The sequence below is a fragment of the Haliotis asinina genome, chromosome 16 (genome assembly GCF_037392515.1).
Source record: "Haliotis asinina isolate JCU_RB_2024 chromosome 16, JCU_Hal_asi_v2, whole genome shotgun sequence".
Taxonomy (NCBI): domain Eukaryota; kingdom Metazoa; phylum Mollusca; class Gastropoda; order Lepetellida; family Haliotidae; genus Haliotis; species Haliotis asinina.
In genome coordinates, this window is record NC_090295.1 from 40,193,175 (window position 1) to 40,337,353 (window position 144,179).

Sequence of the window (144,179 nt, forward strand, 5' to 3'; positions counted from 1 at the left end):
TCGATTGGACATAGTTGATTCTGCTTCATGCAAGGTATATGCTTACATTTTGTATTATAAACAATATTCCTATCACATATGTCTTGGTGTCCTCTTTATGAGCAACCGCTTCGGGTGTTAAGCTTATTTTGCCCATTTTATATACATAAGTATCTAGGAATATTTACAATAATTACTTTCTGATTTTCAGCGTGTGGGGGCACATTCACAGGTAGTCAGGGGAGTTTCACTAGCCCTAACTACCCTTGGCCGTACCATTATAGTGCAACCTGTGTGTGGAATATCAGAGTTCCAACTGGATTCCGTATCGAGTTCACGATTGAAGATTTCCGCCAGAACGAACCATCAAGTTGCGCCCATTTTCTTTTCGAGGTAATTTGTCTTCGTTGTCATATAGTTGTCTTAGTTGTCATATAGTTGTCGTAGTTGTCATATAATTAACATCAAAGTGACGAATATGTAATAAATAAACAAATATAAGGCTGATGGTGGTCCGAGAGTGTCACACGTAAATAATGAGGATCATATAGAATTCAACAGAGCCACACACGATGTGACGTTAACACCTTATGCCCTCAGGTGTATGGAGGAGAGGACGACTCCGCCCCACAGATAGCCAGGCTGTGTGATGAGCGGGGCATGTTCGACTCCATTCTGACAACTGTCAACACCATGATGGTCAGGTACCGAACTGACGGATCTCTTGCCGATGCAGGCTTCTCAGTGTCGTACAAGGCTGTTCCGGCGTAAATTGAAATAAAAACGCAAATTGAAATACTTACAAAACAACTTGATCTAAATTGTAATAAAAATCAATGTAATTTGTGATAAAGTTTGATGTAAATTGAAATACATTTTTACGTAATTTGTGGTAAAAATATACGTAAATAGTGATAATATCAGTTGCGGTAAAATGTAACAAATATTTACGTAAACAGTTTGCATCACTCGTAGATACGCGTGTTTGTTTTTCATTGCGCTTTGATCTATTGAACTCTTAAGTCCACTCGTAGATGAATTCTCCCTTCATGACCAGGTGTGTGTCCTTTAGCTTGACCTTTGTGGTCTGTGACAGTGATATCTGCTAGTTTGCTTTATCACGTGATCACACAGTAGTATGATCAAACGTATACCCTGAGTTTTGATGTGGAAAAATGTCATGACATCCCCTTACTCAAAATTAGTGGTCCATTCAGAAAATATGTTTTCAATTCTTGTTCAGTTATGTTATGAATAAGAATTTGCCGACTCGAGTGTTCACACAATGTGATGGCACACTAACGCATGCTCACAAGTGGTCAGCTCCGTTATGAAGGGACAGAAGTGTTTGACCGGAATTAAAGACAGGAAATAGCAAGCAGTCGAGGACTGATGGTCACTGAATGTCTCAAGTAGGGTCTCACGCAGCTGTACAAAGATGAAAAGGTTTAGAATTTGTCACATACATTACGGTATTACTGAATAAAACTTTATACGTGTTCTTCACTGGATTGTCTGATCCAGACTCGATTATTTACAGACCGCCGCCATATAGCTGGAATATTGCTGAGTGTGGCGTAGGTTTCTCCATTACAACACAGATCTCAGAGGTTGCCTTCAGACAGTTCAGTTCCGTCACTCGATACATATTACATAAGGGATTTATACTCAAACTTTATTTTCAAGCAGTTAACAGAACATTCCTATATTTTATATTTTAGACTGGATTAATGCTTAGTGTCCTCTAGGGTCGTGTCATTGTCAGTCGACGCATCCTTCGCCCAGTCCTGTTCCTGGCCGCTTCCGAACACAAGGAATATGACGTCAGCCACCAGGACGATTCCAACTGTTATGAAGAACACTTTCTGCCATTGTTCCTGACTTTTCTGGAAACAGATGACGATATCACAGCATTTTTCATTGCAACCAAAGAATGGTTTGTCTATCTTGGCGAACATGGATGACCAACCTGGCCACATTTTATTCTTCGTAATGTGTGTTTAGTATGCAGCAACCATGTTAAAACACATTCACACACGCTCACGCACGCACACACGCACGCACGCACACACACACACGAGGACTACCAGGTTCCAGGTTGTTCTGTAGAAGGGTGGTCACGTGCATCGTATCAACTTTTGATGGATATATCTAGCGTTATGTCTACTCTCACTACAATATGTTTGACTAGAAAGTGTTCCCATGAATTGCCAAATATGTCAGTTTAGAATGGTAGTTAATCACTATTACGAGGCAAGAAATTCATTAATAACCAAACACCTTTTCATCTATTAGAAATTGTCATGCATCACAGAACAAAACTTGTTTAACAAACTATCAGCATTATAAACATAATTGTTGACAGTTGGCGCGGAGGGGCGCACGGCAGCAACGGGAATAGACAAGTGCGGAGGGAGCGTCTCAAAATCTGTTCTGAATGATCTGTGACTTCGTCGTCAGTGGAGTGGCATCACAGTCGGAGCTGATGGAAGTAACAAGCGGCGCGACTTTGTTACGAGACCAGTAAGCTGCTTCAATAACATTGACAACCTTAGTTACACAGTGTTGACACATGTCAACAGTGATTGATTGTGTACGTACATCCAGCGTCATTGACGACGTTATCAGGGGGTTTGTGATGGTCCCTATTATGGCTACACTCAGCGTCACGCCCATGATCTGACCAGAGTACCTGAAAGAACAAATACCACGGTAAAGGTTCGACACTAAAACATCTATGTTATATTTTGTTATGTTACCTTAACGTTAAAAGTCACCGTTTCTCTACCTACCGGGTACCCATTCATCGATATGTAGCATGTTTCAAACACAGTCACATTACTAAGAAAGAGAGAGTGAGTTTAGTTTTACGCCTCATTACTATTCCAACGGTCTGTAAATAACCTAGGCTGGAGCAGACAACCCAGTGATCGAGAACATATGCATCGATCTGAGCAACTGGGAACCGATGACATGTGTCAGCCATACTAAGAAAGAACCATGTGATACAAATATCGTAGCTGCCTAGCAACGTCTCTCCCTGCTTTAGTTGCCCTGTGAAGGGGTTTGGAAATGTGCTACCTAGACAAGACAACATGATGCCATGAACAGACCTCCATTAAAATTATTACAGCGTTACCTCGGAGCTATGTCAAAGTAATTGACTCTGAAAGATGCCATTGTGGTTGAGTGTGACGTCATCGTCAGGGTCAAAAGCGCCACTGCCAACATTCTCTGGTCAGAATTCAGGAATCCAACTCCAGTCAACATGGCGGCGGGAACCACGGAACCTTGGGAAGAAAGCACCCAAACAGTCAACTCGTGTTGTTGTTGACGTGTTGTCAACTGCACATCGGGCTCATGTCTGAGACATACAGATCATAACGTTATATTAAATATTACATATAAATACATATACACACCAGTCTATATGATTCAGTTTTGAATAGTATTAGCCAGAGTTTGATACGTACAAGTGACCTACTTCAGAAGCTGAGACGTCAGTGATGTCATTTGTTTCTGGTATCGATGACGTGACAATAGAGTACACAGCCCTGAGCAGTACATTGTCATGCATCTGATCTCAAACAAGAGAGCTATTCTGGGAGTGGGGCGGGGATTCAGATATGTCCAGTGTAACAGTAAGCCATAGAAGCGTCCATACAATCATCAATACAATATGCCTGGGGTGGTCCTCATTCCTCACCCCGTCTGCCGCGAGCCTTTATTTTCTTAAGGTCATTGACTTCAGTGGTTGCTCATGACCCGGGAAAAGGTTTGGAGGCGAACCTGATTACAAACTACTAAATGGATATACACACTACTACACACTACTACCTGATTACACACACCAACACATGGTTAAATGCACTGCTACCTGGTTACACATATTTTTACACACTACTACCTGGTTACACACACTACTACCTAGTTAAACAAACCATTACGTGGTTACACATACTACTACCTAGTTACACACATTACTACCTGGTTACACACACCACGACCTAGTTACACACACTACTACCTAGGTATATACACCACTACCTGGTTACACACACTACTACCTGGTTACACACACTACTACCTGGTTACACATACTACTACCTAGGTATATACACTACTACCTGGTTACACACACTACTACCTAGGTATATACACTACTATCTGGTTACACACACCACTACCTGGCTACACACACCACTACCTGGTAACACACACTACTATCTGGTTACACACACAACTACCAGGTTACACACACTACTACCTGGTTACACACACTACTACCTAGGTATATACACTACTATCTGGTTACACACACTACTACCTGGTTACACACACCACTACCTGGTTAAACACACTACTATCTGGTTACACACATTACTACCTGGTTACACACACTACTACCTGGTTACACACACTACTACCTAGGTATATACACTACTATGTGGGTACACACACCACTACCTGGTTACACACACCACTACCTGGTTACACACACTACTACCTGGTTACACACACTACTACCTGGTTACACACACTATTACCTGGTTACATACACTACTATCTGGTTACACACACCACTATCTGGTTACACACACTACTACCTGGTTACACACACTACTACCTAGGTATATACACTACTATCTGGTTACACACACTATTACCTGGTTACACACACTACTACCTAGTTACACACATTACTACCTAGTTATACACACTATTACCAGGTTACACACACTACTACCTGGTTACACACACTACTACCTGGTTACACACACCACTACCGGTTACACACACTACTATCTGGTTACACACATTACTACCTGGTTACACACACTATTACCTGGTTACACACACTACTACCTAGGTATATGCACTACTATCTGGTTACACACACTACTACCTGGTTACACACACTATTACCTGGTTACACACACTACTATCTGGTTACACACATTACTACCTGGTTACACACACTTTTACCTGGTTACACACACTACTACCTAGGTATATACACTACTATCTGGTTACACACACTACTATCTGGTTACACACACTATTACCTGGTTACACACACTATTACCTGGTTACACACACTACTACCTGGTTACACACACCACTACCTGGTTACACACACTACTATCTGGTTACACACATTACTACCTGGTTACACACAGTAGTACCTGGTTACACACACTACTACCTAGGTATATACACTACTATCTGGTTACACACACTATTACCTGGTTACACACACTATTACCTGGTTACACACACTACTACCTAGGTATGTACACTACTATCTGGTTACACACACCACTACCTGGTTACACACACCACTACCTGGTTACACACACTACTATCTGGTTACACACACTACTACCTGGTTGCACACACTACTACCTAGTTACACACATTACTACCTAGTTATACACACTATTACCTGGTTACACACACTACTACCTGGTAACACACACTACTACCTGGTTACACACACTACTACCTGGTTACACACACCACTACCTGTTGCACACACTACTATCTGGTTACACACATTACTACCTGGTTGCACACACTATTACCTGGTTACACACACTACTACCTAGGTATATACACTACTATCTGGTTACACACACTATTGCCTGGTTACACACACTGTTACCTGGTTACACACACTACTACCTGGTTACACACACCACTACCTGGTTACACACACTACTATCTGGTTACACACATTACTACCTGGTTACACACACTATTACCTGGTTACACACACTACTGCCTAGGTATATACACTACTACCTAGTTAAACAAACCATTAACTGGTTACACACACCACTACCTGGTTACACACACCACTACCTGGTAACACACACTACTACCTAGCTACACACACTACTACCTGGTTACACACACCACTACCTGGTTACACACATTACTACCTGGTTACACACAGTCCTGCCTGGTTACACACACTACTACCTGGTTACACACACTACTGCCTGGGGAGTGAGTAAGTGAGTGAGTGAGTTTAGTTTTACGCCGCACACAGCAATATTCCAGCTATATGGCGGTGGTCTGTAAATAATCGAGTCTGGACCAGACAATCCAGTGACCAACAACATGAGCATCGATCTGCGCAACTGGGAACCGATGACATGTGTCAACCAAGCCAGCGAGCCTGACCACCCGATCCCGTTAGTCGCTTCTTACGACAAGCTGAGTCGCTATGGCAAGCATGGGTTGCTGAAGGCCTATTCTACCCCGGGACCTTCACTGCCTGGTTACACACACACTACTACCTAGTTACACACACTACTACCTGGTTACACACATTACTACCTGGTTGCACACACTACTACCTGGTTACACACACTACTACCTGGTTACACACACACACTTCTAGCTGGTTACACACACTACTACCTGGTTACACACACACTACTACCTGGTTACACTGTACGTGCACTAGCTGACAACACATGGATAGGATGAACTCACCTATAGTCTGGAACAACTTCCGGGTCACTGTAGTGGACAGGTAACCCTTGGTCAGCAGGGTGTCCGCAATGTAGGCAGAGACAATTGCTCCAATAGACCGGCCGATAAAAGGGAGAGAAGATAGGCTGCCGTTCTGATCAATATGAAATTGTTTTAAAAGGGTGAGTACTGTTGTCAACAGGGACCACACATCCAGGGACAAATCTGTCGGATGCTACGTTGAATTTAACGATATTCCAGCTGCATCAAGACACTGTTGGGAGCGGGGTCATGCATAGAAGGTGGAGGTAGGGAGGGGTGATGTGTGGAAGGCAGAAGTGCGGTGGGGTGGGATGTGGAAGGCGGAGTTGGGGCGGGGTGGTGTGTAAAAGGCGAACGTGGGGCGAGGTGGTGTGTAGAAGGCAAAAGTGGGGCGGGTAATGAGTAGACGGCGAAAGTGGGGCGGGTAATGTGTAGAAGGCGAAAGTGGGGCGGGTAATGTGTAGAAGGCGAAAGTGGGGCTGGGTGGTGTGTAGAAGGTGGAGTTGGGGCGGGGTGGTGTGTAGAAGGCGAAAGTGGGACGGGGTGGTGTGTAGAAGGCGGAGCTGGGGCGGGGTGGTGTGTGGAAGGTGAAAGTGGGGCGGGATGGCCTGTAGAGGGTGGATGTGGGGCGGGGCTGTGTGTAGAAATCGGATGTGGGGCGGGGTGGTGTGTAGAAGGTGAAGTTGGGGCGGGATGGTGTGTTGAAGGCGAAAGTGGGAGCGAGGTTTCGTGTAGAGGGTGGATGTGGGGCGGGGCTGTGTGTAGAAATCGGATGTGGGGCGGGGTGGTGTGTAGAAGGTGAAGTTGGGGCGGGATGGTGTGTAGAAGGCGAAAGTGGGAGCGAGGTTTCGTGTAGAGGGTGGATGTGGGGCGGGGCTGTGTGTAGAAATCGGATGTGGGGCGGGGTGGTGTGTAGAAGGTGAAGTTGGGGCGGGATGGTGTGTAGAAGGCGAAAGTGGGAGCGAGGTGGTGTGTAGAAGGCGAGAGTGGGGCGGGTTGGTGTGTAGAAGGCGAAAGTGGGGCGGGTAATGTGTGGAAGGCGAAAGTGGGGTGAGGTGGTGTGTAGAAGGCGAAAGTGGGGTGGGGTGGTGTGTAGAAGGCGACACTGGGGTGGGGTGGTGTGTAGAAGGCTGAAAGTGGGGAGGGGTGGTGTGTGGAAGGCTGAGGTGGGGTGAAGTGGTATATGGGAAACGGGAGGTGTTGTGTAGAAGACAGAGCTTGGCCGGGGTTGTGTGTAGAAGGCGGAAATGGAAAAAAAACAGCCTTTACACAATGTCTTCGTGTCGAGATGAAAAAAACACGTCTTAGTCGTGAGGGGCTAAAGCTTTAACCACTTGGCTACCGCTACGTCCAATTAACATGGGCTCATCACTGAGATGACGTTGAATCACTGTCAAGGAGCTCAAACTTGATCTATGTTAAACAATGCAATGATCTATGGAACGCCATAGCATCTGACCAGCATCTCACCTCTTTGATGCTGAACTTGAGGACGTCATCCATGTAAAGTGGTATGAACGTTGTCATCGACGTCAGCACCCATGCCTCAGAGAAGTGAAGTGTCACCAGCGCCCAGAACGGCGGCGACCTCACGATCTTGCTCCAGGGCGGCTGGAAAGGGTGACGTTACAGTCGGTTACAGACACCACAGTTACATCTCTGTCATGCTTAGCGCGTCTGTGGCGTAGTGGATAGGGTGTCTGACCTTAGAGATGGGAAGACTGTTGTTCGATTCCGTTACAAAAACTGATGTGACAAGAACTGGTCGCCTTTAAGTCAGTGTAATGTATTTGTGGAAGATATCAATAATAATTACAACAGGGTATTTCGGTGTTTCAACACTATTACTCGTATATTTTACATTTAATCGGATTCTTCATGAATAATGAGATGTCTTGAACCTAGATAATATTGCACCATTATATACTAAACAGGATACGTATTCATGTATTCGTATGCCTAATATATCTTGTATCAAGAATAGAAAATTCCGTTCTTTATATGTCAGAAATAACGCAATGTTTCCTCTAAAATATGCCTAAAATATGCTATATCAAGAATGGAAAACGCCGTTTTTATATGAAGAAATAATGCACTGTCTGTTTTTCAAAGCAAGAATGGACTATGTTCGGTTAGATCCTGCAGACGGTTCAGCAAGCTGCCATGGATTCCACTTCGTAGATCGAGGGAAAGTGCCAGCGAAGATGTCTGTCGCCATCTTCTATTCAGCTGTGCAGAGCTGTGTCCTTTATGATCTATGGTCTATCTCGTGGATGTCGTGTGTGCAACTTTGACACGTCGTGGTGTAACTGATTGTCGAAAGCGGCGCCAACTGACCCAATGACGAAACCCATGTCACAAACCCTTATCTTGACTCACGTGAACTGACCATTTCGTGCCTACAGCTAGGACGTTTTACCTTGACCGATGTCGTTCTGGTAGTTTTCCTGTAGTAGATGATGCGCTTCTCCCTGTCAGTCATCCGGGGGTGGGCCTCCGGGGAGTCGAACACGATCAGCAACCACAGAACCAGCCACACACAGCCACACCCTCCTGGCATTGTAAGCATCCATTCATATCATCTTAAAACTCATAACTTTTATCCTACTTGAGAACTATTTTCATGTTTCAGAAATTTGCATACCTACTTCGAATCTTCACACAGCCGAATTTCGTTTTCAATAACTTCATTGAAACGCAGTGCATTGATTACCTTCTATACATAGTAATGTTTTCAGGTGACTGTGTTATCTAGTGGGTGAGTTTAGTGCTACACCGATTTCAACAATATTCCAGCAACATGATGGCGAGGGAACCGAACCCAGGTCTTCAGCGAGACGAGAGAATGCTTTAACCATTTGGCTCCCCACCACCGCTGTAAAATCTAAGGGGCAAAAGCTTGCTGTGAGTTTGTGAGTTTCATGATAAGATGCCTCTCTACCGGGCTGTTTTGTCCTCCTAACTAACAACAGCATTTTCGATGACAAAATGTCAGACCCTTACCGTACGCATAGAAAATGAAGGGCCATCCCTCATCCAGAGGGATCCCACAGAGTAGGGCGGACACCACCGTCACTATGATACTGCCTACGTTTACACCTGGGGAGATAAACACATCAAATTGATGAGTCGTACAACTAGTATTACTTTCAGTAGTTCGAGGTGGTAGTACTGGTAGCAGTAGTAGTAGTAGTAGTAGTAGTAGTAGTAGTAGTAGTAATGGTAGTAGTTGTGGCAGCAGCAGCAGTAGTAGTAGCGGAGGCAAAAACAGCAGCAGTACTACTACTAGTAGTAGTGACTAGAGTATGTAAGCAGTAGCAGCAGTAGCAGCAGCAGTAGTAGTAGTAGTAGTGGTAGTAGTAGTGGTGGTAGTAGTAGTGGCAGCAGCAGTAGTAGTAGCGGCGGCAAAAACAGCAGTAGTACTACTAGTAGTAGTAGTGACTAGAGTATGTAAGCAGTAGTAGTAGTAGTAGTAGTAGTAGCAGCAGCAGCAGCAGCGGTGGCAAAAACAGCAACAGTACTACTAGTAGTAGTGACTAGAGTATGTAAGCCGTAGTAGTAGTAGCAGCAGCAGCAGTAGCAGTAGTAGTAGTAGTAGTAGTGGCAGCAGCAGTAGTAGTGGTGGTAGTAGTAGTAGCAGCAGCAGTAGTGGTAGTAGTAGTAGTAGTAGTAGCAGCAGCAGCAGTAGTAGTAGTAGTAGTGGCAGCAGCAGTAGTAGTGGTAGTAGAAGTAGTAGTGGCAGCAGCAGCAGCAGCAGTAGTAGTAGTAGTAGTAGTAGTAGTGGCAGCAGCAGCAGCAGTAGTAGTAGTAGTAGTGGCAGCAGCAGCAGCAGCAGTAGTAGTAGTAGTAGTAGTGGCAGCAGCAGCAGCAGCAGTAGTAGTAGTAGTAGTAGTAGTAGTAGTAGTAGTAGTAGTAGTAGTAGTAGTAGTAGTAGTAGTAGTAGTAGCAGTAGTAGTAACGGCGGCAAAAACAGCAGTAGTACTACTAGTAGTAGTAGTGACTAGAGTATGTAAGCCGTAGTAGTAGTATTAGTAGCAGCAGCAACGGCGGCGGCGGCGGCGGCGGCAGTAGTAGTAGTAGTAGTAGTAGTAGTAGTAGTAGTAGTAGTAGTAGTAGTAGTAGTAGTAGCAGCCGTGGCAAAAACAGCAACAGTACTACTAGTAGTAGTAGTGACTAGAGTATGTAAGCCGTAGTAGTAGTAGTAGCAGCAGCAACGGCGGCGGCGGCGGCGGCAGTAGTAGTAGTAGTAGTAGTAGTAGTAGTAGTAGTAGCAGCGGTGGCAAAAACAGCAACAGTACTACTAGTAGTAGTAGTGACTAGAGTATGTAAGCCGTAGTAGTAGTAGTAGCAGCAGCAACGGCGGCGGCGGCGGCGGCGGCGGCAGTAGTAGTAGTAGTAGTAGTAGTAGTAGTAGTAGTAGTAGTAGTAGTAGTAGTAGTAGTAGTAGTAGTAGTAGTAGTAGTAGTAGTAGTAGTAGTAGTAGTAGTAGTAGTGGCAGCAGCAGTAGCAGTAGTAGTAGTAGTAGTAGCAGCAGCAGTAGTAGTGGTAGTAGTAGTAGTGGCAGCAGCAGTAGTAGTGGTGGTGGTGGTGGCTAGAGTATATAAGCAGTAGTAGTAAAACGTGCGTAAACGAGGGGATTTCCCATCACTACAGGTGGTATAGATACGCATCAGTCAAAACGGTCATGTTAGATGGGGTAGCAACACGATGCCGTGTGTACTACTCACCTGAATTGGTAAAAGCAGCCAGCTGGGCCTTTTCCTTTATGGGAGCCCAGTGAGACCATAATACCTGCTGTGATGGCAGAACAACTCCCTTCAAAAGCAAAAAAGTGGAAAAAACCCAACTCACTCACATGTACAGTTCAGGAACTCCTTGATTCATAATGAGCATGATTGTACGTATTTTAGCTTTAAAAAGATAAGTTATGGTTAAAAGTTGAAACGATTAAAGGTTCGAATCTTGGTTTATTAGTACCATATCCATACATCCATGCTAACCTTCTTAGAGCGCTACCATTAAGCCTTGATCATTTGCTGGAACACTGTTTCAACCAGTCTAAGTAAACTTAGTGTCAGTGTATTTCGTTACACTCCACCACTGAGTCTAACAAAACCTAGTAGAAGGTCGCGTCAGGTAACCTTTAAGCGACCAATGACTGTCCAATCAAATGCGCGACGGTTAAGTAGATCTAACCAAACAGACAACAGCTACTATTTTGGGGTCGGAGGGACTTTCAAAATATTCAGGTCACAGACACAGAACTTTCCACATACAAAATCCGCATATAACATAATTGTTTGACCTGCAGTATATATGCTTTGGGGTTTCTGTTGACATGGTTACCATTAGCTAATATTTTCGCAAGATGACATCCTTGAATATTGTCAAAAACACGACTGTTTACTCACCATTGTCATGGTTGCAACATGCGCTGTGTGCATCACCCGGAAGCGATCGTACGCTGAATAGGATTCGGAATCGTTCGGGTACGAAACCTTTTCGAGATACAAAGTTTAATAGGTATGTGCGAATGTCCACTTTCGCGATTTGGTAAGCTGTGTTCTGATTGATCAATCTCAAAGGCTACCTGACGCGACCTCCCATAAGGTTTTGTCGGTAGTGGAGTGTAACGAAACGTACTGAGGATAAGTTTACTTAGACTGCTGTTTCAACGGGGTTCAAACCCAACTCATTCACTCATTCGCACACCCATTTCATTTCTTTCTATCTCGCACCTACCGAAGCAAATCCTAAGGTGACCCGAAGAGTGACAGCTAGGTAGAAGTTGACCCTGAACGCTACTGGCAGCAGCAGTGTGACGACAGAGCACGTGGTCAGGGATAACCCAATCATCTTCTTCGGTCCAAACCTGGTCGCTAGAAACCCGCCCACAAAGGGCGTGGTTAGGTAACCATAGTAATAACTTGAAAATAATACACCCTCCATGTTTCGAGAAAAGTAAGGGTTGATCTTCTGTGGAAGAAATAAATACACATATGCTGTTTACGAATAAACATATGTTGTTGTAAGCATGGACACAACAGCAGGATGATCTACACACATGTAACGGTGGGACAATGTGATCACCTTGATGAATCATACAATATGTATACATGTGTGTGTGTGTGTATTAAAAACTTTGCTGTAACTTCATTCGCCACCACTCGCCGGTTTCCGTAAAACTCTAAGAGGACGCTTGTTCCAGAACAACCCGAGTTGGTCACGAATGCTATAACATTAGCTCCGATCTTGAGAGTCTTTGTTTCAGGGCGTTGAGGCAAACCGTGACATTCAAGGTCATTGCTCTTTTGCAGCAGCGGGTATGTATGTGTGTCTAGTCTTGTTCAAGTATATAATTCATCGTGTGTAGCTGAAAGACCCACCAAGCATTGACTGTGATATGATTTAAACATATGAAACCTGTGATCGATATTATGAGCAACAGTTGTGACCGACATCGCCATGGTGACCATACGGGATCTCCATAGCTATTATGGTGCCAGTCTGAAATCAATATGTATAAACCACCCTGTCAAGGCAGATTGACGCTTTCTGGTATGTCCCGGGTATGAATCCACGACCCTCCACACACCGCGCAGATACTCTATCATTGCTGATATCTCTTACTTGAACAAATCTGTGACTTACTTGATGATGATATGCTCGTATAATTATCGGCCAATGATGATGATGATGATGATGATGATGAAGATGTAGAGGACCAGTAAAACAATGATGTGGAGGCAGGTGTTACAATATGTGTCTCACATTCTGTATCTAATTGGAAAAATATGACTAACTGCCTCTTTTTTCACCCTACCACCCTGTTTGGATTTTTCATGTACATTTCTGTTGTATCACGTACCATAAATATGACTGTATATTATGCATTTGTAATCTTCAAACTCTGGACAAAATGAAGAATATCTATCTATTTCTATCTATCTATCGCCATCCAACAAAACGGAGGTGAACTTTCGGTTTGACAATAGAAGGGGACTGGGAATTTAAGAAAACTGACAGGGTAAGGGATACACATTACATCTGATTACATGGCATCATACTGTCACCAAGGCAATTCCCAGTTCGGTTCTTTGTGTCCATCCCACTTCGACATTACCGTCTGGAAAAGTGAGATTTTACCGTATGAGCATGCACAGTGACAGTAAAGACAACACTTACGTACATGGACGGGCTCGCAGAAGGGGCCGTGACGTTCACACCAGATATATTCTGAGACATCAATGTGTAGCTGTAGTTGTAAGCGGCTGAAACGTTAGGAAACGACGTCGTTGAGTTTGCTGTAGAATTTGCAACATCGCCGACATCCATCTCCATGCACACCACTGCCATGCTGAGACAGTGACGTAATGTTATTAGTAGGACGGAAGCCATGGCACTCATGTAGGCAATGGCCCACCGACAGGAAGTGAACTTTGACACGATTGTGTCGTCAGGTGGAGGTAACTCTTCCTTTTCCTGTTGCAGCCATGATGATTTTTCATTCTCCTCTCCAATGTCGCCTTGAAAAGACGAAAATTCTTATTTGAAATAATATTATTCCTAGAAGGAATCTATTAGTTTAGAAATAGTTTTACTGAAAAATGTCATTGTAAGTACGTAGACAATATGCATATGGATCACTGGGGTTCGAATCTCTGTTTGGACAATACTTTTTTACAAAAAATCATCATCTAGACTCTTGTAATCGTTTATCTTTTGTATTTGTTATGAGTAGCATATGTTTCAAATGTGGACGAAATAGGTGAAAAACATTTGTTTTTAGAAAAGCAACACTCATTACATAAAATACACAAGAAGTGACACTCGCGATCCTAGAAACCTGATCGAAAACCAGACAGCCACACTATCTTAACGTGCAGTTCAAACAAATCATACGTTTCTCAGAAAGCATTGTGTTGAGCGTGTTGTTCATTCTTCTTCACCTCTGTGGTGTGTAGTGGTGAGAGCGTCCGCCTGGAGAGAGGTAGGTAGCGGGTTTGATCCCGGCCGCGTCATACCAAGAGACTTTTAAATCTGGTACGTGTTGGTCTTTTCCCGGTGCTCGGTATTAATGGGTACAACAAGGTCTTTTCGGCTCGGTGTCACTATAATGAGTCGGAGTTGGTTATTCATGCGTAACTGCGATATCTCAGTGATCTAGTACAAAAGAACCAGCTTGCGTCAAGGCTACTTAAGGCGGTCACACATACCCATGCAAGTACATCGTCAAAACCCATTTCTTCTCATCTCATTCATCTATGCACTCTCTTCCTTCTTTGTCACTCACACACTCGCTCATTCAGTATAACATACCGTGCCAGTCCCCCTCGGCGCGCCCTTCACGCTCCATGTCCGTGTTTGACACTTCACCTTCCATACAAGTCCATCTCGCAGTGACCGTCCCGACACACACACCAGCCACTGACCATGGACGGAGACCCCACAACGTTAAGAGCGGTGAAACGACAACTTGTACAGTCACACTTAAACCACAGATTGTAATGTACAACAATAACCAGTGTTAAGGAAATTTCCACGAATTGAAGCTTAACGACCGAGGTTGTAAGCGTCTTATATCAGTGCGATGTGCTTCCTGTCGCCGTGGTGGTTGACCAAGCGTGATACTGAGAGGTTTTCTCCACTTAGGTAAACAAAACATCTTGGCCACGACCTAAAGTCGTGCAGACACTGTTTAAAGATTAAAGGTCGCGAAAAGTAGTATTGCTGACATTTAAGGTGTAATGTTCATTGTTGGCACGACATTAGTGAGGATCATGTACAAAGGGAAGTCAGTCCTGGCAATTTGGCAGTGTCATTTCATTTCACCTTTGTAAGACAAGACTTCCTCTCGCTCCTCATCAAAAAGTGATAATAAATGAAAGGACGGGTTAATCGATTTAGCGATTTCGTTTCTCTAACAACTCATATACACCCCATCTACATAGGACCATCGAGCTATACGTACATCGAGACAAACAGGTCAAAGTGATGTCGAGGATTCCAAAGGAACCAGGAATTGGCACAAATCACACACAGATTAACGGGGCGCTGACAAACCGCTGGCTCATGTGCTCAACCTTTTAGTTTAATAGTGTGTCGAACCGAAGGTAAAGTGATTTAAGGAGTGATTCCAACGGTTGGAATTACTGCATACCTCACACAAAGCGTATCAAACTATTATTTCGTTGTAACGAGCTCTTAAGGCTAAACACATAAACATGTGCAGGATGGTGCGAGCCGTAGCTTTGCGTTTGCAAAGGGAACTCAATTGCTCCCCCAACAATAAAATCCTCCTGACGCAATCAACAGCGAGGCAGTCAATACATACAAATACACAGCTAGGTAGGGAACCGGGACTGCTCCAGAAGTCTTCCTGTATGTAGTCAATCTGCTCAATGAAAACCCTAGTTACATATATTGCTTCTGAACATCTCAGACAAGCCACAGCTACAGTGCAGTCCCATAAGTCACCTCCCTACAGCTTGACGATTTGACGGCTACGGCCCGCTCGACGGTTATGTATTCGTATCAGGTTCCGTTTGAAAACATTATACAAGTTACTGTTGCAAGTTTGACCCCGGCAGACATAGTGTGTCAAGAAGTGTCTAAAAGTGTAGTTGCATTCATGTCGTGTGGTGTCTGTACCACTTGGACCTGTGGACCTGTGGAACAACGAGGCCTGAGTTCGAATCCCGATGCTACCTTGACTGTGTTACGATACGTTTTAGGGAGTTTTTTCCCATTCCCCTTCGTTTCTCAGAACACCTCAGATAACGGTACAACGCCACTTTATCTGTAATGAAAGAAATGGTTCCTATATTTACTCCATGTACCTGTACACAACCTGGCATTCTGGAAGATCTGGGCTAGAATTCGTCGGCGCTAATTAGAGGCAACTAACGGGATCGGGTGATCAGGCATGATGAATGTCCTCGTATACCTCTTGTGTAGATCTATGCTCATGAGGTGAATCATTGGATTGTCTGGTGGGGAATCGATTGTTCACTGCCATATTGCTGAAATACGTCTGAATGCGGCAAAGAAGCAGGGCAAACACAGAGCACCTGCAAAGCGTCGACGCACCAAGTAGCATAATGATGTGCACACAATAATTATGCTAAAGCTTAGTCAGCTTGACCTGATTAAGTGAATAATAGTGCATTGCGTGACCTGGTCACAACTGGTTGGGTCCATTATTGTGAAGGGGTGTGCGTTTGTCAGTCGATTGTCAACATGTCAACAGCCGAGACAAGGTCACCGTTTGACTTTCTCAAGCGTCGACCAATGAGAGTGCTTGCGTTGACCACACACCCTTATGTGGCCTTATCGTCCTTGCTATCGTCCGCAATTTGTGTCAAGATCGTTTAGTTGAGGGTCAAAATCGGCTTTCAATCGACTTGAAAACAGAACTGGTAGGTGTCATGAGTGGTGATCGACAGGCCAGTCACCCATGATTATGTTTAGATGAAGTAGCATGGGTAGGGTACACCGAAGTGTCCGGCCTTGTCTTGCATTTGATATAGTGTACCGTCAAGCGTTTCAAGTCGTGGGGTCATCTCATTTTTTAAATATTTTTTTAAAAAAAAAAAGAATCTTTAATCCTCGCAGAGACACGGGGGCCTGAGGGAATATATATATATATATATATATATATATATATATATATATATATATATATATATATATATATATATATATATGTATATATATATGTATATATATATGTATATATATATATATATATACGCACGTCTCTCTATGTATATATATTGGCTCAAGTCAAGCTGAACAAGCTGTGGTGACAATGGGCTGAACATGACATATTTCCTCTATTAGCGATGATGGTAAAGTAAGTGCAATAACAGCCAGGTCTCTCAAAAGCGCAGGATCTGGTAGTTTGTTAAACGTGTCAGCACTTTCATGGCTGAATTCAGATCGATGTATGATTTCACGTGGGAAAATCATGGCCTATGTTTTGATAAATATTTTGAAAATGAGATCTGGATTGTCATCTGTGATTATTGCATGTGGTGTTTGTCAAGGTCTCAAAGCTGATAGCTGTAACCCTTTCTCATTGTTTCTGAAACCTAGATCTCAACCGGTGTCCAGGTTACAAGATTGGTGTCAGCGCATGCATTTTGGACGGTGGTTACGGTGAATATGTTGTGGTGGTGACGGTGAATATGTGAATATGTTGTGAGAGCGGTGAATATGTTGAGGTGGTGGTGATGATCTGGTGAACATGACGGTGGTGGTGGATATATTGTGTTGACGTTGAATACGTTGTGGTGATGACGGTGAATACGTTGTGGTGGTGACGGTGAATGTGTGGTGATGGCAGTGAATGTGCTGTGGTGGTGGTGAATATGCTGTAGTGGTGGTGGTGAATGTGATGTGGTGGCGCATGTGGTGTGGCGATGGTGAATATGTTGTGGTGATGACGGCGAATATGTTGTGGTGATGACGGTGAATATGTTGTGGCGATGGTGAATATGTTGTGTGATGACGGTGAATATGTTGGGCAGAAGGACAGATTAGGTATAAGAATTGTTCGGTATTATGAGCCTGCTGGATTTCGGATCTTTGATATCTTATTAAAGGCACGGGGCGGTAGGGTAGCCTAGTGGTTAAAGCGTTTGTCACGCTGAAGACCAGTGTTCGATTCCCCACATGCATAAAATATTGCTGGAATATATACTCGCTCACTGAAAAAAAGGCATAGCGAAACATACGCTCAACTTTTTACTGAAAACCATCAAATAGTGCTGTTACCACCGTCGTGAGACGGTGAGGACACTGTGCCCCTTTCGGTGGTATCAGTAAAAAGCACGTGTAAATGTAATCAGCTGTTCACCAGAAAAAACACACATGTACAAACGGACACACCCATGACCTTAATTAGTTTGGAAACTTGCATGCCTTTCACATGGATGTTTTTTCTGACCTTATCTGATGGCTCGTGGTCTTTATAACGTAATGTGAGTTGATTAAAGAGGCCGTCAGATGTATGAAAAGATCTAAATGTGGATTATATAATGTTAAAAGTCACATAGAGATGAACTGATAATAGATTCATATGTCTATTTCTGTCTGTAATCTGCGATAAAAACAGACAGTGAATGGTCCTGCGTGCACCAACGTATTGTCCTTCATAACAGATTAGATAGCGGCAACCGTGTTCCAGATTGACCAACACTATTCTGCTGTGCTTTCATACACAGGCGCGTGGTCAATGGGCGTATTTTAGGAATGACCTTCGCCTTGGGTTATGTTATGATGCCCAGACTGAAAGTCAACCCAGAAATCGCTCACACAAAAGTGTAAAATAAGTAAATGAGCAGACGAGATCAATGAATAATTAAAACGATGCTATGATACCATGACTGAGCAGGCGTATATGAATCAGGATCGACTAATATTGATATGGGTGTTTCTCGAAAAGGTGAACGTATGCTTCCTCATCGGTGCAAAATGCTGGTTGATCTTTGCTCGGGCGTGTCTAAGCTTGCCCGCATGGCTAATGAAAATTGAGGAGCTGATTATGTTACTTGACAATTTTAGTGACAAAATCCACCCCCAAAACCTGAACAAACATTCACATGCTCGTTGTCACAAATAATTATCTAAGTCGTAAGCAGTAACGTCACTGGTCAGTTCTGAAGTGCCAGTGATTCCCCACTGGTTGAAAGTAAACGGACGGCAAGGAAGTGTTCTCCGACCCTGAGGAAATCAGAGATGATGAACAGATAGATTTACATGTACAGGCATATAAGGCAGAGGATGGTGAGGCCCAAACAGCTCAAGATTTTGACTGTAACAACTGCAATGATAGTGATGGCATCATCTCAGATGCAGACAGTTATGATGTGGATTCTTCCACCAGTAATGACGACAAATGTCTTTACAGGTCACATGCAACCCCTCAAAAAATAACTTATTTAAAACACAGTTATCACTTATTCATGACACGTGATATGCAGAAAGAACTCATGTGCACTAGCCATAAATCAATGTATTTGTTTATAGTGTATAGCCTGATAGGTGTTAAGTTCAAATTGCATGTGGTCAATGATTGAAGTTGTATATTGCATATTATCATTAGCAGACAGGCAGGCAGACACATAGGTGTCAATAAAACAGAAATTGAGTTTTGTCTGTGACAGAACCACTTGTTACAATCAATACATTTTTCTGTGTTTTAAAAGACACGTATTAAAACATTTCATTTTTCAAGGTGAGCAATTTTTAACGGTGAAATTAGCATTTCTAGTGATACACTTTCTTCAAACCCTGGTATGGGAGCAGTGTATGGGAGCAGTGTATATTTATAACTGCAGACTTAGATACACGTAATCACATGAAACATCACTTTTTCTCCAACTTCGACCTCAGCGATAATCCTTTCACGCATCACTTGCTGCGTTTTTACGAGGCACCTTTCCGGTTCAAGTCGAGCGGACCTAATCACTGCGCATGTGCTACGGACGCCCAGGGCTGGGGTGAAAATAGTGAATCGTTTGAACTTTCGCGGGGTTTCTTTCATCGTGTTATTTTGTAACTAACTTTATGAGATGAATTTGCATTTTTTACTTTAAGTCCAAACCGAAATGTATCAGAATCTGCAAAGTTCGGTTTTGCGTTGCATGTGATCTTTACGATAATTTAATATGAAGACAATTTTCCCCTGCAACGCGTTTTGCAGGTGATAATAAAATAAACTCCGTCCGTGCGTCCGTGCACACGTGTCTTTTCCGGAGCAGATCTTTAAAACCATTCAATATTTCCTTACTAAAGTTGGTAGATAGATAGGCCAGGCGATCTACTGGTGCTTTTGCTTAATTGGGGAATTCTGAATTATATATTTTTGGTGTTAAGACAAGATAAGACATACTTTATTACCTCGAGAGGAATTTGGTTTACGAATGAAAGTGCATTGACATTTGAGGGGAAATGTCAAACAGAATACATAAAGTAAATAGTAAATAGTAAATAAATACACTCTGATACCACATATACAGGCAAACACATAACTTACGAACAGGACAGCATGAGCTAGAGCGAACCCGATAAATTACACCAAGAACCCGACCCTACCCTTCTTTTAAAAGGCGGATGCTTGTGGGGATGAAAGATTTTTGGGCTCCGTTAGTTTTAAAACGTGGCTGTAGGTATCGGCGTCCAGACGGTAAGAGGGAGTACTCCTGGTACAGCACGTGGCTGGGATCGGACAGGATTTTCTTGGAGCAATGTAAAACATGTTCTTCAAAGAGGGACGATATGGTGTTAAAGGTGATACCTGATGTTTTGCTTGCAGTTAATACAATTTTGCTCATATGGGATATATGTTTAGCAGACAGATTGCCATAGAAACACTGCAACGAGAATGTCAAAACAGATTCAACAAAACAACGATAAAAACATGAGAGGCTGTGGTGATTAACATTAAAAGATCGCACTAGGCGCATAAAGTGTAGTCTTTGTTGGCATTTCTTAAAGATATAATCTGCATTTGCATTCCACGATAATTTATTGTCAATGATAGTGCCAAGGTATTTATACTCTGTTACGATATCAACAGCGGTATTGTCAATTTCGACAGGTTCAAGCTTATCCATTTTGGTCCTGAAATCTTCAATAAGTTCCATTGTCTCCTTCACATTTAACAAGAGGAAATTGCCCTTACACCAAGATACAAAGTTCCGGATTTCGTCACTGTAATGCAGTTCACTGTCAGTGATCAGACCTACAAGAGCCGCATCATCGGCAAATTTGACAGTGAGGTAATCAGAATGTTGGCTTGTGCAATCATTTCTGTATAGAGTGAAAAGTACGGGCGAGATGAGGCAACCCTGGGGAGCTCCAGTATTAGTGACAAGTGTAGATGAGGTAACAGAATTAAAATGAACGAATTGTGGGCTTTGGGTGAGAAAACTTTCAATCCATAATAAAAGATAACCATTAACGCTCATGTTTGACAACTTCTGGAGTAAAATGTGGGGTTGAATCGTGTTAAAAGCGAGGAAAAATCAGTCAAAATCAAAAAGTATTCGAACATATGACTTAGGCACTTCAAGATGTTTGTGGAAATGGTTTAAAATAACAAGTTTTGCATCTTCAACTCCACGCCTGGCCCTGTATGCAAACTGTAGCGGATCTAACAAATGACCGACATCAAGTAGGAGAAAAGTTTACAGAATACGCTCAAGACACTTCATGGCTATGGATGCTAAAGCAACTGGTTTATAGTCATTCAACTCTTTAGGTTTGCATTTCTTCGATATCAGGACGATCTTTGATGCTTTCCAAATCGTAGGTATGACGTGTGCATCAATGGAGCGCTGGAATAATCCATTGAATACATAACAGCTGTTCACTGCACAGTTTCAACACACTGCCATCACGGTAGTCTGGTCCTGATGCTTTCCTTACGTTGATTTTGGCGAACTGTTTTTTCACTGACTCCGTAGATATTACAATCCTTGTGTCACTGGCTGATCGTATGTTGTCAATGAAGTTATTCAGTTCAGCAGAGAAATCCTGGTTGTCGAATCTCGTGTAGAAGGTGTTGAGCTCCTCTGCATATTCACGATCGTCTGCTAACGTGAGACTTTGGTGTTTGTGCCAGTCATAGTTTTCACGCTTTGCCATGCTGTTCGACTGGTGCTCTCACGAAACTGGGATTCGACCTTCTCCTTGTATTTCTCTTTACACTTCCGAGTTTGAATGACGATATCCTTCTGAACTGATCTCATCAGATTTGAGTCTTTGGCACAGAATGCTCGTCATTTAGCAGGAGTTTCATTTCCTTTGTTACCCAAGGCTTGTTGTTGGGGAAGATCTTGATATCTCACCTGGATGACGTTATCAACACGTGACTTTATGTATCCGTTGACTACGCCAGTAAGTTCGTTGATGTCACCATGGTTTCCACGGCAACAAGTTTGACTTTGACTAAAATTGGTGGTAACGCTCTTTTCTGGAGCAGAACCTGTAAACCTATTTTCACCAAATTTCGTACATACGCATATCTAGTGGTAAACTGGTGCCTTTTGTAGTTTTGGAATTCAGAGTAAAATATTTTTTTGTATTTCCGTGGCAACAATTTTGGCTTCAACTGAAGTAGGCGGTATTGCTCCTTTATGGAGCAGAACCTAAACACCTTTCAATGTTCTCCGTCCACTTTCCTATTGATTGTTGTTACACAAATTGTGACAAAATGACACGACATGGCAGACCCTCTTATTCATTTAATGAAATGACTGATTTCATGACTGACAGTAACATATATACGCCAAAACATTTCCCTTAATCATAGCTTGTAGGCATATTCATGACGAGTATTTTGCCATTGAGGAGGATATTGATGACTTCGTCTTTTTGTTTGAGCATGTATGGATATTCTGAGAGTGCGCGCCACAAATGTCAGGGGCTCAGACATTGAAACAATCATTCGGAAACAATTTTGCTTGTGAAATGAATACTCTAACTATTCTCACAAGCGCTGTTTTATTGTCCATAAATTATCATGAATTATTCGGGCCAGTAAGGTGCGTGAAGGGCCAGTGACATTCTTGGTTCACTAGTCCTACTGGCTAGTGACAGTTTGAATACTTCTAACACTGTCGGTGGCACCCGTCATAAACATATGCTGTGTCTAGTCAGTTGTTCACCTGAAATAGTGGCTCAAGCCAAAAATAGGGAATTACATTATTGTTTTCACTGATGCATCAAACTTGGAAATGTTCCACACACATCTACCATATTTGTTTTAAAGCTTCATTGAGTCACTGAATGCTGTAACCATGATAAAAAAAATCTGAGCAAGGGTGCTTTGGCGTTCTTTGAAATTTTGGTAATAGGAGCTCTACCGGTTGTATTTCCAAGTCCCTGAAATGTAAACACCAAAGAATAGGGCTGGTGAGTATTTTCCTCGGCATGAATCAAAAGTTGAATATTGTAAAGGTTGAAATCATTCCATCTGCCGTATGGATATTTTTTGTCATTCTGAATCTTTATGCAAAGATCTATATATGAAGCAGTTGAAGCTGTCTCCTATGTCACCTCAATTCTAAATAATTAATTATCTAATTAATTCTTGATTTATATGCAAGAACTCACAGCTGGTGTAACTATGGATGTCCTCTTCCTGCTGAAGTGTTTGACACCCAACTTACACAAAGATCAATTTCACCTCCTGTTTTTTTCTGCTTTTCATTTTTTTGGCAAAATGTCTGGAACCTCTGAAGATAGCTATGTTGGTATATATGTGTTCAGCACGTTTATATATAAACGCTTTATTACATGACTGCCAACACGATTGCTTAGTGGTCTCTCACAGTATATATAGTACGTACGTACTCTGCTCAAGACTTCAGGTAGCGAGGTTTATTCAGGCTCGAATACGTGAACAAGGAAGTCACATATCGCTGTGAAGTGTTCCTTACAAGCGTTCATCATGGAAGTGAGAAAGACATGTAAAGCAATCATTTCACATTAGACCCTGACATTTTACGAGTGCTTCAATTAGCTGCCACCCGCCCGCATAAGACAAACAATTTAAATAGTCACCGACTTATAACTGTAGTACCCATCTTGCCTGTGTCTAATCTTCTTGGTTCAAAGTAAATTGTTGTACACTTATCAATGTGTAATCTTCGAAAAATGCTCTCATGCGGTCACACATAAATCCTTGGCTATGTTTTCGTGGTTTATAGAATGTAGGAACCGTTTGTTCGTTTCTTTTTATGAATCATACAGCAGTTCGTTGTGTTTTGTCTCAGATGACAGCATTCCAATGATACAAAGGCGGTTAGCAAATATCTATATGGGCCAGAAGAACACATGACTGTTTTCACCAAAGTTTCGCTGCAATGGGTCACACTGACATGTGAATTGTGCTTGAACCTTTTTCACCTTCACGTATGGGACGTAACCTGGTACACCTACGGAATACCGGGTAAGACTACAGAATGCCGGATACCTTCCGCCATCTTTGAAAGCAAGCAAGTTTACATTTGGTTAAGGTTAGGGTTTCGTTAAGGTTTAAGGTTGGGGTATGGTTTAGGGTTAGGCTTATTGCTATCGTTAGGGTGACGTGACAGAAAACAATATGGCTGGTAGGTATCCGGTATTCGATACAGGTACAGAATACCGGGTGCCTACCAGCCATATTGTTTAGTGTCATGGCACCCTAACGCTAAACCGTTTTGATTACAAAAGATTCTGACACTCATTAGTGCGATGCCATATTTTTCGGGAATTTGTGACACCATCGGGCTCGAACCCGTATTTCATGATGTGTGGACGTGTGATAATCGACCTCGGATCTTTTTTTTTTTAAAAAAACCCAAACAAAAAAAAAAAAAAAACAAAAAAAAAAAAGTCCACTAACAGTCGGTTGACGAGAAGCAGATTACCTACCGATATTATCGTGCAGACTTGACCTCCTTAACTGACGGCTGCGACCAGGTGTCAAGGGTTATCTCCATATTATGGTTTAACTCAGTCATACGTGCGGGTTTCTCTGCCGCAGGATACTCGCCATGCACGTATAAAAAATGAAGTATCCAAGTATCCGTGTCAAGGTGCCCTTTTTATTCGCATCTCGGGAAGGTGCGTAAACTCAAAGAATTACTTGTACTTCTGTCTTCAAACCCCGTGTTTCATTAAGTCCCCCGTAGACTCGGTGGTGAGGTCTACTGCCTGTCATCGTATAAGACAGCGTGTAATGACAGCTGGTTTACCTGGTTCACCCTGGACTCACTATTGTTTCACTATGATTTCTCTGAAAATGGTGTATTTATATCGAATACATGAAACAGTAGTTGAATGTCTTATTGGCAGAGTTATAACAAATACACAACAAGCTATTGGCACAGCAGGTGCATTGTTTCTTACTGACTGTAAAGTAAATCAGTATAAAGTATAGTATAAGTATAGTATAAGTATAGTATAAGTATAGTATAAGTATAGTATAAGTATAGTATAAGTATAGTATAAGTACTATAAAGTACTGAAACACAAGACACAAGCCGCTTGTTGTTTTATAAACTGGGTTTAAACCAGTGCATTTTAAAATAAACCGATTTTAAACCAGTATATAATAAATATTGAGACACCAGTTGCTCGTTGTTTTATAAACTGGATTTAAACCAATGCATTATAAAATATTGAGATACAAGTTGTTTTCATATGGTATACTGGGTTTACACAAATTGCTGTCAGTGTGCCTCAGTGCCTTAAGTGCCCAGTTTGTAACGTGGTGTTAGATGTGAGGTATGACAAGACCCCTGGTGGGAGGTTTCATAACATCAGACAGACAGGTATGACTTTCTTGTTATATGCGTCATGTCGATATCACCTGTCAGTCACTGCTCCCGTACGTATCTTCCGAAAATGGAACAGATAGGAGCTGCCCGTATACACTTACGACCTCTCAGCTCGACGTCTAGGGGAAGTTTATCATCGGATACAGGTGTAACAGTTTGAAATTTACGTCATCCAGGGTTTTCTGAGCGTCATCCTCCATTATCAAGTGTCTAATATCTCCATTCGTTCAAGATAAATACCCTTGACCTACTCACACTGACACAACTGAGTATGGTTCGATACTGAGAGACTTGTTTGTCAAACCAAACCGAGTATGAGAGACTCTGGAGAGATGGAGATAACTGATATGCTACTGAATCTGCTATTGTTATGGAGAATACATGAGAGTACCTGATATCATAGCCAGTACGTTATATCCTATGTAGTCCGGTGTGTGGTTTTATGTCGACAAGTAAATGTCTTAACTGCGGAAAAAAATAGTAGCATCACGAAATTTAAAATGACTAATGCCGAATTCGAAAACACAATGCCATTTAGAAAGCGGTCATATACAACATATGTCATATTTGGGATTTAACTTTCTCAATAAAGTACAAATTCTAGTACTTTTTCGGTTGAGTCCCATCCGGGATTCGCACCCGCACCCTCAGAGTCAGGCACCTAATCGCCAGCACACAGTCGCGGTGGCTGAGCGGGTTAGGCAGCTGACTATGCGTGCTGGCGATTAGGTGCCTGGCTCTGAGGGTGCGGGTTCGAATCCTGGATGGGACTCCAAAGAAAAAAGTACTAGAATTTGTACTTTGCTGAGAAAGTGAAATCCCAAATATGACATATGTTGTATGCCGAAAAGTATCAACAACAGATACCCATAAAATGAAAAGAAAATTAAAGCATATGCATTGTACAACTACTGTAGGTGGAGGGTGGGGAGGGCACCGGCAAACAACACAAGTAGCACAGTATGTATGTACAGAGCACACTCTTATACAGTGTACCATCTTTACAACTGCAACTTATTACTTCTTTTTACATGGCACGAAATACATACTTTGCAAGATAATAAATAACACCTGTGATTCTGGATGATAACAGCTAATATAATTTAGGACATGCTGGCTTTACAATAAAATATTCAGGTAACAATGCTCTCAAATCTATAAAAAAAAGTATATATGAGGCAGAATTGATGCTATCAGGGACCATAGAGGACAAAATCGTTGATCTTAATATGAAGTTTTCCACCCTCCTTTATTATTAATTTGTGATTCGAACACCTAAATTTAGTAATGGCTATTCAATATGGAGTAACATTCACAACTGACAAATGATTCTTTTGAGATCGATATGCATCAAGTTTGAGAAAATGACATATTAATTCAAATCATGTTTGTTGATCTGCTGATACACGCTTTTCTCTAAAATCACATAATAACCTTTTCATGTAACCTGCACCCTGATTGTGTCACACATAATTATTTATATAACATGATCAGCCACAGGTACATTTCGGAGCATTTTGCCGTGAAAATAAAATTTGCTTTTAGAAATTATTGTATACCCTGTCTGCATCCTGTAAGGGATGAAATCCCCAGATTTTTGAGCCGTAAACTAAATGTGGACGTAAAACATCTACCACCTTCTGGTTTTGAGAGTGTCCCCCGCTCCCTGTGTCAGGCTACAACCAGCAAAAGATTATGAGTTAAACACGGTTACCTATTTTGTTTTAAAACTAAACAATCTTCAAGCTGTTTGTGATAATGCAAACACATTGACCCAAAACAAGGTCCACGAAAAACACGACGTAGTCGCCCAGACAACGCAGTCGCCCGGTGTTGTCCACGTGATAGACCTGTTATCTGCACTTTCATGAATCAACGATCACGAGTGAAGATTGGTAGTACTGTGGGATAGTGACTGTCTTCAAGATAACAATCACACCACCAACAACCCAACAGGACAATGCCAAGTTAAGGCCGCGCATAGCTTAAAGCGGCCTAGCAATAGCCAGCACAGACCATTAGAGAGAGAGGTGAGACTCGCCAGTACCGGTAGTTTATGCTAGGACAGACCCAGTGATCATTGCAGAAATGCTAAAGACTGCTCACTCACTCGTAAACATATTAAAATTTAGCCATGCGCGTTAACGACACAGTGCAAATGTTCCATAACAACATTTTAAAATCTTAAAAGTTTAAAATATTTAGAATGTAGCTTGTAGCTATAGAAGACATACATGTATACTAAGATGTTTAGGAATATGTGTTCAATCAAGACATATTTAAGTGGTTACGGGTAGGGTCTACACAAATGAATTGACCGATCGTCACACGGCTGAAACACAGCCGAAAATCCTCATAATCCAAACATGCTTAGAATTTAAACACTGCATATAATCTAAACATGAGTATGATTGATTCATACTTGCCATATATATCACTGTGTATTATCCAATAAACATGTTTAGAGATTAACTGAAGTTGATACAGAACTGACGAAAAGACCTACATACAACCCAAACTAAGTTAGTGCCGACTTGAAAGCTAAACCGATGAAGTGAACATGTTCAGAAACAAAGCCAACATGGGCGAAAACAAATGCTCGTACTTATATCGTTGAGCATGTAAGTGTTTTGCTGGGTGACCCTTTGTATCTTACAGGAAACGTACTTTGAAGAAGGTATACTGAACATAGAAAGAACGTTTTCTCTTGGAAAAATGAATTACACTGGAAATGGATGTAGGTTAACACAGTGGTCGATTATGAGAGATTTAATACCGGAATCTCATGCGGGATTTAGAAATGACTACTCAACATATATATAATATTTATTTACCTTGTATGCTATTATTGAGATATACTTATCATTTAACAAGCGAAAGCTGTGTGTAGCATTTGTACATTTAACAAAGGCGTTTGATTCTGTAGGTAGAAGTAGAATGTGTAAATGTTTAAGAAATAGAGATTTGAGGAGTAAACCGTGTGGTATCATAAGATCGATGCATTCCAACTGTATATAAAATAATGTGTCAGTCGTGGCAATGGTATATGGCTTTTGTCGATTGTTCTGTCTGCGTCAAGGATGTGTTTTAAGTCTTCTACTTTTCTCTTTTTTCATTAACGAATTATATTTAGATATCATGAAGTCTGGTAAACATGACATCCAACTTTCTCCCAATGGAATAAGCCTTTTATGTTGTTATTTGCTGATGATGTCATTCTTATGTTCAGTTCAGTAATTGGCCTCCAAAATCAACTAGTTTACTTTCAGCGTACACAGGTAAATGACAGTTGAATGTGAATTTAGATAAAATTATTTTATTTCGTAGTGGCGGTTCTTTGTCGACTAGAGAGAAATGCTATTAAAGATAAATGTATGAATGCTTTGAATGATTATAAATACCTTGGCATATTGACATGTGTCAAGCAAGTCAGCGAGCCTGACCACCCGCTGCCGTTAGTCGCCTTTTACGACAAACATAGTTGCGTTTGTGGCAAGCATGGGTTGCTGAAGATCTATTCTACCCCGGAGCTTCACGTGTCCGTATAATCTCACATTACACCTCGAGTTCGCAGATGATCTGCATGGCGTGATCATATATTCTGGATCGGCCTATTGACACGTTGGATTACTGTTTATGACAGATGAAAGTTGCCATACTTTTTCTATAATAATTGCTCCAGTATAATAATAATCGGGAAAGAACACTTTCATTTTGACATCGTTGCAGGAAAATGTCTCTGAATCGCATTTACAAGTGATGCACATAAGGATATGACTTTTTTTCTATGGATGTCGACTTCTTTATTGTGAAGAACACGACGTTTTGGAGTATATCTTTACCTCCTTCATCACCTCATAATTTAGAAGTTGATAAAGGAGTAAGGACATACTCCAAAACGCTGTGTTTCTCGTCACAAAGTTAACATCCATAAAAAATATCTTCCTAAATTTGTTTCTGAACTTGATTTTAGAATACCTTTGTTAACTACAGTATATTGCCTTGTTGGTTTTTAGTTTCACATCCTGTTCACTGACGAAGTCGTTCCGGTAAAATGTTTTGTCTCAGCTTCGGAATCACACCTGACACCTGACGTTACAGTCAGTGGTCTATATTGGCTGTTTCGGGAGATAATCTAGACGTTGTATCTTCAGTACGCCTTTTCGTAAATATAGTTAGTTTCATTTCTGGCCACTCTATATCTCCCAGGGCGTAACGTGTGCTACATTTGGGATTACACCTGGTACCTCACGTGGAGGCCGGTAGTCGGCCATCTGTGACCTCCAAGAAAGACTAGGTGAGACTTGCCTTAATAAATAAGATTTACCTATATTGAGATACTTCTGATTAGATAATTGCACAGGGTGTGTCAGCAAAGAGAGGGTATTACAGTGCATACTGGGAGGGGGCAGGACTCCTTTGAATATGCGAACGAACAATAACAAAATACTGATTGTTGACGTCATTCTGGCAATCCCCTCTCAGCAAGGGCAACGTGGCCGCTCCCTTTGGTGCACCTGGCACAACAAGCCGATGGAATGAACACAACATGTCTGTTGAGTCACTTAACACAGGGCACAGGGTTAGCCGACAGGATAAGGTGTTCGTTCGTCAGCTTGAAGGCATGGGTTCAATAATGGTCGAAGGTAATCTCCTTAGTATCAGGTCGTCCAAAAGCTTGAGTACTGGGTACAAAAAAGCGTAATATCACTCGCGTTATCAACCCACCTCGAGCTCACCTACAAAGAATACAGCGTGTTTCTTGTTGCCAACTTACAAATGCATACAACATACTTTAGTCAGCAACATATACAGAGTTTAATGCCCTATAAAAACAAACACGAAAACTTGGGTTCAGTGTCAACAAATGAAGCACATAGATGTAGTGGTAGATAGATAACACTGGACGACTTTGTATATTACTGTGTGCAGGAATGATTCAATTGGATATAGATAAAATATACGGCACGAGATAGTACACTGTAGTGGAACGCGCAACATGAAAGGTAGGGTATCGCACGTCTTTACTCCATATTGAATCATTAGGAAAACTGTGTACATTTACAGAAAAAATGTCAACAACTATGATAATTATGTATTTTATGTATTTTGTGTTAGAGTTGTTTGCATTTCTGATGCATTGTCTTTACGAATCGGACAGTAACTTAACAGTAATAAGAGAAAGAAGTCGGGTGACGGTACGATTGAAATACACTGTAAATAGTCAAATTGATTATTGGTAATGTATGATATTTTGATATAAGATGTAATCGTTATGCCGCTGTGTTGATATATGAAGGATGGATGTAAACGTGTCTTAAGAACAAAATTTTAAAATTGCGGATTAAAAACAGTATTGTGAGATTTTATTGTCTACATCAAATTACACATATCGGCTACTGAATATCGCAGTTATGCTGCGTTAGTCGAATGTTTAAACATATTTTGATATACTCTCTGTACATTTCGGTATGTATTGTACGGATGCACAGTGTATCTGCTACTTTGTGCACTACTCACACAGGAGATGTACTTCAGCCGTTGTAGCAGACAACGTTCTTAGCACAACCAGTGCTTCTGTTGATGTGAATACTGTTCTGTTGATGAATCCAGTGTGTCATCTACTGCTTCAAAAACTGACACGCTTGTTATAAGTGGTTTGTCAAGTCACAAAGTTGTACAGAGTCTGTTGACATTCGTTCCGCAACGTTTGCCATTGTGTTATAACTGACATACCGTTACAATACAGTAAGTCTAACCTCGGGGACAGACATTGACACAAACTTACAACGCCAGACACTTCGACTTTCCTTCGTGAAAGGTCATACAGAACTCACACATACCAAATGGAAATCAGTAGTTGAATGCATGCAGCTGTTGTCACGGCTGAGTTGAGTTGAGAGACAAGTACACTCAATATTATTTCAGACTAAATATCCGTTTTCTTTCTCCTCCAACCCTGTGGCACATCACTAATATGACGCATGCTGTATTAGATAGGAAAGATGAATCAAAACGGCTGGAGAATACACTTTCTGTAACTATGGACACAATAAACTGTATCTCGCGAATTTGCGCCAATGGCCTACAATTTGTTAATAAAGCTTCGGGTGAACTCTGTATTAAGAAATATTAGGAATCTTCCAAGGTGCTTTCAATCATGCTTACATGTGGAAATAAAAAATGAGGCCAATAAATTGTGAAATTCGTTTGTTATATAGCTCTTAAGCTCTTAGTTGGAAGGTTTGTAATCCTACCGTAAATTACAAACATTTTGTGGATCTGGACGTTGAATGACAGCGATTTAGGTAGCAAACATACATGATCCAAATATTAGTTGTAAAATATTGATAAAACTGATCATTGTTTAATGAAAATTCCACATTGTATTAACATATTAGGAATGATATCACTTCTGAAACGACTGTCCCATATGTGTAGTTAATATTACGACATATTTTGTTGGATCTAATTTACAAGACAAGTTTTGAAATTTACATTAGACATATAATTATCAGAGGTAAACATTAGTCGTACCAGCCTCTAATTCACAATATGTCATATTCAGCATCATGATTGACTACTTGGCGACAATATCTTTTTATTCAGGTGATGAATGAACAGGAATTGACTCTGAAACGTCGTATGAAGAATATTAAACAAAAGTTGTTATCCATAAATTGTGTCATACATTCATGTTAGTGCAACTTCTAAATGCCTTTCGTGTACTTTATCATCATGTTGTCAGTGTTATCTCCTGTTAGTTGCTAAAACATTTCACCTTGCCTGCTCTCTCCGAGGAGCGCCATGGGGAGTCATGCACGTCATGGGGTCGGAATATAATGGCCTAACTAAAGAGGTTATTTCACATTTGTAGATTCGCCGAGAGTTTAATATGTTTTCATCTGTGACAGTGCTTGTGTATTATTGAAAGGCGAACCCAGAAATATGTAACTACTACTACTGAACGCAGTCTGGACCAGACAAGCACGTGACGGGCATCACGGGCATCGATATATACATGTAGAAAAGACGATACACTAAAAACAAGTCTCACATCATGAATGCAACGCCACTCTTTATAAAGTTGTTGATCGCCCATATCATTTCCTAGAGTGTTCTAGAGCGCCACTGAAATAAATGTGCAAAGTTAGGCAAGAAAAAATAACTCGCCCTGGTTTTCAACCGTACCTGCAATAAAACCCTCGGACAATATTCCGAGTAGGATAAAATGAGTCTCTCCTTTACTATTTTGTACCATTTACTCTAATCTTGGGTCGAGGTAATTCTCTCTTGTTTTACAATGTAACGTATATTTAGGCCGAGATGATTTTTTCGTCACAATCTGCGGTGTGTTTGTGTCGAGGTGAGAACACGCGATTCGCCATCTTCTGGATGTTTAGGTCGAGCTTATTCTATTTTCTTTTGTTTGCATTTGTCTGCGAGATTCAGTTTAAGTCTCTATTATAAGTGTTTATGGCTATACTTCCATCCCAACAAGATATGTGTGTTCCCAAGGCTATGATATAGTGCTTCTTCCCCGTGATATAACATATTGTTTATTCCCCAGGGTATGATGCATTGTTTTTCTCCCATGATATGATATACTGTTTATTCCCCGTGATATGATATGCTGGTATTGTTTATTCCCCAGGGTATGATGCATTGTTTTTCTCCCATGATATGATATACTGTTTATTCCCCGTGATATGATAAGCTGGTATTGTTTATTTCCCGGGGTATGATGCATTGTTTATTCCTCCTGATATGATGTATGGAATGTATTCAATGGTATGGATTGTGTATTTCAGGCGATGTGATATGTTGTTTATTCCCCAGGTTATGATCTATGTTTTATTCCCCAGGGTATAATGGTGAATTTTTCATAACCCTTAATATACTATAATGGTTGATTATTCCCCGTAAGCTGATATATTACTTATTCACTGTGATATGAAACATGTTTATTCCCCGTAAATTGATATAGAATTGTTATGATAAAGTGTTCATTTACCGTGATATGAAATATTGTTTATTTCCGAGGGCATGGTATACTATTTATTCCTTGTGATGCCACATATCGTTTATTCCCTAGGGTATGATATGCTATTTGTTCCCCACGATATGCTATACCGCTTATTCCCCGAGATATGATATATTGTTTATTTCACGGGGTATGATCTGTAGCCGCGGGGTGACATGGTTTGAAGGTAACACTTAGATGTCCACAAGAATGAACGCGCTGTCAGCGTTATGATGTAATGGGGTGCTTCGACTGGAAAACAACAGCAACAACTACAACAACAGCACCACCACCACCACCACCACCAAAAACAACAACACCAACAACAAAATATATATAACACGGGACCTTTGCATATTAGCACCAAACTGAGAAGTATTTTCTTTCGAGTAACTAAGAGGTGTTTCGCTACTCTTCCATTCCATTGCCTACATAAAATAAAAACTCTCCTAGTTATGTGTATTAACAAAACCTCAGAAATTAAAGGTATGTACTCGCAAATGCATTCAATAATGGACTCTCCCAAATGAATTAATTACTTTTGGAAGTACAAATTAATCATATTCTGCTTATTGAACCTTAAATCCCCTGAGAAGAAAATTGTTACGGTATTGCTGAGGAGATAAATACACACGTGGGCAGTGTGCTATATTCAGATACGGTCTGCGGGGCATCTTCCCTGACCTGTCCCCGAAGGTTTGAAAACACACTGGTCAACGGATGGATCACCGATACCATGAGAATGTTAAATCACCATCACATGATAACCCTAAAGATCTTGCATGGCTTTACTTTGAAACTATGTTTCTCAATGATGTAACCAGGACAGGTGTGGTCATATTCTTTCCGTGCCATGTTTGCAAGATGTTACACCCAGCTTTTGCGATTCTTTGGCGCCATGGTAACGCTGAGTCTTCCTGATCTTGGACGATAGTTACTGATCTCATGGCAACACAACACTAAAATACCTTGTAATTGATGTCTACGAGTAACACTTTCAAGTAAGTAAGACGAATTTCGCATTTGGTAACTGATTAATTTGTTTTAATAGTGTGTGATAAACTGGCCCAGGGCACCTGTAACACATCGGTTACAATCCATTGTCTCAAAAAAATAAATAAATAAAACAAACAAAAACAAAAACCCAAACAAATAAACAAAAAACGTTTCATGCAAAGGTGTGTATATTTCGGTATCATGACTTTCAGGGTTTCCTTATCAAACATAATTTTGGGATTACTGATGGTATATGCCTTTTGGTCCAGCTGGAAAAGAAATTCAGTAACGCTGGTTCTACGTTTCCTCATTTTGAGTTCAATGACAAAATCCTTTTGAGTCATGTTGTCTTATTTCTGAGTAAAGATTATTATTAAGACAATATAAAGAGTTTGGTAAACAAACCTAACATAAATACACATTAGCCTTGTGCAATCCATGCTTGCCATAAAAGGCGACTAATGAGATAGGGTGGTCAGGCTCGCTAACTTGGTTGACACATGTCTTCGGTTTCCAATTGCGCAGATCGATGCTCATGTCGTTGATCACTGGATTGTTTGGTCCAGATTCGATTATTTACAGACCACCGCCATATAGCTGGAATATTGCTGAGTGCGGCGTAAAACTCGACCCACTCGATTACTCTAAAACCAAATGTGATACTGTTAGTATCTAGATAAACCAACAAGGATTTTCAGATGGAAATATATTATTGTCATGAGTTTCCTACAATGTATAAGTTTAAGAATGATTGTAATATGGTGTTTAAATCCATTATTTAATGGCATACACCACTGATAATAACCGTAGTCAATCATACCTGTGATTATTTGTATCTGTTACAGGTATTGCAAATGGCGACACTTCGGGGCGACATGGATCCAAGTTGAACAACGGCACAGCCACAAAAAGAGAATTACCTCCCCATGAGACATTTGTGTCAAAGTTCACTTCCTGTCGATGGACGACATGTTACATGTGTTTCGTGGCGTCTCTGTTATTATATACATTCCGCCATTGTCTAAGCATGGCGTTTGTGTGTATGGAAATAGTACCCTCGCAGCTGTCCAACTGGACCGAGAATAATCTCACGAATATCACCGGTGTGACGGCTAACAATGTCACAGAGAGTACATTACATGGATCGGAGTATACCGAGGATAAGGTACGTAAACCGGCGTCAAGTTAGGTGCGGAGAAAAAGTAGAATCTGGTGGGAAATTAGAAAAACAAAAACACAATCAAACTTAATACCTGACCTGCAGTTATCACAGTGGAATTCTTTCTTGCACAGTCACCGATATTTTATACCTTTCATTCTCCTTAATGCAATTGTCAATAATACCGATGCGCCGTCAAATTTTAATTCTAAGTGTTATAGAGGGCAATGAATACAAGCCTAATTACATGTAGCTGGCTTGTGTCGTAGAAACCATCTTGAACTGAAGATCGGGTAGTCAAGGTTTCGTCATGACGGCTGATTTCGTGTCATCGGGAGTATCTGGTGCTCTCATCTACTGTTTTTTCCTAGTCCACATTTGTGACCAGCTATCTTGCATGTCTGGAACATTTCCGACAATAGCATACCTATAAAACGATACTATCACGTCACAGACTACAACAAGAAAGTCAATATTCTTTCGTAAAAAGGTGATCAGCAAAGCTGCGTGGATGTGTTATATTATCACCTACTGTCGGTGTTACCTTAAACCAAAATCGTTACGGAGGTAACATCTCAAGACACACGAAACCCCATTCAGAAATACAAGCTTTCCAGGTGGAATTAATGAAGGTGGGGTGGGGTGTGGGGGGGTGTGGGGGATGGGATGGGGGTAGTGGTGGGGTGGGGATGGGGTAGTGGTGGGTAGGAAAGACGACTGAAATCCTTGAAACTCTCATTAGTCAAGCTTCCAAACAAGGTCATCCATCCAAGGCTTCTCCGTGCCTCCGTACTTCAACTGATTTGTGACCTGAGCGCAATAACACACCGCCATTTACAGGGACATTTAAACTGTCTGGCAAACCAAAGTAATTCATGAGGCGGGAAGACGAAACAGCCAAGAAAAGGTAATCCACGGCTGTGGTTGTGTCTTTGGTAATTCATTGGTCAAATCCAACCAATACTTTCTTCGCCCTAAACGTTTATTTGGGTTAGTAGCAATGAGTGAGAACAAGCTGTAATGATGGGTGGGTTCTTGTCAGACATACATCTGTATTATTTCCGGCTGTCTGTTACCATTCATTCACGCGATTACATCGACATTTTCAGAGATTCAACCCGTATGTGCCGGCTCAGTTGGAAGGGCCACTTCTCTCCAGCTATTTCTACGGGTACCTGCTGACGCCCTTGGTAGGTGGTACTATCGCCTCCAAGTTTGGGCCAAAGAGAGTTGTGGCTACATCCCTGACCATTGCCTCCACAGCCATCTTGTTGTTTCCATTGGCCCTCAGAACAAATATATATCTCGGCATTGCCATGCGGATCATCGTGGGGCTGTCATCTGTGAGTATACATACTGATGATTGTTTGTTGGTTAATATCGCACTAAGCAATATTCCAGCCATGTAATCTGTAAAGGGCCGATTTTTGACCAGACAAGCTAGTGATCAATAGTATGAGCATCAACCTGCACAAATAGGCTACCATAACAATCAATCAAGTCATCGAGTCTGACCACCTGACCCCGTTAGTCATGTCTTAAAATCAATTCTAACCTGCATTCTAAAATGGGATACTGGTACATGTCAATGTATTGATGGGACTTATATGCCCACTGTACGGGATTTACATTTATTACACAAGATATGACTGCGATATAGTTTCAACAGCGAATGGCGATGTGCATTACTATTTCAATTAGACATAGGGATTATCAGGCATATTTGAAACGGACGTGCATTTTTTTGACGCTACAACAGATGGGATTCAATGAGCTAAAGTGTTTTAAACTTCTAGAATAGACGGGATTCAATGAGCTAAGATGATTCTAAACTTTTCGAACAGATGGGATTCAATGGGCTAAAGTGTTCTAAACTTCTAGAACAGATGGAATTCAATGAGCTTAAGTGATTCTAAACTTTTCGAACAGATGGGATTCAATGAACTAACGCGAATTCAAACTTCTAGAACAGATGGATTAAATGAGCTAAAGTAAACGTCAACTTTTCGAACAGATGAGATTCAATGAGCTGAAGTGAATGTAATCTTCTAAAACAGATGAGATTCAATGAGTTAAAATGAATTTAAACTTCTACAGCAGATGAAATGTTTTCTGAAAACACATATGCACCAAATACCCTGCTTGGAAATGAGCGAGGGGTAATCTGGCTTCATCTTTCATGTAACTCTTTGAAATAACTTTTTTATGACTTATAGAATCTGTTCTGGCAGATGTTCGAGCATATAACTCTCTTTTCATTTACGTATTGTATTCCCTGGTGCGTCGTGTTCAGTGAGTGAGTGAGTTTAGGTTTACGTCGCTATAAGCAATATTACAGCAATATCACAACGGGGGTCCCCACCACTGGCTTCACACCTTGTAACCATGTGAGGATTTGAACCAGGGTCTTAACATCTAGGCTACCTCACCGCCACCAGGAAGTTACTGCCTCTGGTGAGTGAGGTGAACACTTCGGTGTGTCAGCTTGATGCGGGAGGAGGTCCGAAGACAGACATGCTTTATCTTCCCTGTTCTCACAAAGAACACTTCACAAGATGAACAACGTGCTTGAAATGCGAAGTGCCTGAATCCAAAGATGAAAGTCCAAGTTCAGTGTGTAACCTTGTTCATATATATAGTTCAGGATGTTGATATCACGTGGGTGAAACATGATTTGGCCCACGTGTCTCAGAGACCCTGTTTGAGTGTGTAATACTGTAACAGCATATACTGGGTGTAGTTGTCCGCACATGTATGACAAGCATGACAGTTTTAACTTTAAAGAAATACGCCAGTTTTGCTTTGCATAGGGGATGAACATGGACTATTTTGAAATGTCAAATGAGTAGATAATTCTGTACGATTACAGAAATGTTTTTCAATTATCAGAGCCCCAGCAGCTAGATGCACGTGGTTACTGTCTTAGTGGCGGTTTTTTGTCACTGATCTCCCACATGCTGTATAGTTCGTCATTAAGGTTGCACTTTGAAGAATGTCAAACAGTTCTCAGGCAAACTCCTTTCTATCAACGTATTCACTTATTTATTCAAATGTCAAGTTCAGATCTGTGCATACAGATTCATGGTGACGATCTCAAGGCGGTAAGATGAAAGATGACTTTCGCACTTGAAGTCGAGTATCATCCTAAAAGCTTCAGTGTTTGGTGTCTACATTTCACAAACACTGAGCTTCAACTGAGCACGTTTTACGATGATATCAAAGGAGCCTCACACGACTCCCCCTCGAGTACGGTTTCAGGGGGATTACGGCATGTAAGGCGACAGTAAAGTTTTCTGGCGGTTTTCTGTAGATGTGTGTCAGGACATTTCCACAGTCTAACATCAGTGTCGAATGTTATGTGATGAAGCCCCGTTCACATACACCTGTTTACACACTTAGGTATAAATGCACACATGGGCAAACTTTACATACGAGTGTAAATGTGTCATATGAACGCATTTACTCTCGAATATAGATATTCATCAGGAGCAATTTACATGTAATCAGGACCAGATACAAAAGTGTATAACAACCCTTTCTGTACTTTGTGGCAAATACTTCTTTATTTCGAATAAAATTGAAGAACGCATATTTCCCTTGTTTCGCGAATGCAAATCGATGGAACGGAGATAAATCTAATCTTTTGGTTTTTTTTGGTTTCGTTCGCAAAACCTAGTGATGGCTAAGAAAACATTTGAAAACAACGCTCCAATATAGTTCCTGTGAATGTTAAGAAGGGGAATTGCTCCACGGCGACTTGACTAAGACTGTACTGTGGGAAATAACAGCAGGATACAAGGTTCGAATCGTTTGATTCACACAGGTTGACTGGAGTGTACTATCCGATACCCATGCTTCAAACAGTTCAAAATTAACATTGATGTGTTCGGTGACATAAATTCTTTGTTCACCATGGGCTGATGTACCCTCGCTATTTGATTATGTTCCCCTCGCTCTTCGAGCTCAGTTCTATTTTATACTTGTCGCATCCACAAAATTCCTCGCTTTCATCCTAAACCTACCCCGTCATGGCAAATATGATAAAGGATAACATTGAACACATAACACTCCTAAACCCACACGTACACAGAGAGACAGACAGACAGACGCAATGGGTCACATGGCGCCTCACGTTCAAAGACTACAAAATAAAAGTGTGTGAGTATGGTTTTACGCCTCTTTTAGCAATATTTCAGCAATATTGCAGCGTCGGACATCAGAAAGCATCACACATTGTAGCCACATGGGGAAAAAAACCCAGGTCTTTCGCGTGACGCGCGAACACTTTAACCACTAGGCTACCCCACCGTCCCTCAAATACTTCAAAACGTGTTCCTAAGAAACTCTGTTCAGACGTGATGTATGTATTGTTCCTTGAGGTTACATGCATTTTTCTGTTGCAAAATATTCATCCCCGACCACGTGAACGCCTCCACGAACTTCCGCATCAGCTTAGTGTCTATTCCACAGCCGTTGTTCTTTTTATTCTCATACGTCCGTCTTGGTTTTCAACAACTATTGTGTTTGTTCCAGGGCACTATCAATCCCTCTCTCTATGTCATGTGGTCCCACTGGGCTCCCATATATGAAAAGTCTCAGCTGGCTGCTGTAACAAACTCAGGTGAGAGCAGAATTTATGAAACTGACAAAGATAAACATTTCAGAGTATGTCATAATGCCATAAGTATGGATGTGCCAAAACTGATCAAAGAATTAGGAAAGTCGTGCTGACAATATGTTTAGACTTTACATATGTATGTGGTACCAGTTATTTATTATTTGTAAATTATGTTAGCAGAGCTGATGCTAAACAGTTTGGTGAAAGTTTAGTTAATATCCAAATTAGAGGATGCGTGGGTATGAAGACACGTCACGTAACAGAATATAGGACAGCATGATAAAGTGATCAGGCATACTCTCTTGTACAGGCCGTCAATCCTGAACAAATCTTGCCATCCGAATTTATTTTATACGAACGGCATCATGGTATTATATCCAGGGTGGCATTATAACAAGGTATTACACATAGAGGCCCTATGCAGTCAACAAGGTGATTGAGATCATGCCCTCTGTAATGAACCTTGAATAACTGAAAAATAATGATTATTATTATACGAACGTTTGTATAGCGCCTATATCCAATTCAACTGCTCAAAGGCGCTTTGTTTTCCCTCGATCATTGGATGCATTGCACATCGTATTTTCATTCTCAGCTCCCTGGGGATCATACAGCTCTTGCTGCCTACCCCATCCTTACGAGGTACCCATTACAAATGGGTAGACTGGGACACATAGTCACAGTACTTTGTCCACGCTTATTGCACGTTGCAGTTCCCGCAAATAAATGTTTCCACGTATTCATGTGGCCACCATCTGGTCATCTAACAACGGATTCGTGGGTTCTTTTAGGTGCACAGAGTTGTGTGATGTATACTAGGGGTTCTGACAACACCGAAAGAGTCTGCACACAAAGATGACGCCAAGGTTTTTACAGTCACAGGTTGGCTTGATACCGGCCCCTCCATGCTCGGTGGATTACTAACCTGGCGCCTATGACAGCACGTCCACTGTGCCCCCAGCAGCAAGGGGGTGCATGTGACTTGTTGTAGGCGGACTGTCACATGTGTTATCCCATCAGGGATTACAAGACTACTTAAAGCATTAATAAATTTGGTCGATTAATTTGAGTCATGTCAATTAACCAATTAAGGTATAGATACCACACGCAGCCAGTGTAATTGGCGTTATAATCAGGGGAAAATGACTTTGAAAATGACCCTTGTTCCAAACACCTTTGGCAAATGGCATTATATCCAGTTTGGCGTTATAACCAGAGTATTATATAGGCAGGAAATCCGTTCTGGTTGAAAACATGACATTATATTCGGCATGGCATTATAACCAGGGTGCACGGTATATGAATTCTCTGGGTATTCAGTTCACTTTTAAGTGTTTTCCCTGAAGTGTGTTTTCAGCAAACAATATATCTTTACATGTGGTACACCACAGGTATCACCTTATGCCATATTTGCACGTTACTTGATTATTGCGGCAAGCAGCTTCAAACTAAATTTACTCACTCATTCATTCCATGGTTTGTGTCCAGGTGTAAACATGGCCAGTATCCTAGTGACGGCCGTCTCGGCTTCCCTCTGTGAGATTGCTATAGACGACGGGTGGCCGTTTATCTTCTACGTCTATGGTGAGCAGTACCATTCTTTTGCATGTTGGTCCGTGAACGCCATCGAGCCAAATGTGTACAGGTCCAGATGACACCATCCTCCTTAAATGAACATCGCATTTCAAGGATTGTTCTGTGACTACATCAATAGTTCTATGGTGTGTTTTATGTTAATGTTACATGTGAGAGTCCTTAGCTGGCTGTGCTGTATTGCTGTTATCACATTGCTTCCACCAGGTGGCACTGGCATTGTCTGGCTCCTGCTGTGGTGCTTCCTCGTCTTCGACTCGCCGGACACACACCCAAGAATCCAGGAAAAGGAAAAGGCGATCATTTACTTCAAGAAAACAACAAAACGCACGTCAGTTAAGGTGAATACATGGGTGATAACCATGCTTAGTATATATCGTGCTTTAAGAGGTGGTTTGTGATAGACACAATATGCGATGAAAAAGCTGTCTTCCGAGTACAACGATACAGCGTCTTGTGAAAAGCCAAGCCTTATCTCGGCGAACACTGTAGTGTTGAAAGTGCACATATGTTCCGTGACTTTACCAATTCATAATTGTGTTACATTATTTTACCTCTGGAGGTTAAAAAACATTGTGCAGGTTGAATATTTAGAATATATCTTATAACTGGTAGCAATTATAAAATCACACGTCTCTCAGATGCACCCAGTCACTCACTAACACAGTCGCTAAGCCAACTTCTAGGTCACTCAATCAGTCACTCGTGCACGCATTAAGCGCACAAAACAATTCACTGTCGAGATACCCTTGTATTCATGTAACCCGACCTCAATTCTGCTAACCTAAAAAAGACAATACTCAACGTATCTTTTGTAGCCACCATGGATGAAGATCTTTAAGTCTCCCCCGTTCTGGGCGTTGCTGACAGCTCACATCTCCCAGACGTGGATTGAGACGACCATCACGACCTTCATCCCCATGTACATGAACGACGTCCTCAAGTTCAAGATTGAAGAGGTCGGAAGAAGGACTCGCGCACAGATTAATATCTGCGTCACCATAGCTCAATGATATACTTCAACGAATTCTTTTCAAACATTTTGTTTCAAGGGAGATCTTACAATTAAGCCTATAGCCCTTAGATCTCAGCGTAGAGACATTTGAAACTGACATCACAGATTAGGTAACCGGGCATGTGTTAAGGTAGATATGCATGCAACATGTGAATGTAATTTTTCCTACGTAGAAGCAACCCGCCAGAAAGGTTTTTAAGTCATGTTCATTTAACATCATCCATTCTATTTTGAAAAATGTATTCTATGGTATAGTAATGTTGTGTACAAACATTTAACTGATAATTGATCTGATAAGTGACGAAAAGAAAATGACCTGCGAATACATGGCCCTTTCCTATCAAAATATACCTAGAATCACAGCGCACAAAAGGCCTAGCCCGAGCTGATCAACCTGAAGAATGAATCAGGCATTGTGAGTGACGCTTTCAGAAAATAACGCTTTCAACATCCGGGTCTCGCTAGTTCACTCGTTTTCAACTGTGTGTTCCAGAATGGCTTGTTATCTTCACTGCCGTTCCTCGGGCGGTTCCTTGGAGGCATAGCCACTGCTTACATCGCTGACGTGATCCAGTCAAAGTCCCTGATGAAAACAACCTACACAAGAAAAATGTTCCAGACAATTGGTAAATAGTCCTAGACAGTTGGTTAACAGTTCCAGACTATTGGTAAATAGTCCCAGACAGTTGGTAAATAGTTCCAAACTATTGGTAAATAGCCCCAGACAGTTGGTAAACAGTTCCAGACTATTGGTAAATAGTTCCAGACTATTGGTAAATAGTCCCAGACAGTTGATAAATAGTTTTAGACATTTGGTTAGTAGTTTCAGAATATTGGTAAATAGTTCCAGGTTGGGAAATAGTCCCAGGCAGTTGGTAAATCGTTCCACACATTTGGTAAGTAGTTCCAGACTATTGGTAAATAATTCGAGACATTTGGTAAATAGTTTTAGACATTTGGTAAATAGTTTCATACTATTGATAAATAGTTCCAGACTTCCACTTTATACCCAGGTAGAGATTCAAACGCCTACATTCGACATGACGGCATATGCTTCAACTATTAGTCTACAGCATGAACCATGCCATTATTCCGGCACGTATAAAAAAAATCAATAAGTAATTTTCACTTTATTGTGTATTTCAGGGTCAATTATTCCAGCGTCTTTGCTGATTGCCGTTAGTTATTTGACCACCGACCAGAGGATGGTAGCAGTTGGGTTACTGACGCTGACGATGACGGTCAACTCTACAACTATAGCCTCCTTCAGGGTTAACCATCTTGACATTGCTCCCAGGTAGAAATACAAGTCTGATTTGTCATCTTTAGTCGTGTCATCATCATTATTATTATTTATTAAATATTTATTTATTATTTTATGATTACAGGATATTTATATATCTCATTTAGCCTTGCTGTAGGCGCTGAACAAAGTTGCTGGTTGTAGTTCCAATTCCAGATGTTAAAGACTCCGGGTGTTCAGCAACACCTAACCGCGATTCCTAACTTTGTTAATGTCAGAGCTGATGCGCATGATGCTCATGTGCTCATGATGTCAGTCACCTGATTGGTCAAAATTGGATGAGTGAGAGACTGCCGTTATATAGCTGAAACATTGCCTGTGTGGCGCTAAACAACAAAACACTGAAACAAAGCAGCGTAACATTAGCCATTGGGTTCACGATTTACGTTATGGCATGACACAAGTACTAATCCCTGAATAGTTTATTATGTCTTAGTTGTAGTAAAAAGTCTTCTCGGAAGATGAAGTTTAGTAGCATTATTCGAGACCTACGGTCATTTGAACTCATTTCCCCTCCGAAGTATTAAGCTTAAAATATGAAAGATTCAGATTCAAGTCATTTGGTTCCATGGGCCCCATGTTCCCTATGTTCCACTCTCTATACAAGCACGTACGTTTCTGAGCTGTGAGGTCGGCACGTTATTACATGTTGGCAGGGTGTCGTTGCTTTGTGGTATGCGTGAGCAGTGGTTTCTACGAATATGAGATTGCCACATCTGTGTTCCGTCGCCAGGTACTCGGGCCAAATAATGGGCTTTACGCAGACGTTTGCAATCGTCGGTGGAATCGTCAGTCCTCTTGTCACAGCGGCTATCACTATCGACGTGAGTATGTGCAAACACCACATACTCACTGCATGGCACAACATACTACACAGCATACACAGCATGTGCAACACCGTAGCACAACACAGCATTGCTGTGCATCACATCTGAGCACAAAGAGGCACACTGTGCCCTAACCAGGGGATAACACTTCGCAGTGCACTACAACCTGCCCAAACACCAATATCCTGGCAAATAGTTACAAACCGATCTCTCAACACCCAGGCACACACTTACACAAACGCACACACACTAAACACGCACACACACAGCATAAACGCACAATATACCAATCACAAAGTCCAACGTGGTACTAGGACCGTCGCCATTTACCTGGCAAATGAGCTGAGTGAGGTATTGCACAGCAAACAATACACAATACAGTGCTTTCTACAAACACGCTACGGTGTCCGCAATCCACATTTATCATACGTTCGATATTGTTTAGAAGCACCACACTGCTTTAGGGCACACAATAATTTCAAATACTATTATCTCGCCGTTTAAACACACTGAAACCTTTCGTGTCACGGGTAGCCCACTGGTAAGGAAGTACTTATGATTTCCGAATCCCGGTTCGAGTCATTTTTGTCTAATCTGTGCCCTTGGATTTCACCAAAGAGGTAAAGGTTCAAGAGCTACATTACTTATGGCTTTCCTCTCTTATTACCCAGACATGCCGTGATATAAATGGAAGGTTGTTCCAAGCGGCGTAAAACCTCACTCACTCACGTTAGACGCCAATTTATTTTCTGGTGAAGATGTTTGGATGCCTCTGTTTTTACGGACAAGAATGTTTCCTATTGAATGTATTCCAGCACATAGTATAGCAGACTTTGATAATTACCTACTTTAAGCGCTTTCTTGAACTCTTAATCTATTTAACTGTTACATTTTCTATAGGGCACAAGGAAGCAATGGCAAATCGTGTTCATCATCACGGCTACCATTGTCCTGTTCTCCAACATTGTCTTCGTCCTGTTCGGCAGTGGGCGAGAACAACCCTGGGCTAAGTTTAAGGAAGCAACAATCGATATTCCACGGATATCAGAACAGAACACTAATACTGTGAACGCAGAACAGCAGAATGCGCACGCTATATCTGTGATACAAATCCAGGGCGGGGGCCCGTATGATTTTGTGTATGACGTTAAAGAGGATACAAAGAATGAGGGGCTCGGTAAAGTCAACACAGGGTTTGATGGGGATGATTCAGGAATTGTTCACTCAGAGGAAGGTTCGGACGATATGATAGAGAGTACACGAATGTAGGAGCAGACGACGAACTGTTAACTCGGCGAAACGTGTCGGATTATGGAGGTGTGAATGAAAGGATCCCAGGGCATGTGACGTGTCTGCAGTTGCCGTACCCTCCTGGCCAGCCACCCACAATAATCAGCATTTCAGGAAGTGTAAATGGAGCCTCAGAAAACATGCTAATGATACTGCACAAATGATAACGCATCTCTTCAACACCGATGCGGTACAAATCCTGACTGAATGCAATTGTCCTGAAGATTGTGTGCTTACCTAGCTCCAACTGTAGTGACTATATTTCACCGGAAGTGAACTTTGAATAAATCAAGATGGTGGTCCCCGCGATGATTGGGCGGGTTGTGGATCATGTCGACCTATACTGCCATTAGTAGTTCAATGCGGTCTCATATAATTATATTTAACCTAGTCGTGTTTCAGGATTATGGTATCCAGAGTCCCACACGTCTGTGAATGTGTTTATTTATGTGTGTGTGATTTCATCATGTTGCTTAGCAAGCTCCGTTTGTATTTTGGGGGACATAATTACACAAGACTGACCTAAGGATATGAAATATGAAGTCTTCAAATTGTCAGAGGTCTCAGAAAATATTTAGACCACTATTTAAACGACCCAGACATGTTTTGATATATATTAAAGTTGGATATATATATATGAATAGTGGTATGCATATGTGATCTTGTGATGTTGACCAATAGAAATACTGAACAAGAGATATAGTTGTTACTGTTATGTTAGATGTGTCTTCATGTATCCCGGCGATCGAGAGCAGGTGAAATGTTTGAAATGAGTTTGACCCAGCAAAAATGTATCGTGTGGTTAGAGTTTGTAATACCCCGGAGTTCGAACAGGAAGAAGTATATTTGGGACTCCAGAATAGTGTTAGCCCTCAGTCCGGACAAACACAATGTACCTTGTGTTTAGATTCTGTTCTGTCCTTGAGTTCGGAGCAGGGAATATGCACCTTGTGTTCAGGATCTGTTCTGATTCTTGAGAGACGTGTAGAGGTTGGTATTAAAAGATAAAGCAATATATTAAGGATGTCAAAGCCTTCTGTCCTTCAGTTACGTCTAAGGGACATATACCTGATGTTCGTGATCTGTTTTGCCCTTAAGTTCGGACCAGGGTGTTCTGAGCAGTTATATAGTACACGTGCGCGAACCGACAGTTCCTGACAGCACATGGGCAGTGTTAGTATAGAGCATCTGACTGTCGCTCTGTCCCTACTGAAGAAACACATATTTACACAATGCATCTTTATTCAAGTAACAATAGCGGTGTATGAAATTATCCAATCTTCTGTATAATAGTGTAAACTGTAGGTACGGTTATGCTGCACACAAAAGTAAAATACAACATAAATAGAGCAAAACAATCTAATATCAATTTCCTATAATAAATGGCCAAGAATGACAAAAACCGTCCGACCTCTCGTCGCATTTAACACGGGAAATGAACATAATATAGTGTTCCAAGAACGGTATAACTATTACATTAAACATGGCATTTGACATGACAGAGTTCTACTTCTTATAGTCCAGATCACTGTGAAATTAGAAAGTACATGTTAAATATTTCTTCATGCTCCTGTTGTGACCGTTTCTGCTTCTCACAAACAATATTGTTCTGATTGGCTCATCTTTATTCCAGGGTGCACGCCTTAACATTTTAGTGGGTGGCCTATGGAACATCTGAAAATCATAAGGCTAACGAAACCGGGTGTGGGGTGGGCTTGGGGTTAATCTACAGATAAATAGTGACATGTCAAAGACCTAGGGTCCGTTCTTCGCAATGACCTTGGTGGCCCAGGTTTACGATCAGACCAAGGTGACCCTACTTATATCTTTGATATAGATACAGGGCGTCGCCCTTGTCTGTCGCTCATTGAATCTTGAATGATGATCAGGGGTATTTTCTTATTAGTATGAAGATAGTAGTCTAAGATACAGACAATGAGAGGGTAGAAAGGACGTAGATCTGTCATAGATGTAGGAGACATGAACGATATATATTTTGAAGAGATTAAGCGAGTGAGGTCGGGACATCAGTTCCTGAAGTACAACGTTTCTAAAACACTTGGCCGAAATATACCCAAACATTAACCGTGTTTCAGTTTGCTAGGGATGCGTGACTGCATTTCAAAATCCGTAAAGACATCCAAAACTTCCTGCAAACAACAATGACGTGCAATAGGGTCGAGTGGCCCCCTTTGATTAGGAACGATCACTCGAAGGACTCGACGTAAAGGGCGATTACTGTCAAAATTAATCTATTTGAGAAAGCATCTGCCTTTATGCCGTTAACCAAAATATGTTACGGTTGTACTGGCTTCTGTTACTCTTTGACGAACTTATCATTGACACTGTGACGTGATGGATTCATGTGAATTTAACATTCCATAAATAGAACATACAATTATAAGTTTGTGAGAGATATAAATCTATGTGTAAAGGTTATCATAGTCGATGTTGAGTGTTTTGCGGTTTGTTTCTGCCTCTGCCCTTGTGTCTGTGTGTTTGTGTCTGCTTATGTCTTTGAGTGTGTCTGTGTGTGTTTGGGAATTGAAAAAAATCGCGCTTTAGAAATAAAAATTGCATATAGTGATCCTTCGTCCAAGGACATCAAGATAGCGATTTCTACTACAGTGAATAAAACTGAAAGCAATAACTGAAACGCCATGCACCATGTGCACATCAGTAAGAAGTAGCTGCAGATGTATACACAAATAAACGCCCGGTAATAGTTGTGAAGTATTTGACACAAGGCAACAAGACTGGCAGTGAAGCTTGTCAGGTTTTGGCAAAGTCAGTGCGCGTTGTTGTTTTCTTCTAAACTGTAGACATAATACTGCAGCCAACAACACATGGGGCTGTCGTCTATTTTCTCATCTGTTTGGTTTGGGACGGGAACCCATTCCTAAGCGTTTGTTTTCGTCTTGGCAAGTGTCATGTGGAGGGATTGCCAAATTTTCTATACAGTTTTATCGAACTGAACTTGAGATGTTTAGGTCACACACAGTAGGTCCATGAACCATTAATTTTATACATAGGCTGTCGTCCTCATCATATTCAGTGCAAATCCGTCAGTACTAACTTCCTACGACAATCTGATGAAAGTATGCATTCCGTCCTTCACAACTGACAGATTGGGGAAGGACTGAATCAAGGGCTGGCCTTAAGATCATCATGACCGACCTCCGATTAAAGCTGATATCGCCATAAACCGTTTCTATATGGCTGCCGTGGAGGTCGGAGGGCGTAAAAGAAATGGCTATGACATACCACCACCTGCAGGATCAGCTCCTACATGTGATTGTAAATCTAACCAAGCGCCCGTTTCACAAAGCTCTCGTAAACCTAAGATCTCGTAACTTTTCTCGTAACATTCGTACCTCCTTTGTTGTAACATAGGAGGCAGGAATGCTACGAGAAAAGTTACGAGATCTTAGGCTTAAGACAGCTTTGTGAAACGGGCCCCTGAGTATGAAGCAGCAATGTCTTACAGCACTCACACTTATACACAGCTTGGAGTCCACTTACTGCACCACTCCAACAGCAAACATTGGCACCATCGAGGTGATCTGGGATTCCAGATGTGTCAGAATTTCATACAAAGATCACAGTTAAGACCTTGGAGAAATCATGCCCAGCAGACGAAGCATAGTGACAGTTAAAGCACTGACGATGACATCATGAATGATGCTCTCATCATGGCTGCACCTGTCTATTCTCTGACAGCGTTCATGTGACTGTTTCCTGTTCCGAGTCTCGAAAGGCGTTCTCAGGGGTTCCTTCACATATAAGCGTGTCCTATACCAGACCAGCATCTTTCGCTAGAGAGTAGAAGTGACTGCTTTTGTTCATCAGCAGTACATGAGGATGGTCATATTCCAGCACAGTCCCTGCGCCCATCACCAGGATCCTGCAGAGCAATTACCGAGTTGATGAGCTTTTACGTCGCTTTGAATAATACTTAAAACATAAGTAGCAGAGCGAAGCAATGTAATACAGTGAGAAAGATATTATAGCTATTTGCCGAAAACAAACGTACCGAATGTAGAAATGGAATGTGGATTGTTTTACTAATGCCCTGTGCTTTATGGCTGTTCAGAATACAAGATTCGAAACTTAACATTACCCTTCATAGTCCGTGGTGGTGTTTAGACGGTGTGATGGACAATGAAGTGTGTGAGTTCAGTTTTACGCCGCACTCAGCAATATTCCAGCTATATGGCGGCGGACTGTAAATAATCGAGTCTGGACCCGACATTCCAGTGAACAACAACATCGATCTGCGCAATTGGGAACCGATGACATGTTTCAACCATGTCAGCGAGCCTGACCACCCGATCCTCGGGACCTTCACAGGTCTTATGGACACTGAAACACACCTGTCATCATCCATGATGGTGTGTTGACGGTGTGATGGACAACGAGACCCACCTGGCATCATCTGTGATGATATGTAGACGATGTGATGGACAACTAGACACACCTGTCATCATCCATGATGGTGTGTTGACGGTGTGATGGACAATGAGACTCACCTGGCATCATCTATGATGATATGTAGACGGTGTGGTGGACAATCAGACTCACCTGTCATAGTCCATGATGGTGTGTAGGCAGTGTGATGGACAATCAGACTCACCTGTCATAATCCATGATGGTGTGTAGACGGTGTGATGGACAATCAGACTCACCTGTCATAGTCCATGATGGTGTGTAGAAGGTGTGATGGACAATCAGACTCACCTGTCATCATCCATGATGGTGTGTAGACGGTGTGCTGAACAATCAGACTCACCTGTCATCATCCATGATGGTGTGTAGACGGTGTGCTGAACAATCAGACTCACCTGTCATCATCCATGATGGTGTGTAGACGGTGTGCTGAACAATCAGACTCACCTGTCATCATCCATGATGGTGTGTAGACGGTGTGATGGACAATCAGACTTACCTGTCATCATCCATGATGGTGTGTAGGCAGTGTGATGGACAATCAGACTCACCTGTCATAGTCCATGATGGTGTGTAGACGGTGTGCGATTGACAGTATGGTACAGCTTGCAAACTCTGCACGTATTGTCTCCTGGATCAGACTGTCCGTCTCCAGGTCAACAGCGGCTGTGGCTTCATCCAACACCAGCAGCTTGGACTTCCGTAACAGAGCTCGGGCCAGACACACCAACTGCCTCTGCCCAACGCTAGAAGCAAACAACATCAATGTGGGGTTGGTGTGCGCGTTTACATGTATGTGTGCGCGCATACGGAGAACGAAAGACAATGCTTCGTTTATGGAACTGATAAATTCACATTTATTAACACCCTATTTGTAAAATATAGTAAGTTTGTTCATTTTGTCCCGACCATAAATACCGTGTTCATCTTGTTGGGGCACCGGACTTATTTACAAGCAGATTAACTTTGCATGTCCATATTTTATCTCCAGTCTTGGGGGTCCTAGTGAACTCACCTCAGATTGACTCCCCCCTCCCCACATTGATAGTCCAGCCCCTCGTGGAGACCGGCCACGAACTCCTTCAGATGGGCTTGTTGCAGGGCCAGCCACACAGCGTCCTCGCTATACTGCTCGAACGGGTCCAGATTCATCCGGAGTGAACCGGAAAACAGTACTGGATCCTGTGTAAGAAATACACGATGAGATGCTTCACATAAAAATATTCCCCATACATATATTTATTCATAAGTATACAAACATTGTGACAGACAGACAGGCAGACAAAGGAAGGGTGGTTTTGTGCAAAAAAGGACACGAGAGACAGGAGTTTCCATAATTTACCCCCTTGAAAAGTACACGTTTGCCCCTGACTTAACAATACAACGGCGATTTGAAGAAAGAAGGAAGAGCACGAGTGAGTGAGGTTTGTTTTACTGAGCAATATTCCAGCTATACGGCGGCGATCTGTACATAATCGAGTCTGGACCAAACAATCCAGTGATCAACAGCATGAGCATCGATCTGGACAACTGGAGGAAAAGCACATTGCCGCGTGGGTAGTAACACCGTTATCAAGCACTTGCTTGTCCATCACACCCTCTACATGCCATTATAGACTATCACAGGTGAAACTATCACACGAAACGTCACACCCATTGCAATAAAGAAGTTCACCCTTCATCTTCACAGCTTCTAAAAATGCTTCTCAAGGAACTGATCTGAAGAATGTCAAAGTCATAGAGAGGTTCCCGCATAAACGATGCACTCTGAAGGTTTAGATGGCCAGAAAACGTGTCAAAATTGTAGAAAAGTAGAACAGCTTCAAGACACTTACTCTTTTGATAAACCTCGAGGAAAGAGTATGATATAGACAATCAAAACTATCATAATTGGGATCATTCAAACACATAACTGCAATGTAACAGCAATAACCTTGACTTTGACATAAAACCAAATGGGTGAGAGGAGAACAGACATTATAATCAAGTGCGTGATACGCATCACCTACCTGAGGGAGAATAGTAATTCTTGACCGAAGATCGTGAAGGCCAAGACGTTCTATCATGTGACCATCAATCCCAATGCTGCCACCTTCCGCCTCGACCAGGCGGAACAGTGCCACGCTCAGGGACGACTTGCCAGCCCCAGTCCGCCCGACAATACCCACCTGGAATGTGACGTCACAGTGCAGGAAGATTCGTCAACATTCTAAATCAGGTCTTCGAGAAGACATGAGTGGATGGTCAATTACAACAGATGCTGTTTTGACGAAAAAGGTATTCACAAAACAAAAAAGGTATTCACATCAATGCTTATACAGGATAATTTCAGCCTTTATTTTCATTGCCACAGCTTATCTTATGCTTTAAATATTTGTGTTCAAAGATCCATTTAGATATAACCCTACTGACCTTCTCCCCGCCCTTGACGCGGAACGTGACCCCCTTCAAGATCAGGTCAAGGCCGGGTCTGTATCGCGTTGTATACAACTTGAACTCGACACTTCCGGTCTGCGGCCAGTTGTGATTAGGCCGGAAGTGAGGGTTAATCCAATTTCCCTGGAAGTGAAACAAAATTGTGGATCCAAGAATAGCGATGTCATGTCATAATCCGAGGAAAACATATCAAACTATTGTGCTTGGCAAAAGTACGACACGTAGGTGCCAGCTTCCGGCTCATTAGTAGAATTTAATTTTAATAGCAAAAGTAAAAAAAACAAATGTCATCTTTCTTTGTCAATAAATGATATCTACTGAGAGATAAAATCTGCACAATTATTAGAAGACGAGAGATCCTGATCACTCCACAGTTTCAGTATAGTAACCAGTGACGAACAGTTTGGGGAGTGTTTTACTTGTCAATGCCTCTGGAAATGTGTGGACTGGTGCAATGACGTTTGTTCGCCATGGCTCCTCAATACACCTGGTACAACGACGACCTGGATACAACATATCTAGACGATACAGGCCACTTCATCTACACTGACCTCCGTGGCAAGGTCGGAGTATTCCTTGACCCTCTCCACTGACACGATATTGGTCTCAAGGTCACTGAGGGTACGAACCAACCACTTGAGCGACTGTGTAATCTGGAAGCAGGAGATAAATCAGCGTGCAGACAATGTACATCAACAGGATTGGCAAAACTATAGCCAACATGGCCAAGCATGTAGAATCAGGTATTGTTTGTGGGAGAAGGAGTGCCACTTTAGACATCTCCCTGACATTATGCTGACACTGACTCACTCCTCCACTCCGTGAGGTGCGTTCTCCATACCTGTAAAGCATAGGTGACGGAGAGCCCTGCCGCCCCGCCGCTTATCCCGGGGGTGAGAAGAGAGAATACGGAGGCCGAGAACACCACGCAGCTGCTCACCATCTCGATCCATATTCCCAGCCATCTGGAGATTCAAAATAATAGCTGCATCAAACAGAAACCAGACAAAACTCATTTGTGTCACAGATAATGAACGGATGATATGTAGTTCTTCATTGGCAATTTGTAAGACACCATTTGCAAAACAAAAGAAGGTCAGTCGAGACATTTTACTGGTTACCACATACATGTGTCCTGTATGACAAGCATACCCCATGGAGATCCCACATAACAAAGTATGTCCATATATATGTCATGAAAAAATGACTTTGTGGATTCCATTGACGTGAAAATTAGAACTTATAGAATAGTGCATGTGGGATGCCGTATTCAAAATTATTGCGATTACGCAGCGACATGCATGCACGTGTGTAGATGTCTGTTTGTGCTGGTTCTGTTTTAAGGGCCAGCCCGCTGATATACCATGCTGCAAGGGAACGTTATATTCCCTTTATTCTCAGCGCAAGTCAGATGGCAAGAGGTACCATCTTTTGGTAGGGCGCAACAGGGGATCGAAAGACTCTTAAAGCTGACGCTGTGTCCACTTTACCAATGCATCAGTCCTTTAATGTATCACAATTTGCAGTTTGCAGAATTTCTGCATTCTCCCCAACCATCTCAGATGACAATCGTGTTTTTCGCTCTCTGAACAAACAAAACGTCCAGTGCGTGTTTCCGAGTAGTCCAATTCTGCATCATCCATGCTCACCGTACTGACCTATTTGCCGTGACAGCAGCAAAGTAGAAGATCTGGTTCTTGTCCATACGTCTGATAGACTCTTCGATGAAGCGGTCCGTGGCTCCGTACGCCCTGATAGTGCTGGCTCCGCTGATGGACTCACTGAAGTGGGAGAAGATAGGCGATCTGGAAGTGGCCTGGAGCCGCTTCAACTGTCGCGAGGAAGGGACGAAGAAACGCTGGAAAAGGAAAGTGAAAACTGTCGTCAGTGAAACACTATGGCAACAAACACATGTGTCAGGATTTATCAATATAGCAGCACATGTCTTTACTCTTTTCATGAACACCAGGGGCTCCTGTTACAAGGCAGCCTTAACTAAGGTTAACCGTAACTCCCACTCTTTAACATTACACTGAGGTTGCCTATGTCTGAGGGATTCTTAGTGCAATGGTAAAGAATGGGACTTGGGGTTATACTTAGTAAAGGTTTTTTAAATGGGCCCAAGGTGATTTGAGTGATTCATTCATATGATTCACATAAAGTTCTTTCCCGCCTTTTACACCCAATGAATTTTCGTTTCGACAGATACTGGAGTGATCATTTGAAACTACTGGCATCTCATTTTGGATTCTGAAAACGATACCGCCATCTGTTATCGGGCTTTTACTATAGAAACTTACCTGAGCTTATTCACGAAACAATTACCATCAAAACTAGAGCGAATTAATGATGAAGGTGCTTTCCGCAAAACCGTAACAATTTCACACAGAGAACATTTCTTTAATTCGTTTGAAGAATCGAACGCTCGACTGTGAATGTTGGGTGATTCATCTATCGATACGATGTATATATAGAGAGTAGGCTTATGTGGCTTGAATAACACACACCTGGACCATGTAGTAGAACCCGACAAGGGGGATAACCACTGTCAGGAAGAGCGGGGTGTTGATGCTGATGACGAGCAGAGTGCTGAACACAGAGAAGATGGTGGTCACGTACATGAAGATGATACGAGGGAGGTTGTTGTCAATGGTCTCCACGTCACGTGAAAAACGGTTCACAATTCTGCCGATAGGTGTTGTGTCAAAGAAGGACATGGGCGAGCGGATGGTGCGGTTGAGCATGTCGACGTGGAGGTTCCGGGCCGCGCGGACCATCCGTGTAGAAGCCAGGAAGGCGTAGACGAGGACGAACACTCCTGGAAGAGATGCCGACATGAAATGTACATTTTGTGCTTTACATATCTACCTTGCAAGGGCAATAGTGGGAATAGCTTGTTTTCCTACCAAGAATACCCATTATCATTACTGAATGGCTGAATGGCGCTCTTGACTAAGTCGACTGAGAGTGAGTCAGTTCACAGATTGTGCACAGCGATGACCGCTTCGTTAGATGACTCGGCAAACCCGAGCCCATTAAAAATACATGGTGAACAAGCACTCCTCCTTGAAAGGTATAAAAGATGATCAAACAGAGGTTACACTTCCGGATAGTTCTGAATTACGTCAAGATCATCTACCAGCTTATCAAGAATGGCTTTGCTCTCGCATGATATCATGTGAGGATAACCTCTCCTTTCACTTAATAGACATTGTACTACGTAATCCCCAGATCCACTCGACGTCTGCCATACCAGTATCAGAAATCTGTTTCATCCCTACCCTTCATAGCCTGGCTGGAATATTGCCTCGTCAGCTCTAATATGTACATTCTCATCTGCTACCCTAGTCAAGAGTCTCCCGACTTTATCGCTTCGTCTTTAACTGTCGTCAAACAATGGCTACGTCTGGAAACCTTCTTGCCCGGAGACCAACTTGGAATAACTTTGTTATATAAGCGTTGGTGATGTGTCATCACGAGAATACCCAAGGTGAGTGAATGAGTACTGTTTTATGCCGATTTTAGCAACAATCTAGTGATATCAGTATCGGGGGACACCCGAAATAGGCTGCACACATTGTGCCCATTTGGGAATCGAACCAGGGTTTCGGGGAGACAAGCGAACGCTTTAACGAATAGGCTACTCCACCCCCCGGGATGCCCCAGAAGATGCGATTATGTTACACACTGCAGCGTAAAACAAATAATTACAAACCTTCTAAAATCGTTACTGGGCTGAGGACATTAGCCTTATCTCTGCAAATTTAGGTCAATAACAGATCTATGGTGCCGTATCAAATCCATCGCTGATGTGGAACCCAATAGTGCAGTCGTAAGCCGTCTGCCTATCTAGCTGAAGGCCCGGGTTCGATTCCCGGAGGACAAAATACTCAGATCTTCATTGTCTCAGCTCACCCGATATAAAATGGGTACCCATGACGATGTGTTGGCAATGCGAGTGTTTAGTTCATTGCGCCTAACAGGCAGAATGGCTTATGATCCATAGGGTGTTGAAAATGTCACAGTGCCCTATGATCGGGAATAGTAATGTACGTAGCGCATGAGGAGGGAATTGGCCTGGATATGAGCGCCATATAAGCGCAATATTACTAGTACTGGTACAAGCGTCTATTGCGGGTTCATGTGTAGCTAACATCACAACTGGGTGGATAGTTTGTGCGATGTGTCTGAGAGATGTATTGGAGGATACCTTGAACACATCCCAGGACGCCATAGATTGTCAAATAGTACCGGTCTACAGGCAGGGAGGGGTCTGTGGTAGAGTTGGGGAAGGGTTCGTCCCCCGTCCATTTTGCGAGCCAGATGTTGGCCGCTACACTCGCTGCCTGGTAGCAGGCAAATAGCAGGAACATCACACAGGTGGCCAACACGCCGACTGCCTTGATGTAACTGATGAATACTGAGGTCTTCACCTGAATGTACAACAATACAACATACAACAATTACCTGAATGTACACTGATACAACAGTGACATGAATATTCTTCAACAAAATTCACCTGAATGCACAGTAAGACAGTACAACAGTACAACAGTCGCCTCAATGTACAACAATGCCACTCAACGGAAGCTACAACAGTACAACAGTCATCTACATGTACAACAACGCCACAGTCACTTTATGTACAACAACAACAATCGCTTGAAGGTGCATCAATACAACAGTCACCAGAATGAAACACGTCAGTATGTTAGCATCAAACAGGGATTAAAACACAGGCACCTCAAATTCGAACAGTTAACTCCGTTTTCTTATTTGACGAGTCAGGTTTTAATTGTTGCCTGTTTGACTACATCAAAGGACTTGACATCCAGTATTGCAATACAAGCATGACAACAGGTATGTGACAACACACGTGTGAGAACGTGTTACACGTGCAAAACGAGTGTGATAATACATATATGATAGCATCGCTAGTATATGTGACATCGCTAGTATGATAACAATTTGACACCGTGAGTATGATAACACATGGAAGTAGAACTGTACGTAGAAAACCTGAGGTGTGACAAAACGTGCACGTACCTGGCCAGTTTCCGCTTTCTCTTCATCTATGAGTCTGCCGACATTTATAACAGACGGTCGTCTCTCGTTGGGGGGTCCACTTCCGGTAGAGGCCGTCCGTTTCCTGTGGGCATGACCAAACGGATATGTAATTACTCAGTGCCATAAGTTATGGCTCAGTATAGCACATGTTCAATGTTTCTCACACTTACTATTTCTTATGCTACTTATCATCCAGAGAGTCGAATGTTTTCTTTGTAAACTCATGATTTACCAACACGTTTCAAGTGTCGGTTCCTGCTGCCAAATGTAGGAAAGTGTGAACCATAGTATTTCTGACCGGAAGGAAAGGCAACAGACCTGCGCCTGCGAATCACGAAGTTCGTCTCGTCTCCGGAAGTCGCACAGTCCGACGTGCTTGTCACTGACTCCACGTGCTGCCACATCTTCTCCTTGAGTTCTCGTACTGCAAGATTTGAAATGTGTCATACATTGCACATGTCATCACTAAATTCTAGAAAAAATGACAGGAGCGAAGATGAGAGTGTAAAAGCTGCCGTGACTCTGCTTCGATTAGACTTATTTCTCATGCACGGCGTTAGCTAACACTTTAACATAGCTGTCTCAGTATTCTGCCTCCATGCTGACCAGTCCTTGTATCATGCATTTAGAGCACAGCATCAGGCACATTAACATACTCTCTTTAGATAATAAAAATACCTTTAGACACGACTGCGTCGGGTATCGAACCCCCGCCCTTCCGCCCTCCTGGAATAGGCTCTGTCATCTTGACCAGGGAAGTAACGAGCAATTCTTATACAAATTCAAACGTGCAAAATACCTTCCGGATCTTCGTCTGTCTCTGTGTCGTTGTCCTCTGTTGAGAAGTGGTACTTGAGAAACTGCGCAAAGGGGCCATCGTGCATCATCAGCTTGACGTACGACCCGCACTCAGTTACCCGCCCCTCAGACATCACCACCACCGAGTCCACCAGAGGGAGCCAGTGAACGGCATGAGTCACGAAAATACGAGTCTGAAGATACAGTTGTACGCATATGGTTTCATAATGCTACCGATGGTCAAGTACACTGGTGAGAGGAAAAACGCGTTACCATTTTCTATAAGGGTACACCACGCCAACACAATGCAATGAATGGTGGTACTTAACATCACATTTAACGGCATGTCGCTTGTATCACAACTAGGTTTAGGATGTAGAGGTTATTCTATGATTGTTCATGTCATACTACGTTTACGACACGAGTGTTATGCGCACGGATATAATATTCTGTTTATTACCGAAGTCGTTAAATTTAGGACAAATAAACTCAAATCTACTTTCAAACACAGCCTGGTTACCCGTCGTCATGTAGAACGCAAAGTTACAGAAGAACCGTGATGTCATGGCATTGTTCATGACGTCACGTTACCATGACAAAGTGATATTTTGCCCAAAGGAATCGTATGAAAAATAAGAACCCAGATATGGTCACCTACATAGGTAATAAAACAAAATAATACCTAAGGTATGATCCTGATACTAAAAGATTTGGTTTCAACACAGAATCCGAACCTTCAACCATTAGATCCCAGCACGGATACTGTGGGTGCTGTTTGGTCATATGTGAGTGAGGGATTTGGGTTGAAGCTGGATATACCAATATCCATACCCAATACTAGTAGATAAACTGTATGTTTTCTCTCAGAGTACGCCCTGGTCATCAACAAAGGCACATTCAGATGGGAGAAAGACGGCAAAAACATTCTCACCAAGTAGGTACACATCCAAATGGAGATAAAGCTGGAAACAAGTTCCCATCCCTACCCTCTCTCAAACTGATATAGTCAGTCTTGTATACCTTCTTGATGCTGTCTATAACGAAAGTATCATACTCCTTTCCTAAAAAGGAACGCACAAAACAAATTGACCTCCTACCCTGTGTCCATGTGAGGACTCGTACCAGCGTCTACCCCGTGACGAGCGGAAGCTCTGACTATTAGACTCCCCTACAACCCGGGTGACTAGTTGCTGGACTGACTTTGTTGTAAAGACACTAGCCAAGATGTTGAAGGCAACTCACCTTGTGCTTCAGCAGCCCTTTGTCGCTGATGACTTTCCGGAAGATGTGTTTGCCCACATGGGAGTCGACAGCGCTGAGTGTGTCGTCAAGGAGGTAGACGTCGGCATCACTGTACACTGCACGTGCAAGACTGACGCGCTGCTTCTGTCCTCCACTCAGATTGATACCCTGAATATATACCCTGAATACTCATACAACTGAATACACCTAGCGTCTAAGACATCGCTGTTCGTTTAGTATATTACGCCAGTCAACAATAATCAAGCTATATGGAGGCGGTCTGTAAATAATCGAGTCTGGACCAGACAGTCCAGTGACTGACATCATGAACATCGATCCAGGCAATCAGGATACTATGATAGTCAATGAAAAAGGGCTTACCATGCTTTCTAGTAAGGGAATCGAACCAACCCAGATTTGAGTAGAAGCATGTTGTGAAGCCTTCTAGCAATAAATTTGTTTTGCGTTTGACATTGACTTCACGTGATACCTTTTCTCCTATCTCCGTCATGTCCCCTCCAGGCAACATGTCCAAATCGTCCTTCAGAGCGCATGCGTCAATAACTTTTTCATATCGCTTCCGGTTCATTTGTTTCCCAAACAGAATGTTGTCCCGCACTGTGGCATTCTGGATCCACGCCTGTTGAGGAACGTATGCGATCTTGCCCTGAATGTAATACAGGGGCAGAGAGTTGATGTATTAATCAAACGATTAGAAAGGTGGAACCTTTGACATAAAAATTGAGTTCTATGGGTTATAGTAAACATGATAGCCATGTTTGCTGGATATTTCACGCTGGATATATAATGCCTTTTTTGTCAAAAATTCTTTCATACCCCCCGAAAAGAGTACCGCTATGAGTGATTTGATTTTGCTCGTTCCAAAGTTAGGTAACAATGTCAAGATGGGAGTGTTTATGGGAAACGTGTGGTTGTATATACCCTGAGATTCGCCTTGCCATGTACAATCTCCATGTCTCCTAAACACGCCGACAGCAGGGAAGACTTCCCCGATCCCACCTGGCCAGCCACGGCGACAAGCTTCCCCTCCAGCACCGACAAGCTGATGCTGAATAGTGAAGTACATTGCATAAGGTTTAGTGTTTTATCGGATTTAATATTTGTCCTGTGTTGAAAAGAGAGGAAGGACATGCGAAGTTGTGGGTTGGGGGATTATATGAAGCAGTGTCGAGAAGAGGATGTCGAGAGGAGGATGTCGAGAAGAGGATGTCGAGAAGAGGATGATATAGGGAGGAGGGTGATGTGGCTTGATGGGTGATAATACTTTCGTCATAGCCAGCATCAAGAAGGTATACAGAACTGACTGTATCAGTGTGAGAGAGAGTAGAGACGGGCACTTGTTTTCAGCTTAATCTCCATCGGGATGTGTACCTACTTGGTGAGGATGTTTTTGCCGTCCTTTTCCCATCTGAATGTGCCTTTGTTGATGGTCAGGGCGTACTCTGGGACAAAACGTAAACTTTATTTACTATTCTGGGTATTTCCAGCTTCAAAATTAAAATAAGCTTTTTCTAAGGTCTCTACAACCCAGGGTAATGAATCCTCATAGCTGCCCATGAACAGGGCAGAAATAAATCGTTATCTTCAAAAAGAATTGTTCAGACTGGAACCAAAGTGCAGAGGTTTTCCTAAAACAACAGATTGTGCACAAATAATGCTCACTGTCAGAACTCATTCAGTCTTTATTATTTATAATCACCTAAGAAACACATTGGTAACGATGATTTACGAATATCGTAATATAAGCTGAATAGGTACCCACTTCGAATCAACTCTCCGATCGACATGAAAGGGGGTACACTCTGCGTGGGTGTGTGTTTTTGTCGTTAGCATGTCGATGGCGTCTCCACCAAACGGACACGTATCAAAACACTGTAAGATCGGCAGCGGATCGTGATGAAAGGGCTATAACTCTTGACGAGTACACACATGCTGAGACGCTATCAGTGAAGCAGCTCTCCAGTGTTCTTGTTAAAAACATTTTAGACAAGATAATTTGGACGAGATAAATGATAGTAGCAGCGAACTCTTTGTTCGTCAACTATTTTCCCCAAATTGTACCCTGGTTACACTTGTTCCAATGTATTCCTTATTTTACACAATGATCCTGACTGGTGTGAACTTGATAAAGTTTAAACGAAGACAATTCCTGGTCTCCACCCCTTTAGCATGATAACGTTCTAGCAACTGTCATCACAATAAACGGCTTTGGGATAGCCTGGCGGTTAAAGTGTTCGCTCGTCACGCCGAAGACACGGGTTCGATTCCTCACATGGGTACAATGTCTGAAGCCCATTCCTGGTGTCCCCCGCCGTGATATTCCTGGAATATTGGTAGAAGCGGCGTAAAACCATACTCACTCGCGGATGACAATACATATGTACCTTCATGTAGGTTTTTACCGACTGTACAGCGGTCCAGCTCGCCGGACTTTAGGAACTTGTCTATCCGGCCGATCGACACTCTGGCCTGTGTGAGAATGTAGATTGTATTACAGTTATATTGGAAATGTGCATTTGGAATTCATGCCCATAAAACAGATAGCAAATAAATCTTAGACTTATAGGGGCGCTGGCTATAGACCTAGTCTATGACGTAACATTGAAGGAAAATCTTCGAGTTAATGAGGATGTGATATATAGATTCGGCCCGTGACGCAACATCGAGGCCTAGGATATCGAGTTAACGAGGGTGCAGGGTGTAGGTCCCTTCCATGGCGCAATATCAATGCAAATGACTTAAGAGTTAACGAACGTGTTGGATATAGCTCCGGTCTACTATGTAACATCGAGACATAGGACTTCAAGTTAATGGGGGTGTAGAATGGAGGCCCAGCCTTCGACCTAACTTTGAGGCAAAAAACGTCCAGTTAACGAGTGTGTCGGACGTAGTCCGGCCTGTGATCTAACATGGAGGCAAAGGACCTGAGTTAACGAGAGTGTGGGATGCAGGTCCGACCAATGTCATAACACTGAGTTATTTAAAGGTCACATGCAACGTAAAACACAAGTTTGCAGATTTTGATACCTTTCGGTATACACTTACCGAAACAAATCATCAAAAATGCCAATTCAACCTATAAAGTTGAAAAAAGCGATGAAAAAAAGCCCGCGAAATCGAAGTCCAAATTGTTCACAGGGCTGGGGAAAAACGTGGTTTCAACAGCTGCTTGTCTGCTAAAGACAATATACTATACACAGCTTCATCATTGACCACATGCAATTTGAGCTTAACACCTATCAGGCTATACGCCATAAACAAAATAAATTGATTTATGACTCGTGCACCCCAGTCCTGTCTCTGCCACATTATGTAATTAGGCAAACATACATACACATGTACACATGACATGTTTTTATGTCTGTGGGTTGCAAACAAACTACATCCATTTTTCTCGGATGACTGGATCTGACGGAAACTGGTGCAAACTCTTGTCAGTTTCAAATCCTGCTTTGTACTTGGACAAATGACAGATTCCAGCCACGCAGTAGTTCACCATCTCTACTGAGATGATTTTTGATGGGATCGAACGACATGTATTTTCCAAACCCAACATCTCTATATACATTCTTCATGGATAACGACTTCTTTTAGTGTATATGATTTTGTATGACAACGGTATATGAATCCATACTGAAACGACGCATCAAGTATAATAAATGAAGTTTTTGTCCATAAAGAACCTCACTCTCTTGTTACTCGCCATACTTGTAAAATGCCCATCAAACAGATCATCTTTCTATACACACAATGAGACCTCGGCGTATCAGCAAATGAACCAGCCAATCGAGAGCCGTCGTTACACTTGAGTGCACCCCTACCCGCTATGACTGGGTTCAGTCTCCCGAGGTCTTCGTTTCGAGGGAAGTAATCCCAAGTACAAAATATTGCAGTTTTGCATCGCGATTGTACGCTTATGATTTTGACTATTTGTTTTTTTTACAAGAGGCAATGTATATCATATGTCATGAATAAGTTTTTATTGTGTTTTAATTATGTTTGATTTTTTTGTTGCATGTGACCTTTAAAGGGTTTTAACCAGGGTAAAGGTATAGGAAGTATCTTTACCTGAGCAGTGTTGGAGATCATCTCTGGGATGAAGTTGATGGGAAACTGAAGGATGTTGAAAAGAGAGAGGGTCACGAACGCCGTCCCCGCGTCAAGGTGAACATCTGACGTCAGTACGTAGGCGGAGAACGTCGCCAAGGTCACCTGTCACGAAGGTCATTTAGGTATTGCATTACACTGCTTCTGAACACTCTCTCTGGGCTGTAAAATGTTAAAATGGAACAAAACGCTCATTCCGTTTTTGATTATTAACATCAAATTAAGATTTAATTTTATAAATCAAGCTAGTCACTGGTGTTATATCTGGGTGTTACTTACTAAATACGGGGCACACGTCCACACAAAGGTGCTGAAGCCGTTGAGATAGGCGATCTTCATGAGGATCTTCAGTTCTTCTTCTCTGATGGAGAGAATCCTGTCCCTAAATGAGGCTTCCCACGCGTACAACTTCAGCACCTGCAGGTGAGAGTCAAATACTTAGTGAGGTGATGCCAGCACCATGTTGGTTGCATGAGCAAGCATAAAGTCATGAGTGAGTTTGGTAAAATGCCGTTTACAGCAACATTACAGCAATATCACGACAGGGGACACCAGAAATTCCGCCTATGTGGGGACTAGAACCCGGGTCTTTATCCTGACAAGAGCACGCTTTAACCATTATGCTACCCAACTGCCTCTGAAGGTGATGAAGAATATTTATCGGTTTGGTGAGACCAGCGGTCACACGATCTGCCTGAGTGACATAGGTCATCGGTTCCCAATTGCGCAGATCGATGCTCATGCTCTTAATCACTGGGTTATCTGGTCCAGACTCGATTATATACAGACCGCCGCCATATAGCTGGAATATTGCTGAGGACGGCTGAAACTTAACTCATTCATGCACTCACGTAGGTGTGTATCTAATAAACAAGGAGATGTTACCTTAATTCCGTTTAGAACTTCATTGAGGAGTTTGATCCGACTGTCTTTCTTGATGAGGTTGAGACGTTGTAGTTGCTGTTGCTTGTATGCGAGGTAGGCGTTGACCGGCAGGAGCAGGAACAATACAAAGAGGCCTGCTAGAACAGGGGCTCCCATTCTCGACCACAGCATGTAAACGGCCAGACAAGCCTTAAAGTGAAAATGTGCACTTGGTAGTGGTATACTTCACCATATGTGCATATGTTGATATTTGTTATTTTCTGTTGTCATTTATTTAAATATACCGTTACTATTTTATCATCAGCTCGGTTATGCAACTGGGGTAATCATAAATCAAAATCAACATATGAATTATTATGACAGCTGTCGAATCAGCGAATCAACTTATGAGTCTGTGTTCCCCTCACCTGGAACGGGATGGACCACATCATCCAGGTGTAGTTGATCATATCCTGGATCCGCTGACAATCCACTGCCATCAGGTTCACGATCTCACCAACTGTGGACATCTTCTGTGACTCACTGTTCAAGAACAATGCCTGAAACCCAAGTTAACAATTACCACAGCACTCGTTTCTCGTGTATTTATCGGTATGTATAGACACATCGCTGTCCGACCCGTGAAGATCCAGGGTAGAATACGCCTTTAGCAACCCACGCTTGCCACAAAAATGCGATATTGATTGTCGGTGGACTTGGTTGTCATTGGTTCCCAATTGCGCAGATCGATGCTCACGCTGTTGATCACTGGAGTGACTGGTATAGACTCCTTTACTTACAGACCGCCGTCATTTGGCTGAAATATTGTTGAATGCGTCTTAAAACTAAATTCACTCACTCACATCGGGTGTCCATTTGAAGCACTGGTAAAAGGGGCGACAGGGTAACCCGGTAGTTGAAGGGTTCATTCATGACGCCGAAGGTGCGGGGTTGATTTTAAAAAATGGGAGCATTTTGTGAAATCCATTTCTGGCCTCTTTTGCTGTGATACTGCTGGAATATCAGTACAAGCGGCGTAAAACATGACCGACATTCTTGTCGACTACTTCAGCTATACGTGTCGTGTTGACTTTATACATTACGGCTAAATATGGACGTGCTGGTAATTGCATATATAATGTAAACTCTTGCACAGCACTGAAAGACAATGAACCAAAGAAATCCGACAGAAGAACCATCTTCCCCAATGTGCCAGGTACATGCCTCCTTGTAGACAATGGACCAACAGATATATCGTATGTGAGTACGGTTTAACGCCTCTATTAGCAATGCTCTAGCAACATCACCACGGGGAACACCAGAAATTGGCTTTACACATTGTACACATGTGGGGAATCGACCCAGGTCTTTAGCCTTGACGAGCGGACGCTTGCCTTCTTGTAGATGGCAGCCATGAGGGTTGTCCTGACTCTCATCCCCAGGGTCATGGCGTAGTGGAACTGTTGGTGGTAGAAGCAGGACTGGACGAAGGCCACCACGAACAATCCCAGTGACAGGACGTAACCCTTCCAGGGGTAGTCGGCGGCTCCAAGCTCGATGTGGGCGATCAGGGCGCTGGAGACAGAGTGATTCAGAGTGAGAGTGTGAGAGTGAGAGAGAGAGGAAGGGAGGTGTGTGTGTACTTGTGTGTGTGCTTGTGTGTGTGTGCTTGTGTGTGTGTGCTTGTGTGTGTGTGCTTGTGTGTGTGTGTGTGTGTGTGTGTGTGTGTGTGTGTGTGTGTGTGTGTGTGTGTGTGTGTGTGTGTGTGTGTGTGTTGTCTTGAGAAAGTGAATGTATGAAGCTAGATGATTATGGGAGACAGAAAGACTGTGTTTGGCTTAATGCGAGCAGGAATGTCTAACCGGTATTTTTTTCCAATGATTGGGTAAGTGGGTGAGTGATTGAGTTACTGGGTCAGTGATTGGGTTACTTAGACAATGATCGGGTGAGTGATTGAGTTAGTGGCTCAATGATCGGGTAAGTGGGCGATTGATTCAGATAATGGATGAGTGATTGGGTAAGTAAATGAGTGATTGAGTTACTGGGTCAGTGAGTGACTTAGTTATTGCTCAGTGATTAGGTACGTAGGTGAATGGTTGAGCAGGTCAGAGAATGATTGATTGGAAGGATGACTGACAGTCGGACGATATCAATTGAATATCAGACAGATTTTACTTGAAACGAGATGGACATAAATCAAGATGATCTTACACAACTCAAACCAATCAGTAAGCACGGTACCTGACTTTGGACAAACCACTGTGGCTGGATTGATTGGATGGTGGGTGGTCCATGCGGATAGAAAGATACATGGATTGATTGGTTGGTGGGTGGTCCATACGGATAGAAAGATACATGGTTTGATTGGTAGGTGGTTTATTCCGATAGGCATATACATGGAGTGATTGGTTAGTAGCAAGCTGGGTGGATTTATTTCTTGTTGTATGACGGGTAGCCTCGCCTGTGGGTAACGGGTGGCGAACCGGTACGCACTCCTACCTCAGTAGTAAGGGGGACACAAACTGCAAGACATCTGACACAGCTTTGCAGCAATAAGACTTGAGGAGGGCCGGGTAGAATGTCTTGAACAGGACGCGGGACAGCGAGGGTCCGGTGTGATGACACCCCGTCGGCATCTGCTGCTGGCTTCTCTGGTCCTCGGGGGAGAGTAACGGGCATCGTTCCTCTGAACCAGAAGTGGACGGGGAGGTGGAGAATGAGCGTGATCTGTACAAAGATGATGCACTCAGTCTGGAACAAAATAAATATATTCATTAGATGTCATACATGATGATGAGATCTATTCATGAATGTGGCGGCGAGTGGTCATGTGCGTAGTGTTCAGGTCACTATCAGTTGAAGTTAAGCACCGTCGAGCTCGGACAGTCCTTGGATGGGCGACCGTGTTTGGCAGTTCAACTCTTGAGATTTTCTAGGAATTCGGTCCTGCCCCACTACGAAGCACATGGGAAACATGTAGTCTCACCTTAGGCAAGTGAGTTTGTTATAATTCGCCTCTGTTCACCCAGCCGAAAATGGGTACCCGGTGAGATAGAGTCCTGTGACTATAACCTTCTAGCGTCTGAGAGGCAGCTTGGGTTATCCGGGGTAACGATAATCAGATTCTGATTACAGTGTCCAGTGAGCAACTAGTCAGATGGATACTAGGCACTATGTAAGTGAAATATTAATTAATATTAATATTAATATCAATGTGGGCGTGTCCTTCAGTGTCAGTGGTAAACTAGACACTCAGTTTGTCACTATGTTTGGAAAACAATGGTTGTCCAACTGCATTATATAGTGATTAATGCTGACCTGTGATGGACCTTGGGGCACTTACCTCTGTTGTTCCCTTTTCCAGACAGCCTCAAACTGGGGCAGCACGCGGTGACACTGGTCACGTGGGTGCAAATCCCACAGGTCACTCTCATCTAGGGGCTTCCGGAATCCCAGCAATATGAGCCTGCAAGAAGAAAGAGTAGATAGTAGCAGCAGCAGCAGTAGTAGTGGTAGTACTAGTAGTAGCAGTAGTAGCAGTAGCAGTAGCAGCAGCAGTAGTAGTAGTAGCAGTAGTAGTAGTAGTAGTAGTAGTAGTAGTAGTAGTAGTAGTAGTTATTGCTGTTAACATTACCAATAGTGCGTAACATCAATGATGATTCAGGATCAGACTGTGTTGTGACAGACTGGTTACTGTTTTATTCACAATGGTTCTGTTATACTCACTTGGTCATCCACCAGAACAGGATTCGGGAGATGAATGACGCCTTCACTTCCGGACACTGTGGCTGAACATAACATAAACAGAACATACTGCCGGTTATACAAACACGCACCATGCACACATCCCCAGTTTTCAAATCTCTCATCCCTACCATCCCAATGCCATCATAAGGGAGGGGGCTCCAGGTTTTTTGCGATCAAGTGTAGTACAGATTGTCAACTTGCTACAACAACCATGTGAGAGTTTTATGAGCTTGATGTGTGTATCTACGCACGGAATTCATTTCATAGTCATGTACTGCACGTGCACTAGCCTACATCCTATATCTGCTCTACCTTTCACAAACCAAATGGGTTTGTTCATATCCATGCACCGTCTGCTTCTCGTAAACGCAGTCCCTGCGCCGATCCAACTTATCCTTGTTTGCCAGTTGTTACTCAAAGACAAAACCCATAGTGACCAAGATCAGTGTGACCTCGAGCACATTTACCTGGGTAAGATGGCTGAAACTCACCGGCTCATAGTCGCACTCGTGGACGTTGTGGGTCGTCTCGGCGAAGCAGTGAAATAACAGCTGTAAGAGGATCAGGAGGTACTGCAGGATGAAGGCGTAGAACCGGAGCGGCTGGCTGGTGTACACCTGTAACAGACAAACGCAGAGTCGTAACAACAGTTCACTTCCGAAACCTGTTTGTCAGGAAACTCTTCTTGTTCATATCTAGTGCGCATTCAGCAGCGCCCCAGCAATATTCCAGATATATGACGACCAGATATATGTAAGCCTACGTTGTCCACAGATCACAGATGAAGGGTCACTGACATGTTAAACATGGGATTCGAACCAGTGCTCTACGGATCCGATAACGGATCAAACAAAAAAATTCAAACAAATAACAATGCTAGATAGTCATCAGCAGAAACAAATAATATCGGATGAGAAAAAAAGTTATATGAATGGACACGGTCAATGATGACCACAAAAGTCTTTTCCATGTTCTTTCCTACTAAACCTCTCTCTACTCACACAATTTACATAGGAAGAGCAGAGTATGTTTGTTGTGTGTTCTGTCATACAACGACGACATTTAAACAATGAAGGTTGGGCCTGACAATCAAGTGATCCCAATTATGGTCCAGAATTTCATTTCATCTGAGTGATAGCAGACAGTGACGAACCTCCTGAATGAAGTAGGTGTAGACAGGGATAATATCGGCCACGCTCAGCTGCAGCCAGAACAGGAAGAGGATGCTGGAGGTTGTCACGCCATGAGTTGTGCACATGAGGGACAACATGGCCGCCAGCAACTATAACACAGTGTCGATAGTTTCACATTACAAAGAGTTAATACGTCTTCAAAATTAACAGTCGCCTGATTTCTGGAACAAACGTCAGACATGGTATCCACATGAACGTTGTCTACGGAACTGGCATATAGCGTTATGACCACAAGCGTGTCGTGATATGAGCTGCAAAGACGTAATCAAATACAGGTCGGTCGAGAGATCAGCTATACTGCTGCCTCTGTTAAGATTCAGTGGTTATATGCGCGTTAGTGTTTCACATTAAAAGGAATGAAAGTCGGAACAAGATGTTTATGGGTACTATTTTTCAGGATATCCAGTATGACCAACGGATATGCTGTTTTATTGTTCAATATATTTACTTCAAAATTCCAATTTACATATGTCTTGGAAAATAGTATAAGGCAAACCAGACTCGCCATTCCTCCAAAGTGTTTTCATTCTTGTTCAACAACATATCGTCAACTGATATTCAGTGAGTGAGTGATGTGGGTTTTACATCAGTAATATCGATATATCACGGTAGGGGACACCAATATTGGACATTGTGCCCGTGCGGGGAATTGTACCCTGCTTTTCGTTGTGACGAGTGAACGCTTTAACCTTAGCTAGGTTACCCAATCGCCCCACGAAGAGTGACCATTGATATTTTCATTGTAGATTTTAACAAAAGAAAAATATCCGTTTATATCTTCTTTGCCGCATTCTGTGACATCTGTGAAGCTAATATGGCGATACTCCATATGGGTACAATGTGTGAAACCCATTTCCGGTGTCCCCCGTCCTGATATTGCTGTAATATTGCTAAAGCGGCTTAAAACCATACTCACTCACTATATGATGCGTGATATAACAGTAATGCTTGTGAGGGACAATGGACTCACGTATGTGACGGCTTCCAGTGACCGTGCTAGGTAGAACATGATGGTATAGGGAGGACTGTGGACGTCAGACCCCGTGGCAGCAAACACTTTGACCACCTCGAACCCCACCAGCACCAGACACAGGCTCTGGATCATTATATGAATAAAACAGTGAAGCTTACAACGATTTATACTGCTTTCTCATCAACATAAACAGTCAGGAATACCACAGCCAGAGCTGTGTCATGGGACCCTATGATACAACGTAACGTTGCCTTCCAATGTCTGTACCGGCTTTTGGTGGAGAAAATATCCCTTCGGATACCGAGAAAGAAATTGTATGCAGAATTTTGAACAATGTTCGTATTTGTAGCCAACAGATGATGAAACAGTTGATGATGTCTTATACATGGTACTGGCAATTTTATTTAACACGGCGACCGGAAATCCCAGCAGTGACGTACAGATGTTGCTTTACACGATGAAGCCGGGTTCTCCGCACTGGGAGGGCATGTTTCCTTTGATATTGGCAAACTCTATGGATAACAAGTTTTTGTATGTTGTAAGTGCGGCGTTTCGATAAGGATTCGTGTGCCATTGTGAAGCAGGAATGTAATATGAAGTCGATGGGAGCATGTAAATTTTTGATAGTGTACCACCCAACTTCTAAACTGCCACCCAAAGGAGTTATGTTCGCTTTGCTCTTTATATTTATACTGAAAACAAAAGAGATATAGGTACTGAGTGATGAATGTTGAGTGCTTAGTGCTGATTGCTGGGTGAAGCACAGAATATCATTCACTCTGTAACATGCAGTCCAATGTTGGTTGTCCTGGACGGTTTGCCGAAACGGTGGATGAAGCTCCTGGACTTACGGGTTTTGCTACACTGAGACTTGATGTCGGTAGGGGCTGCCCTGGGGCAAACTTGAGTAGGTAGAGTAGGTAAGGCAGAAGGGTGAGCCACAACCATCCGCACGGGACAAACACCAACACGGTGTCCTGGAAACAGGAAGTGAACTCGGGCCACGTGTTCTCCCATAGCAACGTCTCGTTCTGGAACAAGCAAGGAAAAATAAGTCTTCTTCAAGTAACAAATTCAAACATTTTTGTTTGTACAACAGTTTACGACGCTATATACGCTGTAGCAAAATACTGGAAATGTCAGAAGGAAATTCTAGTTAACAAACATTAAGCTCAGTGCTTGATGAAACATTAAGCTCAGTGCATGAGAGCCATGAGATCACCTACCCATAATGGTGACCCGCCGCATAGTTCCATTGGATTGAAGAGCTGAAAAAGAACCGCGGTGCATCAATCAGTTGACAAACACGTGATTTCAGCCATATGATTAGAGTATCATGCACCATTAACGGTTTATTTCTTTTCTTCTTAAAGACAGATATACAGTCTGCAATCGCTACAACAACAGATAGCCTCCAAATACACAAAAACCCACTGATCGCATTTTATTAGTAGGTATAATTTCGTAAAGGATATTTCAACGATACTCGTCAACCTTTAGATATTTTATATACTTCGATGCTTTTGTTCAAGCAATCTTGAGAAAGAAGGATCTGATCATGATGGAGATGTTTCAGAGTGAATGAGTAAGTTTAGATCCCCACCGTTTATGGAGTCAGTCTGTAAAAAACCGTATCTGGGCCAATCAATGAGTGGATAATGTGGGCACGGAGCCACATCGTCGAGGTCCTATTTAAACCAATAAGGTCACCTCTTCTGACCAGCACAGATTGCTTGATACCATCCTTTACAATATGGGGACAGTGTCATGTTTGTATGGTGGTCATGCAGGTTGATTTTAAAGATGAACCTGTGACTATTTCGAAACAAGTTTGATCCGTATTTTTTCAAGATGTTGTCAAGGAATAAACGGAAGACACTTTGAATTCTCCTAAATGGAGGCTTTACTTTCGTATAACGAGAGAACGCGTTAGAGTTACCACAATAACATCTTCAGTACATGTGACGGGGTATTCGGTTTGCCCCTATTTTATTATAGTGGTAAAATACGACGCTATAAATTCACTTTACAAATTTCAAGGTGGGCTGGAACTTATGAATCACGGTGAAACCTGATTTGGGTTAAAGTATACAAACACTATGTAGTATTTCTTCATTCTAATAGCCCTCTCGATTTTACAATCCAAACAGACGCATGAAGATCCAAGTTAGAATTCATCTAACATAGATGCTCATGCTATTGACCACCACCGCGTGATTGCAATATTGGGGAGTGCGGTGAAAAGGTAAACCTAACTCACTCACAACCTAACTAGACACATTAAAGGTCACGTACAACTATGTTCACGTACAACTATGGTCACGTACAACTATGGTCACGTACAACTGTATTCACGTACAACTATGGTCACGTACAACTATGGTCACATACAACTGTGTCGATAGGGCTGTCAGACTATCTTAATATGTTCATAATAGCAGTCACCGGTTTGTCTGGTCAGGGTTATTAACAGACAGCAGTCAAATAGTTTGAATATTACAGTTCAACAACATACACGATCTATACACGCTGCATCAATCCTTTAAGGGAAAGGTCTGTTCCTCCTCACTGTGACTGGTTGGGACGTGTCGCATCTGACCATCGTCAAATTGTCAGTCAAATATGTTATACACATGTAAAATTGGTTTTTGGTATGAAATGCTAACATTTTTAAGTGCATAAAGCAAACGTGTTTATGCACATAAACAAGGTCATATCTGTGTTCTCTTAAACCAAGCTTCACTTAAAAGGCTTATTCGGCAAATTTTCCTGAATCAGGTGCGAGTTTGTTTTAACAAGTTCAAGGTTATTATTTTAGCCGCAGTATATTGTGCAGCTATGCGGAAATATAGGGGCCCTTTGTGCATATCAAGATGCCTGTCACTTGATGGGACACTCCAATCAGCGATTCAACCCACACATCGGCCAAATATCGGCTGTAGCTCTAGATGACATACAACACTTCATAAATCTCATGTAGTAATTCATGTCTGAAAATATGTTATACAAATGCCTACTTTTTAAGGAAAGCCCATATTTGTACCCAAGCACTGTCATATATATCACAACTGTCGTAACTGTCGAAGCTCGTGCTGCTACTAATAGCAGTAGTAGCAACAGAAGTAGTGGTAGTAGTCGTAGCAACATCATCAGTTGTAGTAGTAGTATCAATAGCGGCAGTAGTGGTAGTAGTAGTAGTAGTAGTAGTAGTAGTAGTAGTAGCAGCAGCAGCAGTAGCAGCAGCAACAGCAGCAGTAGTAGTAGTAGTAGTAGTAGTGGTAGTGGTAGTGGTGGTGGTGGTGGTAGTAGTAGTAGTAGTAGTAGTAGTAGTAGTAGTAGTAGTAGTAGTAGTAGTAGTAGTAGTAGTAGTAGTAGTAGTAGTGGTGGTGGTGGTGGTGGTGGTGGTGGTAGTAGTAGTAGTAGTAGTCGTAGTCGTAGTAGTAGTCGTTGTCGTCGTCGTCGTGGTGGTGGTGGTGGTGGTGGTGGTAGTAGTAGTAGTAGTAGTAGTAGTAGTAGTAGTCGTAGTCGTCGTCGTCGTCGTAGTAGTAGTAGTAGTCGTAGTGGTTGTTGTAGTAGTAGTGAAAATAGCAGCAGCGATAGGAATGGCGGTGTTAGTAGTCGATGAAGTAGTAATAGCAGCAGCAGTGTATAAGTACAGCAGCATTCAGAGCTACTACTGATCGTCCTACTGGAACTGCTGAGTCGAGAACTACGACAACCACGGTAAGAACCGACATTTGAGAATGAAATGTTATTGTCGATATAAAACTAGCTCGGAAATGTTTTTTGAAAGGGTGTATAAAATGTTTAGTGTACAAGTATAACAAAATAGGAACATTACATTATCTGTTTTAGGCTTACGTTTGAGCATTTAAACTTAAACATACATGCGAATTTTTGAACCTATGAAGACAGACGCGTATATGGGTTTCAAGTACTTACAGATTATGTCTTTTTGGCTAAACACCACTGAAAAACACTTAAGTTATTTTTTGTGACAATATACTTCATTATGCATAAATTAGTACCTAAGTAGGAAATGCATTAGAAAATATTCACTATTCGTGACTTGGTAACTTACCTAAATTCAATTCGAAATCAATAATTCCAAATATCTACTCCTCCACATTCCATGTGATACTCCTGAATGGGCTCCTTCGGTCTGTGGATATAAGACAATCAGGGTGCGATACCCGGCAAATCACGTGACACAATGGATATCACGTGACCGGCGAGGTTAAAAAACAAAATGGTGATGGTGAATTGTGTTTTTCACATTCATATTTGGGGCGTAGGGCCCTCGATAGCTATATAATATGGAACATATTATGAGAAAATAAGATCAATTTATTTTGACAGGAAACGACAGTCATGGCTGGAGGCGCTGTCGGGAGCTGTCGAAGGCACTCTGGGTTGATGGCGTCTACTCATGTAGATTAACGAACTCACGCTACCCTTGCATACGTCATAAATACGCCAGACATAACATGCCTTTTAACAAATATACGTTTAACTGCAGAAAAAATGTTGCAGAATTATGACAGGCTAAAAACAATAAAATATACAAATATAAGAAAGCGTATTAAAGTTTTAAGCGGTAGGGAGCATAAAATCATAAACACACCGTTACTAAAAATATTAAGCCAGTTATAGCTACGTGTATTATAAAAACACGGTAAGAGTTGACACTAATAATTTTTCACTTTTTCAACTTCAATACATTTACTACACCGGAAGTTTCTACCAAAAGAGTAAAATATAATATTCATTTTCATCATAATCTTTAAAACAAAAACATTTTCTATCCTAGAATGGACATCCATCATGCTTCCCAGTTTTATTTCTTTGAGGAATGACACTATGTGTAAAAAATACTGATGCGTGAAGATCCGGGTTGGAACTGATCTTCAGTAACCCAAGTCTATCGGAAGAGGCTACTAACGGGATCAGGTGGTCAGGCTCGCTGACTTGGTTGACACATGTCATCAGTTCCCCAAGAAACTCTACATCAGTTACGCTAACATAAGTTTATATATTCTGTTCATGTTTAAAATACATGTAAAAATCACTGCATTTAACTGCAATGTGTTATATGACCACACTTTCAGCTGCTTCTCTGTTTATTTGTACCATATGGTTGGTACATGCGTCAACCTGCAGGAACATAAAGCTTCGACACAGAGCTCTAACTACCCAGGACGCCCTAATGTGAAAGAGACTTTGTTGAAACAAATGAACGGTTGAGATAGCTATAGGGGTGGGCTTCCCCAGCTTCTAGAGATGCTTTATCCGAGTCGTACACCTGTACTGACCTATCTATCTGTTCACCTATTTTTGAACCAAAAACCAGGATCGTAGTTTGTTTACTTGCAGAAGTCTTGCAGCGGTTGCTACAGAGTAATTTCGCTTAATGGCAAACACGAATATCATACCATTAAGCATTCAAGTGTGTAGGAATTTCGGGGAAGAACGACCCTAGTGACCCTACATTAACTATGCTTGTTGTTTCGATTTTACGCTGTTGTTGGCAATATAATATCAGCATCCTGACAAGGACACGGGCACTCGGCTTTACACATAGTTACCATACACTACACTGAGAATGAGATACTATGTATGACCTTGGTGCTAATTGCTAGAAATCATCGGTTTGGCTTATAGAGATTCGAATGAGAAAAAACGTTTTATACATTATTATTGGTATTATCAAACTTTCTTGAATTACGATGAAAAGTCGCTTGGAAGCCACATTGGTTGGGTGCCGATATCTATATGTACTGACTTACATACATTTGTATATGTGGCAAATGGCACCTTTACAACTTTCTTCTCTGCTATTGTATTTTTGTAGCGAAACGCTTCTAAATCGCTCATGTGGCGTCACACAATATTCTACTATGACTTCAGTAAATCCTCGATTATGACTGGTTAATCAAAGTCAGTCAGAGGTGTATTAACACGTTATATAACTATTTTCCAACACAGTTATGTATTGTTTATAATTCTTAATAACGCCGTTACGGTAGAATGGTGATAAGCGTACGGTGTTGGAAAATCAGAGGTACATACAATCGGTTTTAAATCAAATTTTGTGTTAATATAATTTCGTTATAAACCTCTGATTTTCCAACACAAAACGTTTTTCTCCTCACTCATTCACTCACTCACTCACGCTTCCAATACTGCTGCTATGTACAACGGTCAGTCATAACATGCATCCGCAGACAATAAGTGCTCTGGTGGCCTTGTGTGCCAAGCTCCTGCATCTCCAGACAAGACTGGCTGTTCTTGGCTTTGAATCCAAGACACGGCGCGCTCCTGGCATTGTTCTGTCAGTACCCATCCATGCTCACAGGTCTTCCACCAAGTAAACGTAATATAAATGTTGTAAGGGATCTCACGGTTTCCATGGTAACGAGTTATAAGGACTTTGGTATGCATTAATATTTTGGGGTACGCGACTGACGTAGATCCGTGTCTGGGTTATTTGACTCTTGCAGTCTGTATCAGGCACATGTCTGTGGATAATGATGGACGCATAGGCGTCGTATTACATCGTCAACCTCGTGGTGTATACGTAAATAAGGTTAAGATTACGGAGTCTAAAAAGCCCTGGACAAATGAGGCCTGCCGGTTTTAATCGCCACACGTAACCTTGCAGATATACTTGAAATATTTGTGCCGCCCTGTAGCTGACTAACATCAGAGAGCGAATCGTGCTATATTGAATACGAATCGTGCTATATTAAATACGAATAGTGCTATACTGAATATACCTTTAATCAACTGAGGACCATTCATCTAGGAATCCATACAGAGAATAAAAGTGTCATTGTACCTGTGATATACCTATTGCATCCATTATCCACTCATTCCCCGAAATGTTGCATAAAGGTAGCTAACTAGTGACAAGAAGGTATTACAGTATGCATGTTGGTGATGTTGATGATGATGATGATGATGATGATGATGATGATGATGAGCTCCAATTATTTCCAGTATATTCTTCCATGGACGTTTTCCGTCTGTTCTCAGGGTCAGCTACGCTTTCTTCTTTTGACGGTTTGTTTCTCTGTTTGTTTGTTGTTTTACGCTGCATTTAGCAGCAATATTCGGCGGCGGAGTGTGATTAATCGAGTGCGTGAGTGAGTCTATTTTCATGCCGCACTCAGCAATATCCCAGCTATATGGCGGCGGTCTGTAAATAATCGAGTCTGGACCAGACAATCCAGTGATCAACAACATGGGCATCGATGTGCGCAATTGGAAACCGATGACATGTGTCAACCAAGTGAGTCTGACCACCCGATCCCGTTAGTCGCCTCTTACGACAAGCATAGTCACCTTTTAAGGCAAGCATGGGTTGATGAAGGCCTGTTCTACCCCGGGACCTTCACGGGTCTGATTAATCGAGACTGGACCAGACAACCTAGTGATCAACAGCATGAGAATCGGGGGATGCGATGACATGTGTCAACCAGGTCCATGAAAGTAACTACTCGTTCCCGTTAGTCGCCTCTTACGACAAGCATGGGTTGAGGAAGACCAATTCTAACCCTGATCTTCACGGGATTCTGTTTTTGTTGGTCAACTTATGGGGTAGCAGATATGTGTTGCATACTGTTTGTTTGGGAATGTGGCAACATTATAAAAAGGTATTAAATAACATGAGTATTGGAAGGTTAGGGTGTTTGAATTAAGAATATTTGTGCAGTTTGCAGATGATTTTTAGCCAGCGTTTGAATCAGCTGACGTAGTACTTATATACTCTCGATAAAACACAAATCGTTGTGTTCAGCAGGGTGGAATGGAGGACTGTCAGGTGGAATGTGTGTTACAAATAGTGGGGATGGGTGGGGTTAGGGGTGGGGTGGGGTGGGGTTTTAGATATTTACGAACAAAACTCTATCATCTATTAGCTGGGTAGTTTAGATGGGTAAAGTGATCCACATCATGACACTGTTATGTCAGAAATGATTGTGGAAGATATGCATTGTATATACAAATACTTAAGCGACATATTTCATATTGGAACAAGATTTTACAGCTCAAGGATGCATCATTATATTTTTCTTAAAAACTATTTGGAATATTAAGTAGTAAGTTTGGAGATGTTTTGATCGGCAACGGCTCGATTGCCGTGTAGTTCACATTCTTTATACATGGAATCAAGTAGTTAACACTCCCGGGAAAGACTTTTAAGACATGTAACAAGGGGTGTGTGGGACGAATCTAATGTCTTGTTAATTGCATTCATATAATATTGATATTGATATACTTTTAAATGCTTTTAAAGAAAGAGTGATTGACTGCGCCAGGCAACATTGGCATTCTGAGCTATCTGATAAAGCGTCATTACAATTTTATTTCTTAATAAAAGATTCACTTTCTTCAGAATTGTACATATACAATGTTAAAAATATTAAATATAGAAAAGCGCTTCTCCTATTTAGCTGCTGTTTTAATCGATGAGGCATACAGCGTATTGGAAAAGGCTTAAGCGATTATCAAGATAATGAATTTATGTGCTCTCTTTGTAAAGTTACCGAAGATGGATGTCATGTTATATATCATTGCACTTTGTACAAAGATTTTCGTAAGGATGTTCCACACATTTCCACTCATAGCAAAAATACTGATAATCTAAAATCATTATTGATTTCTAATGATTGTGACCACTTGTTTAAGTTGGGAAAACATCTATATAATGTGTTTCGCATAAGAGGAGAATATCTTTGATGCGCCTGTTAGCAATTAAATATAAAACATGTAACGATGTATTATGGGTCATATGGCCTTGAAAACAATAAAGCATTGAATTGAATTGAATATAATAACCCTCGCCAATAGTATATACCAGTGAAGTTTCTCGTCCACCCCCAATATTCCAATGTCTAATTCTTTATTTTAGTACAGCCATGCTTGTGCATCATGCAATGATTCGCTTATGGCCATACTGTTATTTACCAACCTTCAGTTGTACCTTGAGCCGTAAGTCTACAGGTGTACTGAGAAAAGAATTAGAGTGGTGGTACTGCCATCCCAAGGTACGAAAACTGGTAGCATCAATATTATCATCGCCACGCTGGTGGCTGATACCCGTGTCTGAGGACATTACCATCTGCCGTTCGACACACCTTAAGTGTGATGTTAGCAAAGGGTGCGTTGTTCACACGGGTTGGCGGTTTTAATACGCCTCCCTTGGAGCTATTTACAGTTATCCTAGACCAACTCAAGATGACTGAGTTACCCAAGATCAGCGGAAGATGGTCCAGTTACCTCAGATGAGTTCAAGGTGGTTGACTTATCTCTGATCAGTTCAAGATGGTTGAGTTATCTCTGATCAGTTCAAGATGGTTGAGTTACCCCTGATCAGTTCAAGATGGTTGAGTTATCTCTGACCAGTTCAAGGTGGTTGACTTATCTCTGATCAGTTCAAGATGGTTGAGTTACCCCTGATCAGTTCAAGATGGTTGAGTTATCTCTGTTCAGTTCAAGATGGTTGAGTTACCCCTGATCAGTTCAAGATGGTTGAGTTACTCCTGTTCAGTTCAAGATGGTTGAGTTATCTCTGATCAGTTCAAGATAGTTGAGTTACCCCTGATCAGTTCAAGATGGTTGAGTTACTCCTGTTCAGTTCAAGATGGTTGAGTTATCTCTGATCAGTTCAGGATGGTTGAGTTACCCCTGATCAGTTCAAGATGGTTGAGTTACTCCTGTTCAGTTCAAGATGGTTGAGTTACTCCTGTTCAGTTCAAGATGGTTGAGTTATCTCTGATCAGTTCAAGATGGTTGAGTTACCCCTGATCAGTTCAAGATGGTTGAGTTACTCCTGTTCAGTTCAAGGTGGTTGAGTTATCTCTGATCAGTTCAAGATAGTTGAGTTATCCCTGATCAGTTCAAGATAGTTGAGTTACTCCTGTTCAGTTCAAGATGGTTGAGTTATCTCTGATCAGTTCAAGATAGTTGAGCTACCCCTGATCAGTTCAAGATGGTTGAGTTACTCCTGTTCAGTTCAAGATGGTTGAGTTATCTCTGATCAGTTCAAGATAGTTGAGCTACCCCTGATCAGTTCAAGTTGGCTGAGTTACCCCTGATCAGTTCAAGATGGTAGAGTTATCCCTGATCAGTTCAAGATAGTTGAGCTACCCCTGATCAGTTCAAGATGGCTGAGCTCACACCGTCTTGCTGACATACGCTGAACCACCTGTTGCGCCACAGGACATCTGACTTGTGGTTTCTTATCCACGAGTTTAACATTCATATAAAAAAAGTCCTCAGAAGTCGACAATTCAAGATGTCATATAATCCTGCGATGTCCCCATCAAGCTGCTCATGATTGGCACTAAAGTATCTGGTTCCAAGACTCCTTGATTCCTGGCGTTATCCATGACAAGGATGTCATTATGTATATGAGGCAGTAGCTGATTTCCCCACGAATCTTGGAGTCCGTCGCTAATCATTTCACAGTGACAACCAACAGCGTTCATTTTCGCCACTAGAACTTTCCCCACATCCATCAATACGCCCCATATGATAGTTCCTGGCAGCGAATCGGTGACAGGATTACTTCCACCCGATGGTACCATGGCTGCTGTGTACATCCGACATCAGTCAGTGACATGTTACCTATTCAGCGTAGTTTCTTCAAGAAAATGAACTCGAAGTCCTGACTGCTATAGCCCTGTCTGGTGTGGAGACATATGTCCTCATAGAAGTGATGGGACATTTTCCCCAGGAAAGTGCTAGGTCACCGTAGCAGTTTGAGGAGGGCGAGGGTGGTAGTATTGAGGTCGTATTCTGCTATAAAGAGGGTGCTCGTATGGTCCATTGTCAGTCTCGTGTAGAGCTAACATTAATGTACTAGTCATCAGGACTTGTTGAGCTCAGTCGAACCTTACCGCAATTACGATGTCAAACTCAAAACAGCATCAAATGATTTTTTTTCTCTGAAACTGCGGTTCTGGTTAGTGTACGTTTGTTCGTGGGTGAGTGAGTGAGTGAGTTTAGTTTTACGCCGCACTCAGCAAAGTTCCAGCTGTCAGGCGACGGTCTGTAAATAATCGAGTCTGGACCATTCAATCCAGTGATCAACAGCAACAGCATCGATCTGCGCTATTGGGAACCGATAACATGTGTCAACCAAGTCAGCAAGGCTGCCCATCCAATCCCGTTAGTCGCCTCTTACGACAGACATAGTTGCCTTTTATGGCAAGCATGGGCTGCTAAAGGCCTACTCTACCCCGAGACCTTCACGGGTCTACTTTTGTTTGTGGGACGCATCAAAAGGATTAAGAAATAAAGGCAAATAAAGAATTTTTATCATGCTTGCATACCTGTCATTTTGAATTCAGTGAACTTGGGTATGAACAGATTTAGTAGCCTGAAACCCGGACCGGAACTGATTTCGATGTTTATACCAGAGCATGCCCGAAGCGTGGCATGTTTCATGAAGTCAGTATGACGCGCATGCTCATTACATGTCTCCGTGTGTCGGGAGGTCCGTGTTCAGGCGAGTACAGACAAATAAAACTTGTATGATAAAATGAGCAACGCCCTACCATGTCGGGGCACCATGACAAGGAATCAGTCCAGTCAGAACAGACGATTGATTCATTCCCTAGGATCAAGAAGATAACAGACGCCAGTGCGAGTTATTTCAAACATAGTTATTGCCCATTCTGAATATGATCTTCGGGTACGTATGGACGTCGTTCTAAAGCAGTTACTTTGAGAGTATCGAGGGAGTAATTATTCAAAGCGCGGCACCTTTAGCAGTATTCCGGCAATATTACATCAGAAATGAGCTTAATACATTTTATTTTAAAATTTGGGGATTCGAGCCCTAGTTTACCAACTATCGTGTTGCTAAATGTCATGAAAGGTCAGATGCAACAACTAAAATGAATATAATTAAAGCCCATTTTTATTTATTCATGACATATATACATTGCTGATTATGGGGAAAAAAAAGAAAAAAAAGAAAAGAAAAAGAAAACATCCTCGAAACGAAGCACCCGGAGACCGAGCCCAGTCACAGCGGGTGGGCGTGCACTCAAGTGTAACCAGAAAAGGTGAACGAGTCGAGATCATGTTGATCTTGTACTTGTAGAACAGAATATCATTGAAAAACGCCATGTTTATAAGATCAAACATCAGATATTCGGCATCGAAATATGTCGGTGCACTTAAAACTGAATACCTTTAGGGGACTTAAAGGGTCATGAATGCGGTATGCATGTCTGTTATGAAGGCAGATGTACACTCATGACGCATACAATTACTGAGGTCGGATAGTGTGCGGTGCTGGGACAGGAAGATGCTAGAATGATAAAGAAAAGAGTAGCAGCGATTCTGAAGTCCCCTGCAACGCTTATGTAAGTCCACGATAACTGTTCTCAAAGTTTGAACGAGATGCGGCGGACTCACGGGCAGGTAGTCACGGGCATCACAGCAAGTCCTCCTGTCACTTCACACGGGGGGTGTCTCTAATTGGGTCATTAAGGAGATTCTCGCATCATCTCGCAACTCACGAGAAAAGGCAGTGGCTCGATTGATCCGGTCAACCATCACCCAGGTCAACACGCCGAACTCTGTCAGTGCATTGAGTGTAAAAATTGGACAAGTGTATAAGGATTTCTAATTGGACATGTGCAGCACGTCTAACGGTGTATCAGTTACCTTCCTACGAGAGGAACTTTTGCATCACGAAGATGTTTGCGGACAAATTATCTGTTTGGGGAGTATAGAGGTAACTTGACTGCTAAACTGACGGCTTGACCTATGTAGAATAATAGAGGGTGTCAACCTTTTTGTTTGTTAAGAACACTGCATTTGGGGTATATTCTTACGAACGAATACGAGGATGTACAATGTTTGCTATGCATGTGTAAATACAGCAAAAGGAATAAGGTGTCAGAAGTGGAACTTCGTTGTCGCAAATTATGAAGAGGACGGTTGAAGACAAGTAGAATGTATTACAGAATATGTAACAAACATACTTGTGCGTAGGACATCTCATTTGTTTGACCGAGGGTCTATTCAGAAATAAATACTGCATTATTATTGCATGGTATAAAGTCACATTGTCTCAGACCCATGAAGATCCCGGAGTAGAATAGGCCTTCAGCAACCCATGCTTGCCATAAAAGGCGACTCAGCTTGTCGTAAGAGGCGACTGACGGGATCGGGTGGTCAGGCTCGCTGACTTGGTTGACACATGTCATCGGTTCCCAATTGCGCAGATCGGTGATCATGTTGTTGTTCACTGGATTGTCTGGTCCAGACTCGATTATTTACAGACCGCCACCATATAGCTGGAACATTTCTGAGTGCGGCTTAAAACTAAACTCATTCACTCACTCACATTGTCTCAGCAGACCGTCAGTCTGATAAGCTGGAGGATGTGCGTTTTAAAGGAGGATCTGATACAACGCTTGATAGATGTACATGGAATTTATACACCATGATCACTGAGCCAGGAGATAGAATAACATATATCCTTGGATCAGTGGGGCATTATCAAGAACACGATTTGTCAGACAATAGACAGAGCAGAAATTCTGTAAAAGAATACAACAGGGTCTATCTCCGAATACAAGTCGCAACCAATAACTGATTTCGATGTTTATACCAGAGCATGGTTGTATAAGGCAATTAGATCCTAAAGGTGACTGTTACTGCTATACCTAACCAAAGACATGTAACAGCCACTAGCGTTGTTACTTACATTGTAGGAATCCTAAATGTGATCCAACATGTTATACCATACCGTTCCGCCCTTACACGACTCTTGTTAGGACCTGTATACCTTAAATAATGGCTTTAGGTCTTGAATGACCTGTACATATATAAAAAATACCCAAAAAACAAAACAAAACAAAACAAACAAAAAATAACCCCAAACAAACAAATAACGACCCCCCCCAAAAAAAAAAAAAAAAAAAATAATAATAATAAAAACCCAAACAAAACAAACAAATAAACAAACAAACAAACAAACCAAAAAAAAAACCCCAAGAAATACCCCAAAAATAATGTGTTCATCTGGAAATTAACTTTTCGTGTTCTCAACAGCATCGCCTCACAAACTATCGCCGGTGATTTCAAGTTTAGCTTCCCCTGAACATTTATATACTTTTATCCATCCAGACTCTTTCATACAGCTGTTCCCTTCCTTCCTGAATAGCCCAGAGATATTTGGCTTTGAGAGATTTACCTGCTCTCAATGTGTCAGTCTTTGGATAGTCACGCATTTGTATTGGTAAGCCAAACTTCAATAAATATATACCGATAGGGTCTCTCGACATAAATTCATTCTTTAATTTTCTTGACGATAAATTCCCATTTGATAAATGCAAACGATGAATAGCATCTGTGGTGCATGTTTGACAAAACCAATCAGTGGGGATGTTTTGAGATGGTCCCCTCAAACAGTTTCGCGGTCAACTGGGAAAAATATTCATTCTTGTCAGGGGAGACAACTGTGTTCCCCGCGATAAATGTTACATGTATTTATGGAACATATCCAAGTTATTAAGTCCGTTTCAGGTTCGATGGCTGTGATTCCAACTGAATCAATTTTATGATTACAAAATAAGTTAGGGATATTGGTAATTTCATGACTGATATTTTATCAGTGTGTCAATGGATATTTACATCAATATTCATAATTTCAAAATTTACATATATCCCTAACTAATTTTGTCCGGTATGTGTTGGAACAAGTTTACTTGACGTCTTTTGCCTAACTGTGTGGTTAACAGTGCCAACATTCGTGATATATGACAATTTCAGACAAAACATGCATGATGTGTTCTTGATACTTGATAATGAACGGATTCCTGCTCAGGTTTGTTGACAGATATCCGATGTTCTTTTGGGTCTGGTGTTGAGTGGTCTAGGGTTCACACATTGGTTGCGATTCAAGTTGCAGAGGGTCATATCTATACATACAAACAAAATACACATCTATATCATATCTAAAAAAAAATCAGGAGATATCGTCTTATCTCACACAAGCGATATCTCCTGTGGAACACAATTTTGGATGATAAATTTCTATATACAGTGGAAGCTGTTTAAACCGGCACTCATCGGGACTGAAGAAATGATCCGGTTTAGACAGCGTGCTGGATTGTAGAACTGATGATAAATGTGCAAGCCACTGAGACTTTATGCTGGTGTTGACAACTTGCCGGATTGGACAGATGCCGGTTTTGACAACTTCCACTGTATGCCAGTATATTGTCAGTATGAACTATAAAAAGTCATAAATTTAATAATTTGCCAGTTCACACACTCACGATGTCATTTTTTGCATTTGAGCTCACATAACACAGACACAGTTACATAACACAGACACAGTTACATAACACGGACACAGTTACATAACACATGACTGGAGTACTCAGTCATTTCCAGATGGTGTCTTATGTGTGCAATTCAAAGGAAACGGCAACAGAAACTGTTATATATATATATATATTTGAAGCAAACATGTTTGACATTTTTCACAACTGTAACAGGTATCTATAAGCACATCAAAGGTGCATGTAATTACGCTGTTTTTTCATATGACGTGGAGAGTTACATTAGACTGAAATACAGAGTGAAATGTCAAGGACAGCATCACAAAAAAAAAAATATATCACTCGATAATACAAAGATCGATCTGGGTGGATTAGAAAACTGATTGTGTTTAAACTCAGATGAACACCATGTTCTACCGAGAAGGACAAAAATATTCTTGGTTTGAAAATGCTTACCAAACAATTCTCATGGCTTACCAAATCTACACGCATTTGTTAATACTCTACATTCAGCCAATGCATACCAAATGAGATCAGTGGCAACGTTCATGAAACGAGTGGTTCTGTGACGATGTAACGAATGGATAACGCATCTTGCGCGTTTTCTATTACTGCACTGCAGTGTAGTAAAATGTAGTGTATCACTTGATTATTTTATTCTAGTGGCACTGTCTCTACTACGTTTCACCATACAATTGAGAAACACTTGAACAATATGCCATGGTAATATACCTATATCGTGCTATAGAGTCCAACCGTATTTCTACAATAAAACTAGCAGTTGCCACAAACACGAAATAGTTCAGACACGTTTGGTATGTTCCATATCTGACACTGTTTGGCGACAAGGTTCGTGGAGGAGTGACAGCATTGTTTTTCTTTCCGGTTGTGTTCAGCTTGTGGCCTCATGATTGCTTTATGGTTTACCAATTAACGCGCAGTTAATTCACAGTATTTACTTGCTGACTGTTGGTCTAGTTGCCGGGCAACACTGGAAGAAGTGCCATCTTTGGCTTTGTCGAGCTTAGGATTGTGAACGTCACGTGAACTATCATAATTTGCGTTTGTCACCAATGCAGGCACTGTCATACATTAGAATTTGTTCACACTGTAGGAACTATTATACTAGCTTGGGATTTGTTCACACTGCAGGAACTATTACAGCTTTGGGTTTTGTCACACTGCAGGAACCATTTCTGCTTTGGGTTTGTCCACACTGCAGGAACTATTACAGCTTTGTGTTTGTTCACACTGCAGGAACTATTACAGCTTTGGGTTTGTTCACACTGCAGGAACTATTACAGCTTTGGGTTTGTTCACACTGCAGGAACTATTACAGCTTTGGGTTTGTTCACACTGCAGGAACCATTACAGCTTTGGGTTTGTTCACACTGCAGGAACCATTACAGCTTTGGGTTTGTTCACACTGCAGGAACTATTACAGCTTTGGGTTTGTTCACACTGCAGGAACCATTACAGCTTTGGGTTTCTTCACACTGCAGGAACTATTACAGCTTTGGGTTTGTAGACTTTGTTGGAACTATCATACTTGGAATTGTGGACTTAAAAAAAAGACGTTTGACAACACTGTGGTAGGGCATCGTCTGTGTTTGACTCTTAAATAAACACTCAAGAACAGCAACAGGAGTAATTTAAGCCTAAACACTTACGACCATTTGTCACATTATATCCTTTGACTTTTCAAGTTACAAAGATGAAATTTCAAGATAGTAAGCTTTGTCAGAATACATTCATGTAGTATCTAAGGTTACTGCATTTCTGTGGGTGAGAGTTTCCCTTCCATACTGGCTCATATAGTTGTTGTTGGGAATGTTTTACACCTTAATCCTGCGATAAGGCTGTCTGAAAAAAGTATGTCTTGTACAAGAAAACCAAAGGTTTACAGCATGAGCAACAATCACGGTATGATCACACACATGTATGGATGAAAGTGAGTAAGAGTCTTTGTTACTCTACTGGCAAACAAGGATATGTTGCACGGGCGCAGAGAACAACTTTACAAGCTGGGGCTGTCTGTCAAAGAGCAAACCCATCTGGTTTGTGACAGATAGTTCAGATGTACACCAGAGCACATGCTGTGCATGATGAAATTGACTCACCCATAGCACTACACCTAGTCAGACAACCTGGGTCTCCTTCACTCACTATGGCAAGCACCTGTGGGTGGCAATCATACATGCTACTACGGGATAATTGTCAGGCTGGTGCTCAGCTTATCCTTGTTTGCCAATACAAATCTCCATAGTCATGCGGAAATACTGTCCCCACTTGAAACATGGTCCCTGCAGTTATGTAATAAGGTATGTAAACACAACAGAGACACCTCACACAACATTCTGAACATTTATATTTATTTTCAAATAAAAATAAAGACAAATATCACAGAATATGATTCTGTTTTGACAGTTGAAGCACTTATATTGCACAACTGTACAGTGACAGGAAAGCTTGCATCAGTTGTAATACAACCAAAATGTAACTGCGAACGAAGTAGCCGAACAAACTTAGCACAAATGCAGTTTACAGGACACCATCCACCATCTTGGTTTGATGCTATTGATACACCTGAACATGACAGAGTAAATTTGTACCATGCCATATGATTTTACCTCAATATCAAGGCAATTCGGAAATTTTTTACACGGGACACTAACATTGGGAATGAAAGTGGAAGGTCCATGACGGGTTACTTTCAACTAATATGTGACATACAGCTAAGTCGTTACATTATCATCTGTAACTATATTTGACATTAAACTATGGAATCAACTGTTTCAGGTCACTCCGTTGGGCTAAGTCCTGCCCAGAATCACTACCATATTAGTAAATAGGCTGGAAAATGACAACAGAAAAACAAACTGTCAATAATAAAAGAACTTACGAACATCCCTATGAAAATGGTGTAAGGTGTCCAGTAAAAGACATTCTTTTCCTAAACAAGCAAGTTGAGGACATTGGTTAACAGCTAATGAAGCATGCAACTGTTTTTACAAAACCTAGCATGTAAATGAACAAAGAGAATCAGTGGTGTCACTGCTTTTGATGCTGACCATTTGTACAAATGGAATTCAACATTGGCTGGTACAATGGCCACAAACTCTGTGGGGCGTGTTTCATATTGATTTGCTTGTTGATTCAAGCAGCACACAGCAATGTTCACAATGAGATCATACAACCAGGAATACTGCAACTTATGGGGACTTACAAAAGAAGAAGTGCAAAGATTGCTGTGTAGAATGGAGTCGAGGTGATGTTGGCCCTTTAGCAGTAGTATACTCCTCTACGAACGACTAATTGGTTGGACAGAGTGAACATTACCCCTATGTAAGCATTCTTGCACCTATTTCCAGTGAGAGCGATTCAGAAGGTCTGGGACAAGTTCCTGAAGTAATTCCCATGGTTGTGATATTCTTGCAGTTGTGAAGTTACAGGAAGCACTTCCGGAAATTTCTCTACAGCTTCTTACAGTGAGGAGGAACATGTTGCTTACACCAGCCATCACAGCTTCCTATGGCAAGAGAGTCTACAAGCCCACATGAATGCCCAGTGAGAGTTAGACTGGGCTTGAGGACATCTTGCCTCTGGGAGATGTCCCTGAATTTGCATACTGATTATCACAAGGCACACATGGAGTCAAGCACTGTTACAATTAACACCATCTTCAATCAAATTTTGTCTTAAGTGCAACAAAATATTTTGTACAAGTGAGAAGGGAAACATACAGGAATCTGTAACTTTATTCCAACAAATACACTATTGCCAAATACTATACATATCTTTGCCCAGATGTAGTGGAGAGGTCTTTCACAGCTACAGTAAGGAGAGTAGGCAAATTGTTTTAAAAATCTTGAACTGTCTCTGTTGTACTTGCCTCAAAATCTACACATTTAATAGCAACAGTTCTACTGCAGTGGGCAAATGAATAAAAAATAACCATAAGCTGTTGGCGCTTAGCAGGTGTAGGGTCCAGAGCTCCGTTTCACAAACCTTTTTTAAACCTAAGATCTCGTAACTGTTCTCGTAACACTGGTACCTCCTACGTTACAGTAGAAGAGGTAGTGATGATATGAGGAAAGGTACAAGATCTTAGGCTTACGAGAGCTTTGTGCAACGGGCTCCAGATGCACAAACAATCTTATTACAAGCATAACAAAGACTTGCAGCTGTGTTGGTATTAGTGCCTATAACAACGATTTGCGGTAGGCTTAGACTAACGTTGCCTGGTGAGCAGTGACTAGTGCAGCTAATCGCAAACAGTGTTGTGAGCACAACATTACAACACAGGCAATAGCCATCAGTAGCTGAATCTGACTATTGGTACATCAAGCAGAGTGGTTCTGTGTTCAGTAATCCACTGCAGGCTACAGATTATAGCACATCAGCTGCACAGTTAATACACAACCTCCATCTTTCTCCAGTGACTATTTAACTCAATGGGTGGTCGAGTAATGCTAGTATATATATATATGTATCTGCAATGTGAACTGCACTATTTCTCAGTATTTTGGATTGATGTGTAAGGTGATAAATGACCTACATCTATGTTGATTGATTCAAATTGTTATTGCCACACTCAGCAATATTCCAGCTAGATGGTGGCACTGAAGATAAATCACCGGAGTCTTCACTAGAAAATCCAGTGATGGACATTATAAGCTTCGATCTGATGACATGCATGAACTACCAGAAAGTCCACAGCCTGACCATGCAATGCTGTGATTTTGCCTCTTACAAGGGAGGTAGAGTGAGTGTAATGATGTGAATGGCGGAGTCTAACGCCAGATTGATGTGCATGTAAATTTTATCATAGCACGTCTTCTTAATGTTGAACTCCCAAACTGATGTCTGTCAAGACATTTGTCACACTGGTAAATCCAACAAGGTCAAGTTTGGAGGTGACAAACCAGGGATGACAATCAGGCAGATACAGGATCAGAACCCACGATCAGTTCAAGGTATCAAGGAACATAATGTGGGTGTATCACCACTCTGAACTATCATCGGATCCTGGTGTCCAGGAGTGACTGAAGTGAAATATCAGTGAACAAGTAGAGTGTTTGACTGTGAAACAGGAATATCTACAACTGTCTCTGCACAAACAAGTAATCTGTTTCCCTGTTGTAAAAGGTACACAGTATTCTGACCAAATGACTTACCAACTGAAGAATGTTCTAAAGAGCCCATTGAATATCAGACATTTTGCTGACTCAGTAACATCTTGTGGATCTTAGATTGTTTAGGCTTGACGTTTGCCAAGCGTTTGACAGTCAAGATTTAATTGTGCTGTACTGTCAAGCGCATTCAGCATCTCCGGTACAGGTAGAGATAGGCCAGGTCTTTAGGGGGATGCTCTGACTGGGCTACCTTCTCATCGTTAAATATCACCCACTTTCCATCCTTCAGGATATGACACACATAGTGGCCCACGCTGGTAGATGTGCCCATGTGACTGATGAAAGCTACAAGCTGATATTCTGTAAACAACGAAACATTAGGAATTTCACATTTCTTTTTTCTTTCAGATACTCTCAGCAACAATCAAGTTACATGCCTGGAAATAAGAGAGTCTTGACACCAGAGAATTTTACAATGAGCAAAGAAATCAGCTGGCACTGTTTTAATAAAACTACAGACCAACCAATCCACTAAATAACAAACCAACCAATCCACTAGATCACCTCATATGCCCAGTCAGAGACCATATTTTATGCGGCTGTAAGCAAAATTCCAGCAATATCATGGAAACATGAATTATGGGCTACATACATTGTACTCAAATGGGGAATCAAAATGGTCTTCGGGGTGATGAGCAAAAGCATGAACTCTTCCTATGCCCCTCCATTCACGAGGATACACTTTGACTGGTTACATAATACACACAAGGAGTTGAGGACGATCTGATTCTGTTCAATAGTATCTGTCATGGTACAGTATTTCTATGAGAGGATGCATCAGACATCATCATCTACTATGGACACTTACTTCCTGGCCCATCACGGAACTTGGGTGTTGCCGGTGCAGCAGCCTGGCCTTGATCTGTTTCCATTGGCTGATCCAGCTCGTCAGCGTGGCTGAATATCCAATCAGCTGCTCTCTCTATGTTGTTGTCCTGAACAAGAAAGACAACCCTACAGGATCCAAGCATCAGTCATTCACAGACAAGACAAAGGGATGAATTGGACGAAAGGTATCACTGAGGCTTTGTAAATCAGTACATCACAAAATGGAAAACTATTCTCGTCAGTTCGGTTCTGACAGGGAAGCTTGCTCGCTCACTCACTCACTCACCAACCCACTCACCCATCCACCTATGGCTACAATACTATAGTATTGTATAGATCTTCCTGTGACAGTAACTTGTGAGAGATACTATGTTCATATCGAACTGGCGAAAAGGTACTTATATTATTAACTAGAACCCAAGAGGAGAGTTTAGATGTGACAATATACACAATGCCAAACACTGTGACAACTCCATCCAGATGTTTTTCTCCCAAGACAATGTTGGGGTGTTGGGACTCAATCCTGATATTTCCATGGGGTTAGGGCCCACACATTCACGTACCGTGGCCTTGAGTGCCTTGATCGCTTGGTCCCTGGTGAAGCCCATTGACATGATCATGACCAACGCCTCCTCTGAAGGGGTGAACTGTTCGCCTCCTGATGGTGCAGAATTTGGCAGCTGAAGAGGGGATGCAAAGTCTGGAACACATGAATAAAGTCTTGGTAGAAAAGTAGGAACGGAAAAATCTTCATGCTGAGAATACTTTGAATTTTACCTGAACAGGGCCCCATGTCCATGTGGATAGATCCGAGTGGGATCCTGTGTCCAAGAACCAGTGTGCCTGCACTGGTACTACAATGGGTACTCACCAGCGTTGTCAGGTAAGAAAATTTGGAATTTCTTAAATGTAATAGTGACATCTAAGACTGTGAATTTATATCCTTACTTTCTTCTACAGTTTTTGTGACTTTTTGTTCATTCTGGTAACTAGTTCTGTCTGAAATTCCTCTTGTAAACACCCCTGTCCAAGTGTCCATTAACTAGCAGTGTAAGACTGTTCTGGTAACTAGCCCTGTTTGACTGTCCCAGTCACAACCTCTATTAGAGTGTCCCCATATCAAGCCCTGTCTGACTGTCCAAGTAACAAGCCTATTAGACTATCCCGGTAACAAGTCCTATCTGACTTTCCCAGTAATGAGACCTGTCTGACTGTCCCTGTAACTGGTCTAGTCTGAGCATCCTGGCACCTTTGTGTTCTATGTTAGACTGTCCTGGTAAGTATCGGGCACCTACCTGCATCTCCCATGTGTTCCATGACCCAGTTCATTGCTGCCTCCACCCCAGAGTTGTTGGTGTGATACACAGCCTTCCGACACCCATTGGGGTCGAAGCCCATCTCCATCAGCTGGCTCACTGTGGCCTCGTCTATTTCTATTGCTAAAAGGATGAAAAAGGAGGGACTGAGAAGTGAACATAGGAATATAGGGATTGATGGAGGAAAGAACATACAAGGTAACATTACGGACTTGATGAGGTCACACTGTATGGCTTCACACAGTGTCCTCTGAATTTTACAGTTAGCTTGGTGTAGGTGGGAATCAACTAATCTACATACGTATTGTCTGTATGCACATGCAGACAATGTGAAGTGTGTTTGCTGGATGACACACCACATGCAACTTTTCATGATCACGTGAGCATGTTGGCAGATATGTATGAGGGAGTGAGTGAGTGAGTTTTGTTTTATGCCGCACTCAGCAATATTCCAGCTGTATGGCGGTGGTCTGTAAATAATCGAGTCTGGACCAAACAATCCAATGATCAATAGCATGAGTATTCATCTGGCAGAAATGTATGCACATACAGTGACCACCATGCTCATAGTGTCAATAAAATATTCACCTGGCTGTTGTGCTTGTTCCTGAGGTAGCTCTTCTTCTCCTGCCTTCAGACCTTCACCTCTTAAAGCAGAAATGTCAAGGTCATCTGGCATGCCCAAAGAAACATCTGTTGAGACAAAGGAGGGTATGCAATTATTAACAACAGGGGCTCAAAACACCATCTTTTATTGGTTTTATTGTCTGTGACCTATTTTTTTACTTCAGTCAGCAATATTATATTTGATCACATAAATCTGATTAGTCTGGCATCATATTCACAATGTGGTGCCAAAATAAAATACAGATCCGGAGAATATATCCAAGATCATACCTAGCTTTCTGGGGACCCAATCTAGACCTATGGTAAATTTCTTCATCTGAACAAATAAATAATCGGGGAATGTCCGGAACCGAGTTGTCCTGAAACAAGCGAATAGATCATGTCACTAATCTTCCGAGTGTGAGTGAGTAACATTAAGTTTTATATGCCATGTGTCAGACTCAGAGATGAGTGAGTGAGTCTAGTTTTACACGGCACTCAGCAACATTCCAGCTATATGGCAGCGGTCTGTAAATAACTGAGTCTGGACCAGACAATCCAGTGATCAACAACACGAGCATCGATCTGCGCAATTGGGAACCGAGGGCATGTGCCAACCAAGTCAGCCAGCCTGACCACCCAATCCCATTAGTCGCCTCTTACGACAAGCATAGTCACCTTTTATGGCAAGCATGGGTTGCTGAAGGCCTATTTTACCCCGGGACCTTCACGGGTAGACTCAGTGATGAGCTATATTCTGTGTGAGTGTGTGATTCGAGGAAGATTAAAACAATAGACATGAGTCAAGTGTCTCCTCCATGACAGAGGTCCGGCTGTCATACCATCACAAACTCAACACTACAACTTCTGACAGATGGGAAGTGAATGAGCCATTTCGGTTTTATGCCACTTTTTGTAATATCTCACCAACATCATGGAAATCGACGCCAGGAAATCGACTTCACACATTGTACCCATGTGGGGAATCGAACCCAGTGTTTACCATGACAAGTAAATGCTTCAACCACTAAGCTACCCTGCCATGATAGATGGTACCAACGCTTGGGTATGCAGCTAAATGGTCCCATAGGCCAAAAAAGACACCCACTCTTCACTTGTTGATTTTCTGCATCAATACAGAGAAAAATATTATGAGCAGTGAACTCTATTAATTTGATCTTGAACCAAAGATGGGGGTCATCATTCTTCCCACACACTTACTTGTGAGCTTGAGTTTTTGCCTTCAAGGCCGAGCTGTAAAAATCATCAATGACTTCAACAGATGAGAATGCTTCCAGACAAGCAGACAGTGAGATACGTGGCCGCACTATTGACTTGGGGTCTCTGAAACATGGCAAACCTGGCAGCCTAATCATACACTTCTGCAAGAGATTATCACAGTTAGATAAGTTGTTTTCAGCCTTTGTTGCTCTACAAGATACCAGTGGACATGCTAGACTGACATATACATCAGACGTCATAAGAGTATCACTATTTTTCAGGGCATTGTTATTTGCAGAAGCCCAAGGTCTTTCATTACCTGCCAAAGTAAGAAAGGCAGTTGAAATGACAGAGGGCTTCTGCAAATGATAATGCCCTGAAAAATAGTGTTACTGTTATTATAGCTAAAACGGACAGAATTTTCAATGACATAAGAATAAAAGCAATGACATAAGTTTTGAAGCATTTACTGCTAACAACAAATGACTGAGGTTTCTGACAGACTTTTTTCAAATATGGAAGCATCATAGAACAAAACAGTTGATGTCACTACTTGAGTGACAACATCTGACCTTGACCTTTGCCCATACTACCAGCCACCATTCTTTTCAGTTCTAAACAACATTAGATCTCCAGTCGATGTTTTCATTGCTGTATGATGTTAGTTACAGTTCAGTTGTTATGGGTGACACTGACAAGAAAGTGCATAATAGGATAGATACATGTGACATATGTGAGTCAGAAATATCAATAATAATGAACTCAAGTTAAAACAAGCCGTAGGTCATCGAACATTAAGAGCTGTCATGATGTCACCTGACAATGGGCTTGAAAACATCCCATCATCAAAGTATTTTAAAGGCATTATCAAGATACAATGGTCTGTTTCTGATAATGTGTGGGTGTTTTAATTATTATTCTATCCACTTTAGCTATAAAGGATGATAATGTCAAGTCACTGTTTCAAAATGTCAAAGTTTCACAATGCAGCTTTCCTTTATGTGAAACATGTAGGCTGTCTGCTGAATACCCTGTTCACACACTCTAGACAGGTTGGAATCAGATACAGGACCTGTACTTACATTATTTCTTTTTTCTCTTCTAATTCCTTCTTCCTGGCTTCATAAGCTGCCACTTCCTCTGTGAATGGAAATGCAAGCTTCACTGAAATGCTCTGCACCTTAAAGTATTGCTCAACAGGGAATTATTGTGTGGACATTACATGATGTCATAGAGGAATCTCAACAAAAACTGGCGTGGACTGAACTGCATATCTGGCTGTGTCAGCAAGGCAACAGAGTTCTGATACCTTTGCAAATGGACAAGAGTGAGAAACCTGTGAGGAGTGACAAATGAGCAGTTGAGGTACGAGAGGATGTGCACCCAGGTGATCATACCTATATTAGTGGCTGCCTCCATCGGCACTGGTAATGAAAGACAATAATCCTCTCTTGTTGTGTACTTGACCTTCCCTGACCCACAACACTTGACCTTGTCCTCAATCTCAAATCGGAAACAGTCAGACGGATTGACGTGTCCCCTACTGTTACGCTGCAAAAAGAAAGGTCATAGGTTACTCTGTTTAAGATGTTGTGAAAGTTTTAAGAACATGGTGGCTGCAAAGTTGCCTCTTCTACAGGAGAAATCCAGGTATGAAGACTGCCACTGCAGTTGTTGTCCTCTATTTCTCCAGGCTAACATTCCGTTAAACCAGCAGAAACCCCTGGATCCATTCCCGAAGTGCTCATCAGGTACTGACCTCTATGAGTGTGAGGATATGAAGGAAGAATTCCTGTGCATCTTGTTGCCTTTTTGTAGAGAACTCAGGATGACCTCGTCCAACCAATGTCTTAAACATCTGTGGCCGAATACCTGTGGGTGGCTGAAGAAGAAACAGTAAAATCAATTCAAATTTAAGCACTATTTACAAACATATAATTAATATTTAATCTAGCATGATTGGAAAATGAAATTGTCAAACAAAGTGAATGGGACCAAAGACAAAGAAGATACAGACAATGTTCAAGCTAAATGAAAGCAGTCTGAAAATAATCGAATCTGGACCAGACAATCAAGTGATCAACAGCATGAGCATCAATATACATAATTTGGAACCGATGACGTGTCAACCAAGTCAACGAGTCTGACCCCCTGATCCTGTTAGTCGCCTCTTACGACAAGCAAAGTCGCTCTTTGTAGCAAGCCTAGGATGCTGGAGACCTATTCTTTACCACCCAGATTTCATTTGTACAGATGATGATGGGGTGAGCTGGTGACATGAAATGGGACATCATGAGTAACTGAAAATGTGTTATAGTGTGTGGTCACTTGTGGTTGATGGGACTAATGGTGGTTTCATAATGATAATCCACTGAAATACAAAACAGATACTCCACTGAGACAGTAAACTGATTCAGAGTCAACCAGTCTTTGTTTTATCCACTAATGCCAAAAACCAGGCAGGGCACCAGCAAGTCTTTGATATGAGTGAGTGATTTGGTTTTACTCTTCTTTTAGAAATACAGTCAAACCCCGTTGTGTCGAACTCGTCGGGTCCAAGGGGAAAGTTCGACTTATCAGAGTGTTCGGCACATCCGTCAGCATTGAAAAGACTAAGAACCAACACGACCATGGTGCTTAACACATCGTTATTTTGCAGTAGGATACACATACGAACAATATATCTTTGCAATAAAAGTTTACGGCAGTATTGATCTTTAAATTACAACATGTACAAATGTAAATCAATTCAATCACTTTATTCGTCATGGCAAATAAATATGCATACAAAAAGATAAGAACAAGAATAATTTAACAAACTCACAAGCGATCCCATTTAGTTGACAGCACTAATTCATTTTCAGTCAGTATAAAAAGTTGTATAGTTCATACAAACGGAATCGGAATGTACATACGTGTACATGTGGGGAAGTGTATTTCCGGGTATGCCAAATTCAGTTGCAATTTCTGCTTTGGATTTTCTACCCGACTCCACAGCTATGACAGCCTTGTATTTTGTCTCTATTGTCTTCACAGATAATTTTCACTTTTTAGGTGTAACATGCGATCCAGTTATCCCCCCGGGCTGATCGGGTCCTTCGCTGAATTGGTCTGCCATGTTACTAACCGTACTGGTTAAAAAAATGGATCCTACACCTTAAATACTAAACCAAAAACAAAACATCAATTTAGATAATCCAACTCCATTTTCCCCACTTCTCATTTTGTATTTTCAAGGAAATCACATGACTGCTAACATAGACTGTCACATGACAACATGCGCCATTGTTTGTTTAGAGATAACATGTCGGTCCGTGATCAACGTGTCACTGGTAACAACTTAATTATGGTTAATTGTTTGAGTAAAGTTCAGTTGGTAAGTGTGCTGACAATGTGTGTATAGATGCGTAGTTAAACTTGTCACTTGACTGTTGAGTCCGTTAATCGTTACTTTTGATCTTTAGGTAGCACGTTTATGAGGATGACTTCCGATTGCGCGACTGAAGTTTTCAGTTGCAACAACCAGCTTTGACAGTTCGAGACATTAGGGTAAATTTCTCCTTGTTAGAGCCTTTGGGGACCCTAAAATGAGTTCGACACAACCGGGAATTCGACACATCTAGTTCGACACATCAGGGTAAAAATAATGATAAATATAAGGAAATCGGCAGGGACCGAGATGTCAGTTCGACACATCCGAGAATTCATCTCAACCGAGTTCGAGACAATGGGGTTCGACTGTATTCCATCAATTTCACGGCAGGGGACACCAGAAATGGTCTCCACGAACTGCATCCTTGTAGGGAAATGAAGCTGGGTCTTTGGCATGATGAGCAGGGCTTTAGCTACTGAGCTACTCCTCCATCCCCTTTTGATATGAAGCTGCCTTCCACACTCCTGACAGACACTCAATTCGATAAAACAAGCAGAAACTTGTAGAAGATCTTTATAATGTTGCTTCATCCAGGGTGGTTGGTTGGTAGTTTAATGCCACACTCAGCAATATTCCAGCTATATAGCAATGGAATCAAGTCTGGACCAGACAATCCAGTGATCAAAAACATGAACATCGATACATGCAACTGAGATACAATGACATGTCAACCAAGTCAGCATGCCTGACCACCAGGGCCCGCTTGCACAGAGCAATCTTAGTTACAATCAATGTTAGGCCCCTACAATCAACTTTACAATCACTATGCAATTGTCCTAATGTACATGCACAAAGACGATCTTAAGACAGCACGGATTTAAGATCGCGATCTTAACTAAGATCGAACTCTTCAACGTTGGAGGTAGAAATTTCTTAAAGTTGACTCCTGTCTACAGTAAACATTGTCTGCAGGTGCGCATAGCATGCTGCGCAAATAAAACGTGGAACTGGTCACTGTACGTAACTGACATCAGGACATACCTTCCTTAATCGCACCTTGCAGAATTTTCATGAAAAAAGCTAAAAAAAACCAAACAAAAAATCCCCAAAACCCAATGCTGAGTTCCTGAAGACCGATTCTGGCATGGATCTTCATGGATCCCTATGAGAGTGAAATGATACCAAGTGTCTACTCACCTGGACTAGCTGAGTATCGGACTCCCCTTCTACCGGGGGCTTGGAGTAGTCCCCAGACAAAAGACCATGAGATAACTTTGCCCTAAAAGTAGAGACAGTGGAGTGAGTGAGTTTGTGAGTGAGTGAGTGAGTGAGTGAGTGAGTGAGTGAGTGAGTGAGTGAGTGAGTGAACATTAATGGTCTCATCAATAATATTTCACCCATATCATGGGAGAGATGAACAACCTTCATGCACCAAAACACATACATTAATGATCTTTTCCACAATTTTAGAGTGAAAGATATACTGTTGACAGTGTATGAAATAAGATCCAGTTGACCACCCGAGACAAGTTAGATTTCTGAAGAACAGTCTAAATTAACTGGTAGCCAAAATTTTTAGATGTTCCATGATCTGAGTAAATTCACCACAACTTGGTGTCTAGTCTGGGTAAGACCTAATGTCTGACTGGGGTTTTGGCTTATTTCATAAACTGCTGTTGATTAGAAACTGATAAAAGTGTCCTCACAACAGAAATTTACCAAATTACCTCATACAGGTAAATAATTCAGTACCTTCCGACCAAAGGTCTTCTTTGAGTATTACATTTCTGAGTGCTTCTACACAGATTACGAAATGAGGCTCTGTTCCTGAATGTACCTTAGACCTTGTTATACATTCATAAAATCATCATTTGTACTCACATTTGAGCATTAAAATCTCCAACTGGAATGGACGGTGCAGACTGGAATATTTCCTCCTCTTTTGCATAATATCTGAAACGGAGTGTCAGAGTTTGTTTGGCAATGAATATTTGTGGTCTTGGTGAACATGAATAATTTTGACAATGTCAGATCCCACTCCTATCAACACACATGAGACTTGATAGAGTCACACATCCATGTCAATTCACATCTGAAGGGGAGACAACCCTTAATAAATTATTTTCAAGATTAGTCCTGGGGCTTATGTAGACCTTCATTCAATAGCCTTCAGAGTTTGTTCCTAGCCCTGTTTAAACATGTGGGGCACAATGAACTAGACTACTTTGTTTACATTTCATGTCTAGTTTATTAAGTCTGAAGCAATATTTCAGCGCTGAGAATTGGTTTAGAATTTGGCCCTTGAAATGATGTTGACTTTCAGTGGATATTTCTGTTGTCTGCAGTACAATTTACTGTTCTAGATCACCATACTGACATGAACTAAGAAGACATGAGAACGGAAGGTATGGATGCTGGGGTGGGGTGGGACAGTCTTTAAGGAAAGATACAATCTCATAAAAAACAAATCGTTTACTCAGATTTGATACCATTCTGCAGTAAGAACAGAAGTGAGGTGATATTGGGCTAAATGTTGCTCTTAATATTTCACTCACATGATGATATGCATAGATGTGTATACATGGCTGCTTGTACTAGCCAAGACTAAACTGACTTTACAGTGCTAGCTTAGGGATGGTCTGGTAAACAGAGGACAACTCTACAGGATTTTGACCATAAAGTTTAAATGAAGATGGTTGCGTTCTTGAACATTCTGAAACAATTCTGACTTCATTTATTTCAACCTGGGAGTCAACTCACAAATGGAAAAGTGGGACTGGATGGTCTGACACAACACTGGATCTTCCCAGCCTGATACCAATGAACATTGCTAATACTATCAATAGTAACACAGTCGTAATACTGTTGACTTTGGCTTTAAATTGCAACAAATCCCTGACAGACATCATGGAACAAGTGAATTATATTCATATAAAAACAATGTCTGCAGTTTCACAATTTCAACCTCTCCTGTATCATTTGTCAAATCTAACGAACAAATGATGCAGGGATTGGGAGCAGCCATGTGCCATTTTTCACATTAGAACAAAACATGTTGCATTAAAATATTGAAGTTTACTATTGAAACAAAAGCAGTGGAACATTCTAATTTCAGAAATTGGTCAATAATCCTTCAAATGGCCCACTGTCAAAGTTCTCTTTCCCAATCCCTGATCATGCTGGCATCCACGACATGAAGACTCACCTTTGCTGGAAGTCAGGAATCGTCATCATCACCTGCATAACAGAGTTCATATAACAACTGTTGCCGAGATTCCGCATCCCAGTGTATCCCGGGCCGTACATCGGAGTGAGTTTGCTTCCTGCTTCCTGGATGACGTCCCACTCCCCAATCTTCTGATTCAGATCAATCTCGAGCTCCAACATCGTCTTCTCGGTCTGTAACCATGATACACACCTCTGCTAGTAACTAGTAATCAGTAGCATGTCAGGGAGGTAACTCTCTTGGTAACAAAAGACCCACATGTTTTAAGGTTGTTGGGTAGAGTAGTAGTTTAACTGTACACGCATCACACCACAGACACGTGTTTGACTCCCCAATTGGGAATAAAGACCAGAGTATCCCTAGATACATGGAATTGCTAGAAAATTTCCAAGAAGTTGAAAAACCAGTACTCACACTCACTCAGAGTCACAATGATATGATCACACAATCCCTTTCAGAAAGTGGTCAAATGTAACATGTTATATTTGGGATTACACTTTCCTAGTGAAGTACACATTCTAGTACTTTTCTTGAGTTGAGTCCCATGCGGGATTCGAACCCACACCCTCAGAGTTAGGCACCTAATTGCCAGCAGACAAAGTCAGCCGCCAAGCCCATTTAGCTTCCATGCCACTTCAACTTCAACAAAAATGAATGTCAGACAACTGGTAGTCTAGGCTGCAGGCTTTGTGTACCCTTCTGATAAGTGTTAATTGGCCTTCGGCCGTAGGAGCTATGCAGCTGACTTTGTGTACTGGCGAGTAGGTGTCTAACTCTGAGGGTGTGGGTTCGAATCCTGGATTCAGTTGCCTAGGAATACTAAGAACGTGTAATCCCAAATATAACATAGGCCACAATGATGTTAATACCTAATTGTAAATCGTCAGGGTGGGTATGTTTTAGTCCAATATTTTCACTGGAGATGACATTTTACCCTTCAGCGTCATGCGGTCCTGCCTTCAGCTGATGCCATGTATCTGTAATAATGTCATGTTAAAGCCACATGCTTCAGCTTACCAATGTCAAAATGCTTCACAAGTATTAGAGTTATACAAGTTAACAACTGACAGAGAGTATTTTCCATGAGATGTTGTCAATTTAAGGTGCAGTGTCTAGCCTTAAACAATTAGCCAACCAGCATACCTTCTGCATGGCTGCGATGTTGATGCCGAAGTGAGCCAGGTGCTTTGTCAGATGTGGATCAAGAACCATGTCATCCTCGTCATACGAGTACACATCTATGAAGAACAGGATACATTAGCTACAGAGCACTGTATGATATTATTATGGAAATTGCATACCAGATAACCTGTGGGAACTTGGACACCAAACAGTAGATATTGGTAGAAAACGGACACCAACCAATCAAATTAGATGCAAAAAGATCTAAATTTGCCTTTCAAAGAAGTTCAAGACAAGAAGTTCAAAAACAATAACCATGATAACTGATGAAAAATGTAATTCTTTAGTAAAAATTGACATTTTACACTTACCCTGGCTCATGCTTATTATGCTTACTAATAATGTTCACTTGTTCAGAATATGATAGTCATAGCATAAACAGACAAAGGCTCTGGTTGCTATTCCACATAATCTAATCACAAAAAGGTTGATTTACAAAAACACACGCAACACAATGAATGTAAATGATACAGAACAGTGCTCTTCATATACAGGCAAAACTTAAATATTGTCCGAATCTCTTCACACCTGGGCATATGTCAGTTATTGTGATGAACTGCTCCTAAAGATCATTTACTCCTATTCAGTGTTGCGACGCACCTGCTCCGTCTGGTGTGATGGTGCCCAGTTTGACAGCGAGGGGATACTTGCACTCTGCATAATGGTCCACAGCATGGTTGTTGCCGCCGCTGCCGTCAAAAAATTTGCGTCCACAGAGAATGGATCCGTCTGTCAGGTTAAGCCAGAGGTTGTTGGTGAGGTCACATTTCTCACACTTCCAGCCACTAGGTGGAATCTTGCGGCCATTGTCCAGCTGGAGCAGGTTGTCTGCATGTCTGGACAACAAGACAGCAGAATGAGGAACAGCGCCTATGTACAATCAACAGTTCCGTTTACCTTAGATTCTCAGGTAATTTGCTCATTAGTGTTACTTCAGTTCCAGGTAATTATTCTGACTCGAGGATATTCCAGTCATCAAAATTAAAATTGGAAATTTTAACTATAAATTGTATATTTATATACTTATCCTATCTCACATTATGCATCTCTTTTCCTCTCTTCGACCCAGCGTAGAAACGTGCTGTCAGCTAAGTTGAATCAAATTTTCTTGGCTTCTGACCCTCCGACCTCTGTCCCCGCAATAGATGCCTGTCATTCATCCTGCACGTGCAGTCGACCATGTGACGTCCTCTACTTGTAATTCTCTTCTTGGAGCTCCAAGTAATCTGTGATGCGGTGAAGGAAGGGTGGGCATCCATCACGTGAGATAGGATAAGTATATAAATATACAATTTATTATATACAACTTATCCTATTTCACGTTATGCATTATCCCTCAGTTGGCTGGAGGGCTGTAGATTACCTTCTGACACACTGTACAGGCGAGGATGCATTCCACAAGGAGGCCAAGAGTAGCACCAACTCCCGATATACTACTTCGTACTTGTGATGGGTTGCTTCGGAAACCACTTGGCTTACACGGCACAAAAACTCTTTTGAGTGGGCGCTCCCGAGTAAATGTGGTTTCAGCAGCAATTTTTGCTAAGCAAAAGGACGTAGTGTGGCAAGGAATTAACGCTGCTGCCCCATGATTATCAGGAGACCCTAGTGATTTGGCATGTCCCTGCTTTGAAACTACCCCCCACAGTCACACGCTGGACGGTGGTGAAAGGAGGAGTAGCACAGATGCTGAACTAGTTTAACGTTCGGTACCGATCTCCCTACTTACCAAGGCGAGAAAGGAATTAGGAGCGACCGCGTCGAAAACCGTTAGGTAATCAGAATTCAAGGCTCCACTGATGTGATTGCTCAGAGAGTAGAGGTCAATAAGCAGAGTGTCGATCATCTCTGCACATGCACTAGACTGCCCGCACAGTTTATCCAGCCATGGGTATGACAGTGCACCACGCCCTAGTTCCTTAGGTGAGAATGATCTAGCCCATTTGAGCAAAGTGCATACGATATGGATAGCATCAATAATGTTTATTGTGTATATAGCAAGACCAAGAACATGGGAGATGCTTATCTGTGCGGACAAGTCGACGACACCTGCTGCGCCAGGACCAATGGACCGAATAGATGAAAGCCTTCGACGTCTGTGACTGATACATCCCGTAGGTTATGAGCGGGCAAACACATTATCTGACTTCCAAAAGCAACCTTCCATGGCTTGCAGTGAACAGTTCCTATGGAGCACCACGATGGAAGCGAGCGCACCTGTCTCCTGAGGCTTTACGGACGAAGGTGGTTGCAACTTCGTAAAGGCGTACGCTCACAGAATCGTGGATCTCAACCAGAAAGCCAAGGTTGTACGCGATACTTCTGCTTTGGAAGCCGTTGAAAGCGGGTTGAAGAGTTGCGTAGTCTGTGGTGGTCCTTAGAGGCGACTAAATATATCCTCATTGCCCGAACTGAGGACAAGGATAAATCTTCAGTGTCTTCTGGATCCAGGATAGATGACAGCGGAGGGATACTGAAGGCCCGATCTGGTTGTCCTGGTAACTGGTTCTTGGCAAGGAAATCCCACCTTAAGCCTAGAACACTCTAGCATGTCGATACATTTAAAAGCGTACCCGCGAAAGATCGAACGAATGTAACTCCGATATACGCGTGGCTGTAGCCAAGGCCAGGAGGAAGAACGTCTTGAAAGTGACATGCTCAAAACCTTTCCCTGTCAATAGTTCATATTCATTCGACGTAAGATGAGCCAAGACAACGGACAAATCCCAAGCCGGGGCTCGAAACTGCTGTGATTAATACACCACTTATATGACCTAAACAGAGACTGGCACTCAGGAACAGTAGACAACTTTACTCCCGACGCCGCTGCAATAACTGTGTTAAGTGAGGCTAAGTAGGTAGATAAGTAGGTAGGTGTTGAAGACACTCTGCAACCATCTGTGGCAATGCTGTCATGGGAGACATAATGCCCTTCCCTCTGCAATACGACTCAAAATTCTTCCATTTGTCACCATAAAGCGACCTTGTGGATGTACAATACGCTGTAGTGATGGCAGTAGCGACGCGTTTAGAATAACCCTTGGCTGTTAATGACCAATGCAAATGTGCCAAATGTGCAGATGGGGCGTTAGTGGAGACCAGTGTAGTTGATCGGAGTGTGGATGCACCAGCAGATCTGACTGAACGGGAAGTGGCACTGGATCTGGATCAGCTAGCTCTCAAAGATCTATGGACAAACTCCTTGTCGGCTAAAAGGGTGTGACCAAAAGCAGTGCCATCTGCCGAGTCGATTGTAACTTTAGAAGTACAAGTGGAAGAAGAGCAGCTGGTGGAAATGTGTAAGCGTTGAGAAAGTCCCACAGAATTGCGAGGACGTCTAGTCCTAAGGTTAACGGATCCAGAATCAGAGACACAAACAGTGGCAGCTGATGACTGAGTCTGGTGGCGAACAGGTCTATAGTCGGCTCCGTCAGCGGGAGGCAAACAGCCCTGAACACCTCTGGATGCAGCTTCTATTCCGCTTCGGACATGACAGAGAGTCCGCCATGACATTCTTTACCTCTGGAATATGATTGGCTTGAATCGCTATGCTTAGTGAGTCTACCAGGTTGAAAAACTGTTGAGTCCACCCAGTTGATCCCATCCAATTGATCGTTTGACTCTTGCATCCACCACAATAGATGAGAATGAAGCTCCCTGGGTAAGATGATCAATGCGGACAGATCACCCTTCCTGATATGAGGAACTAGAAACATTTGCAAGGGTCGAAGAAGTTGACCCCTGTGAGTGAGAGTCTTAGCAGACGACAGTAACCCCAAAAGCCCCGGAGTGTCCTGGGCGGAGACAAGGCAAGAGGAATCAAATGTAACATCTTGTTGAACCTCTCCCTTGGCACAAAAACTCTGCTGGCCTGAGTGTCGAATACAGATCTGATGAACTGAAGACGGCGTGTAGGGATCAGTTCTGAATTCTTTAGATTCACCATCGAGTCTAATTGGCGAAGAAGCCATATCGCAAACTCCATGTGAAGTAGCATAATGCCAGCATCATTCTGAGCCTGGATGCAATCGTCTATGTAAGTCTCGAACACAATCCCAATGTGATGCAGAAATTTGGTGATTGGCCTCGTGACCCGTCTGAATAACCACGGGGCCGAAGAAATTCCAAATGGTAGTGAATGCCCTGGAACACGAATCACAGAAATTTATACAAACCTGTAGAGGTTATGAATTCTTTGAAGAATGTCCTCCTTGGGGTACATATAAGCATTTTTATGTCCATTAAAAATCCCTACGACAGTTGTAACTATTTTGATAATAAATATTTACAAAACAAAAAACTCGTTTTTGTCTTGTGGGACCACCTTTACAGGGCCCCCCAGGCCCCCTACAGCCAAGAGCAGGTAACTCTGGCCGTCTACCTCGCACCTCACTTTTCATGCTGAACGTATCAGACAGAATGAGGGGAGGCGGGTGGCCGTACCCCAAGGAGGACATTCTTCAAAGAATTCATAACCTCTACAGGTTTGTATAATTCTTTTTCAGAAGAAGTCCTCCTTGGGGTACATATAAGCATTAAGCAGACTCCCGAAGAGAAGCAATTGGGAGTGGTATTCTGTCTGACAGCAACAGTCCATTCGATCGAAGTGCAAATCTACAATCACACGGAAATAGAAAAGGCACCGACCTGGTCACCTGACCGCTGATGTCAATCAAGGCTTGTCAAAGTTTACATGCCCATTGGCTAGAATTTGGGAAATCCCAAATGAGAAACCCCGCCCACACAAATCAAAGTTTGGAGACCTGGACGTACGGGACACTCGCCAAACTGAACCTTGTCCATACCGCACTAGCAAGCTAAGCAGGGAAATGGAAAGGAAAGTAAGGCACCCAGCCAAAGAGGGCGGGACTAAGAAACCATCACCAAATATCACCGCCGATAAAATGGGAATGGATAGTTACCCAACACCGAGTGCAAACAGATATAGTTATCAAACAAAGCTTAATCAGCTTGAGCAGAACTATTCTGTCTACTGCAGGGAACTGACTGACCGAACCGAGCACACTCTCGTGAGTGTCTGTTCAGTTGGTAATGACGGTTCTGACGTGGCCACTGCTCTCACTGAGTGAGCTGACAACCCCTTTTTGGGGAGATAAGCCTTTATGTATATAGACCTTGCAGCCTGCTGATACAATCCATCGGGATGCCGTCTGTGTATCAGTCGGACAGCCAGCCATTCCGCCACCACAACAGCAAAATAGCTGTTTCTCCGTACGGAGCAAGGCTATTCTCTTAAAATAACTTTAAGAGGTTTCATAACGTCTAATACACGAACCTTACGGTATGTATTATCAGACGACGCAGGCAGCATGCACCCAGTTAGATCGCTAGGCGCGGTCATTCGAAGCGAATGATCGAATTTTTTGGGGGGGCGGTATGAATCCGGTAAGCGAATGCTAACCCGATCCTTATGGAACATAGTAAGATCCGGGTCTGAAGACATGACGTGTAAGTCGCTAACACGTCTACCAGACGTAACCGCCACTAAAAAGTCGTCTTCCAACTTAACAGTTGTAACGACGGGTTGGCCAAGTCATAAACGAGAGGAGTGGGTAACCATTCCAATACTCGAGACAAATTTCACGACCGGACGCAGTCTGTCCACGCCTGCAAGAAAACGCTGTACCCGGGGGTATTGTCCCAACAAGGCACCCTCAACGGGTATGTGGAAGGCTGAAATAGCCAGGGAGTAGCCTCGAATCGTAGAAGCGGCTAAGCCAGATTCTAAACGAGACGGTAAGAACTCCAATACTTCAACTACAGTCGAAGAAAAGGGATCGAGAATCCCTCTATTTCCACACCAGCGCGCATAACAGGCTGATCTATCCTCACACTGTACATTCATGGAATCTGTCCACGAAGCCAGAATTGTGTCTGCAACTGATGCAGGAATTCCGCTCTTTTGGAGACGATTCCGGACAGTGGCCAGGCCACCCACTGAATCCTGGGGATTGAGGTGAGGCTGGCCGTCCTGGGATAGTAGGTTCGGTCGCCGCGGTAATGGTACTGGCGGCTACACTAGCGACCTGAGTATTACCGGAAACCAGCGTTGAGACGGCCACAGAGGTGCGAGAAGCACTAGTAGCCGCGCTGGTTGGGTGGCAAGCTGAGACAGAACTTTGGAAATCAGGGGAATTGGCGTAAACGCCGACACCACCCTGTCCGCCCAGTCCTGCTGGAAGGCGTCGGCGGCAATCGCTTTCGGATCAGGAATCCGCGAACAAAAACCCCGGAATCTAGTTCGTCACTCCAGAGGCAAACAGATCCACCTAGAACGACCCAGACAACTGGGAGATAATCCCGAATATCTCCCGATCGAGCAACCACTCGTGGGGAGCCAGAACACGTCGTGAGAGCGCATCTGCACGCACGTTGTCGACCCCTGGGAGATACACAGGCATAACCCGTATGCTGAACTGATCGCACCATAGTAGAAAACTGCCACGCCTCCTGAAGGAGCGACGGAGACACAGTGCCGCCCTGCTTCAGAATGTAGGACATCGCCGTCTGGTTGTCCATCTCTAGACAAACCACTCGGCTTCGAACCTGATCCACGAAGCGTTCGAACACCAACGTCACAGCTCTCAACTCTAACACATTGATGTGCAAGGTCGCCTCTTGGTCGGACAATAGTCCCGACATCGCGAGGTCGCCCAGGACGCATCCCCCCAACCCTGTGAGGGAGGCATCCGTCTGAACTGTGAGCGACGGTACCGGGGTCATCACAGGTAAACCTTTGAATAGATTCCCGGTATCTGTCCACCACCGCAAGTGACGTATCAACCACTGGGGAATAGCCAGATTCTTCTCGTAGCTCTCCGAGTGGGACCACTGTTGTGCTAACGCCTGCTGAATGGAACGCATTCTCCGACGTGCACGCCAGACTATGTCCACCGTCGCCGCCATGTTGCCTAGCAACTGAAGCCACGTCTGTGCTGAGGCAATATGGGACTGAAGGAACCTTAACACTATGCCCTGTACCTTGAAAATGCGCTCTTGGGACAGAGAAACCACCACCCCTGGGGTTGTCTCGAACCTCGCCCCTAAGAAAACCAGATCCTGCCTCGGCACCAGTTGATTTTTAAGATAGATAACCCAACCTAGCCTGGTGAGAATATCCATCACTTACTGTGTGGATTCTCGACTTAGGTGTTGGGAGAGCGCTCTGAGGATCCAGTCGTCCAGGTACGGGAAACAAAAGTTGCCCTACGCCCTGGCGACCTGAACTGGTACTAGCATGAGTTTGGTGAACACCCTTGGCGCCGTGGAGATGCCGAAGGGGAGCACACGAAACTGATAACAAACCCCGACGAAGGAAAACCGAAGGTATTTCCTGAACTCGGGATGCATCGGTACATGGAGGTATGCGTCTTTGAGGTCGATTGACGTAAGCCAATCCCCTGCCTCTACAGACGAGATCACTAACCTCAGTGTCTCCATCTTGAAAGACGGCACCTCTATCAAGTTGTTCAAACCCTTGAGATTTAGAATGGGTCTGAACCCTCCGTTCTTTTTGGTTACCAGGAAATAAGTGGAGTTAAACCGCATAGTCTCCTGTCCTGATGGAACCATCTCTATAGTTGCCTTGTCCAGTAAAGACTGAATTTCGGGACGGAGGATTGCCACCTTTTCCGGCGACTTCGGCACCGGAGTGCAGCGAATCCCGGCAAAAGGAGTAAGCTCTCGCTTCCACTGTGGCGTGTGGCCATCCCTGAGTAATAACGGGAGGCGACCACCCACAGGAATTTCGGGTAGAAGGCAAAGTGTCCCGGCCGACGGCAGAGATTGCCGCTTGCAACGGGACAACTGAGGGCTCCGGAGGTACTCCCTTTACCCCTGCCCTTGCTCTTCCGTGCCTGTAGTGGAGCAGTCCACTTCGGTGCATCCTTAGACTGAGTCGCAGGATAGCTTGAGCTGAGGACCGAAGGCCGCGAGCGAGAGGTGGAGGGTTGTTCAAGAAAAGACTTAAAAGTCCTTGAATTGACTAACGGCCTCCGCAGCCTCACTAACTCCCGTCAAAGCCCCCGGGAACAGGGTCAAGCCCAGCCGGAAAGGCAGAGACAGCAGTGCCTGCTGTGTAGCCGGTGAATACCTGGCGACAGCCATAACCTACGAAGGCCAATCACAGCATACATCATCTGACTCGTGAACGCATTGAGTCGCGCGTCAAATGTGAATGCACCTCCGTAAGTTGCCGCTCTAACGTGGACGAGGAAAAATCCTCGTCCCCGTCCTCCTGCGACACCACCTGCCTCTGCAAGACAGAGAGGTAGGCTGAGTGCACCGCAACCTTAAGTTGCTGCACAGCGTTCCGATATTGCTCCTCAAAGGAGCGGAAACCGAGCGCAACACCTGGTTCGATGAGGTACAAAGCGGCAAGCGGCGACCCTGACAAGCCGATGCCTGGCAGAGGCCAGACGACCCCCCAAGCGTGATCGAGGCGTACACGCACTCGTCAACAACGGGAGGGTCAAATAGCGCATCGTCCCCCATCAAGCAGCCGGTCAAGCTCCGGGAGATCGAACCGCGAACGGCTACCCTACAGGAGCGGATTAATTACCTCACTGAGGAGTGAAGGTAAAATAGGCAATTGAGCCTCAGCCACCCTACACGGAGCAAACGCTTCCCCAAGTCGACGAAACTCCGCGGAATCGGGGGCGTCCGCAGGGACGACCACCTGCGGCACAGCCCCTTGATCTCGGCTACCCTGCACGGAGTAAACACTTCCCAGGAAGACGAAACTCCGTGGAATCGGGTCAGTGCTACCGCGATCCATTCGCGTACCTGCCCCGGGGACGAATGGAGCGAAAAGCTCCGAATCGGCCTCCGTCGGTTCACTGAAAAACCAGGGTGTCGAGACCTCGTGGTGTCGACTGCCGAAGCAGGAACACCCGATGCACTGAGCGGAACCGAGGCAGGCGGCAAAGCCGGTGCTCGAGAACCACCAGTTAGGTTGCCGGTAACCCCGACGCACAAGGGACCCGTCAACAAGGACAACAGACCCAGAAGAGCCGAGATGTCCGAGTCGGCCTACCCCTGGCTCATTGAAGAACCATGGTGTCGAGACCCTGTGGGGTCGGCTGCCGAAGCAGGGACACCCGATGCACTGAGCGGAACCGAGGCAGGCGGCAAAGCCGGTGCTCGAGAACCACCAGTTAGGTTGCCGGTGACCAACGGTACGAGACCCGATGGACCGGCGCCGGCAAGCGGAATTGCACCCGAGCCGGTGCTCGGTGCAAAACCCCTAGAGCCAGCTGGGAAAACGACACCAGAGCCGTAGCTTGGATCTGAGATTCCCACAGGGACAGCACCCGTGCCTGAGTCTAGACCCAAGACTTGGGTGCACCCCGAAACTGTAACAATCAGAACCAACTAATGGTAACTGATGTACAGAAAACATACGCAATTGAACACACAATATGCAAAATATAAACGCACGGGCGATAATAAATTGCCAAAATACATTAACCCAGCTAAACAAGAAAGTATAAGCGGATAAATGCAATAACAAGTGTGCACACACAAGTGCGTAATGCAATGAAAAAGACGAAAAGTCTTAAAAACCAACATCCCCATTTTGACTGAAACAAGAACAAATGGGTTAAGACATCTTAGCATGTAAAACATACTAATAAGAAACACGTAGGAATAAGTGAGACGCAAGCGAAACACTTCCCGCACTAAAAAGAAGCCATAAAGACCGCCATCTTGCCTGCCACATGACAGGAAGATAAGACCTGACCAGCAAAGTTACAACAATATATGAATGAAAATTTCAGCCAAGAAATTCCAACTAACGCCCGTGCGAAAGAAAAGGAACCATACATACAGTAGCTGACTCTTTCTCACTCATAATTCCGTAGGCAGATAGCACAAAAACTATCTAAATGGACCACACACGTCTTTCTAGTCGAACGACAGCATGAAAAGTGAGGTGCGAGGTAGACGGCCAGAGTTACCTGCTCTTGGCTGTAGGGGGCCTGGGGGGCCCTGTAAAGGTGGTCCCACAAGACAAAAACGAGTTTTTTGTTTTGTAAATATTTATTATCAAAATAGTTACAACTGTCGTAGGGATTTTTAATGGACATAAAAATGCTTATATGTACCCCAAGGAGGACTTCTTCTGAAAAAGAATTCCAATGTGTCGGGCAAATCGGAATGTGCAAGTAGGCGTCCTACAAATCCAGACTGACCATAATATCTCCCGGTTTGATAATAGTCTTGAGCAACGCTACAGACACCATTCGAAAGTGAGGAGGGGTCTGTAGGTACTTCTTGTTGAAAACCTTCATGTTGAATATTAGTCTCAGCTTGTCTGAGTCTTTCTTGGAAATAAAACCCTGGATCCAGCAGCATTGCCCCTAAGGACTCTATTGCCCGCTTCTCCAGTAAGGTGTCTATGGTGACTCGCAACACTTGTAACTGTTGACTCGGGTAAGACCTTTGCACCGGTGACCTGGTCAAGGGAGGCTTCCCCACAATCGGACAGAATGGACAGAATGCCTGGCCAGATTCCCCATTGGGTCTAGGTGCATCACCTGACCTGTCGATTAGTATGGCCCCTGTTACCTTTGCCTCGAAAGGATGAATTGACACTTGCACGTAAATCCGGATTGGAGTGCTTGTACCGGGCAGATCAACGCTGTTTTGCAGACTCCTCCACCTACAATCTCTGGTACTTCAAAAGCTCCATAGACACCTGCAGGTGTGCGTCTTGGCTCACCTTGCTAGCCACTTCCCTAATAGCGCTGTTGAAGAGCATCCTGCCAGACCATGGTTGACGGAATAGGTCCGTACGAAATATGTCCTCCCACAACGACAACTGCAACAGACCACTCCTGCGCATGGCCGTCAAATACGAAAGGAAATGTGCAATAAACTCCAAAATGCAGTTGAAATGCTAATGCATCAAACCCATCTCTGCCCTGATATAAGCTTGTTAGTGCATAGAACCATATTGCAGTGCCATGCTTACTCTCCCAGAAGTCGTGAGTACCATGTTCAAGGGTGCCAAAATCTTCCTAATCGTCCCATCCAAGTGACTCAGCTCTCGGTCTTCTACCATAAAGGGAGAAAGGGAGAATAGGGCCTCTGCTTCGAACCCAGAAGTGAAATACCATCATCAACTGGCGGGGATGTGAGTACAATCGACACAAGGAAGCGCTGACCCATGCTGGTGAATAAACGATGCCACAGAACAGGTTGTTGATTCACCCACTGGAGGTAAGGTGAATGCTGCCGCATTGTGAATCTCAAACGATTCCCTTTCTCCACCTCACTCAAACGCTCTGGGATGTCACGATCTCACGTCAAAGATCGAAGCACAGTAAAAGGATGCCAATCCATCTGCTGAATCGACGAGTGATCTGGAATCCTAATGACCAACATCAGACGTCTGCCTGAGATACTAAGATAAGAATCCGATGCCTCCTGTAAAAAGTCTTCATCTGCCGACCTAGATGCCGAATGCCGTGCTACCAACTTAGGGTGGTCTGTTTTTGCCTTCTTAGGCACTGAAGAACCATCTTCTGTCCTGCACCTATCTCTATCTGATGTCCTCCTCTTATTCACCCGCCGATACAGATCAAATTCATCGTCATCTAATCCCATACACAAACTACATCTAGATGACCTCTCACACAAGCCAATACAGTCAACACAAGAATTGTCTGGATCTGCCAATGAATAGCTGCAGTTACATTCACCACAACGCTTGTGTTTTTTAGAAGCATTCTTCTCTTTAGAAACACCCATCGTAAATCACTAAATGAAGCTATCAATTCTCTAGCAAAACAACATGTCCAGCCTGTGGTGCGACAAGAAAGAGAATGACAAGTAGAGGACATCACGTGGTTGACTGCGCATGCAAGATGGTTGACAGGCGTCTATTGCAGGGGCAGAGGTCAGGTGGTCAGAGGTCAAGAAGATTTGATTCAACTTAGCTGACGGCACGTTTCCACACAGGGTCGAAGAGAGGAAAAGAGATGCATAACATGAGATAGGATAAGTTTAAGAATTTGAAAAGTAAAACTAAAATACCAAATGGAAATGAAAGGAGGAGTATTTCACATGTGACAGACACTAACACTGCCAGTTCACTCACTGACTTCTGATCTAACCTGGATTTCTGTCGGATCTCACCATCCCACGTTCCTGCCATGGCTGCTGCTTCCTCAAGCTTCCATGCATCCTCGGCCATCAGGATGGTTGCCACGGAGATCTGGACCTGTAGCATGAGTGGTTTGAATCAACAGAAAGGGTTCTAGCAAGTGTATAACCTCCACAGTTAAAAAAATTTGGTACTGTGTGCTATTTGAATACCACGTTGTTAAAAATAGTAATCTGCACAAACCAGAGATATTTTGATGGTAAGCTACAGATAAGTGAGAGGGAGATAGGCCTCTTTTCAAAAGAAGCTACATTAGCTAGCTAATGGGGTACACTGCTCTGTGGTATTACTCTTAAACATCTGGAGACAATCAATACTTGGAGGTAGGATGGAGATGTCTGAAACAGTAATGAGAATTTTTGAATGACCAATGGTCAATTTCCTGTATAAAAACATCCTTAACAGACAGATATCTAAATTAGTGAAGAATGGGCTCCCTACATAAACAAGGTACTGGAATAAGAAGTGGGGACCTTTGTAATTCTGTAGATCTCCATGAACCTACACGAGAACATTTTAAGTTTTTTGTTAAGTCATGTTTACATATTTTGTTTGATCCCATACTGTTTAGTACAACCAGGTAATATCCAATACTTTCAGACAGGCAATCATTTAGGTCAGTTCCACAAGACAGTGAAAGTGTTCTACAATGTGTGGGCCACATCTGTTATGGGAGGAATTTTAGGATGTTTCGGGAAATATGATATAATTTTTGCCAACCAATATGTCATAGATTTTGCTTTAAATGATGTTGTTGGTATTTATTTAAGCCCCATTTTACTATTTTCAGAGCTTAAACAATACAAATCAGTTAAGTTGATGATTTGTTCATAACACACGATTGTTGTTTAATAGAATTACTCTTGTAAATCACAATTCAAACAAAATCTTTAAGAATTACTACATTTGTTCCAAGGAGTTATATGAACAGTAGATTAATTCAAAATTAAGCAAATATTACAAGTTCAAATAAGTGACATCACATAAGTTTCAGACACGGTTGCCTGTCCACGAACAGTAACACTTTACTGTTATCTGCCTGCAAAACAAAATCTGAGTCCTTTTACTGTACTTTCAAAATACAGTACAAATGACAGGTATCTTATCCTTCTTAACATTTAAACATTTACATATGTAGATGACTTACAGCTTCAGGGAGATCTGGGTTTGGCACTGCTATCTCTAAGTAGTCAGGCATGACCACAATGGAGGTTGTCTCCTCAAACCGGAACTTCTTCTCATCCACCTGGAACCCACCCTCCACTCCTGGAAGTAAAACGTCAATAACCATGGAAACCATCTTATATATACAGTCAGGCCGAGTTAGTCCGGACCCCGACAATCCGATTCCCGCGATATCCGAACAGTAGCAGCTGTAACCAATCTTGTTTACTATATAAACTCACTACTTGTTGATTCATTAATCCGATGCTTCAGTCTCCGTATCCGGACGTCAATTAGTGGTAACAGATTGGCTAGTTACACATGGTTTTGCTTCATTGATCCGGTGGTACATCAAAGAGGTTCGGATAATAGCCTTACCTCGTGAGCGCTTGTGATTAGCACTGGTCTTCATCGGCTGACTTCAATTGTAATTGTTAACTGAGGTGACACTTCTGCGTTGAGCATGTCATTAGTTTGTGATTTTAATCATTCAATAGGTTTCACTTTTGTTTAGTTTGAGTAATACCTGTCATGTTTCCTTGCTGTATAAAATACCGATCGAGTCAAAATGAGATCAGCTGCACTTGACACCTGTCAGTCACAATGGCAAGTCCTGCCCCTAAGCGTAAAAGGATGGGAAATTACTGCCGCACAAAAAAAGAGAAATTTGTAGATACAAAGAGAAAAATCCTAAAGCCAAATGAGAGCCTATATGGACTCTATGATAAATTATTTCGAGTGTGTTGGAGATGACAAAAACTTGGAGACAATGGTCAGCATGCGTGCGTCTTTCAAACCACTCTCCAAACAGACTGTTAGTGGAGATTTCTTTCAACACAAGTGATTGATTGGTATGTGTAATACTATAAATAATCTATTCAGACATTGCATTGATTGATTGTTATGTTAATATTCAAGTTGTTATGTCTACAAACTGTAATAAAGTCATTTGATAAATGCATACGTTCGTATGTTCTTGTCTCAGTATGTCAAAGGGAAGTAACTCGCCTGAAGTGGTGTTTGCTTCAGTAGTCCGTACGTTTCACTATCCGAACGTTTTTGATGAAAAACAGAAGTGTTCGGATTAACGCGGCCTGACTGTACTTACAGAAGCAGTTACTGCATTCTTGATAATCTCCAGGGTATACATTCTGATACATCTTCACTAGTACCCTGGCTGCATCCATAGACGATAATTGTATTACCTCCCTTTGCTGGCTTTTCGTACAATCAGGGGCTCCTTTCATTAAGTAACCTTTACTAAGGTCTACCTTAACTCCCATTCTTTAACACTGCAGTAAGGTTACCTTAGTGACTTACGATCACCTTAATGATTTGTGAAAGGAGGCCCAGGTGTCCATGCTGGGAATATGAGTGTACCAATCACAAGGCTTCTTTCATCACTCACTTCCTCTTCTTATATCTACCTGATCATACTTGGTAACCCAATTGTTGCAGGACTACCCTGAAAGTGGTAGGAGTTCCTGCATATACTTTTTTAACGTTTCAGACCTGTCAATTTGTTTGTATGATTTTTTCCCTAAATCTGTGTCTCATAGTGAGCAAACCTACCATGACAAGGTGGAACCAGCAAAGGGAGGTATGGTAATACAATTATTGGGTCGGCCATAGATGCATCTGAGGTACTTAGTGAAGAATTGTCAGAACTTATACCCTGGAGATTATCAAGGATGCAGCTAACTGTACATCATATAAAGTTCAATAAAGTCAAATGCATTCGGAAATGAAAAATGCATCTTTCATTACATACCCATGAAACAATCCCGTGACTTTCAGGTTAAGATTCACACTTTGAACAACGCGAGATCGATCTGCGCAATTGGGAACCAATGACATGCGTCAACCAAGTCATTGAGTCTGACCACCCAGCCTCGTTACCGTTAGTCGCCTCTTTCGACAAGCATAATCACCTTTAATGGCAATCATGGGTTGCTGAAGGCCGATTCTACCCCGGGACCTTCACGGGTCCATTAATATGTAAATCATGTGGAATGATCCAGGTCAATCATTAAACATATGAACTTTTAGAGTCGAACCAGGTTTACTTGGACCTCACATATCCAGAAACCCCGCCTTCCGGGCGATTTTTATGTGAAACGAATCTTACATTCATTAACTGTACTCGCTTAACTGGACCCCGCGCTTCCGGACCCGTGCGGTGAATTTTCAAACCATTCCCACAGATTTCCATTGAAAAATGATCCAGTTATCGGGACGGAGAGATGTGTGCAACGTGCATGTGTATGTGTCACGTCAATACTGTTTACCGCATGACTATGTGTTTTCATTCTTCATCTATCAGAGGTCATTTGGTGTGAATTGATTAATTAGCCATCAAAACACTAGTGACGCATGTCACTCATTAGGATTTGGCGCGTGTGAGAACATCTCATCAGTATCGAAAACACATGTTAAGTAGGATTATGGTAAACTACACTGTAATTGTACTGTATATAACACTTAAAAATTGATCCCTGCTATCTGTCGCGATGCAAGTTAAAAATAGCTTCCCACATAAACAAAGTCATGTGATCCCATCAGGAACTTTACTCTCTGCAGACAGTATAAGTTCGACGCGGTGTTGTATGTTTTTAGGGCATTTAAAATTAAAAAAAAAAGAATACGCAATTGGCAAAATAGAAACTTTTTGTCACGATTTACGTTTTTCATCCGTGACAAGCTGACAAATGGTAACCTGCATTCCGCCTTCCATGTATTATCAGTACACTTACAAGTTACGATGATTCACTGTTATTACTATTGACTTTTGCTTTATTGATATACGTACATGAGAAGTTTTTGCTTTCACCTAATTTTCAGGTTTTGCTTGTTTGATCCAGTTAACTGGATGTCTCGCTATCTGGACGATTTTTGAGTGAAACCAAAATGTCCGTATAAACGGGGTTCGACTGTATACATGTCACTTTGTCAATGTCAACTTTGTCAAGGTGGGGTAGGATCACATATTGACTGAAGAGAGGTATTTGCGGATATAGGTTGAAAAAAACAAACACTTTGGTTATCTGTCATGTCAAAATGTGATTTTGAAAATGGAGGATCCACTCTGTCAGTGTTCATGAATGGTGTTTCAAAGTAACAGGACATCGGGTCCTGTAAGTTTCAGATGTCAGTCTGACCCACTCAATATTCACAGGACCCATAGAATATAATAAAACACATATTTCAGATTTAACATTTTTCATAATTAGAACTGAAATTATTAACATCAGGTAATAACAAAGATAAAATTTATAAACAACAAACAAGTGTCACATGCCACAAATAACTACTTCAGACAAGGTCATTGTGAAATATTCAGTCAGACACCAGGGCTGGCAGGTTGGTGACTTCGATCCGACAGCTGACGAAAATGCCAGGTTTGTAAGAGGGTCAGATGCTATTCGTGAACACTGCTCTGTCCATCATGTTTGTTCTGGAGAAAAGTGAACAAATGAGAGACAGCAAAGGTTTTAGCAGTCATTACCTATTGCAAGTTTTGTTGGTTTCACCTGAGGCTCTGTCTCCTCTGCTTGTGGTATCTGCAAAGGACAGAGTAACTATGACAATTCTGCAGAGGAACAGAATAGACCATAACATAAATGTCATACCAACAGTCAATAAACAGGGATTGTAGGTTGCCTAGTGGTAAAGCATTCACTCGTCATTGCCTGTGTTAAATTCCCCACATGGGGACAATGCATGAAGCCCATTTCTGGCGTCCCCTACCATGATATTGCTGGAATATTGCTAAATATGGTGTAAAATCCAACTCACTCACTCATTCTAAAAATAAACAATAGAAAAATGGTCATAGAATCCACAGGACTTGTGGACATTACTAAATTTAATAATAATAAGGCTTCTCCCACATAATCATGATTTATATGGGGTAACAAAGAGTAGTTGCTGTGCAAAAGTGTACAAGATAATGCTGTTACAATTAAATACCGACCAGACAATCCAGACAGATATCATGAGGTTTATAATATAACTGATACATACTTCAATGCGAATTCTTTTAATCCTGAGAAACACTGCATTTCCAGTCTTGCTGTAGTGTCTCATCAGATGTTTCTTTCCCACACCAAGGAATGTGTTCATACACACGTACAGCCCATCTTCACTCTCCTGATGAAATAATGAAACACAGGCCAGTGAAATAAATCTTTACCATTGCACTGTAGTTGATTAATATACACGTCAGCATGGAAAAAAAACCCACACAAACAAATTGTAATAGTTTCAGATTTGAACTCACATACCTCAGCCTGAAAGTGAAACAAACTAACCGCTGTCTTATTCCTTCATTACATCCAAGTTAGCAAGGCATATTTATTAAAAGTTATATTTCAGGCTTTCCAGGCACTTTTGAACTTGGTTCCTTTTCGGCAACTGATATTCACGCAGATAATAACATACATGCTTCCAATCTTCATCAATATGAAACAAACTGAAATTTAATTTAAAAAGGAAAACGTCCACTGACATGTTCTATTTTGCGACAGTATGAACTACATATCTTCATCAAGATACTGCTTTATGAACATGTAAGTGTTAAAGAGGAAAATATAAGAAAACAAGATAATTTTAATTCTGATTCCAGTGAGTATTATTTATAATGTTTTCAGTTTTGATCTTGTTTTCCTTTAGCCAAGCCCGAGGTGCACATTTACTGATTTAGATTGTATAGCGAAGTGTAACAGTCACTACTTGAGAAAATACACTACAGAAGGTCACCAAATGATACATACAGGATTATCAAAAGAATATGCACATTCATCCTTGTAAACCTTCTCGCCGCCAGCGGGTGATCTTATCTTAGACAAATGTTGTTTCAGTTGCTCCATAGCCATTTCACTTGTCATGCTTTGACTAGAAAACCGGATGTTATCTCCCTTAGTACCGGTTTCCCATGAACCAATCACAGATCGTGTCCTTACCGATACGTTGTCCCTTCTACAATATGACGCGGCATTTCATTGGTCAGAGCGGGAAGTTCAAACTAGTATTCGGAACATTGTCTGCATGGAAAGGAGGTAGGCAGTGCGGTTTGTGCAATATCAGCCTCCTGCTTTATAGATCATGTTTGATAGAAATGATATGCTTTTTCATGTTTAATTTCTGAAGATAATGAGTTAAGTTAGAAACAAACCTGTATATATTTCTGCGATGAAAACGCCGAGAAATACAGGTCATGTCAAGATGTCTGATGATCTGACATTTTTCCGAATAACATGAAGATGGTTGTCTTTTCCTTATCATTAAAATTTAGGGAGAATACAGACATAACTCTTATTATTTTGTTTAATTTCCAGTTAACATTTCATCATGGGAGGTATTGGCAGCAAGGTCGAAATGTTGGATGATGGTACAGGTACCCCAGTCAAGTGTCAAATTGACAGTCGCCAACTAGATGATGATCCCCGCTCTCCTACCAACAACATTCCACGTACACCTATCATAGTGAACAAAACACCCGATGGACTTCTTGACCCACGATCACCAACACCTGGAATTTGGAGAACTCCAATTAACAATTTTATGAAGAAAGGTGAAACATCATGAAGCATTATTTTCTATCTTGTATAAAAACATCACATTCAACTGTCGGAATGGAAATAACCAACCTACTCAGTCACCATGGCTGGGATTAAACACAAAAAAATACTCAAATCTATACTTCACTGAGAAAGGGATCCCAATAAATGAAATTTGAACAAACGATGACATTGCCTAGTGTTAGCTGGAACTTTCATGCTTCTACAGTTACAACTTATGTGAGGTGGGTTCTGTGTTGTCAGTGAAGGAAAATAGGCATCAAGCTTAGTGCTCTTCTCTTAAATAATTCACATATAAATGAGGAAAGGGGGCTAGGGTTGAAGTATGAAATTGTCAAAGAGAATCGTTTTGTTCTCTGGGTTTCTGGAAACACAAGAAATTCTGTGTGTTTTGCTTTCTGAATGCCTTAATCTAGGTAGTATTTTGGTAATAAACAATTGAAATGATCCAGGTAATGAAGCTATGTTACTTAAATAGATGTCACTGTACCAGATGGTATGAAATGCTTCTCATGTAGCCACTGTTTGTTTGTCCGGTCAGGTCTACACTAACTGGCCTCTAGCTGGAATGTTGCTGAGAACAGTGTCCAACAACATCTACACAGAAACAAGTATTTAATTTGTCTTGCATAATTTACTGTTTAAGTTCATAGTTTGTCAACCATGTTCTTTTTCCTGCAGATGAATTCAAGTCTGTGCAAGATGACGTCAAACCCCTTCTTGAGGAGAACACAAGTCCAGACATGTCCCGCAAACATGATGACGATGAGACAGACAAACTGGACGTCAAGGATGACTTGGGGGCGACGGCAGCAGCAGCAGCAGCAGCAGAACTACAACACATGTCAATGTCCGATGTAGACGAGTCTGCAAGTCTTCTTGTTGCAAACTGTGAGTCCAGTTTGAAATGTTCCCTCTATAAAGAAATGATCCCAACATACTCCAGATTCTTTTTCAAAAGAGGCCCTCTTTATTCCTATGTCATATACTGGGAAAACCTATTCAACTGTGCAGCTATCAAAATGAATTAATGCATTAGCCTAAGCTGTATAAGGGAGACTGATTACTTTGGAGAAATGAATTATGGGATGGCACTTAAATCTTCTGGAGAATTCGTTAAGGTTCTGATTGAGGTTATCTCAGCCAAAGACAGATAGTGAAAATGTGTTTTGACAATATGTACCGCCAGGACTGTGTTGTTGATATTACTAGTCATGTGCTGACAGGAGTATGAGTGTAAGGTGGATTAGGCCTACATGGTCTTTGTCATGTGACTGATGTCAGCTCAGTTTCCTGTGTATTAGTGAGTGAATATGGTTTCACACCACTTTTAGCAATATTTCGACCGGTGAAGGGTAGAATAGGCCTTCAGAAACCCATGCTTGCCATAAAGGGCGACTGTGCTTGTCGTAAGAGGCGACTAACGGGACCGGGTGGTCAGACTCGCTGATTTGGTTGACATGTCATCGGTTCTCAATTGCGCAGATCATTGCTTGTGATGTTGATCACTGGATTGTCTGGTCCAGACTCGGTTATTTACAGACTGCTGCCATATAGCTGGAATATTGCTGAGTGCGGCGTAAAACTAAACTCACTCACTCACTTAGCAATATTTCAGCGATATCACAGTGGGGGGGACACCAGAACTGTGCTTCACACATTGTACTTGTGTGGGGAATCTGGGACTTTGGTGTGACAAGTGAACACTTGAACAACTAGGCTACCCCACTGCTCCTCATGTTTATTAAGTTTCTGGAGCATCTTATTACATCTTAAACATATTCAGCAAACATGGAATACATGTGTATGGACAGTCTAAGTAAATATAGTCCCAGTACTATTAGTTTATAATAGTTACACTCCTCTACTGAGTATAACTAACACTAGTAGGAGGTTGCGTTTGGTAACATTTGAGATTGACCAATCAGAACTCAGTTTACCAAACCGCAAAACTTGTCCTGACTAAGTTTCGGCTTGGACTGATTTTATGACATAATCATGATGATGTAATTATGAAAGAATAAATCAACATGGTATTTGATGTTGATGTTTCCTGGACTATTTATTAAAGTGATAGGTAAGAAAGAAAAACAAAACAACTCTAATTTTTTATCATTGCAAAATTTAATGACTACATTTAGAGCAGATATGAAAAGAAATTCAAGTTTATTTGCAGTTTGAAACCATAAGTGGAAATTTTCCAGTAGCCCATGGAAAAGTAGGATACCATTATTTTATTGCCTGATATGAAAATTGACTTGTCCCAGGTGTCAGGCAATGGGGTTTTTGAACCCCTGCATGGAGAGGACTATAGTATGTGATATGAACTGCTAGATGTCAGACTCAGTGTTTGAAATTAACTTTTTTAGCTTGTAGCAAGTACCTGTTTGCCAGGTGGTTCTGCAAGTTTGATTTTCATCAAATCTTCAAGGGTCTACATCTCCAGTCAAGTGGAGATCTATCCTTTGAAAATGACAGCTAATTGATGAACGTACATGCGGTTTCACTAAAACATACCAGGTAGCAAGTTGTTGCTACTGTGTTTTCCTTTCAGGTAGCTAAATATGAAATTTCAAGAGCAAATTTGCTACCTTGAAGCGTTAATTTTGAACCCTGAGACTTCCATTTTTGTGGCAGCTGTGGTGGCTGAGTGCGTTAGTATGCTGATGATTTGGTGCCTCACTTTAAGAGTCTGGGATCAATCTTGGATGGAACACATTCCCCTAAAATATGTACATTGCTGAGAAAGTGGGATTCCAAATATAGCATTTATCTATAGCTTCATATTCATATGAAGATTTTGACGAATACCCAGGTCAAATTCAACCCATGTTTTGGAAAACACACACACACACCTTCTAAATGTATCACTACCCATGCTAAGTCTAATTTGCTTGGATCATTCATGTAAAAATGGAGGATGTGTTACTTTTCAGCTAAGCCAGTTGAAATAAAGAAACCAAAAGGACAGAAGACACAGCCAAAGAAGCTTTTCTATGACAAGAAAAAACCCAGCAAGGCCTTCAGCTCCACCCCCAAGTCGGTGCTCACCTCTACCCCGCCCCGCTCCCCACTCTCCACTGTTGTCATAGATACCAACTCCCCGCGGGTCATCATGCACAGGAAGCAGACAAAGAAGATTGACGCTGCCCGTCAGTGCCGTCTCGGCGCTCTCAGATCCTCACAGGATAAGGAGAATGTTGACATGTAAAGTCTGCTCATATATTTAAGCTATGACAAATCAGTTCAGTTTGGATCGACTGTGTTTGCTTGATATTACTGTTGTGATTGCTACCACACATGATTACAAAGGTCATAGTTCGTCTTAGTGTCAAAGTTGGACTGAGGACATCTTGCATGTGACACTGGATGTGATAAGAAGAAAAAAACCTTGGTCCAGTTATGCAGTGAGTCAGCCAACAGGAACTCATTGATTTTAGTGCAGATTTTACTGAATCATTCATGATACATCACTTGAATTTTTAGCATTTACAGCAGTGAACATGTTACACGTAAACTGTACCGATAAAACAATTAAATGAAAAGTAAACCACAGTATTATCACAAGTTCTCAAATCATATGTATACATCTACCTCTGATGAAACTAACAAATCAACAATGTTGATTTAAAGCTGGTTTAACAATACTTCTATTTTGTGTCATCAGTTTCCAAGATAAGACCTCATGTGTTAGTCTTGTCTTGGTTCAACTGTCGACATAATCTTATGTGGTAGTCATGTTATTCTTTAACTGCTGTCAACAAAACATGATCTCACATGGTTGCCATGTCTTGGTTCAGCTGCTGTCAACAAAACATGATCTTATGTGGTACTCATGTTATTGTTTAACTTCTGTCAACAAAACATGATCTCACATGGTCATGTCTTGGTTCAGCTGCTGTCAACAAAATATGATCTTATGTGGTAGTCATGTTATTTTTTAGCTTCTGTCAACAAAACATGATCTCACATGGTCATGTCTTGGTTCAGTTGCTGTCAACAAGACATGATCTCACATGGTCATGTCTTGGTTCAGTTGCTGTCAACAAGACATGATCTCACATTGTTGTCATGTCTTGGTTCAGCTGCTGTTAACAAAACATGATCCCACATGGTCATGTCTTGGCTGAACTGCTGTCAACCATGCTACAAAGTTATTTGTTTGGTAGTTTTCAACACTATGCTTCTAAAATGAATATCTCACCTTAACTGACATGTTTGTAATGTTTTCCTGTTGTATATAATATTTGTTTATGCCTCCTGGATTGACAGGTTAATAGTTTAAGTGTAATAGCACCCAATTCTGTTGTAATCTCTAAAAGGGGGCTGGCAAAAGCATGCTTTTGGATGTGTAGAAGTCTATATTTGTTCTGAAAGTGTAGTAAGAGACAACAGCTATCGCTTACAGAAGTTCTGACAGTCAGCGTTACACCTATCACAAATTTGTATTACCTTTCATCAGTACTGTTCTTCTACACAGCAAAAGATAAATGAATGCATATTAGTTCATGTTAACAAATGTGTTTAAGTGCAGATTTTATTCAACTTTCAGTTACAGCATTTGATATAGCATCAGAGTTGTCTTGTGAAATTGTTTCATTAGCATCATAGCACAATCCTTTTTATGAACCAGTGTTTTATGTATTTCAGAAACCAAAGTAAGTTTGTTATAGTAGGGTAAATTTAGTCCTGATTTGAAGTGGACATCAAGTCCCAAACAATTGATGAAGTTTGATCACTGTTGTAGATGGACATGTTGTAGATGGAAATTTGATCATAATTTGTAGTATTCGATGTTGGGGAATTTATATCTTTTATATCATGTGTACAGAAGTGATAACTGGAGTACAGTAATTTATCATATGTAAATATTCCATTAGCCATGTAAATGGTAGACATGCTGTTGATACTGCTTGCAGAGAAGTAGTGTGTTCATTCTCCACAAATCATGAAGTTCTTTTAACTGGATCTCTCTGTACACCATACCTTTAAAAAATACATGAAAAAAATTATATGCAGATATTGTTTTGCATGAGGCTAACAGACGTGTCCACACTACATTTATCTTTGTATATAGATCCAACTGAAGAAATCAGCACAAAAATATTCACTTTTTTGTAAAGTTCTTTGTATATGCTAACACACTTAGTGGTTTATTCATTGTCGTGAGATTTGTATCTTGTATATAATGTATATCACTTGCTCATTATTTAACTGAGAGACTATGATGGCGCTAGTTTTAATGTGTGAAAGTCTAATAAATGTTCAAAAATGTCTTTGGCTGTTTATAACCAAGTCCTGAGAAAATGTATCATTGATGTTCATACTTTCAACCATATGTTTGCCTGGGCTAGACTCGTGTGCAAAATAGTTTAATTTTTTTCTAGCCAGACAGGCTAGCTGTGCCTGAAAGTTACTTGCCCACACAATAACTGAAGTGTTTGAAAGGCATGTAGAAATTGGACGAACATGAATACATGACACCTTTTATGTATAACAACTTCTTTTTTATTCTCTTCACTAGGTTTCAGAGCTAATTCTAGCTCCTTCATCGGGTGAATAGTTATATGGTGGATAGAATAATTCACTAGCCCGAAATTTTGGATGTTAACACAGTTTAGTAATGAAATGCTGATATGATGAATATTTTTATCAGGCCATAATCATGCATGATTTAAACGTTTATTAACTTAAAAAGTCTTAGAGAGTGATATATTGACAAAACGCGTCTATGAAATTCATTACCCTGTCGGGTCAGTGACTGGATATTTACTGGTCCGAATGGATTTTTACTTGTCACAGGCTAGCGGGCCAGTGGTAATTGCGTACACTGCCTGCGTCCATTATTTAGGACGCTTTCCGCAGCACTAGGATCATATACCTCTAACACTTCAACATTGATCCGCGCTGGACCGTCGCAGGGCGTAATCGTATCAGTGGAACTGATATTAGGTTTGTGTGACACAGGACGTGACGATATACAGCTCACGTGTGTATGAAGGCAAATTCAAAACACCGACTGTCATGGACGTCGCTAACGAAGAGAGTTATCTACCTTATAACACTATATCGCACCAGTGAGCGATCTCGTGAAATTGGAGTATCGTAAGCGGGTGACAAAAGATATGTGGACTTTGACATAGGTGATCAAAATCACGTACATTTTCAGCTGGGACGTCGAATAGCCATTCACGCTGGTGGCGTTCAGGGAGGACATTGTGAGCGTTCACCTGCTAAGCTATGAGTATCTACACCTATGTCCTGTCCCTGTCTCGATGGCGGGGGGCAGGTCTCCTCCTTGCTCTATTGGGTCTAATGAAACTCATGCAGGGGATTATACGATACAGACGAATGTTCAAGTTCTACAACAGTCTCCCCGGCGAGACAGACTTCCACTGGATATGGGGCAATTTACATAAGGTTTGTCACAGATGCATGTTTAGCTCGGATATGAAAGACAGTCATGTTACGGGTTATGCCTCATATTGTACAAGGTGTATAGATCAAAAACCCGAATCAATAACTTCTAGTTAGGAAAGAAATCAGTCACTGGTGTATTCTAGGTCAGGGCCGTATATGTCAGGTCAGACTGTTTTATACAGTGTTATGGTTTCAATACGCCCTGCTTCACTCAGGGAATATTAACACAAGGCCAGTGAGGCACAGTAATCTCACGTACAAATGCAGAGAACTGCAGAGGTCTTGATTCGAATCCCAGATTTGCCTGAGTATATTTCCGGGTTTGAGAACACTGTTATCGTGCTCATGGATTGCACTAAAGTTTGCTGCACGCTGTCCTTCCACTTTATGCTGCCGGGTCATATTGATACCGCAAATGAACTCTGTTGACTGCGGCGTTTAGAAGAAAGGCTTCTACCCCATGAAAACGAGCTTATTAACCCATTTAAGTATAATAATCTCTTTCAGAAAAATGTTCTTTTATCACGTTTGTGATCCTTTTTAGGACAGTGACCTGACAAAATAGCATATGCACAGCTTATCCTTTCGAATTCTAATGTTTGAACCTTACATTGAGTCTTTGAGTACCACAGTAGCCCACAGATACATTTAGAGGTCAGCAGGTATACACAGACCTTCATTCATGTATCCAGATGTCAGACTTTTCTATTTGTGGAAGCTACTTTGACTAAGGAGACTGCTGACCGTGAAGATACAGGTTAGAATAGATCCTCAGTGACCCATGTCTGTCGTAAGAGGCGATTAATGGGATCGGGTGGTCAGGCTCCCTGACTTGGGTGACACATGTCATGGTATCCCAATTGCGTAGATCTGTGCTCATGCTGTTGATCACTGGATTGTCTGGTCTAGACTCGATAAAATACAGATGGCCACCATATAGTAGGAATATTGTTGAGTGCGGCGTAAAACTAAACTCTTAATGAGACGATGCTATTTGACGCTGAGATTTGTTTTCGAATCCCGGATGGGAGGCAACCTAAAATATTCCAGCTATATGTAAATAATCGAGTCTGAACCAGACAATCCTGTGATCAACAGCATGAGCATCTGCGCAATGGGGAACCGATGACGTGTCAACCCGTTGGTCGCTTCTTCCTACAAGCATAGGCGCCCTTCACGGCAAGCATGGTCTGGTGAAGGCCTATTGAAGGACCTTCACGGGTCTTATCGCCATCTAACCTTGGTTGGGGAGTTTATAGTGCGCGAGTTCTGTATTTTCTGCACAGTTGTAGATAACCTCAGCACTCTGTGTATGATATGCGATAACATGGAGACGTGCTGTTTAACGTGATCTCGTTGCCAGGCAAGTGGGTACACGTGACCTTATCACCGTCGAACAACACATGTGATACAAACCCCCCAAAAACAACACACACCCAAAAAAAACCCCACGCAAAATGACTGGAGATGGTACAATTTTAACATAGACCGTTCTTTTAGTCAGCAAAACTAAATCCAACTAGATCTAAATTACATTATTAAAAACTTAAACATACCGGAAAAATGTAAATTTTAAATCTTTATGTGCATAATCTCTAACACTTACGAAAACTGTGTTATAAACAAAAGAAAACAAAAAAACCAAACCAACCAACCAACAAAACCCTTGTTCTTTCAACCTATAGCAAGCTCCCGTCCGCATACACCAGTTCGTAACACTGACAGTCCAGTACAGTAGTTAGGTTTTTTTGGTTTGGGGAGCAGTATTCACGTTCGAGGCTTCGAAGCGATCGAGGATCTATAGGAGTCCAGGAGCATGCTCTCGCGGGAAAGTTTTAAAATATAGATGCTCACAGGTGCAATTTATTGCTTTCTGAAGGTAAAATGATTGCATTTATGTAATCTCCAATTTTGTATAAAATATTTTTCTTGCTACGTTGACCCAATATTTAAATGTTTCTTTAAAAAGTCTCTTTGTTCCGAACTGTAGCATCTGTGCTTAGTGTTCCTAACACAATTTTATACATATGTTTAGAAACATCTGTATACTTGCAAAACGACTATTTTATTCAGTTTATGTATTAATATACAATAGGAAACCGTTGTGTTTTAAATTCAATTGACAGTCCAGAAATTGCACGCGAAATGTTCATCATATAAATGACATCTTCACGTTCGTTCCATATTTTTGAGTCATGTGGATTGAATTCTATTTCTAATTAAGTCTTACTCGTTCATGATCATTAGGTATTGCGCACTAACCATTTCCGTTTCCGGTAGTCTGTGTCATTGTTCTGGATTCCTTATTGCACATATTAATGGTTCTTGAGATCATGTGTACTTAGGTCTTTCATTCTGGTACCGATCATCCCGCAATCTTTGCGTTATTAATTGAGGTGTTGATTTCAGGTTGGCGGTGAGGGCACTGGTATGTACTGGCTAGCTAGGGCTCCACAGTTCATGTCAATAACATAATGTCATGTTAAGTCATCCCACATTACTGAAATAACTGCATACTAAGTCTGGCTGTCCAGGGCCCCCTTTCACAAAGCACCAAGGTGATCGAAGGTCACCCACCTTAGTGCAATGTTAAAGAATGGGAGTTAACGTTAACCTTAATTAACTGCTTCGTGAAGGGAGCCCCAGATCTGTTCTACTTGAACGTGTTACTCTGCGTGAAGAAACATCCACAGAAGGTTGCGTCAGGTAAATCCTGGACGAATGTCGGTCGCCTTGTCTGAGTGAAGGATGTTTGATGCCTCGATCCCTTATCTTTTCGTTGTTGTGAACATTAAATTACATGTATGTACTTCAATTTTACCTAGAAAAACCTCTCGCAGAACACTAGTGTTTCCATGACGGAATTGCCGTTCAAACCCCACAAGCTACAGCACCGAAAACAACAGTGTGTGTAAACGGTTCCTAACTATGTAGTCTCATTATTTATATTCAGACTTGACGTATTTCGAGAAATAATCAGATGTGTTGTTCTGAATTCTTCGATTACTTAACTTCCGATAACTCAGAGGCTGATTTACGAGTTCATCCTACGCAACATTCTAAGTAAATGGCATCAGATCTAGATCTGCGGGCAGAGAGGTAGCTTGTAGGCTTTTTGGACAGTTATGTATTATATATGTTTGTATTAAAGTTATACAGACAGTTTTGATAATCCCCTTATTCTGTGAAACTTTGAACTGATCAATGAATGATTCGGTTTCTAGGAGTACATGTTCTCTGCTGCCAGTGCAGGTCGAGGCAATGGCTTGGGAGGGGGGTGGGGGCCAGTTTTGATTTACTGTAGTTTACCGCATTCAGTCACAGTGGATCGTCAGGCATACGATCAATCACTGTATTGTCTGGTCCAGAATGACCGTCTCCACATAATTCTAACATTGCTGAGAGTGACTTTACACGTGTGTATTTGTAAATAGTGATGCATTTGCCAGAACCAGAAGTTATTCTGGGAAAGAAATCAATATATATGATTATTAATATATGTCATAATAAAATTATCATAAAATACATTTCTCTCTTCCGCGCCATTTTCCACCCTCCCACACATCCCAAGCCATATCTTCGATCCATTTCTGCTGAATACTAAAATACTCTTTCTAAATCCCATCTACGAATTCACGCCAACTAACTCACACCAACTGACAGTCCCTACTAACTCCCATCCTCCGACTGGGGTGACAGTTATCCCGTCAAACCTGTGTCAGATTCGACTTTCTATTCATACTATACCCTTACACTGTTCAAGTGTTGTATTTCGGGCATCAATTAAAGCGACATTAAATCGCAATAACTCGCTCACTCAACCACTCACAAATCAACCCACTCACTCTGTCAACCAATAGGTCAGCCAACCAAAAACCCACTGATTCAGTCAACCACTCTCTCTCTACCTTACTCACTGTCACTCACTCACTCACTCACTCACTCACTCACTCACTCACTCACTCACTAACACGAGCTTTGTGTTAAGGTAAGGGGCAAGGAGACGGAGGTACGGATGGAGTATATGGACGGGTTGATGCGGAAACACAAGTACTTCTATAGAATGTGGCAGGGAGCGTTTAGACCCATGATAATGTGCTGTCACCCCGAGTCAGTAAAGCTCCTCCTGAAAACATCAGGTTAGTTCTTGTTGTATAACACTCTTTATTTCCCGTCAAGCTTTCCAGAGACACCGAAGAGCGGATGAAATACATCAATGGGTTGATGCTGAAGAATCCACGTTTCTTCCGAATATGGGCTGGTCCTTTCAGACCCGTTCTGACTCTTCATCACCCGGATGTAGTGAAACAGCTTCTGAAGACATCAGGTTAGACGAGACGCTTCCCCATACAGGTACCCGTGCAGATCCGGGGTAGAACTGATCTTCAGCAACCACTGCTTGTCTATACCCGAGAAGATTCGGGGTAGAAATAGTCTTCAGCGACCACTGCTTGTCTACACCTGTGAAGATCTGGGATAGACTTGCTCTTCACCAACCAATGCTTGTCTGCACCTGAAGATCCAGGGTAGAATTGCAACTAATGCTTGTCTTAAGAGGCGACTATAAGGGGATCGGGTGGTTAGGCTGACGTAGCTGAGACATCTCATTCTATACCATTTGTGTAGATCGATGCTTATACTGTTGATCACTGGATTCTATTATTCACGGGGCAGCCATTGGAATATTGCTGGGTACAGCTTTGAACAAACAAACATTCTGATGCAGCAACACTTACAGTCTGTTTTAGCCTCTCAGCAAGCAGCCTGTATGACATGTTCTTTACATATGTGTTATGTATACTTGACGCTCCGTACACCCAGTTTAATTCCATACAGGATATAAATGCTGAAACGACAGAGCTATACAATAACACCATGTATACAATGTATGACGCATTTTGCACAACTTTGTACAGTGTATGAAATAAGTCACGTCCGACTGCCGAGACGGGCTAGCTTTCTGACGTACTGTCTAAATTTACAGCTAGCCATGCCGATGGCTGATAAAAATTTTAGATGTTCCATTCATCTGGGTAAATCCACCATATCTTCTTGTCTGGTTTGATTAAATCCATTTTCTGGTTGGATATTTGGATTATTTTATACACTGCTGTATACCAGGTAGGGCTGGGACGCGAAATGGAATCGAGTATTCGCATGTACTTGCCCGAATCGGAATCGAGTACCCGGAAGTGTCAACTCAACAAGACATTGAAACTGATGACTTACATTCCTCGTTAAAACACCGAACTTTTCGTTCCTGCTGTTACTGTAACTTGACTACTGACTGCAATGGGCAAATAAATTACGTTAATAATAACTCTCATTAACGGGGCAATGCCAGTGATGTAAATGTGTGATACGTCAATAATGGAAAAGACAAATTATTACCTGCCCTTGTCATTACAGGGTTCTCTCCCTTTCCCGGTACACGATTCCTAGAAATAGAACTCGAGTCCAGGTGTACACGACAGGAATTCGAGTACCCGAGTACCCGTTCCAGCCCTAACACCAGATACAGTTTCCATTGTTATTTAAAGAATCTGTCAATCTGGTTGTCGATTGACAAGTTATATAAGAACGAATAGCGTTTACGGACATCATGACGTACTGTCATGTCATTATTAATATTAATAAACTTTCCTTACTGATATTCCAGGGGAAGTCACAATATTGACCTGATTGTCACACTTCAAACTATTTCTTAACTCCATAATGTGTGTGACCTACATGGCACAGAGGGTGTTAGGAGTTTGACCGTTCATGTACACCCCGTTTTAATGAGCTGATGATTCTGCTGCTGCACTAGCTCATGCAGCCCGTACATGCTCATCATATTGATCACTGGATTGTCTAGTCCAGACACGATTATTGGAAAGTGCTGCCGCATAACTCGAATATCGGTAAGATCCTTTGATAAAAAAAACCTCAAACGGTTCCTGCAATACCTTACACACTGCTGTGACACATCTAACGCAGACTAGTGTGGACTTGTGTTCATATTCGAATGGTATTTTCAGAACCAAAGCCCATGTCTGGAGCCTACCAGTTCGCTGTGCCCTGGCTTGGAGAAGGGTTGCTGATAGCCAGTGGTCAGCGCTGGGCCCGATCTAGGAGGCTGTTGACGCCAGCCTTCCACTTCGACATCCTCAAACCCTACATGGAGGTGTACAACAAGGCGGCCGACGTATTGTTGGTGAGTACATACTTGTGAATGTGTGAGTGACTATAGTTATACACCGCAATATTCCAGGCATATCACCACGGTATTGCTTGTGATGAGATATAGGGTACATATTGCGAATGAGGGAGAAAAGTAGTTTGCTTGTTGGGAAGTACACTGTAAGTTGCATTCGTAACTACTCGTGTCATTCCGGCAAGCCGGGTGGCGTCTTCTTGTAGGTCACGGAAAGAGACGAGTAGTTACGAATGTATAAGTTGTTCTCTGGTCGCGAGGGGGCCATGGGCTCATGTACCCTCGGGGTTTGTTTATGTTCCCCGAGTCCCCAGGGCAAGACAAAATGCATTACAGCGAGGGACGGAATGTTAATGGTGAAGGTGTTGAAGTGAGCGAGTGAGTTTCGTTTTATGCCACACTCCGCAATATTCCAGCTATATGGCGGCAGTTTGTAAATAATCGAGTCTGAACCAGTGATCAACACCATGAGTATCGATCTGCACAGTTGGGAACCGATGACGTGTCAATCATGTCTGCAAGCCTGACCACCCGATCCCGTTAGTCGCCTCTTACGACAAGCATAGTCGCCTTTTATGGCAAGCATGGGTTGCTGAAGACCTATTCTGCCCCGGATCTTCACGGGTCTGAAGGTGTGGGAATATAGGATATATTGCTGTTGAAGGATTAAAGTGTGTGTAAGATAAGGATGAAATGCCCATGTTGCAGATGTTGGAGTATGTGGTATGTTGCTGGTGAAGGATGGAGGTGAAGGTGGATAAAGGTTTTACACATATTTTGAGGTGAAGATGCTGGGAAATAGGGTCTAGAAAGAGGGATGGTGGAGTAATATGCTTATGCAGCAGAATGAGATGCTATGTGACGGCTGAGGATAAATGATGTCTTGATGGTAATATAGAAATACAAAATATCTTGCTAGAGTGTTTTTATCAGTGAAGGTAGAGTATACTATGTATTACCGGCGTTATATGTTGAAGGAACCCCAAAATGAAACATGTCATAAATAATTTTCAAAACCAAAAGAGGAAGGGCAAATTCCTGGGAAAGACGGAGCCTAATGTCGATTGTAAGAGTCAAGTGTTGAACTTGTGTTGACGCACGGTAGGCCTTACACTCCTAGATTACCACCGCGTCCTGGTAAAACTACCCTTGGTGACAGTTAATGTGTGAATCTTCACACATTGTTATTATTTTTGGAAACGAACCAGTACTCCTGGCGTGGGACCACCTTCTGGGCTCCGCACGACTCATCATGGTGTGACACTGAGAGTATAGCGTCCAAATGGGGACTCATAGTTAGGAGTGGTCCAAGGAACACACTCTTCGAGGTATCTTAATGGTCAGCGTGGTCAGACCTTGTGACGTGCTTGACTGTTGGCCATCTTGTGCGTCCAGCAAACGCCAAACAGCAAAAGCCACTCTTAGTGTGACCTTGCCTCTAGTGATACACTTTCACCACCACCATGTCTCTGTTTAACGTTTAGCTTGCCGCCTATGCTAAACTGAGTTCCGTCTTATCTCTGAATAATGCGGTGTAATTGAGTATGTCTCTTTAATTTGCAGCGGAAAATAGCGCCTTACGAGGAGAAGGGGGAGAGTTTTGAGGTGTTCAGCCATATCAGCCTCTGCACGCTGGAAGTTATCCTGAAGTGTGCCATGTCATTTGATGACAATATACAGATGAAGGGGTAGGTACTCATATGAAAGGGTGTACACATGATGATAATATAGTATTGTAAATTGGGTACATGATGACAATATAAATACTATAAAATGGATACATGCCGACAATATAAATATTATAAATTGGTACACGATAAATATAATATAAGTACAATATTATCATTATACATGAATGCATGATGACAACATAAATTATATAAAATGGGTACATGATGACAATATGAATTTTATAAAATGGGTACATGATGACAATGTAAATATCATAAATTGGTACATGATATATACAATATAAGTACAATATAATCATTATAAATGAATACATGATGACAACATAAATTTTTTAAAATGGGTACATGATGACAATATAAATTTTATAAAATGGGTACATGATGACAATGTAAATTTTATAAAATGGTTACATGATGACAATGTAAATGTTATAAAATGGGTATATGATGAGGATATTCAGGTGAACGGGTGGCTACATAGTGTTGTATACAGGCACATCATAGACCTCGAGACGATACTGATTCTCGTGCATCTTATCACACTAGACCGGTGGGGTAGCCTGGAGGTTAATGAGTTCGCTCGTCACGCCGAGGACCCTGGTTTGATGCCCATTTCTGGTGTCCCTCGCCGCGATACTTTGTGCTGGAATATTGCTAACGGTGTAAAACCATACCCACTAACTCACTCACTCTTATGTCACTCGTCAATGATATTATAATCTCAGTCTGTTTTGTTTTCAGGGAGAGTCACCCATACGTTGTGGCCGTCAATGAGCTGTCTGAGATGTGGTTCGAAAGAGGAAGGTTTGTCATGAGTTACAGGCCTTCCATTAATTCTATTTCCGGTGTCCATCTGCACCTCTAGTTTGGTATGAAATGCATGTGGACCCGTTTTTTTGTTGTAAAGGTAGGCATCCGAAGTTAGATTCTTTTGCTATCAGGGTGATCAGAGAGTCATTCGCCGGCTATTTTCTGGAAATGAACCCGTGACACCTCTGCATGCCTGTAACGTGCAGAGCTGACCCACATTGACAAACGTTGACCTTTCTGACTCAACACTGCCGCTGTTACAGGTCATTGGCCCCCTCCCTCTGCAAGCTATCAGTGTTCTTGACAGTTACATAGACAGATTTCATAGAAATGCATAAAATCGGTGATTTGCAACGTGATTATGTTGTCTGACAAAACATCCACATGCAAAGTTTGAGATAGATTGGATCATTGGATGAAGAGTTATTTACAAAAAAGGGTCCACATGCATTTCATGACAAACTATAGTCATTTGGGAAACTGCCCCCCCCCCCCCCCCCCCCAACTAAGTCTGGAACATATGCCAAGGAAACCTTAGGAAAAACAAGGAAACAGCACATTCTGTCAGTACTACCGACTGCCTTGTTTATCCTTTCCTCTGGAGCAATGTTCAGCTACCATGCAGATTCTGATACTATGAGTGCGTCTACACAATGTTTAGTTTCCTAAAGCTTTTTAAGAAATACTCTCTTGTAATGAGACAAGACTATGGCCAATATACCGTTCCTTTTAAATCTGGTTCAAATCTTTCAGTTAGCAATCTACTTGTCTTCAAACCCATGTTGTGTCACGTCACCTTGTGCGAAGTAAAGGACAGTTACGATATTTATGTAAGGTTGCCGAACCCTTGCATGTCAATAGTGTGCATATACTAAGAAGCTAGCACTATGCCTGTGCCTTCATGGTCCATACGTTTTAGAAGCAGTGTCTTGTTCTTGCAGGAACCCTCTCCTGTACAACGACTTCGTCTTCAGCTGCACCAAGATGGGGCGCAGATTCAAGCAGCAGTGCGATTTCGTCCACTCCATATCCGAGAACCTCATTAAGAAGAGGCGCGAGACTCTAGTTAGTATTCTCTTTGATTGTGAGGTTAAAGTGAGGGTTTGTTAAAATGTACCACCTCATGATCCTTCGTGTTTCAATCTTGAAAACCTTGCTGCAGATCCAGGCTACGTTTTATACAAGGCTACTCAGACTGTTATTGCTTTTGGTTGTTGTTTACGACTTAAACAGGAATGTTCCATTTCGGAGAAGAAGGTTAGATCGTAATCGAAGCTGGTACGGTAGGGTGACACCCAACCAACCCACCTAACACCCATGAATATTACCGCATTCCTTACAGAGGTCTAAGTGTTATGTAAGAGAGGCAACAGTACCCTTGAATCTTTATGAACTGATTGTGCGCTTATATGGACACTGATTTTCCACCACAAATTTCAGGACCGAGAGGGACCCGCTAATAAGAAATATCTGGACTTCCTCGACGTCCTCCTCACCGCCAGGGACGACAGCGGGGACGGTCTTACGTCCATGGAGATCAGGAACGAAGTCGACACATTCCTGTTTGAAGGTGAGGGTTACGAGACATTTGACTTCATCGTATCATGCAGTTGGCTTAATGTTACAGAGACAACATCCCTTCAGCACAATAATTCTGCAATTATCAACTATAAAATGAAGGTGAGCTGCAGACCCGCGTTCCGACGTCTTGCTTTTTCCAGAATACTGTTCCCTTTTAGAATAAATTATTTTTGCAGACGGCAATAGCGTTATCAAATTAATGAATGGACGATCCCTCGTTGTTCTGTGCTTTTTCGCGATGATGATGCTAGCTCATATACATCGGATAACATATAACACAATGCTTTCTTCAAGGCCACGACACAACAGCTAGCGCCATCTCGTGGATTTTGTACTCGCTTGCCACACACGAAGACATACAAGACAAGGTACAGGCGGAAGTTGACGCCATCTTGGATGGGAAAGACCCAGAAGTTATCGACTGGTTTGTAACTGTTTACTGGAGTTTCGACAGTATAATAGTGGTAGTAACGACTGTGGAGCATTTGTTTTCTGGAGTCGATGTGGCGCGGTGGTTATAGAGTGCCCTCCTCATGTGTTCCAGACTCGTTTGCACAAGGCTGCATGAATCATCCTCGCCATGCTGTGGCTAGAATATTGCAACAAGTACCGCGTTTGTCATTTTTCGCAATTTAAGAATGAGTAAGTGGGTGAGTGAGTTTCGTTTTACGCCGCACTCAGCAATATTCCAGCTATACGGCGGCAGTCTGTAAATAATCGAGCCTGGATCAGACAAACCAGTGATCAACATGAGCATCGATCTGCGCAATTGGGACCCGATGACATGTGTCGACCAAGTCAGCGAGCCTGACCACCCGATCCCGTTAGTCGCCTCTTACGACAAGCATTGTAGCCTTTTACGGCAAGCATGTGTTGCTGAAGGCCTATTCTACACCGGGACCTTCTCGAGTCTCGCAATTTAAGATGTTACACTTTTCAGTCATGAGCTGTGAAATCCGACCAGTCCTTGGCTGATTCTAAAATAAACGAAACGAAGAGGCTAAGCCATTTTGTACATTTACGTCCACAAAATCAGACTGCGACCATCATGGTCTCATCGCCTTGATCTCAGTGGAGTTCGAATCAGTTCCCTGGAACATTTCCTTACAGGAACGAGCTGCCAGAGTTGTCTTATCTTGGCTGCGTCATCAAGGAGGGTATGCGACTTCACTGCCCCGTGCCGTTCATCCAGCGTCAACTGACCCAGCCTATCACTATCGACGGCATCACCCTCCCCAAGGACTCCATCTGCACTGTGCACCTCCTCAACCTTCACCATAACCCGGAAGTTTGGGACGATCCCTGGGAGTTCAAGCCAGAACGTTTCTTTCCCGAAAACATGCAGGGCAAGGATAGCTACGCTTTTGTGCCCTTCTCAGCTGGTCCCAGGTGGGTTGAACACAGGTTGAACCTCTGATAACTCCCTTCATGTCTTCACGCGCGGTAATTAACTACGTTGCGTGACCTTCACCCTGTTCTGCACTCACACCTTAATTCAATGGCGGATTCCAGGTAGGTGTACCCAACTATGCTCACAGGTACATTGCCTACAGGAACTCAGCCCACCGCAATTTTCACAGGGGAGGAATAGTGCCCACAATATACTACCTTGATATTGCTCAGGATATACAGTTTTGAAAGACATTAAACACTACTGCCCTTCACCAAAGCTTCTCTGCTGCTCTGTATTTATTTTTCCACCCCAGTTCATTTCATATATTTGTTACACAATAGACATTATATTACACGGTACACGGAACATGATTATGTGATATGGTGAAAGTTCACTTCAGCTTTTATGTTGAGTATTTTAAGTATAGGATAGTCTTGTTGGATCGGAACGTGTACAGGTCCTTTCCTGTACGTCAACTGTAGCCAGTCATTTAACTGAAATTTGTCAATTCCAGAAACTGCATCGGCCAGCACTTTGCCATGAATGAGGAGAAGGTGCTACTTGCACGCATCCTTCACAGGTATGTAGGTGTGGATGTTGCCTGCATCTTTCAAAGGTATATAGGTGTAGATGTTGCTCGCATCCTTCACGGGTATGTAGGTGTGAATGTTGTTTACATCCTTCACGGGTATATGGGTGTGAATGTTGCTCGATCGTTCACAAGTGTATAGGTGTGGATGTGAAACATAGGGAGGACACAATTTCGCATGCACTAGTAGACCTAGGGAAAAAGATAATTACGGAAAACATACGTCCAGACGACAGGGAGCCTCTGAAATGTGGAACAGGGGCACAATCTGTCGTAGCCATACACCAATCTCCCATCTCTCCATCATATACCCTACACGTTATGAGAAATACAGCGTGTGACTATAGGCAAAGTACTTACTTAAGTAAGTATAGAATGCCAATTACTCATCCAAACTAAACCTGATTATCCGTCTCAGATATTGAGTTGTACGATTTCCACACCGGAAGTTTACATTGTCATGATGAATGTTGTAGATACCGGCTGGAGATAGACCCGGCTTATCCAGTCAAGAGGAAAGTGGCTGCTGTAATGAGGTCGATGAACGGCATCCGGGTATTTGCCAAACTGAGGCAGAAGAGTCGGTGATGCCGGACAGTGAGAAAATGAATGGGACTCTTGACACCGCGAACTTGTGATTGTGGGCAATTATTTGGTTGTTCTTCAAATTCGTGTCTTATTGCATGTATGGATGTACTGATTGTACATGTGTGTTGTTGTTAATTCAGAAATATCCGTGTGGAGATTGTTTTTGATTAACAAACAGGTGTGCGTGCAGACTGTTTTTTTATCCGTGGACACTTTATAAGGCATTATCTGCTATAAGTTTTTTGGTCTCATTATTTTTATCAGTGAAACTTTGACGTGCGTAGACTGAGCGTTCACAGTGTTTTGTACGTAGATCGTGAGACATTGCAGAGATGTTATTGATGATGTGCAAAATGTGTTCACTATTGTTTATTTGCGTATGTCCCTGTACTACGATGTACGACACTTCCATACGACTTCCGTAGCCGTAAACATGTTTAATTACGTAGCTTCCTTTTATTTCATCCATCTGTCGGCAACCAGAAGAAAAACTAATATTTTAATTCGGGGTCATATTGTATTTCCCCACTGAGCTTATGGTGTCAGTTGAAATCCGCGCGGCAAGTGTATAATAAGGTCACTCTGTTATTCATTAAAATCTTATGTTTTTACATCAATACGATGTGATGAATGGTTGCTGTCAAATTGTTTATATGAGTTATTATGTAAAGATTAAATATGTTAAACCGAATGCACACGAGTGTCCTTTATGTTTGATTACGAACCATGGCCTGGCGCTTATTGCGATTATATACTGTGCAGGAATTCTTCAGCCACTAAACCGTCGTTTTACATACTGAACGAAGCGTCGTAAAATACGAGCTAGTTCTCATGCTACTGTTTGTTTTGACGGCCTGCTGTCTGAAACGAATGAGCACGCGCTCGCGCACACATACACACGAACGCACGCACGCGCACAAATGGGAATATCAAGTAGTAGCAGAACCTGGTCTAACTTCTTGTAAACTAGCAGACGTTGGCATTAGGTACTTCACGATTTCGATGTAGCCGATTCACGTTTTCGATACACACAGCTGAGTTGGATTTGATTGTATCGATGTGGACACTCTTGTTTATGTCCACCACTTAACCACAGAGCAAAATATCGCAATACATATTTTCACCACAGTCCATATTTTAACAAAAGTTTGGAAATTAAAGCCGCGATTGAACTGAAAGTATCAGACATTTATCAACGTTCATTCATCTGCTATGTCAGTGGGAAAATGGATGAATATGTAATACACCCCAGAATGTGGAGTACAGACCTCATCCGTCCATACAGACTGTTGATCAATATAGTCGATATACAAGAAATAAAATCATTGAAATGCTCAAAAGGGTACGTTGGTTTTTCACCCCAAACAAGCTCTCGCAGTAGATATCGCATGCGTAAGACCAAGCGATATCAACACTGCAGATGTCGCAACAACTGAACTGCCATAATGCTGTTAGATCACCATGAATGACCTCACAATGCTATGACGTCACATTGTAACCCAACGCTCTATGTTGTTGACACCTGGTGTCACACAGGGTTGTCTGAATATTGTCAACATACTTATCTTGGTTTGATCTTTGAACAGAGTCAGTGTTTATCAGAATCTTCAGATGAAAGATAAAATGTGTGACATTTTAAATTGTACACAGGTCATTATTAAACGAACATGTAAACATTTGTTAACTGGCACAAGAAGCTCCTGAAACAGCCTTGGTTCCTTCGAATAGGAAGAGAAAAAAAACAATACATTCTAAGGACTTCAAATGCTGGGAGTTATATTAAAAATGTAGGGATTATTCAATAAATCGGTGTTATTACTATTTTTTCACATATCTGTAATGATATAAATAGTTTTGTTTTACGGGGACATCAGACGGAGATCTGTATTGCCATTCTGGGTTTGTTATCCTGAAAATGAAAGGACGTGAGTCGCCGGGTTAATGTCACTAGAACTGATCAGTGACACGTTCTGTCAGTCATGATAATCCCACCCCACACCATAACGGAACCATCGTCAAAACCAAATTTCTTTCTCTTGTTAACGGCACGAAATACGCTCATAATATCTACTGCACAACCGATTCAATTACGTTGATTTATTTGAGTTATTAATCATTACGTTGCCCCAGCGACGATTGGTCCAGCGCTACCGCTCTTGATACC

General features: G+C 42.2%; 6 protein-coding genes across 7 annotated transcripts; 3 read left to right on the top strand and 3 right to left on the bottom strand.

The window, feature by feature from the left end:
* Positions 1-1,706: 1,706 nt before the first annotated feature.
* Positions 1,707-14,860, bottom strand: LOC137268728 (sialin-like). The gene is made up of 11 exons (XM_067803315.1): positions 14,824-14,860; positions 13,690-14,030; positions 12,247-12,480; positions 11,232-11,319; positions 9,508-9,603; positions 8,924-9,057; positions 7,975-8,115; positions 6,484-6,616; positions 3,119-3,269; positions 2,581-2,671; positions 1,707-1,865 (listed from the first exon to the last, which is right to left on the bottom strand). The coding sequence occupies exons 1-11, from the start codon at positions 14,858-14,860 to the stop codon at positions 1,707-1,709; spliced, it is 1,605 nt and encodes a 534-aa protein (XP_067659416.1).
* A 15,923-nt stretch (positions 14,861-30,783) lies between these two features.
* Positions 30,784-47,686, top strand: LOC137267869 (sialin-like). The gene is made up of 11 exons (XM_067802306.1): positions 30,784-30,844; positions 35,703-36,022; positions 37,126-37,359; positions 40,550-40,637; positions 42,123-42,218; positions 42,435-42,568; positions 43,046-43,186; positions 43,736-43,868; positions 44,389-44,539; positions 45,279-45,369; positions 46,273-47,686. The coding sequence occupies exons 1-11, from the start codon at positions 30,838-30,840 to the stop codon at positions 46,639-46,641; spliced, it is 1,764 nt and encodes a 587-aa protein (XP_067658407.1). The 5' UTR covers positions 30,784-30,837; the 3' UTR covers positions 46,642-47,686.
* A 200-nt stretch (positions 47,687-47,886) lies between these two features.
* LOC137267938 (multidrug resistance-associated protein 1-like) lies at positions 47,887-72,855 on the bottom strand. Its single transcript, XM_067802389.1, has 31 exons — positions 72,783-72,855; positions 72,408-72,587; positions 71,554-71,679; positions 70,544-70,672; positions 69,882-70,007; positions 69,370-69,431; positions 68,987-69,109; positions 68,143-68,394; positions 67,038-67,218; positions 66,072-66,203; positions 65,665-65,853; positions 65,059-65,196; positions 64,741-64,884; positions 63,057-63,141; positions 62,048-62,114; positions 61,594-61,720; positions 61,142-61,318; positions 60,652-60,819; positions 59,411-59,603; positions 58,930-59,035; positions 58,591-58,693; positions 57,755-57,977; positions 56,052-56,362; positions 55,203-55,402; positions 54,386-54,509; positions 54,096-54,197; positions 53,521-53,667; positions 53,118-53,276; positions 52,124-52,290; positions 51,660-51,854; positions 47,887-50,566 (listed from the first exon to the last, which is right to left on the bottom strand). The coding sequence occupies exons 1-31, from the start codon at positions 72,810-72,812 to the stop codon at positions 50,455-50,457; spliced, it is 4,578 nt and encodes a 1,525-aa protein (XP_067658490.1). The 5' UTR covers positions 72,813-72,855; the 3' UTR covers positions 47,887-50,454.
* Positions 72,856-89,215: 16,360 nt separating this feature from the next.
* On the bottom strand, positions 89,216-122,148 carry LOC137268963 (ubiquitin carboxyl-terminal hydrolase 5-like). Its single transcript, XM_067803587.1, has 20 exons — positions 121,941-122,148; positions 121,192-121,317; positions 120,674-120,728; positions 117,152-117,270; positions 115,955-116,061; positions 104,415-104,650; positions 103,776-103,870; positions 102,612-102,805; positions 101,288-101,359; positions 100,604-100,685; positions 97,793-97,915; positions 97,431-97,584; positions 97,116-97,173; positions 96,034-96,156; positions 95,104-95,192; positions 94,795-94,899; positions 94,186-94,329; positions 93,454-93,590; positions 92,871-92,997; positions 89,216-92,362 (listed from the first exon to the last, which is right to left on the bottom strand). Exons 1-20 carry the CDS (start codon positions 122,052-122,054, stop codon positions 92,190-92,192), a joined length of 2,433 nt encoding a protein of 810 aa, XP_067659688.1. The 5' UTR covers positions 122,055-122,148; the 3' UTR covers positions 89,216-92,189.
* Positions 122,109-128,019, top strand: LOC137268964 (uncharacterized). Its single transcript, XM_067803588.1, has 4 exons — positions 122,109-122,225; positions 122,505-122,740; positions 123,429-123,638; positions 125,684-128,019. The coding sequence occupies exons 2-4, from the start codon at positions 122,518-122,520 to the stop codon at positions 125,956-125,958; spliced, it is 708 nt and encodes a 235-aa protein (XP_067659689.1). The 5' UTR covers positions 122,109-122,225; positions 122,505-122,517; the 3' UTR covers positions 125,959-128,019.
* A 526-nt stretch (positions 128,020-128,545) lies between these two features.
* LOC137267940 (cytochrome P450 4F6-like) lies at positions 128,546-142,706 on the top strand. Of its 2 annotated transcripts, none has more exons than XM_067802392.1 (11): positions 128,546-129,167; positions 133,347-133,494; positions 135,188-135,363; positions 136,927-137,051; positions 137,796-137,858; positions 138,806-138,929; positions 139,305-139,434; positions 139,740-139,869; positions 140,556-140,834; positions 141,353-141,418; positions 141,904-142,706. In XM_067802392.1, exons 1-11 carry the CDS (start codon positions 128,988-128,990, stop codon positions 142,013-142,015), a joined length of 1,533 nt encoding a protein of 510 aa, XP_067658493.1. In that variant the 5' UTR covers positions 128,546-128,987; the 3' UTR covers positions 142,016-142,706. The 2 variants fall into 2 exon arrangements, with proteins under 2 accessions (XP_067658493.1, XP_067658492.1); XM_067802391.1 differs by lacking the exon at positions 133,347-133,494 and adding an exon at positions 133,156-133,306 and having other exon boundaries at positions 128,739-129,167.
* The last annotated feature ends 1,473 nt before the right edge of the window (positions 142,707-144,179 follow it).

What these genes read in the sequence shown, in the direction of transcription:
- LOC137268728 (XM_067803315.1), bottom strand. Translation starts at nt 14,860, where the DNA reads ATGGAGCGTGAAGGGCGCGCCGAGGGGGACTGGCACG. An exon ending in CGCCGAGGGGGACTGGCACG is followed by an intron (nt 14,031 to 14,823) that starts GTATGTTATACT and finishes CGTCTTTTCAAG; the next exon opens with GCGACATTGGAGAGGAGAAT. An exon ending in CCAGAACGACATCGGTCAAG is followed by an intron (nt 8,116 to 8,923) that starts GTAAAACGTCCT and finishes CACCCTTTCCAG; the next exon opens with CCGCCCTGGAGCAAGATCGT.
- LOC137267869 (XM_067802306.1), top strand. An exon ending in AAAAATGTTCCAGACAATTG is followed by an intron (nt 43,869 to 44,388) that starts GTAAATAGTCCT and finishes TGTGTATTTCAG; the next exon opens with GGTCAATTATTCCAGCGTCT. An exon ending in CATCTTGACATTGCTCCCAG is followed by an intron (nt 44,540 to 45,278) that starts GTAGAAATACAA and finishes TTCCGTCGCCAG; the next exon opens with GTACTCGGGCCAAATAATGG.
- LOC137267938 (XM_067802389.1), bottom strand. Translation starts at nt 72,812, where the DNA reads ATGGAACTATGCGGCGGGTCACCATTATGG. An exon ending in GGACGTGTGCCCCGTATTTA is followed by an intron (nt 64,885 to 65,058) that starts GTAAGTAACACC and finishes CCTTCGTGACAG; the next exon opens with GTGACCTTGGCGACGTTCTC. An exon ending in CGTCCTGGGATGTGTTCAAG is followed by an intron (nt 56,363 to 57,754) that starts GTATCCTCCAAT and finishes CATCTCTTCCAG; the next exon opens with GAGTGTTCGTCCTCGTCTAC.
- LOC137268963 (XM_067803587.1), bottom strand. Translation starts at nt 122,054, where the DNA reads ATGACAAGTGAAATGGCTATGGAGCAACTGAAACAACATTTGTCTAAG. An exon ending in CATCACACCAGACGGAGCAG is followed by an intron (nt 103,871 to 104,414) that starts GTGCGTCGCAAC and finishes TGTTCTTCATAG; the next exon opens with ATGTGTACTCGTATGACGAG. An exon ending in ATTCCTGACTTCCAGCAAAG is followed by an intron (nt 101,360 to 102,611) that starts GTGAGTCTTCAT and finishes ACTCCGTTTCAG; the next exon opens with ATATTATGCAAAAGAGGAGG.
- LOC137268964 (XM_067803588.1), top strand. Translation starts at nt 122,518, where the DNA reads ATGGGAGGTATTGGCAGCAAGGTCGAAATGTTGGATGATGGTACAGGT. An exon ending in TAACAATTTTATGAAGAAAG is followed by an intron (nt 122,741 to 123,428) that starts GTGAAACATCAT and finishes TTTTTCCTGCAG; the next exon opens with ATGAATTCAAGTCTGTGCAA. An exon ending in AAGTCTTCTTGTTGCAAACT is followed by an intron (nt 123,639 to 125,683) that starts GTGAGTCCAGTT and finishes GTTACTTTTCAG; the next exon opens with CTAAGCCAGTTGAAATAAAG.
- LOC137267940 (XM_067802391.1), top strand. Translation starts at nt 128,988, where the DNA reads ATGAGTATCTACACCTATGTCCTGTCCCTGTCTCGATGGCGGGGGGCA. An exon ending in GCTCCTCCTGAAAACATCAG is followed by an intron (nt 133,307 to 135,187) that starts GTTAGTTCTTGT and finishes TGGTATTTTCAG; the next exon opens with AACCAAAGCCCATGTCTGGA. An exon ending in ATGTGGTTCGAAAGAGGAAG is followed by an intron (nt 137,859 to 138,805) that starts GTTTGTCATGAG and finishes TTGTTCTTGCAG; the next exon opens with GAACCCTCTCCTGTACAACG.